Here is a 143,409-nt window from a genome sequence, read left to right as displayed (position 1 = left end):
ATTTTTGGTTAACCTGTCTCGAGCTAACACAAATAGATTTGATGGTTTTCCCACACGTGAGCATGCAACATATAATTGCCCATGGGAAAAACATGGATTATCCAAATCTAACCCACAAATGGACATTTATTTATAATTTTACTCCATACTTATGTTGTGCTTAAGATAAAACAGGAAAATAGTGTTTTACAGTCCATACTTAGGTTATGCTTAAGCACTGAAAATGGGAGGCTTAAGCAATGCTTAAATAACAGCTGATTTTTGTTTTGAATTTGCTTTGAATTTTCAGCGACATCTTTCGTAGCGTAGGGCAAGTGTCCGTTCGTTTGCACTCAATAACAGCTTATACTTTTCCTTCAGTTTCCATAAGTGCTGCGACTCGCTAGTGTTGAAATTTGGGGTTCTTTTGTTGTTTTCATCAATTTTTGATATAATTTTCCTCGCAAATTTATGTATTGTCTGTTATAATTTAAATATTTCAAACATATTTTTATGAATGACATTTGTAAAACATATGTTGCCCATAACGTTGCCATATATCATAATAAAATTTTATAGAGATTAAGCATTGACTGTGAAACGCAAACGACTACTCAGTTTGCAACAATACTTAGCTAAGATTTTATTTAGGCACAACTTAAGTATGGACTGTGAAACCGGGCATTAGCCATACAAAATTCTATACCTAAATGCAAATAAATGAATTTTTTTTTGCAACTCTGCGATTTCCTAAATTCCTCTGAAATCTCCCAAATTCGAGGAAGATTTACTGGAAAAGAGTGGCAGCATTGCTTATTTGTCTGACCATACATATGTACATAACTTTATTTATTTCACAAATTGTATGTGATTTTTTCTTAAATTTAGAATATTGGAAGTCATAGATTCGTATAATTTTACCACAAATAGTATAAACTTCAAACAACTCATTTTCATTTAATGTTTTTAGCAAGTGGCAGCTTTTGTTATGACAGCCTAAATCCATGAAAGTTTAGAAAGAAGTGTAGCGCCATCTAGTGTAACATAGCGCACTTAGCGCCTCCAACTGGTGGATGGCTCTTTGCTAATAATAAACAAATAATTTGCAATAAATAAATAATGCGACTTTAAAGAGAGTTATAAACTATCCTATCTTTCAAGTTGGACCAAACTGCACACAGTGTTAAAAATTTCATTAAAATCGGTTCAGTAGTTTAGGAGTCCATCGAAAACAAACAACGTGACACGTGATTTTTATATATTAAGATATATATATTTGTTATTCAAATTTATTATTAAAAAATTGTACAGTGTTGATTAGAAGATTAATTTTTTCAACAATATTATTTGGAGAAATTAACCGGGGAAATTTAAAAGGAAAATGATTTTTGATGACATATATTATGAACCCACTAAGCGGGAAAATCAATTGACCGAGTCCAATTATCCGAGAAAATTTACATGGGCTTTCATATGCTATATTTTTTGCCCGATAACACCGTTCTATTAAACGGGGAAACCAATTAACCATAGGGTCAATTAAACGAAAAGTACCCTACAAGACGGAGCTAACTCATACACCACTACACATACAAAGTTTTTCAGCTTTTACCAACACATACGCTATAGTAACTTTTTGTAGTGAAATGGCAATCTCGGTAGTAGAGTGGCATCAACTCACCCTGATAATATCACACCTTATATATGTACATATATACTAAACATGAAATCTTTTGTTGGAATATACTTTTATCTTTTTATTATCCTTTTCAGATATTTGCAAACTTCGGAGAAAGCTTAAGCTGGATACCACCCATATACTCCCATATAGGAAGGTAGCTATACTTGGTATGGGTGCGGGGAAAACTACCAGCAGTTCTTCAAGGCTTACAACGGCAATCGTTCATCAATCGTACATTACAAATTCGACGTATGATGGAAGACGCACTCGTAGTCCTTTGTGTCAGGAAGTAACAAAAATCATGCACCTAGAAATACAACACAAAATATGCTACAACAACAGGTATTATTGAAACGAATTTATTTGCAAAACTAAGACAAAACAATAATGATATTCTTATTATTTAACAGAGTTGGTATTAATGTTTCCCATGTTTATAATATTGGTGGATAATCGCCTAATGGTGTAGCAGCAACAACAATTTATACATATTCAAATTCACAATAAAAGTAGAATCGCACAACGCAACAGGCAAATAACAAGGTTTGTTCTACGAATATAGATATTTTAATTATTTCTAACCAACTTTAAATATTTTTCAGGCATCGGATGATGTACTACAAATTACATCGGACTTTTGGAGAAGCACTTTTAACACTTATTTTCGACGTGCTAAACACAGTGTCTCCTATGATGCCTTTGGATTTACACACGTGTCAACACAAAATTTGACCATAACTTTAAAGCAGTAAATTTCCATTGTTTAGGTCTTAATTAGACGAAAAAAATATATGCCATGAAAAGGTTTGCTTTTTTCTTTAGGACACCGTTTTAACGATATTTTTTAAAGTATGTGGTTTTAATTTTCAATTGAAAATGAAATCACTTAAAAAAACATTTTAATTAAGTTCTACTATCAAAATAACTTACAAAAAAAGCAAAAAGTGACTTAAAAGTGAACACTTTTATTTTTTTTTTATGTTCATAGGTAATCTATCTTAATAAACCCCAAATATAGTATCCCATCATGTTTTCATTGTATTGGCCTTGATAACGTTGATCGAAGCTCATAATTTTCTTTTAGATATACTGAGTGAGCGATTGGAAGAGATGGAAATTTATTTCCATTATGTAAATAAACAGTAGAACTATCGATGAATAAACGCCATTCGCTAGAAACACAAAGTATGCCAATTTCTTTGAACAAACCTTTTATGTCGTTGCTAAAACAAAGTCCATCTTCTTTTGTGAAAAATGTTGAGAATGTTTCATGCCTAGTCCTCTGATCCGTAATATTAACATCATCAAGCAAATTCCACTGTTTTAAGCGAGAGTCTAAAAGCTCTGCTTTACTTTTTGGCAAATTAAAATCTCTAATCAAATCATTAAAATCTTCTGTGGTGACGAAATGAGGTTTCGGTTGTTCTGCTGTCGGTAAAAACTCCTTATCGGAATTACTTTTATGAGAACTAAGAGATAAGCTACTATTTTGCGATAATTTTATCGATGGCTCAGGTATATGTCGTGTCAAATCGTGTGAAACTGGAGTAGAAGAAGATTCAAGGTCAGGATTTCTTGTCTATTGTTAGTTTAGGATCACTTGCGATCTCAAGGGCAAACAAAATTGCTTTTAGCTATGATTCGTTTAGGATCATTTGCGGTCTCAGGGCAAACAATCCTTTACATTGCATGCATTAAATACTAAGGTCCATAACAATATATCGTTAAAACACCGTTTTAATAATATTTAAAAAAAAAATGTGGTTTTAATTTTTAATTGAAAATGAAATCACTTAAAGAAACATTTTAATTAAGTTTTACTATCAAAATAACTTACAAAAAAGTAAAAAATAATTTAAAAGTGCACACTTTTACTTTTTCTTTTATGTTCATAGGTACTATCTCTTATTTAACTCCAAATATAGTATTATTACTATAATTTTTACAAAAGCAAACTTTATACGAAAAGATGGCACTTTCTTGTCGTTTTTGTTCAGAATTAATCAGAAAATCATAAAATAAACTTTAGGACTAAGAAATTTTTTTTTTGTAGAGTCGTGTAATTAACAGATCTCTAAAAACAACATTCAGGCGCCGAAGTTGTTCATCTTGCTCCTGATTTTATTATGGAGGCATTATTAGGCTGAACTTGCAATTTATCATTTTCAATATTGTGATTTATAATTTATAAATTTTGAACGCAAGCAATAGCACTCAATTTATTAATATAAATGTAAAATATTATTAAATTAGTATCTATATACAAATGAATGTACGAATATATGCAACAATCGTAATAGTAGTGAAATTTAATTTGTATTGTATAATACAAAAAAAAACAATACTTAAAACTTTTGTGAAATTGTAAATTATAAAAATTTAATAAATAATACTAACTTTATATGTAAAATATGTAAATTTTGTCAATGTATAAATGATAGCCGTAAAACGTTTGTAAAAATGAAAGTTTACTTTCTACTGAAATGCTAATTTAAAAATTAATGTATTATAATTATTACAAATGTAAAATACCATACTAATTTATAAATGTAAATACCTCATACAATTAAATAAATAAAAATAAAACAATTTCAATTTTTCATTTTTAAACGGAAAAGTAGGTGACCTATAGAATGAAGACCAATGGATACCAATGAACCAAATTTAAGTAACGAAATGGTGACCCAACAAATGACCAATACCTGTGATTAAAGGGTTACCCTGAAAATTATAAATCAAACCACTGTCACCAATCGTCTGCACTGATAGATGGCTGATTAAAAAAAATCCTACAGGGGGCTCTGCTAAACACATAGTGACATATGCCTTTCCAAAACAAAGAAAAATTAGAACAGAAAGACATATGCAGCATTGGCACCAAAATCAATGAGAGAGAGCGAGCAAGATAATCACACCGACAAGCCGTAAAAGAGAGAAGTGGTAACTTTTTACCTGCTGCGAGACCAAAAAATAATACAATCTTTCTTCTATACTCGTCTTGCAGGGTACTGTACAATGAAATATTATGAGTGGCAAACTATTGACTGAAATTCATATGGCAACGCCAAATCAGAAATGTACTGAATCGTAAATTGGAACGAGAGCGTACATAGGACAGATTAACTTTGGAACAGCAAGTACAAAGAAATGTTCCATTATTGAATGAGCAACTAAAGAGTGCCTATTAATATGTTCGGACCAACGTTGAAAACATTTTGAAAACACAATTTGTGGATTGTGGAACCAAAGTCGTTCTGACCGACATCATGTGTTTTCGATGCGTTGCCATTGACAGTACACAAATTTATTTGTTTCTGTTTTATTTTGTTTTTGTTTTAGGTTTTCTGCAATTCGTGCGATTTCATTTGATTTCGAATTTCAATTCGAAACAGCTGATTTCTTTGTGACAGTTTGACAAAACAAATAAAAAAGAATTTTGTTGGTACACAATTTTTAATAATTTGAAATCTAACAGTTTTTATTAAAGAAAAAATGTTTTTTATGGCCATTTATTTGTTGTGAGCAATTATTAATGTAAAATCGAAGGACGGCCCTGCAAGACAGGTACCGGCGAATTCTTCGGTGAAAAGCCAGGGAGCGGTACTCGCAGTTTCAATGAAAGATTTTATGCGATTCTTAAGGTCGAATGGACAAAAGTACAAGAAACTCTTGTGTACGTGTGAACGTTCATCCCTTTCTTGCACATTACATTCATAATTTAGCAATGTATATATACCTCTTGCACAATTTCGGGAATGTTATTGGTACAATCACGGATGAAAGACCCAATATTGCGAACCATATCTCCACGTGCACTTTCAGTACTGCGACCCACAAAAGCCCAGAAACTATACCAGCTATTTTCCGTTAGTTCTACCAAAATCCCAAATGAGAATTAATAACAAAATCATTAATTATCTATACTAATATTATAAAGCTGAAGAGTTTGTTTATTTGTTTGTTTGAACGCGCTAATCTCCGAAACTACTGGTTCGAATTGAATAATTATTTTTGTGTTGGATAGTCCATTGATCGAGGAAGGCTATAGGCTATATAGCATCACGCTGCATCCGCGACCAATAGGAGCGAGGAAACAGTGGTAAATGTATAAAAAACGGGAGAAATTATTTATCTTTGAAGGCTTCCGTTCCTTGCGCTGCGAAAGCGATTCAAGATACAAAAAAGTTATGTATGAAAGAATTATTTGTCTTTTAATGATCTTAAAAAAGTCCGTGAGTACCGTTTATGTGATAACTATTATACTATATATGATGATTTTCGTTATTCTATTGGACTTTATGCCGAATATATGGATAAAATTGTGTGTTATCTTAATAAAACTATAGCAATAAATTGCAAGAGCATAAAATGTTCTGTTGCACCCAAACTTAGGCGTTCCTTATATGTTTTAGTATTGAAATATCCGTGGAAGTACAGGGAAAAAGTAAACAAATATTGAAAATTTGCTAGAAAGATAATAATAAAAGAATTATACTTATGTTGACAATAACGGCGGAACAGATAATATTGATTTTGGCAACAATACAATTTAAAAAAGGCATTGCGTTGGCTCTCGCATCTACTTGAATTTCTGCAACGTTACTAGAAGTTGGAAGAACGGCACATTCGGCACTGAAGCTTCCGTTAAACATGCAAATCAATGAAACACCTGTTTGCAAGGCAATCAGCTGTGGCAAAAGTGATGAACTGTAAACTGATAGTATGAGATAAGTGCAATTCTCTAGACAGAACAATGAAAGATCTGTGGATCAATAATCGTCGCTTTGGTTGCGCAATGATACCGTTAGCTGGCGATTTTCGACAAATACTTCCTGTTATTCCAAAATCAACACCGGCGGCTGAATTGAATGTCTCAAGTCGTAGTATTTGTGGCGGTACGTGAAAACCATATGATTGACCATGAATATGCGAGTGTTCCTGCAACAGGATAAAACCACAGAAGAACTGTTAAAAATTGTAAATGGACAAATTCCGGTTGATTTTTTCAATGGTTTGATATCAATTCCACCTGCCATTTGTCAATTCACTTCAACGAAAGACGATCTGAATACCTTGGCCAAAATTATAAGTACCTACGATTGGTTGAGTGCACGCGCAATTTTAGCTGTCAAAAATACCGATGTTGATGATTTAATCTATACGATTCAAGTCAAATTCAGGGAGATTTATTATTAACCCAAACGATTACCCTCCTCCCGCCCAACCGACGCGTGGGGCGCAGTCCGCATGCGAGCGGAATTTGCCGAGTCTAGAAAGGCAAGAGATTTTTAAGCGTCCGGTTCTCAAACTGCTCAGCTACAGAAACAAACATTTCAACAGCTGAGAATTAAAAATTTATAAAAACAAAAAGTTAAAAATTTCTGAATATTACTTATTAAGAGAAGACAAAATAGTTTTTTTGATGCTAAATATTGAGTCAGATGGATCAAATGTGCTGGAATGCGAATTAAAATCATGACATATTCGGCAGAATGGTTCATTTAACTCAAAATTTGTTCTAGAAGATTTTAGAAATAATGGCCTAAACTGCCTGGATGAACGCAATGGGACATTAAACTTAATATCAGACAAAAGGAATGAACTACAAACTAAACCATTCAAAAGTTTTACAAGGAAAATTATACCTAGCATTTCTCTGCGACTAGTGAGTGTGGGAAGATTTATAAGTTTTAAACGACTAGTATACGGGGGAAGATTCAATCTTGAATCCCAATGTAAGTGGCCTAAAGCAAAAAGTAAAAATTGTTTTTGAACGGACTCAAGCTTATCAGAATGGGATTGATAGCTAGGATTCCATACCACAGAACCATACTCCAATATAGGCCTTACCAATGTTGTAAAAAGAATTTTAGTAATATACGGATCACTAAATTCTTTAGACCAACGTTTAACAAAGCTAAGAGCACCTTTAGCTTTTAAGACAATTGAATTTACATGAGAATTAAAATTTAGTTTAGGGTCCATATTAACTCCTAAATCAACAAAGCTAAAAACTTGCTCTAAACTGAAGTTATTTATTACATAGGGGGAAAGATCAACAGTTCTACGGGAAAAGCACATCGTTTTACATTTTTTAAGATTCAGTGGCATATCATTTTTGTGACACCAAGTAACTAAACTATTTAAATCCGATTGCAACTCAGTCCTTTCGTTATGAGAAGTATATGATTTAAAAAGTTTTACATCATCCGCATATAATAAAATTTCTGAAAACTTAATTACTGAAGGTATATCATTGATGAACAACAAGAACAGAATCGGGCCGAGATGACTACCCTGTGGAACCCCTGAAGTGACACTAATTGAATCGGATAATGTATTATTAAATAAAACTTGTTGTTTTCTGTTAGTAAGATATGAGGATACCCATTCAAGAAGTCTTGGTTGAAAACCAAGAAGATTCAGTTTTTGCAAAAGAATTGAGTGGTTTACTCTATCGAATGCTTTACTAAAGTCTGTATATATAACATCAGTATTCTTGTTATCCCTAAAACCCATTGACACATGGTTTACAAATTCAAGCAAGTTTGTTACTGTAGATTTCCCTTTACAAAATCCATGCTGAGAGAATGAAATTAAAGGAGAGATTAAGAAAGTTATTTGGTCAGTGACAATAGCTTCAAAAAGTTTGGGTATAGCTAACATTTTAGCTATCCCCCTATAGTTCTCAACAGATGACCTAACTCCACTTTTATGCAAAGGTAATATAAAAGAGTTTTTCCACATTGACGGAAAAATACCTTGTTTAAGAGATAGGTTAAAAAGCTTAGTTAAGGGCAGATAGATATGTTTTGCGCAATTTTTAAGAAAGCTTGAGGGAATCATATCAGGGCCATATTTAAACGAATTTTTTAACGTAACTAAATAATTTAAGACATCTGTTTCAGAAATAATTGGTGTATTAATTACAGTACTCGGACATAACACTTGATGATATGGCACATTCATAGGGTAGTTTGAACAATAATTGGATTTGAAGAATTCTGCAAACATATTAGAAATAATATAATTGTCACATGACATTGTTGATTTATATTTCATCGCGGACGGAAAATTTGAAATCCTGCGTTTGGAGTTAACGAAACCATAAAACAATTTCGGATTACGAATAATATTATTTTTTACTTTGATTATGTAGTTTTTATAACATTTTTTGTTAAGTTCCTCAAACTGACGACGCAATTTAGAATATTTTAAATAGTCAACAAGAGCTCCAGTTCTTTTATAAAGTTTAAAAGCACGAGCTTTTTTATTTTTTAATTTACATAGCTCATTCGAATACCACAAATTTGAACTTTTTCTTTTGATAATAAAACATTTCGGAACAAATCTTTCAAAAATATTAAAAATTGTTTCATTAAAATGTGATACATTTAATTCAATATTACCACTATAATCAGGCCAAGTCAATTTAGAAAGTTCACAATTAATCTTTTTGAAGTTAGCTTTCGCAAAGTTGAACCGAGAACAAAGGTCCTGTTTGTTGCATACAAGTAATTCGTCTATGATTTCGATATTAATTTCCAAGGCAGGGTGATAAGAGTCCTCTGGCAAAACTAAAGGATCAGATCGGACCACAGAAACTGTTGAAGTATTATCAACATAGACTAAATCTAAGAATTTACCAAACTTGTTCGGAATTAAGTTAATTTGGTTAAGACCCATCCCAGACATTTCTTCCAAAAACTCATTAAAGCTTAAACGAGTGCAAAAAGGAGTAATGCAATCGTCAACAGATTTCCAAGATACACACGGTAAATTGAAATCGCCTAGAACAATTATGTAATCAGTATTCTTAGCAATTGAAAAAACATTATTTATTAAAGAAGCATGCTGCGTATATACAGATAAGTCCGATTGAGGCGGAATATAAGAAAAAGTTAGATAAATAGAACATTTATTAATACAAATTCGTATGCACTTAAATTCAATAAAGTCCGCATGAGGAACTTCTACTTCTTCAGATGGAATTGAAGAATGCACAGCAAATAGTACACCCCCCCCCCGACTCTGTTCAGGCGATCGCATCTAAAGATTTGAAATTCACTACTTAATATTTCGTTATCAAAGATATGAGGTTTAAGCCAAGTTTCAGTAAAAGCGATGACTTTAAAATTACAATTAGTGCTGTTCAAATACAATTCTTTTAATTTTGTATTTAAACCCCTTACATTTTGATAGTGAATTTGTAATGAATTTTTTATAATTATTTTTTTGAATCCGCGGCATTTTTTGGAATATGAGCAATTACAGTTTGTTTTTGTTGCTTTTGCTCGAATTCGCGCACGAAAGCACCAGGTGGCCAAAATGATTCATCAAGTAGCAATTGAAAATTAACAGCTGAAACGCCAATCTTGAAAGAAGATATGTTTCTTTCGTATTTAAAGTTAAATTTTCTGACATCAATATCAATATCGTTAATTTTTAATTTCGACGAGATGTAAAACTTTATATCTTCGATTGTGGTATCCGAAGCGAATCTCGAAACGAAAATTGATTTTCGTTGAGGTATTACTACCAAATTTTTTGCCACAAACTCAGAGTTAATAGGAGGCGGATCCTGAATAGTTTTCCGCTTAAGGTTATCGTTAATTGTTTTCGGAGGATTAAGCACTTCTGAAGAGGAAGGCTTCTCTCCTTGAGGGCAAGGAGATGAGAGATTAATAAGGTCTAATTTCACCGGTGATATACTTCTTACGGACAAAGTGGCAGGTTCTTCATTAGACGGACGTTTACGTTTTGATGCAGGCTTAGCATTATCATCTTGATCATTTAGGCATTTAAATGATTGAAACAACACTTCATAATGCTTAAATTTTTCTGTAAGGTTTTGAAGTTCTCGACCGATTTCTTTAAAATTATTGCGCGCCTGTTTAAAAACTTTAAATAATTCAATATCTGTCGGTCTACACTTTAAGCACGACCAGCGCAGACCCTTTCCATCGAGAATAGAATCTAAGATTCTACCTGTCAATCCAGCACATTTAAGATGGGCAAGCCCGTCACAAAGCCAACAAGAAACAAAACGATCAGAATCGCCTTTAATAATACAATTCGGAAAATTGCAAGTCATTATGAAAAAAAAAAAAAAAATTTAAATTGAAGGAAAAAACAGAATAGTAAATAATAATAAAAATTAAAATATGATATAATAGTAAATAGAAAAACAATAATAGTTATACTGAATTAGCCGAGATCACAACCAATATAATAGAGAGCAGTTTGAGAAGCACTGAGCCACTTAAAAATAACACGCAAACAGCTGTGAGCAAAAATGAAAGAAAAAAAAGACGAATCAAAAGAAAAAGAGCAAATTAAAACAAAAACAATATGCAATCGCACAAACAATTGCAAAGTAGGAAATAAAATTGATAATTGATAACAACAACAAATGATTTAAAAGACTCGGCACCAGAATTTAAGAAAATAGTTAAAATACAATTAAAATTTAAATATAACACAAAAGCAAATTAGCACAAACACTTAGCTTTAGATTACACTTATTAAAAGTAAACTTTCTTTAATTATATTAATAAATTTAAGCACAAATTCAAGAACCGAAAAAAAATTAAACTTCACAGTTTGACGTGTTGCCAGATCATTTTGTGTGTTGAATTTCTAAATTTTGGATTTGTTTGATATGCCGCCGCATCATTTAAAGTTGGATCTGTCATTATTATGTAATTATGTCGAAACTGTGTAATTGAACCCTGATTGTGACGCAGCTATCGAATAATGTGATAGTTGCAAGAGTTTTGAAAGGGACTTACAAGGGGCAGAATGCTTGATTCCACCAATTCCTCTGAGTTCCAACGATTTGCCATTTCAGTTCAAACGTATTAGTTTCCAGTGAAACTTGCATTTGCGATGTCAATCAAGAGGTCACAATGACAGTCGCTGGAAATGTGTGGTAAATCTGGAAATGCCATGTTTTTCATACGGTCAGCTACATGTGGAGTGTTCACGAGTTGAAAAACCATCATTTCTGTAGATTTACGCTCCGGAACAGAAAACAAAAAATGTTGTTTATCAAGCTGCGTTACATTGAAAAAAAAATGTAGAAAAATCGAAAATAAATGCTTTTCAATACAATCTAAATTCAACTTCCTTTTCAAAACAAATAATTTCACGCAGGGCAGTTGATAACATGTAACATTTTATTTTATAATCTTAGGATATATAATTCTTAATTTTTAATAGTAGTATTTATTTTTATGAATTATAAACATTTTAATTTAACTTAGCACTAATTGGTGCACAATATTTTTGGTTAACCTGTCTCGAGCTAACACAAATAGATTTGATGGTTTTCCCACACGTGAGCATGCAACATATAATTGCCCATGGGAAAAACATGGATTATCCAAATCTAACCCACAAATGGACATTTATTTATAATTTTACTCCATACTTATGTTGTGCTTAAGATAAAACAGGAAAATAGTGTTTTACAGTCCATACTTAGGTTATGCTTAAGCACTGAAAATGGGAGGCTTAAGCAATGCTTAAATAACAGCTGATTTTTGTTTTGAATTTGCTTTGAATTTTCAGCGACATCTTTCGTAGCGTAGGGCAAGTGTCCGTTCGTTCAATAACAGCTTATACTTTTCCTTCAGTTTCCATAGGTGCTGCGACTCGCTGGTGTTGAAATTTGGGGTTCTTTTGTTGTTTTCATCAATTTTTGATATAATTTTCCTCGCAAATTTATGTATTGTCTGTTATAATTTAAATATTTCAAACATATTTTTATGAATGACATTTGTAAAACATATGTTGCCCATAACGTTGCCATATATCATAATAAAATTTTATAGAGATTAAGCATTGACTGTGAAACGCAAACGACTACTCAGTTTGCAACAATACTTAGCTAAGATTTTATTTAGGCACAACTTAAGTATGGACTGTGAAACCGGGCATTAGCCATACAAAATTCTATACCTAAATGCAAATAAATGAATTTTTTTTTGCAACTCTGCGATTTCCTAAATTCCTCTGAAATCTCCCAAATTCGAGGAAGATTTACTGGAAAAGAGTGGCAGCATTGCTTATTTGTCTGACCATACATATGTACATAACTTTATTTATTTCACAAATTGTATGTGATTTTTTCTTAAATTTAGAATATTGGAAGTCATAGATTCGTATAATTTTACCACAAATAGTATAAACTTCAAACAACTCATTTTCATTTAATGTTTTTAGCAAGTGGCAGCTTTTGTTATGACAGCCTAAATCCATGAAAATTTAGAAAGAAGTGTAGCGCCATCTAGTGTAACATAGCGCACTTAGCGCCTCCAACTGGTGGATGGCTCTTTGCTAATAATAAACAAATAATTTGCAATAAATAAATAATGCGACTTTAAAGAGAGTTATAAACTATCCTATCTTTCAAGTTGGACCAAACTGCACACAGTGTTAAAAATTTCATTAAAATCGGTTCAGTAGTTTAGGAGTCCATCGAAAACAAACAACGTGACACGTGATTTTTATATATTAAGATATATATATTTGTTATTCAAATTTATTATTAAAAAATTGTACAGTGTTGATTAGAAGATTAATTTTTTCAACAATATTATTTGGAGAAATTAACCGGGGAAATTTAAAAGGAAAATGATTTTTGATGACATATATTATGAACCCACTAAGCGGGAAAATCAATTGACCGAGTCCAATTATCCGAGAAAATTTACATGGGCTTTCATATGCTATATTTTTCTATTAAACGGGGAAACCAATTAACCATAGGGTCAATTAAACGAAAAGTACCCTACAAGACGGAGCTAACTCATACACCACTACACATACAAAGTTTTTCAGCTTTTACCAACACATACGCTATAGTAACTTTTTGTAGTGAAATGGCAATCTCGGTAGTAGAGTGGCATCAACTCACCCTGATAATATCACACCTTATATATGTACATATATACTAAACATGAAATCTTTTGTTGGAATATACTTTTATCTTTTTATTATCCTTTTCAGATATTTGCAAACTTCGGAGAAAGCTTAAGCTGGATACCACCCATATACTCCCATATAGGAAGGTAGCTATACTTGGTATGGGTGCAGGGAAAACTACCAGCAGTTCTTCAAGGCTTACAACGGCAATCGTTCATCAATCGTACATTACAAATTCGACGTATGATGGAAGACGCACTCGTAGTCCTTTGTGTCAGGAAGTAACAAAAATCATGCACCTAGAAATACAACACAAAATATGCTACAACAACAGGTATTATTGAAACGAATTTATTTGCAAAACTAAGACAAAACAATAATGATATTCTTATTATTTAACAGAGTTGGTATTAATGTTTCCCATGTTTATAATATTGGTGGATAATCGCCTAATGGTGTAGCAGCAACAACAATTTATACATATTCAAATTCACAATAAAAGTAGAATCGCACAACGCAACAGGCAAATAACAAGGTTTGTTCTACGAATATAGATATTTTAATTATTTCTAACCAACTTTAAATATTTTTCAGGCATCGGATGATGTACTACAAATTACATCGGACTTTTGGAGAAGCACTTTTAACACTTATTTTCGACGTGCTAAACACAGTGTCTCCTATGATGCCTTTGGATTTACACACGTGTCAACACAAAATTTGACCATAACTTTAAAGCAGTAAATTTCCATTGTTTAGGTCTTAATTAGACGAAAAAAATATATGCCATGAAAAGGTTTGCTTTTTTCTTTAGGACACCGTTTTAACGATATTTTTTAAAGTATGTGGTTTTAATTTTCAATTGAAAATGAAATCACTTAAAAAAACATTTTAATTAAGTTTTACTATCAAAATAACTTACAAAAAAAGCAAAAAGTGACTTAAAAGTGAACACTTTTATTTTTTTTTATGTTCATAGGTAATCTATCTTAATAAACCCCAAATATAGTATCCCATCATGTTTTCATTGTATTGGCCTTGATAACGTTGATCGAAGCTCATAATTTTCTTTTAGATATACTGAGTGAGCGATTGGAAGAGATGGAAATTTATTTCCATTATGTAAATAAACAGTAGAACTATCGATGAATAAACGCCATTCGCTAGAAACACAAAGTATGCCAATTTCTTTGAACAAACCTTTTATGTCGTTGCTAAAACAAAGTCCATCTTCTTTTGTGAAAAATGTTGAGAATGTTTCATGCCTAGTCCTCTGATCCGTAATATTAACATCATCAAGCAAATTCCACTGTTTTAAGCGAGAGTCTAAAAGCTCTGCTTTACTTTTTGGCAAATTAAAATCTCTAATCAAATCATTAAAATCTTCTGTGGTGACGAAATGAGGTTTTGGTTGTTCTGCTGTCGGTAAAAACTCCTTATCGGAATTACTTTTATGAGAACTAAGAGATAAGCTACTATTTTGCGATAATTTTATCGATGGCTCAGGTATATGTCGTGTCAAATCGTGTGAAACTGGAGTAGAAGAAGATTCAAGGTCAGGATTTCTTGTCTATTGTTAGTTTAGGATCACTTGCGATCTCAAGGGCAAACAAAATTGCTTTTAGCTATGATTCGTTTAGGATCATTTGCGGTCTCAGGGCAAACAATCCTTTACATTGCATGCATTAAATACTAAGGTCCATAACAATATATCGTTAAAACACCGTTTTAATAATATTTAAAAAAAAAATGTGGTTTTAATTTTTAATTGAAAATGAAATCACTTAAAGAAACATTTTAATTAAGTTTTACTATCAAAATAACTTACAAAAAAGTAAAAAATAATTTAAAAGTGCACACTTTTACTTTTTCTTTTATGTTCATAGGTACTATCTCTTATTTAACTCCAAATATAGTATTATTACTATAATTTTTACAAAAGCAAACTTTATACGAAAAGATGGCACTTTCTTGTCGTTTTTGTTCAGAATTAATCAGAAAATCATAAAATAAACTTTAGGACTAAGAATTTTTTTTTTGTAGAGTCGTGTAATTAACAGATCTCTAAAAACAACATTCAGGCGCCGAAGTTGTTCATCTTGCTCCTGATTTTATTATGGAGGCATTATTAGGCTGAACTTGCAATTTATCATTTTCAATATTGTGATTTATAATTTATAAATTTTGAACGCAAGCAATAGCACTCAATTTATTAATATAAATGTAAAATATTATTAAATTAGTATCTATATACAAATGAATGTACGAATATATGCAACAATCGTAATAGTAGTGAAATTTAATTTGTATTGTATAATACAAAAAAAAACAATACTTAAAACTTTTGTGAAATTGTAAATTATAAAAATTTAATAAATAATACTAACTTTATATGTAAAATATGTAAATTTTGTCAATGTATAAATGATAGCCGTAAAACGTTTGTAAAAATGAAAGTTTACTTTCTACTGAAATGCTAATTTAAAAATTAATGTATTATAATTATTACAAATGTAAAATACCATACTAATTTATAAATGTAAATACCTCATACAATTAAATAAATAAAAATAAAACAATTTCAATTTTTCATTTTTAAACGGAAAAGTAGGTGACCTATAGAATGAAGACCAATGGATACCAATGAACCAAATTTAAGTAACGAAATGGTGACCCAACAAATGACCAATACCTGTGATTAAAGGGTTACCCTGAAAATTATAAATCAAACCACTGTCACCAATCGTCTGCACTGATAGATGGCTGATTAAAAAAAATCCTACAGGGGGCTCTGCTAAACACATAGTGACATATGCCTTTCCAAAACAAAGAAAAATTAGAACAGAAAGACATATGCAGCATTGGCACCAAAATCAATGAGAGAGAGCGAGCAAGATAATCACACCGACAAGCCGTAAAAGAGAGAAGTGGTAACTTTTTACCTGCTGCGAGACCAAAAAATAATACAATCTTTCTTCTATACTCGTCTTGCAGGGTACTGTACAATGAAGTATTATGAGTGGCAAACTATTGACTGAAATTCATATGGCAACGCCAAATCAGAAATGTACTGAATCGTAAATTGGAACGAGAGCGTACATAGGACAGATTAACTTTGGAACAGCAAGTACAAAGAAATGTTCCATTATTGAATGAGCAACTAAAGAGTGCCTATTAATATGTTCGGACCAACGTTGAAAACATTTTGAAAACACAATTTGTGGATTGTGGAACCAAAGTCGTTCTGACCGACATCATGTGTTTTCGATGCGTTGCCATTGACAGTACACAAATTTATTTGTTTCTGTTTTATTTTGTTTTTGTTTTAGGTTTTCTGCAATTCGTGCGATTTCATTTGATTTCGAATTTCAATTCGAAACAGCTGATTTCTTTGTGACAGTTTGACAAAACAAATAAAAAAGAATTTTGTTGGTACACAATTTTTAATAATTTGAAATCTAACAGTTTTTATTAAAGAAAAAATGTTTTTTAATGCCATTTATTTGTTGTGAGCAATTATTAATGTAAAATCGAAGGACGGCCCTGCAAGACAGGTACCGGCGAATTCTTCGGTGAAAAGCCAGGGAGCGGTACTCGCAGTTTCAATGAAAGATTTTATGCGATTCTTAAGGTCGAATGGACAAAAGTACAAGAAACTCTTGTGTACGTGTGAACGTTCATCCCTTTCTTGCACATTACATTCATAATTTAGCAATGTATATATACCTCTTGCACAATTTCGGGAATGTTATTGGTACAATCACGGATGAAAGACCCAATATTGCGAACCATATCTCCACGTGCACTTTCAGTACTGCGACCCACAAAAGCCCAGAAACTATACCAGCTATTTTCCGTTAGTTCTACCAAAATCCCAAATGAGAATTAATAACAAAATCATTAATTATCTATACTAATATTATAAAGCTGAAGAGTTTGTTTATTTGTTTGTTTGAACGCGCTAATCTCCGAAACTTCTGGTTCGAATTGAATAATTATTTTTGTGTTGGATAGTCCATTGATCGAGGAAGGCTATAGGCTATATAGCATCACGCTGCATCCGCGACCAATAGGAACGAGGAAACAGTGGTAAATGTATAAAAAACGGGAGAAATTATTTATCTTTGAAGGCTTCCGTTCCTTGCGCTGCGAAAGCGATTCAAGATACAAAAAAGTTATGTATGAAAGAATTATTTTTCTTTTAATGATCTTAAAAAAGTCCGTGAGTACCGTTTATGTGATAACTATTATACTATATATGATGATTTTCGTTATTCTATTGGACTTTATGCCGAATATATGGATAAAATTGTGTGTTATCTTAATAAAACTATAGCAATAAATTGCAAGAGCATAAAATGTTCTGTTGCACCCAAACTTAGGCGTTCCTTATATGTTTTAGTATTGAAATATCCGTGGAAGTACAGGGAAAAAGTAAACAAATATTGAAAATTTGCTAGAAAGATAATAATAAAAGAATTATACTTATGTTGACAATAACGGCGGAACAGATAATATTGATTTTGGCAACAATACAATTTCAAAAAGGCATTGCGTTGGCTCTCGCATCTACTTGAATTTCTGCAACGTTACTAGAAGTTGGAAGAACGGCACATTCGGCACTGAAGCTTCCGTTAAACATGCAAATCAATGAAACACCTGTTTGCAAGGCAATCAGCTGTGGCAAAAGTGATGAACTGTAAACTGATAGTATGAGATAAGTGCAATTCTCTAGACAGAACAATGAAAGATCTGTGGATCAATAATCGTCGCTTTGGTTGCGCAATGATACCGTTAGCTGGCGATTTTCGACAAATACTTCCTGTTATTCCAAAATCAACACCGGCGGCTGAATTGAATGTCTCAAGTCGTAGTATTTGTGGCGGTACGTGAAAACCATATGATTGACCATGAATATGCGAGTGTTCCTGCAACAGGATAAAACCACAGAAGAACTGTTAAAAATTGTAAATGGACAAATTCCGGTTGATTTTTTCAATGGTTTGATATCAATTCCACCTGCCATTTGTCAATTCACTTCAACGAAAGACGATCTGAATACATTGGCCAAAATTATAAGTACCTACGATTGGTTGAGTGCACGCGCAATTTTAGCTGTCAAAAATACCGATGTTGATGATTTAATCTATACGATTCAAGTCAAATTCAGGGAGATTTGTGTGTTGAATTTCTAAATTTTGGATTTGCTTGATATGTCGCCGCATCATTTAAAGTTGGATCTGTCATTATTATGTAATTATGTCGAAACTGTATAATTGAACCCTGATTGTGACGCAGCTATCGAATAATGTGATAGTTGCAAGAGTTTTGAAAGGGACTTACAAGGGGCAGAATGCTTGATTCCACCAATTCCTCTGAGTTCCAACGATTTGCCATTTCAGTTCAAACGTATTAGTTTCCAGTGAAACTTGCATTTGCGATGTCAATCAAGAGGTCACAATGACAGTCGCTGGAAATGTGTGGTAAATCTGGAAATGCCATGTTTTTCATACGGTCAGCTACATGTGGAGTGTTCACGAGTTGAAAAACCATAATTTCTGTAGATTTACGCTCCGGAACAGAAAACAAAAAATGTTGTTTATCAAGCTGCGTTACATTGAAAAAAAAATGTAGAAAAATCGAAAATAAATGCTTTTCAATACAATCTAAATTCAACTTCCTTTTCAAAACAAATAATTTCACGCAGGGCAACGCCTGTGTGGGTCAGCTAGTGTATTATATTTATTGAAAATATTGTAACGGATTTCCAAAATCTGTCGTTTACTCTGAAACTCTACCGTGAGTTCGATCACTGGATTATAAATAAAAGTCACACTTTAATGGCTATACACTAATCTTTATTTCTAATTCCTTATAACTTAACACTTTAGTACTCAATACTCTACTTTACAACTCTAACTTATAACTTGTTTACACTTTGCTCGACAACTCTCTCCTTAGAATTGTCCTCACTCGATAACTCTCTTATCAGAACTGTGTCAACCCGGCAGCCCTTATATAGTCGATTGTTAGCGATACATCGCCACTCGAACATTCTGGCAACTACGAGTATCGATGTCTAGATACATCTGGCAAGTTATCGATTTCGATAGTCAGTTCTAGTTTGTTCTGGTACCATTTTCGTTACAATATCATGACACATAGCCTATGTGACATAGGTGTTTACTTGTTACTTGTATTATCGTACTACATTATATATGTATGTATATACAATTGAATAGTTGAAAATTTTTTGCTATCTGACGATTGCTACCCCATGTGGCCAGGAAGTGTAAGCTGCGCACATTATGTGAGGCCTTTTCTTGGTTTCTTTAGGAGTTTTTGTAGGATCTGTTTTTTCATTTACACTAGTTCCGATTCAACCACATATGACTGAACCAGGACGAATTTCAAGTTGAAAGACTATCATACTAATATCGGGTGCGTAAATGATTTGCCTTCGATGTAGCAACGTTTGCGTCCATAGTTCTGGATTTGCTTGCAACACATATTTCTATCCCTCCGAGAGTTCTTCGCTGCTACCCATAAGTGACACCAATTAGGTTTCGTACCTTTAACGCGCCGTATGAGATTTGAAATATCTGTATTGAAAATTAATTAGAATTTAAGGCAATACAATGTTATTATGTTCATCAATTATTTACGTATTCCATTGTTTCGCACTTGATGTTGACTATTGTTGGCGAAGCATCTATTGCGTGCTTGGAATTGACAGTGAGGTGAAGTATTGCTGTATCACCCTCTTCAATTCCATGTTTTGGTTTTAGAAAACTTATATTTTACGTTTTACTTATTTAAAATGCGTGGTTCAATAATTTAAACTTTAATTAGTCTGCAGATCACTGATTTAAATAAAACACGGAAAATAATAATTCACAAGCAGCCATGATATACATAGCTCAAAACAAAACTGTTTCAAACACACGAGAACTTTGGTTGTTTCTTTCTCTCATTCAGGGTGCTGTACGACAGAACAGAAGAAGTTCAGGTAAATTCATGCACACTTTACCCTTTGTTGCACATGTGTTATTAAAAGTGTGTTGGAGTTTCAGTACCGATGACTTGCTGGGGGCATTTGAGAGACCGTTCTAATCCTCTGTCTGCACCGGATTCCCCTTAAGTTTTGCTAAAACGTTTCTACTGTCGACTTGAGATGATTTCTTTTTGTTTCAGGTTTGTTTCCAGATGTCGGTGAAGTAAGTATACATTTTCAGAAATACTTACCATTAGGAAGAGAAACGTCCACACCTAATTTAATAAAATTGGTGGCAAGTCTTAGATTTTTCGCTGAAGGTTCATATCAACGTTCTGTTGGAAAGTATACCGATATTGCTATGGGTAGAAGCAAAATATCCTAAATTTGATCCGAAGTGAACTACAAAACGATTTGGTGATATTCGAAAAAAACAAAAACGGAACGATTTACAGAACATGTCAAACGATTTGAAACGGAAAATGCGAAAATATTGTCCAAAATCGATTTGCAGAACATGCCTGTATAATTATTATTAATGATCGGGTTTTATAGAATCACGACAAGACAATTTTAATAATGAAGGTATTGGCTTTGAAAAGCTTGATAAATATCGTGCGCAACGATGATTCTTTAAGAGAATTGATCGAAACTCTTACTGCCCAGCACCTTAGCCTTGCAAAAAAGATTACTGTTTATTGACACACCTTGCTGCAACTCCACTGCCATTTCCCCTAAAATGTGGCTATTTTTTCTGGGCCTGCGTAGAGCACACACACGTTATTTTGTCACAATTTAACTAGGAGCGCTTCCTCCCTCTCACCACACGAATTTCTTCTTTTTTTACATTCGTTTTTTCTCCATTCTTTTGAAAATGTAAACAAATATTAACCGACAATTTATATATATATATATTTGGCGTAGGAACCGCTTTAAGCGATTATAGCCGAATCCACCAGAGCGCGCCACTCATTCCTCCTTTTTGCTTTTTGGCGCCAACTGGAAACACCAAGTGAAGCCAGGTCACTTTGCACTTGGTCTTTCCACCGGAGTGGAGGTCGTCCTCTTCCGCGGCTTCCTCCAGCGGGTACTGCATCGAATAATTTCAGAGCTGGAGTGTTTTCTTCCATCCGTACAACATGACCTAGACAGCGTAGCCGCTGTCTTTTTATTCGCTGAAATATGTCAATGTCGTCGTATAAATCGTACAGCTCATCGTTCCATCGTCTGCGGTATTCGCCGTTGCCAATGTTTAGAGGACCATAAATCTTGCCCAATACCTTTCTCTCGAAAACCCCCAAGAGTCGTCTCATCGGATGTTGTCATCGTCCACGCTTCAGCGCCATACATCAGGACGGGAATAATGAGCGACTTATAGAGTTTGATTTTGGTTCGTCGAGAGAGGACTTTACTTTTCAATTGCCTACTCAGTCCAAAGTAGCACCTGTTGGCAAGAGTTATTCTGCGCTGGATTTCGAGGCTGACATTGTTCGTGCTGTTGATGCTGGTTCCCAGGTATACGAAATTATCTACGACCTCGAAGTTATGACTGTCAACAGTGACGTGGGAGCCAAGACGCGAGTGCGCTGACTGTTTGTTTGATGACAGGAGATATTTCGTCTTGTCCTCATTCACCACCAGACCCATACGCTTCGCTTCTTTATCTAGTCTGGAAAACGCAGAACAAACGGCGCGGTTGTTGCTTCCGATGATATCAATATCATCGGCATAAGCCAGGAGCTGTACACCTTGTAGAAGATTGTACCCTCTCTATTTAGTTCTGCAGCTCGTATTATTTTTTCCAGCAATAGATTGAAGAAGTCGCACGATAGTGAGTCACCCTGTCTGAAGCCTCGTTTGGTATCGAACGGCTCGGAGAGGTCCTTCCCGATCCTGACGGAGCTTTTGGTGTTGCTCAACGTCAGCTTACATAGCCGTATTAGTTTTACAGGGATACCAAATTCAGACATCGCGGCATAAAGGCAGCTCCTTTTCGTGCTATCGAAGGCAGCTTTCAAATCGATAAAAAGATGGTGAGTATCGATTCTTCTCTCTCGGGTCTTTTCCAAGATTTGGCGCATTGTGAATATCTGGTCCATTGTAGATTTTCCAGGTCTAAAGCCACACTGATAAGGCCCAATCAGTTCGTTGACGGTGGGCTTTAGTCTTTCACACAATACGCTCGACAAAACCTTATATGCGATATTGAGGAGACTTATACCACGGTAGTTGGCGCAGATTGTGGGGTCTCCCTTCTTATGGATTGGGCAGAGTACACTAAGATTCCAATCGTCAGGCATGCTTTCTTCCGACCATATTCTACAAAGAAGCTGATGCATGAACCTTATCAGTTCTTCGCCGCCGTATTTGAACCCACCCCGAAAGTGTTGTGGTCGATCGCAACGTTGCGAGGTAGGCAGTCTGTTTTCTCTCCACTGCGGAACGACAATTCTCATCGTACCAAATGGTTTTTTGGCGTTGCCGGAGACCAATTGTTTCGGCTGCAGCGGTATGCAATGAGTTTGAGATGCCGTTCCACAGCTCCCTTATATCGAGATGCTGATGAGTGCTCTCAGAGAGCAGGAGTGCAAGTCGAGTAGAAAATCGTTCGGCTGTTGGTTGTGATTGCAGCTTTTCGACGTCGAACCTTCCTTGTGTTTGTTGACGGGCGTTCTTTGCTGCACAGAGGCAAGTGCGTATCTTTGCTGCTACTAGATAATGGTCCGAGTCAATGTTTGGTCCTCGGAGCGTACGCAGTTTAAAACACTGGAGACATGTCTTCCGTCTATCACAACGTGATCGATTTTATTGCGCGTGTTTCGATCAGGGGACAGCCACGTTGCTTGATGATTTTTTTCATGCTGGAATCTGGTACTACAGACAACCATATTTCGGGCTCCAGCGAAGTCGATCAGCCTCAAGCCGTTTGGCGATGTTTCGTCATGGAGGCTGAATTTTCCGACTGTTGTGCCAAAGACACCTTCTTTACCCACTCTGGCGTTAAAATCGCCAAGCACGATTTTGACATCGTGGCGGGGGCAGCGCTCATAGAAAGCATCTTTGGTCACATCGTCCTTCTCTTCCGTTGGGGCGTGGGCGCAAATCAGCGATATGTTGAAGAACCTCGCTTTGATGCGGATGGTGGCAAGGCGTTCATCCACCGGGGTGAATGCCAGGACTCGGCGACGTAGTCTCTCTCCTACCACAAATCCAACACCGAATTTGCGCTCCTTTATATGGCCGCTGTAATAGATGTCACAAGGACCCACCTTCTTCCGTCCTTGTCCCGACCATCGCACTTCTTGGACGGCGGTGATGCCAGCCAGCCAACCGACAATTTGGGGATGGCGAAATATGTCTTCCAATTATATCGACTGAACTAAAGCGGAAAATACACTTGCAGACTTGTCTGTACTACATGTCATGTATGACATACCATCGCATCGTGTACAGCCTGGTACACCAAATTTTAGGTCTGCATGCAAGAATGCACAAAATTGAAATGTTTCAATTTTTCTGTTCGTCGTTGCGACGGATAGCAAAGTGTATTGTGTGATACGCAGACCGATCTCATTCTTGCTTCATTTTTGCAGTGGAAGGTTGTGTACGCATCATGGCGCGACACGATATTTCGAAATTTTACGAAGCGATTTTGTTCAAATTTTGCACATTTCTTTGCAATAACATTATGTAGTTAATGAACTAAGGATTATATATTTTTGAGCCAAAATAAGCCGAAAATTTTATTTTTTTTTTAAATCTCTAAAAAATTTAAATTTTAATATAATTTTTTCCTTCTATCATTAACTAGATTTATCCATTTACTGTCGAAACATTTTTGGTTTTTTGATTTTAATATTGAGTTATAATGTCCACGGCAAGAGACTTTTTTGGACACATGATCGGAGATGAAGTACCAACGGCTGAGTTTTCGAAATTTTTCAATAAAAATTTAAATAAAACAACCCTTAAAAGCTTATGAAACTCCTACAGGAGAGAATTCAGTAAAATCTGTACAAATATCTTCGCACCAAAAGCATTGCTTTCGGTTTTTTGCTTTTCATTTTCAGCGCATCCCGAAATTACAAGCAGCGCCACAATTGCATCATCCGATGCCATAACGTCCGAAGATTGCAACGAAATGATGTATTAACAACTTGTCGCATAATTGTACAGTGAACTGACTTGCGAATACAAGTTTTCAAGTAGTTTTCAATGAAAACTGTGATTTCGGTTGGCAGATTTTGCATGGACGAAAACACAAGTTTTAGAACGAAAACCCAGTTTTTCAATGAAAACATGTTTTCAATGTCCGTCCGAACGAAGTATAACTCGAATTCGAATTCCATGCCAATCGAAGTCAAATTTCATACAAATTACCAGCCAAACTCGAAGTTTGTTTGAGGTTAAGTGGTGATTCGAGTTAGGGAAACTCCACCGTATATATGTATTCCAAAGTTAAACAAAGAGTTATGGTTTCAAAAATACACTTGCACTTAATTGAAATCTATTTCACAATTTCCTTTATTTTTATAAAACTATATGGTTTCGCTTGATTGAACATAAAATATTGATGCGTTTCGACTCATTATAATATCCGATACTTGATTTCTTTACTAATTTAAGAAATTATATTTTTAAATGATTAACAAACGAATGGAGTACGTTCGTTTTTAATGAAATGTTTACGGTTTTTTTGTTTCTTTTTAAAGGAAAGAATATTTATTTAACAAAATATATATAACGCATAATTCAATTCAAGTTTAAAAAATATGTATGTAAAGATTGTAAATGGAAACAAAATAAATGTGTTATTCGTTTCATCTCATAGCTATTATTACGTGAAGATATTATATGCCCTTGTTTCTCAGCTGGGGTTAAAGTTCGGTGTGAAATTTCCAAGATTTACATAGTTTGCGCGAGAGTGATTATAAAATGTTTTTTACAGCTCTGTATTTATGGCGCATCCACGTAAACTCGATCTCCAACATTGGTACGACCTTCAGCAGCAGTAACGGAGAAGCCCAAAATGCGTGCGTCCAGTTTAGTCATTTTATTCTTCTTGACTTTCTTTTGTTTACCCTGTAAACACACAGACAACAATACAGATAGGTACAGCCGATTCTAATTTTTCATATAAACTGTTGCAATGCTTGTCTACGATAAACTGGTCACAACAGATTGTATTGATTACATGTACAACACTCGGCTGGGTATTAAACCAAACTCATTTTTTTCCGGGAGATTGAATCTTAAGTATAAAAGGAGTATTCCGATTTTCAAAGTTAGCCTCCAAAATGGAAATATTTGCATTCTACGTTCGAAAAATGGACTTTAAAAAAATATTTTAATATCAGGATATACATAGTTTCTAAAAAATCTGAAATATAGATAACACCTAAATTTTCTTCTTAATTCATTGTGATTCTTGGCATTATAAAAACAGGACCTATATTTTTCGATATATTATTTTTTTATTTTTACGAAGATCAAACTTTGACTCTTCTATCACCTGCCATATAAGCTTGACGAAAAAAAATAGTTTGGTCCAATACCCAGAAAAAAACCTTCGATTTAGCCGTATATATATTCTGATCCAATTAAAAAGAAGTAATAGGTATTTTACCTTATTGTCGGAGTTATCATTGCCAGATGGTGTTATGGCTGGTGCCGGTTTACACATGTCATCATTATGCGCATTTTGTGCACGTTGTAAGTTTTTATATTTGCTGCGGCGTTCAAGAAACTGCTTCCCAAAGTCTGTAGACTCTTTATTTTCACCTATATTCCATAAGAGGATGGATGGAAAGTATTTTTTCAGTTTTAGTAAAATTGGGATAGTTTATACTTTTATTTAGAAATAAGTAATTGTTGTGCAGAACTACTGCTGAACATAAGAGATGACATTATCAAGTACTTACCTAAATACATTCGTATGTAGTCTCTAACCTCATATGGTGAGTCCAAGTCTCGTAAAAATGTTACAAATGTAGGCACTGAAACAAGATAATTAAAAAGAACGAAAGCAAAGTATAAATTATGATAATATAGAATTTAGATTAGTGCCAATTTATTTTCGGTTCAGATACGATTAGTTTAGAATTAGTTTGAATTAAGTTAGATAAAAATGAAATAAATATGAACTGATATTGATGTCAGAGTAGAAGCGAGAGGCGATACGAAGCTTAAAGAGATAAACTTTGCTATAGGAATGCAGAGCTACAACGAAGCACGTAACACTCGCTTTAATCCCTAAGCGGCTGAGTATTGTTGGCAAAGAGTTGTCTGTCCATATAGCTAAGAAAACTACAGTAGCGGCTAACACCAATATAAGAAGAGCTCTCTCTGCGAAGAGGTTAGGTGTGTTTCAAAATTTTAAGAGATACCCTTGGAAGTTCCGCCTATCAGGCCACGTCAGTACGAATATAAAACTTTAAACGCATTTATCTTTTGTTCGAATTTTGCACACATCTTTGGAATAGCATAAATCTAGTTTAATGATTTTTTATATTGTTATTATAACTATTTTTTTCGAGCCAATATATGCCGAACATTTGCCCAAAAAAAGTGAATTTTTTGGTTCAAATTCTGTCAAAAATTCAAATTTCAATATTTTCTCTTTCCCTTTGTTCATTAACTAGAATTATCCATATACTATCGAAATATTGTTTTGTTTAGATGAACCAATCATGAGTTTTGATGTCCACCGCAAGACCTTTTTTTGGACACGTTATGGGAGATGAGATGCCAACGGCTGAGTTTTCGGAATTTGTAAATCAAAATTTCACAAAATACTGTCTAAACATGTATCTTTGATACCCTAAATTGTAAATACACCATTGTTTTTAGCCTCTGAAACCGACCTAATCCCTTATAATCGACACGTAATTTTCAAATTATAAACTAGTAATTATATAATGCGAGTTATACTAATTGCACTTTATAATAGTTTCAACAACACGGGAAGTACTTCGTGAACTGCTACATTCATCTTATTATATATTATAGAGGGACATTTACCATCCAGTTTTGTATTCATGTTGTTTAGACTCTTCGTACACCAGGTAATGAACTCGTTCTCATAGTCATCTCGCTTATTGTTAGTGTCGCTGGCACGGCTAGACGCATTATTCGATTGAGTTTTTGTCGAGACTCTTTTATCAGGACCAGCACCACCTTCAGCAGTATTTCCAGTAGACTTTTGGGGTTGAGTTTTATTAGTTAGACCTGGTTTTCCTGCATTGTTGCTTGGCTGTTGGTTGTTCTTTGAACTTTTACCATTTTGAGTTCCAGCACTCTGCATAATGGACACAGTTTGACTTTTGCGTAAGTTACGTACTGCCGCATTTTGCTGCTGGTTTGCAACTGGTCCACTAGTAGTTATGCCTGTGTTACCGGCAGAAACGGATGATGCTAGTTTCTGTTGTCCAGGTGAAGATGTTTTGCTAACAATATTGCTTGCAGAACTGGATCCTACAGCATTGCCACCGCCAGCATTATTATTTGCAGCAACCGCAGCACTGAATTTGATTGGTTCTTCCCAGAAACCAGTTGTGCTTGTTGAACCCCAAACTTTTGTTCCTGACCATATAGCAGAAATATTATTGGGCCCACCACCTGCATTGCTGTTTGTACCCATGACAGCTGTAACTTGTTGCTGTTCCTGTTCCTTGCGGCGTTGCAGCTCAATCTGCTCATTAGCTAAGCGCTTAGCTTCTTCAGCTTGTATTTCAGCAAAACTTTTAACTGGAACATCTTTTACGGGAGCGTTCCATTTCAACATGGAATCGAATGCTTCAACTGCAGCGGCAGCGCTAGCACGGACACGTTTGACAAACATTTCCATTTGACGTTGCTCCATTTGGCGTTCTCGCCTTTCAGCTTTTTGTATTTCTGCTAGGCACGGACCACCCTTTGAAGAAGCTGCATTGCTTTGAGCAGACCATGGTGCAACCGAGGATTGAATGCGCGGATTTTCCTTAGTAAGTTTAGCACCTACATTCACCGATTCGACTAAACCAATAGAATTATTTATATTGGCGTTATTGCCTAGCATTGCCTTGCGCCGCTGCACTTGAATCTGCTGTTGCCGTTCTTTTTCCTCAAGCATTTGTCGACGCCTTTCATCGTCGATTTGTTGTTGGCGACGCTTTTCTTCATCCGCTTGCTGCCGCTTCTTTTCCTCCTTCTGTCGACGCTTATCCTCAGCTTGATCTCGACGCCGTTCCTCTTCAGTTTTCTTGCCGCTAGAACTATCCTCAGTTGCCTTTGCATTCTTATTGGTTATGATCTGTTGCTTAACTGCGCGTTTTGTACTAATATTTTGATTTTTACCACCAGCATCATCTTTGAGCTGTTTTGTTATGGGTGATGTTGGAAGTGCAACTGCTGGCGAACTCTGCTGTTGAGTTTCTTTTGGTGCATCAGCCTGTTTTTCAGGAGTCGTAGCGGACCCCTTGGGCTGTCCGTCATTTACATATGTATGCTCTTGCTTAGAACACGTAGCTAGCTCATGCGACGATTTATGATTTTCATAGTTTGTGGCTTCGCATTCCACTGGCTGCTGCGACTTTATTTGCTCACTTGGAGTGGACTCCAATATGGGTAGATCCCACATAGATACTGGAATAATTTTTTGTGGATGTTGTTCCGGCTGTAGCTGAATTTCTTGTGTCAGATTATTTCCATTGACGGCGGTATTGTTACAACCCGCTGCGACTGTCATTGGGATGCCTACTAATAAATTATTTGGCCACTCATTCGGAACTTGATGGGGACCGATAGGAGCGCGATTAGCTAACGGTGGTAACCATGAGTGTGCTAGAGGGTTGGTTTGAGCTAACGAATTCCGCGCAGCTAACAATTGTGCTTCATTCAGAAAATCAGCATTAGGTGATCCAATAAACTCCTGAGGCTTAGGATTGGGTAGTAAAGGTTGTTCACCATTATTTGAAGGTAAAAACATTCTCATGTTAAAACTATTAAGCAACTCATTGCCTGCTTGTTCCTCCACGATTCCACGATTTAGTTTGCCAGAATTACTAGTTTCTACGCCAGATGGTATTACATTTCCAAACGTAGTGTTATTGAATACAGTCTGCATATGTTGTTGGTGTTGTTGGGTATTAATAAGAAAATCATCATGTTCCATAAACGAATTTGGTGGCGGCTGTTGTGGTACATTTGGATATCCAGTTGCAGTGCCACTAAACATATGGTCCTTTTTAGCGCCATCCATTATGTCATACAACTGATTTGTGGTTCCCGAGTGATTCATCGCAGCTACTGAATTACTCAAACCTGGTCTATTGGGCAAATATTCCACACACATTTGCAACTTTTGTCGTACCACCGTCTCCTTTTCTGCTTGTGTTAATTGCTGGAAACATTCATTTTCCGATAACTCGTTATATATCAACATCTCTTGATGACGTATCATCTGAAAGTACATATTGGATACACCTACAGGTATAAGATTCTTTACATTGCCGCTAAGAAATTCAACTCCCGGGCTCAAGTTGCTTTTAAGTTGATCACGTTGTTGCTGCTGCTGCTGTTGCTGTTGTAGTTCAGCTTGCTGATGAGTCTGTTGCTTTAGACTATAATCTCTACTTACGTGGGGCTTTTGCGTTTGCCCCACTGTCGGCGAAGTAGCTAAATGTATATTGTCTAAATTTGGTATAAGATGGCTGTGTGTAAAAGGCATATTGTCATTACAAATCTTTATCAATTCCCCCAGAGAACGGAAGTGTGTATCACAAATACGGCGTACAAACAAATTCTCATTAAAGTAGCCCGCGCGATACCACTCGGTCATTTCGATCGCTGTGAATGGGCCCTGAACTTTTGATTGAGGATCTCTATAATACCAAAGGTCGGTTGGCCCTGCTGGCAATGTTGTAGCATTTATATTTTGAGAAGGACGACCAACTGTTGCAATATTTGCTACAGCAGCAGCGGCAAGTTGATGTTGCTGCATGTGGTGATGCTGCATCGTAGCGTGATCCACGACTACACCGCCACCATAAAGCTGTATGCCCTTGTGCAGACCTTCCGTGAGGGCTGGTGTTAACGTAGGAGAAACCGATACGGGGCCTTCGTTCGACTGCTGCGTAGGTTGTTTAAGCATGGCTGCAACACTTGTAAAAACATTAGGAGCACATAGGTTATTAGCTGCAGCATTAGGTGGTGCCACAGTGACTTGCACTGGTAAGGGAGAAGCGTCCTGTTTTACTTCATTTCGAACATTATTATCAATGGTATCATCCTCCATAATCAATTTTTCAATCATATTATCAGTGACCTCCCGCATACGATCCGACAAATCACGATGAACATTGCCGTTACCATCAATATTAGTATTGATTTTATTCGTCGCGTTGTCAGCGTTGTAAAAAGCGGAATTTGAAGATGCAACTGTTGTAGGCGTTACATCTCTACTACACAAGTCCGAGGTTTGTTCTTGTTGTATTTGAGGTGATACATGTTTTGACGTGTCTGGTTTTTGTGCAATATCCTCTGTTTTTGTTTCTAAAGATTTTTCTTTATGCAGATCTAATAGACCCTCTATAGGTGTACATGGAGACGAATGTTCAGAAGAGTCAGACACATTACTCTTGTTGTGTTCATTTTCAAGAGATGCTGTTGTCCTCCCAGTGGAAGTCTCTGAGGATTTGCTGTCTTTGACGCTACTCCCATTATTGCGTGCAGAACTTTCACTGCTGCAATCGCTCTTTTTTCGGGTTTGTTTGTCAATATTTTCATTTTCGTCGTCCACAGAACCGTGAAATGCACCGCTTGCATCGAAGGTTCCCCCACCTTCCAATGGGTTTTCCATAGCCCATTCGGGCAAATTGTCTTCTACATCTCCGCCTGAAGAGTTACCTATACCACCACTTTGACTATTCCATTGCCCAGATCGCGCTAAAGGTGTGTTTATTCCAGATAAGAAGTTGAAAGTTCGACTAGAAGCTTGGTTGCCGTTTAACGAATTCGGTGGTGCTTTTGAGGAACTGCTAATATAGCCACCACGTTCGTTCACAGTAGTTATGGTAGAATAAGAACGTTGCATTGTCAAATTATGCCCGCTACCACCGCTATACCCCACATCAGTTATATTAGCCGCCGCCACATCTTCGTCACGCCAACTTGTCGAACGCCCTATTAATTGATTAGAAATGTATTTGGTTCATTCCAAAAGACGTTTATTAGTATATACCCCAACGATGTGTTGCTGTGAAATTACCGCCTGTTCCACTATTACCACGCCAACCTTCAGTACCGCCCAAACCACCACTAGGAGCATCACCCGAACCATCTTCATTGCGATTACGACGCCAATTTTCCATGTTTCGAGGGTGGCTAGAAAATTCTTTTCGTGGACTTGAAGTTGGGGTGCCATTCCAGTCTGAACTAATGCCGCCGATGCCACACATATTGCCGCCTCCTGTATTCAATGAATCGCCACCGCCATTGCGTTCCGGCCATCCGCGATCAGCCTATTCGTATATAAAAACAATAACTTTAAATATGTAAAATTTCTCTATGAAAAAGTACTGTGTGTTTGCTTTAATTGGTAAGTAGTTACCTTGACAGGTATTGACCGTGGATCATCGTCGCCGAACATGGCAGTTGGTCGTTGGTAGATTTGATGATAATTAGGCTTACCACGCATCCGACCTCGGTCTACCGAACACCCTCTTCCCACACCTCTTGTGGAAGTATTGAAGCCAACTGGTGAGCGTTGCATCCATGAAGGTCTTTGCTAATATTACAACAAAAAAAAAATTATTACTGATACATGACTACAACACAACTTTTATTGCTTCAACATGCAAACTGCAAATCGAGCTTAGACAATATTTTAATAAGTCACATTCTATTATATTTTATCGAAATAAATCAAACACTAAATGGTATAGTTCTAGTCGCCACTACTATCATATATGTAGAAAATTTTAACTGACTAAATATATTTAATTTAAATTGCCAGACATTTTTATCATATCGAACTTTATTTTAGACTAATCAGACCCCTATTGACATGTATAATGAGCTGACCGACTATCTCGCTAAAGCAATTGTGGTAACCATGACGCCAGGACCGGACGACGAGCACCGTAAAAATGAAAAGTAAAAAAAAAAAAATTTATACATCGTGAAAAGGTCAAAACGATCTTCACTCTCCCCAGAGACAAAATTATGAGCTTGTAGCAATCGCAAGGATCGTTTGTCCTTGAGGCAAGATTTCATTATCCACTACATTATTAATGACGAAGAACACATTAAACATAACGTTCACGTTCGAAAGCACTTGTCGAGCCTTTTTCGGTCTTGGCGAGCCAGGATGTTTGACTTGGATGTTTAGGCGTTTGATCCTTAATTTCAACGTCATATCCGTTAACCTATGTTTCGTCACCTGATATACGTTTCTGTATTGCTGCATCAACGTCGACTCCTTTCTGCTCAAATCTCGTCAATTTTGGAACAGATTTTTCTGCGACGCATTTAATATCCAAAAAATTATAAAAAAGCACACGATTTACACATTATTTAATTCTTTACGCAAAATTTTATACACATTATTTGATTCACTTCTTTTAACAAACGAAAATCGCCAAGCTCATAAAAACACGTGTAACCTCAACGGCTGCCACCGACAAAGTGATCAATGAATACAGCTGAATATTTGGTCATACCACATAACGACAACACAACAAAAAAAAAATTTACTCTCACAACGCACGAAATATTTTCTCAAATGTTTTATATGAAAATCCAGCACGTATAGAAGCGCATTTATATACAAATACTTACGGTTGTAACCGGTGGCACTTGTGGCAAGAGCTCTTCATCTGTGCTTGGTGTAAGAGCTAGTGGCAATTGCACCTTCTCAACAAATATCTTCTTAAACGTTGGTAGTATTTCAGGCATGTTATAGTTTTTATCGAATAATGACAGCATTTCTTCCCGGCCATAACGAAATTCTGGAAATGTATTTCTAGGAGCTAAAGCATAGGAAAATGGAGTAATTGCTGGTGATGACACACTTGAAGTTATTCCAAATGATTGATGACCACCTCCGTTACCACCGTTATTTGAATTGGATGAAGTGGTCATTACGTTACCTCCGCCAGTAACGCCTCCACTAGACAACAGACTAGAGTTTGTGTTATCCGCAGACATGTTACGAAGCCATTCTGGACCAAATTTCATTGAGTCTGTCATTTTTGCAGAAGTGGAAATAAATATTCGTAAATATTATTTGTGTAAAACAGCAGGTATATGGTTAAAGCTTCTGGTCAATTACGGCACTCTGTTTTGCTGCAAAGTAATAAACATAAGCCAATGAGTAACACGTAAGTATGACGTATTCGAACAAAAATAAAAACAGAACAATATTATCAAAATTGCAGCGATTAAAACAGAGTTTTATTTAAATTGTAGTAGTAGGCATATAACTTTTTAAAATTTTTGCAAATACGAAAAACGGCGAAATTGCAAAAAAAAAAATTAAAAATTACTTTTTTATCAGAACTGCTGAAAAAAACAAAAAAAGTTTTGTACACTGTACACGTTATTCTTCATAATAATAGATTTTTATTTAACTAATAATCTTCCTATTATTCCAAACGCCTTTTAATAGACCTAAGGGAAGTGCCCCACCCACCCCAAACTAATTTTTCTTCAGAAAATTCTTATTCAGCTGTGCGCGCGACAATGTCTTTACATCTGACGAGACGAGAGCGGAGTTAGAAATCCATTTTTGTGCGGAACGTTGTTGAACCGAAATCACCTAAAAAAGTGATATTCATTACTTGTACAATATTTGCCACCACGTGGTGGTATGCCAAATTTTTCGTCAAAATTTGTTATATGCCTACTGTAGTAGTGAACTCTTGTAATGCAAAATATATATAGTTTAGCTATAGGTTATTGGTAACAATAAAACTAATTTCACGTTGTTTGTATGGGATTCACGCCTAAACTACAGAACCGATTTTAATAATTTTGCACACGTGATCAGTTTATCTTACTTGATAGGATGAGATTTTTAGTAGAGTCCAATAAAACTGACGATACCAATTAAGGTTGCATCCATTCAATTCTCCCGGAATAATGAGTATTGAATTCATTCGCAATGTTTTTTAAAGATTAAAAAGTATAAAATTTTCGAAATTTTTTAAATTTATAGCAACATTAAATTATTCCAGATTCGGCGAAATAAAAAGCCATCGGTCTAAATAGCTACTTCTTATTTTATATTATGTATATGTATTTAGCAAACATTATAAAGTTGAAAACTTAGCCTAATTTCCTTATAGTTATCGAATATCTAAGCTCCTTCGATTGGAATAATAAAAATGCAAACAAATTTTAAAGATAAATGTAGTTTGAGAAAGTGTAAAATTAAAATATATAATTTAAAAGCAATTTCAGTTATAAGTGTAAATATTCTCTTATATATCTCACTTTTATTTGCTAAAACGTTAAAAAATTCTACTTCAGCTTCTTCTGGTAAACAATAAATTAGAAATACAGTAATCCCCGCTTAAGTGGCCCTTCTTAACATGCAAGACTTTTGAGACACTTAAGCGGGAAAGGCACTTAAATGAGTCCCGCTTAAGTGCCTCGGATACTTACCAAGCTTTTTCTTAAATATTTCGATCTAATATTTTTTTTTAGAATGAAAGTCACATTAATTTCTTATTGATAACAAAAATATTTACTAATAACAATAAATATGGAATAAAAAACATAACAAAACTATGTATATGTTTTCCTTTGATGATGAAAATTGCAAACAATTTTGTATTTGTGGCTTAAATATTACAGGCATTTAAGCGGAGGCTCTTAACCCGGGAATTTTTTATGTAGATTTAGAGAAAAAACAACGATGCAGCAAAATGTAAGCGGGAAAGTTACTTAAACGGAGGGCACTTAAGCGGGGATCACTGAATATCTAAAAACAGCACAATACATCTTATAAAGCACTATAAAATATACATTTTTAATATATATCTCATATTATAAAGACCAGATTGAAAACAGAAATAAATAATTTCTGCACTAATACCTTGAACCAAATAACAAGAATTTGTGATATTTGAAGAATTTTAATAACATATTAGGAAATATAAACAAACCAAATGCAGAAATTTCATTTCAACACAAAGTGTTTCAATTAAGTAAAGGAAAAACACTTACAGGTGTTTTGATGCCACCTAGGGGGGTGGCAGTACACATTATTTAACTATCCGCAAATGCATTTGTGCAATTGGGTATACACTTTATAATATTTATATTTCAAAATTTCAATATCTTTTTTTAAATATTATTTTGAAAAAGCGAACCTTATATTAATTATGGCACTTTATCTCGTCCAACAATTTTGTCATGAAACTGCTGGGAAAGCATCACTAGAACATCTAGCGAGTAGAGATTATAACTCGTTATAATATGCTTCCTAAACTCGTTTGTTGTTACAAAAAAAAGTTATTTCGTTCACAATTTTAAAGTCATCCATTATCAATATTATATTAGTTGCCTTCTTTATATATTTTCATCTCTAAGTTAATTGGAAAATCTTAAGCTTCATATACATATTTCACCAACACAAAGAATTTGGTTGCATACGCAAACATTTGTCACTTCACTTATTCAACTAGTTCTTAAACTATTATCGCCCTCCCATGAGAATGTCCTACCATCGAATTATAGTGATGTTAAATAAATGTCCTCACATTCGCATATTTATGTTAAATATCTTTCAAATCCTTATTGGCAAAATATAGTCTTACAAACAATGTAAAATGTATATTTCCTTTGGAGTTTAAATTAGAATAACTTTTCTATAATGTAAATTTACCACATTTATATCATTCATATGAACAAATATAATGAACAATGAACTCACACGCGATATATAGAATAGTTCCTAACACACCTAACTTGTCACAATATCTTAAAATCTTTGTTTAATATAAAATAATATTTGCATACTTTTGTAAATCCAAGGGAATTTTCACGTTTTCACTTTTTTAATGCAATGAATCGCACAACGACGTGTACTCTCTGTAGGTTAGACGAACGAACAAATTTTACGGACGAAACGGCCGAAGCAAGTATTCAGCAAGCAGGGTTGCATTTTTGTTTCGATACCATTGGTAGGCTGACATTAATATATGTACACACTGTAGCTACGTTATTAAGTAGCTGAATCCATGTTTAAATTAGTTGCAATCGATTGGTCGCTTCTCTCCTCGCTAGCCTTGGGCGCTGCTCGCTTGTCAGAAATTTTACAACAAAGTTATCTAGTTGAATATGTGCAGGAAAGTATACGAATACCTCATTCAAAATGTTATCGCCGTTTGCTGACGTGCAAGACGCTTTTCAGTTTCAGATTAAGATTCTCCATCATGTCGTCTTTTTGATACCCTTACCTGAGAACTATTTCCAGAAAGTTGAGATTCTAGCAATAAATATAGCCTATGTTACTAGCGGTGAATGGTGAAAGAATTTTTGAAACATACATACAAACATACATCAAAATCTTTCATCTTTATAATATTAGTATAGATAATTAACAAATATTATATTTAACAGAATACTTATATTGTAGCGAAAAAACGACCATAAATAATTAAAACACACAAGATAGTAAGTAACATATTGTCATAAGTTAGCGAATGGCAGTTTAAAATTTTCAACTTCTGTGCGTCTTCGAATCCGAGGTCGGATTTCGGAGCGAAAGCTATGTAGCTCATCTCATAAGAACATGTGTATTGAACTCAACTGTCAAACGTCCGCATTCGTATTCGCAAGCTATGTAGTTTAATCATGCGCAATAGCGTTGCTCCATTTTTTTATGAAAAAAACTTAAACTGCTTAAAAAAAAAACAAAAACACAAAAATGGTGCGTGGGGTCCGTCCCTACGCGCGGAAGAAGTTATACTTCTTAGTGATATTCCAAGAAATGCATATCATTTTGTATGAAAGAAAACTAGCGAGATAGGATAAATATATGGTGAAGTGACCAACACTTTCTTAAATTTACATTTTATAAATTTCTTATGCACATTTCATAAAGCAAAGTCTAAATCAATTATCATTTCTGGGTTCTGACGGATTGATATCTATAATATTTACAATTGGATTATGATAACTAAAATACGATATGAAATGCCTTACATATATTTTATCTATATTTCTCGCGAATACCGCATCAATAGTCGTACTTCCTTTTGTCGTAGGGTCATTTCTTTCATTGATTATTTCTAATGAAAATTTCTCTCTCAGCTTCTGGCAATGAGAAATTTACATTGAAATCTCCCGCAAGGAGTACCGGTTGTTCGCTATACTCTACTGGTTCTCCGATAATATCTGCAAAAGCATGCGAACCTGCACTTGACAACGGTAATAAAGCTTTACCGGTGAACAATTTTATATCTCTCATCGATGAATTTGGTGATATATAAATGACAATTGAATTTAATTATTTACTATTATGATTATCGCAAGGTTTAATTTTGCATTCTTGCATATTTGCAATTGCAAATGAGCGAGGCATATTTTTCTTGTACACTAACAAAATGTACAACGAATTTGCAATTGTATATATGCAACACCATTTGCACCAGATTGTGAATTGACTGCATTATTATATATAATTATTTGTATAAAACCTTGAAATTTATTCATTAAAATCACCATTCAGAAGTCGTATTATCCGTTGTATCCGAGCGATCATCGAAGAAACATCATTTCTAATATGCCACAAGACATAATTAGAAATGAAGTTCATAAACCTCACGCTGTCAGATAAAACGATATACCTCCTCATCGCGGGTGCTAATACTTTCGATTTGCAAAGAAAGTAAATGAAGACTGACTATAGAAATGATCCTGTGAAGTATAGTCTTAACTTTTCAACGGCCAACGCAGAGTATTTCAACCAAACAAAATGAAACAAAAACGAAAGAACAGAAACGAAAGAAAAATAATGCGCAAGCATACAATCATACATGTGCGTACACATATGAATATGTCACTAACCAAAAATTTAAACATTGTTCTACAAAAACAAGAATTGCTCAAATAGCATAAGCATGGCAAGTGCTTTAAGTTGTCTGCTTTACTCTCATTCACTCTCTCTCTCTCGCGTTAATTGTTTAACGCTATAGCTTGCGCAACCAACAATTATCGCAATCTTTCCGAACTCGTATAAGAAGTATAACTTCAAAAATGTTTTTACCACTTCATTTCCATGCCTTACGTTTTATTTAATCACTTATAATATATATCATGTAAAAATATTAATCAAATATATTTGTGTTGTCCTCTTTGCCAATAATTTATCCTTTGAGCCATTTTTACCATTGTGAATGGGCTACGTAAGTAAAACACAAGTTTGTAGCACTCGATAAATTTTTTAATGAGGTATTTGCATGCTCTCTTGTACGAATTCAACGGGATAACTTTGTTGTTGCTTTCACATGTAAAATTTTTGACAAGCGAACACAGAAGTGACCAATCGATTACTAATAGCTGTAAAGAATATAATATATTAAAGAACAAAACGAATTTCAAATATAATTTTGCTGCAGCTAACGCTTTGAGAGGGAAATTTGACATTTTTTTCCTGGTTAGAATGCAATATATGAGAAAGGAACAAACGAAGTTAAAAATGTTGAGAAAAGAAAAGCTAAAAGGAAGAAACGATTAATTGATTGAAAATATAAATTTTTATTCGTCTAACTTTGAAAATTTTTCTTTTAATCGTATGCACATTCATTGTTTAATAATAATCATGCTTTTGGTTTTTGTTATAGATTACAGACCAGGATTTATTGCTAGTAGAGGTGCCTATTATTTATAGAATTTCCTATAATTGAAGCTCTAGACAACATTTATCAAGAGATGTTGAAGTCAGTTGCAAATTTGTGAGGTTGAATGTTTGGCGCTGTTAGATTTTAGTTGATTAGTTATAATTTAAAAAAAAAAAAATTAGGATAATAATATAATTTATTATTAAACGTGTGGTAATTGTTTTTTAACTTAAAATATGTCGGGCATGGCTAACTTATCGAACGCAGAAAAGGAGGAACTTATAGGACAGGTGAAACAGCAAATTGCAGTGGCTAATGCCCAGGAACTGTTGACGGTAAGAGCACATGAATTTTGTTTGAAAATTACACAATCAATATTCTTCGTTTTTCAGAAAATGACAGAAAAATGCTTCAAAAAATGTATTGCCAAACCAGGTGTACAATTGGATTCTACTGAACAGGTGAACTAAATAGTAACCTGCTAGTCAACTAATTTATTTCATATATTAACACTTCTATTAAACATCGAATTTCGCATTTTTTCTTATCACTTATCTATGCTTTTGCGTTAAGTGTTTTCATACATTTAATTTGAACACAAAATATATTATTTTCAGAAATGCATTTCAATGTGCATGGACAGATATATGGATTCCTGGAATTTGGTATCACGCACGTATAGCAATCGCTTGCAACGTGAACAGAACAAGATGTAAATAATAGTGTGTTGTGTCCCGACCTGCAAATTTTCTGTACGTCATCAATAACAGTTTTGTTTTATAAACAATGTTCTATAAAAAGGCTATTTAAAATTCAATTATGATAAAAAAATAAAATTTTTGTTATAAAAATAAATTGTACAAATATAAAATAAAAATTAGTATGTTTATTAAAATATTTTGCATTGCAATGGCGAGAACATTATTAATCAGTTGGATAGAAATAAATATATTAACGATTTTTTCATATATTCGGGTTATAGTGGAATCCACGAAAGATTTGCTTAATTACCAGAAAGGCAAATGGTGTCACAGAACAGAATCTTGACCTTTTCGAGCATAAGCAAAATTAGCTGTGCCAATATTTATCATGATACGAAACTGTTTAGCTAAAATGTTTTTAATTTTTGTTTAATGTCATCAGTATAGGACGTGTAGTTCGCTATAAACCTGTGGGAGAGGTTCGGCTCAAAGTGTGGTAATTATTTACATGCATTTGTATATACATATGTATATGTACAAAATGTGTCTAAATTTTTAAACAGCAAGCATTAAAATCCCTCTATCTTCGACAACACGTTTAATATGTAAGAATGTTTTTAAGATATTTACATATTTAATCACAAATGTATTTGTATTTCGGCATTAATGGAATTTTTGAAACGTCGCAATACCGTTATTGTTGCGCACTTTTGTATGTACCAAATTTCATGGATTAGCTATGACACAATTACACGTATTTTATTTGTGTTAATTTTTATGTTTTTTTTACATTTATTGAATTCTATATACGTTTTTTACACAATTGTTAAAATAACGTCAATAAAATGAGAAATGATGAAAGAAATAATTTCTTTATAACATGGACACTCGCTTAAGGGGGGAGCCTGCTTTAGAGGATTCAAAAAATCTATATTTTCAAGGATTTTTTTGGAAAGGAAAGAAATGTCTGAATGAAATGAAACTTTTAGGATTTATTCTTATATATTTGAAGAGTCTTCTCAAATTTTTTATTATTATACATTAGATATTCTTCATGTTTGAAGAAATTTACGGAGGCGCCTCGAGTGTGCAATTTCTGTGTGGCGGGCAAGATGCAGGTCGCAATTTTCATCTGAAACAAAAAAAAAACAAAAGAAATTTTTAATTTTCAATAGTGTAATTCCTAGGTGAACCGAGAAAATTCAACAAAAAGTGAAAAATTCAAAAATGTTTCGCAGATTAAAAAAAAATACATTAAAAAAATTTTACTTTAAATCATTTAAAAACCTGATTAATGAGAATTTAATTCCAAATACAACGAATTTTGATTCGTTTCGATAGGACGTTTACTTTTTTTCTTAACTTGCTCGCCAATTTGAAAAAATCATAAAAATGGAAATCCGATAAATCGCGTGTCAAAAAATCGTAAATTTCTTGAAAATTCACCAACACACTGACACTAATAGTTTTACCCCCACAGACCTTCTATAGACAGTTAAGCTGTCTCGAAGGACCGTTAGTCCCTTTTCATTATAATATACATAATAGATCAAGGGGTGGAGCAAACGGGCTCCAGGCGATCCGGTTAGTATACCTGCTCGACGCTTGCTCACTATTTCGTCTGTATCTCCGGAAATAATCCGTATTTTGTTCTGAAATTTTGGAGGCATATTCTTGGATAGTTTAGCAAGTGATTTATGTAGTAAAAAACGATTTTTTTTGAAGCCTCTAAAACAGGCTCGACTATTAACTTGGTCAAAAATTGCTGAACCACAGGTGTCCAGCTTAGACAGGTTTTACTGTATACACTTACATACCGTATACTTATGGTCAACTGCTCAGGTTACATAAACCGATTCAAGATACTTTTTTATTTCAGTTTTGCTATTTACAATACTAATGTAATTTTTTATTGTTTCCAAGAAAAAAGAATGGATAAAAATATAATCAGCCTTATTGTAAACTTCATGTGAAACGATATTCCGAATGAAAAAACTCACACATTTCTGTTTTTTGTATGATGATTTTTTATTTCCACACGAAAGAAAATTTCGTATCATGAATTTCGTGTGAATGAAAACTTATATTCGAATTTCGGCGTTGTGTCACAAATATTTTTGTTTTGATTTTTTTATTATTATAAATGAAGACTCCGTTTATAAAGCCAATTACGCGACTATTTTAGCATAAAAGCATATGCTCCATATAGATTTTTATTTATAAAAATGTTCAGTGCTGGCCCGACTTGCATTCTCCACCAGGGGAAAGAATGTAATAGTCTATTTGTAGGGATAATTTAATAAAATAACTTGAGCGGGCGCACATTGGATAACAGCTTAACAATCTCGTTTCTTCACTTTCTCTTTATTTTCTATGTAAAAGCTGTTTACTATATTTTCCACCAAAAATTTTAACTGTGTTTTGTTAATATACCTTAGGCTAGGTTTAATGGCTGTTCCCCACAAGAGGAGGAATAGACTTAGACTAGGATAGTCCTTTGGGAAGTCAGAAAAAAAGCATATGGTTTTTACTTCTAAATTCGCTAATACGAAAGATGTTTAAAAAAGTGAGATCACAGAAATTTTAGTCTCTATCTCGTATAGGCGGGGCATTTCATAAGGAAGGGTTGAGATAATTCCACCTCGTTTTCTACTAGGAAACATCAGCAGCAATGGGTCAATGACCCCTACAACTAAGGAAGTATTACTGAGGGCGATGAGCGCCCTAGACTGACCAGCGTTTTCCCAGCTCAGCTGAAGCCCAACTGTCCAGTCGATCACAAGTCGTAGGTGGTGCTCCTACTTATACGCATTCTACTGTACTTAAGACTGACGTGCCTAGCTTTGAAAGCTCATTAGCCTTACGTTATTACCTAGGATTCATCCGTGACCAGGGTCCCAAACTAGTCTAATCGTAAAGATATATCTAGTATCGACTGAAAGTGAGGGTAGACATATTTTACCAGCCGCGAGCGTGAATCTTTATTTCACCGAAAGAATATATCCACTACTACTTGTGCTTTAAAACACTAATATAGTTGTGAAGCGTTTTGAAGCCTCCACCAAAAAAGCATCCCGCCGAAAATTAATTTAACTTTGGGTTCATATAGCCAAAGAACTTCTTAATATACGTAGACCTTAATTCATATTAAAAAAGTTTTTAAATTTATTAAATTGTTAATATTAATACTTGTTCCCAACAATTTATTTAGTGAACAAATTTTGCTGTTTCACATGAACAAAATTACATTTACAATAAGGGAAAATTTTCGAAAATGTGAGATTTTCCTAATGTGAAATAGATGACACGAAAAACAAAAATGTTTATATGAAGTTTACCATAAGACTGAATATTAATTATGGTATGCTAGTATTTGGCTATATTAAATTAATATTCGGTATGATCCTTGTGTGCTGGAGGGCGCTTGGGAAGTCTTCAAGACTATTCGTTTTTAAAGTTTAAAGTGCAATTGGCTGCTAAAAAATAGTAGTGGATCTACTGCTTCGAAGCGGAGCGTCCTTCAGACTAATCACAATTCAAGAAATTGTACAGGAGAATGTAAACAAGTTGGAGCACTACCTATCCTATTGTGGTTTTCTATTGGACAGTCGGGCTTTAGCTGAGCTCTACAAGCGCTGGTCAGGAAGCTAGCTAGAAGGAAAATCTCGACATCTTACGACATCGTCATCTTGGGAGCTCTTTGCCCTCAGTAATATAATTTTTTCTTAGTTGAAAGAAGTTCGACAGAATGTCGAAATTCGAATGTAAGTTTTCATTCACACGAAACTCATGATACGAAATTTTCTTTCGTGTGGAAATAAAAATTCATGGGAATGCTTTATTCATATGAAGTTTACAATAAGGCTGAATATTATTCGATGGTGAAAATATTAATGGAATTTGAAAGCATGCATTCAGGATGTCTTATTAATTGAAGAAGGCTAACCTGTACTAACCGTCGAGCTTTATATTTAATTTTTGAACACAATTGTTCCCAGGATATCCTTTATCTTCACCTCGAAATATTCCTATTCTCTTGATTTTTGTGCCATTGCTGCTAATATAGTTGAAACACAAACTGTCTATTTTTTAACAGATACATTCTTCAATTTACAAAAACTTTATTGTTGTTGTTGTAGTAACTATTATCTATCCCTGCCGGAAAGGAAAGCATAAATCTAGTTGTTGTCGAGGTCATCTAATGGGAGGCCCAGGAAACGTGCTGTTTCGACAGGGTTGGACCAAAGGGAAAGGGGTTTTAGATGAGTAGGGTTCGTTGGGCATGCAAAAAGGTGGTTAGTGTCATGCGGGGACTCATTGCATGCAGGACATGTATTTTGAATGTCGAGGTTCAGTCTGGATAAGTAGGAGTTTAACCTGCTACAATATCCAAATCGAAGTTGCGCAAAGGGTCACTCTGGTTTCAAACGGCAACTCGAGCTCTTCGTCTGCTAAATGTTGTGGTTTGGTTCCAAGGACGCCATTCACTGGAAGGCGTTAATAGCTTTTCTGTGAATGGCGTTTTGAGCGTGTCTAAAACTGTCTGCGTCCGCAGTCTGGTCGGTGTATTGTTCTAGTTCGCGACGTGTTGTAGGAGTGATCTCTTGATGCACCTGGGGACGATTCTGCTTCCAGCAAGTGTTACAGACTGTCAAATGTGACACCCAAAATTTTGGGATTGTTCACAGTCGGTATTGGTGTGCCATCGACGTGAATATTAAGAATTAGTCTGTACTCCTTCGTCTAGTTGTTAAAGAATGTCGCCGTGGAGCGAGAAAGTTCGAGAAGGTAGCTGTTCATTTTCGAACACATGCCATCGATGCCAGTGCCCGACGTCATTATCGTACAATCATCTGCGTAGGAGGTAACTGAAATTCCCTCTGGTGGTTGAGGCAGTTTAGAGATATAGAAAATAAACAGTAACGGGGAGAGGACAGCACCTGTTTAATTTTCCTGAGTTTAGATGTTTTACCTCGAAATAAAACGCATGATTGCCGACCGCTCAGGTAGTTCATAATCCATCTCTTCAGTCCCGCAGAAAGTGTTGTTTGTTCGATGACTTCTAGTAGCGTTGTTAAGTTGACCGTGTCAAAAGATTTTGACAGGTCCAACGTCACTAGGACGGTTCTCTTACAGGGTGGTTTTTGATTAAGACCATGAACTATCTGGGCGTTTATGACGCTAAGTGCTGTGGTGGTACTGTGCACTTTACGGAAACCATGTTGATGTTTCGCTAGGTTCAGGTGGTACGTGAGTGTCGGAAGCAGCAAGGCCTCAAGTGTCTTCACTACTGGGGAAAGGAGAGTTATCGGGCGATAAAACTCCCCTTGGTTGTCGGGTTTCCCAGGTTTTAGTAGTGGAACCACTCTTCCGATTTTCCACATCTCGGGTATTTTAAGAGTGGTTAGCGACAAATTGAGTACATTGGTGAGATATTCTACACTCGTTGAACCTAGATGTTTTAAAATCAAAGAATTGATTCCTTCTGGGTCGATGGCTTTGGAGGACTTAGCCCTCCTAATGACATCCTGAACCTCCCCACTGGTGAAAACAAGTGGCAGTTGTTTTGCATTTTGCCCAGCCGTCTGGTGACACGCCTTTTAGCCCTGTCAACCGAGGGGTGCAGTATAAATTGTAGGCTAAAATAGCTCGCGCACTTCTCGGGGTCCGAGGAGGCACCTACCGAATTGAATTTCAACCCGGTCGTCATGTCTCCTCGGGTTTGACAGGGGTTTGACGGTTGGCCAGAGCTTGCTCACACCAATGGAAAGATTACAGGACTTCAAGTGCTCTACCCATTTCGTCCGCTTATAGTTGTTTACCAGTTGTTGAATCTCCAAATTGAGATCCCTTATGCGGGGATCATAGGGATCGACATGGCGTAAGGAGTCATGCTCAATTATTTCGGCTGGTATGAAGCGAGCAGTAGCAGCTGTGATCACCTTGCGGAATTGACGTTGGCCTACGATTACGACCGTAGGAATGCGTAGGGCCGCGAAGGCATTCTCGGTGAATTCTGTGAAGCCGTCCCTGTTAGTTTTATTAAAGTTAACATAGTCGGGAGGTTTTTCAATCGAGATAATTATGGGCAGATGATCTGATGCAAGAGTTAGCATAGGTCGCCAGGTTATGCAGTTTACCAGACCACCGCTAGCAATGGTGAAGTCTGGCGAGCTGCTGCAAGTGCTCATAATTCTGGTAGGGGCTTCGTCATTCATTGTGCAGAATGTCGAATCGTCTATCTGTTCTGCCAGCTCCATCCCTCTCCTATCATTTGACAGGCAAGAATGCCAAAGATCGTGGTGAGCGTTAATGTCGCCAAACACCAATCGGTTTCACCACGAAGTAGCGCACTAATATTCGGGTGATATCCTGTTGGGCAACTTGTAACTGGGGGCATGTATATATTAAATATTTCGAGCTCGACATCGCCTGACTGGACAGCTATACCTTGACATTCTAGGATAGTGTCCCTGCGGTCGATGTCACCTTCGATAAAACGATATTGGACGGTGTTGTGTAGTATGAATGCTAAGCCTCCACCACTATCTCGCTCGCGATCTTTACGTAAAACGTTGAAACCTGCACTACTCAGAAGATCTGAGTGGCTGTTTAACTTGGTTTCTTGGGCCGCAGCTATTGATACTCCTTCTCGACTCATAAAACTATCTCCTCGTCTTGCTTTGGAGTCCGTTGCAGTTAAATTGTAAGAGTCGGGTGTGTCGTGGTGTTGATGTCGTGACCATGGGAGTGAGGGAGTGACGTACAGGTGGAGGTTGTTGCAGCTGTGTTACCCGCAATGGAAAATGTCGCACTTCGATGTTGTTTGCCGACTTCGATGCTGTCTAGTTGAGCTCCTGGGGGCCGTTGGGCTAAGTTGGCCACTCCCTGGGGGTGGCGGCGCGTTGCGCAAACTAGGTGCAAGTTGCACTGCCGTAGAGGCAACAGTCGCAGTATTGCGTGGACAACATGGGGCCACATAACGTGTGGGCCACTCCCTATGAGTCTTAAGGCCTGAACAGGTCTTAAGATGGCTCCATCCATTGCATGAGTTACACCTAACCGAGGTGGAATTTGGATGGAGCCTTTTAGCGCATACGCAGCAGAAAAATACCTCAGGCCCGGGGTTGGACCTCGAAAGGGCAGCCCTTGACCGGATAGAATCCGGGTCAACTCCGGTAACGTAGAACCGGCTGCCGCGGGAATTGCGTCGACGAAATCGACGTTTACCGGAATTGACCCGGATTTTTTTCGGCCATGCGCTGTTATTTCGACAATTTAGCCATTTTTCGGTCGGTAAGTTTTAAGTTTGCTTGTGACTGGAGCAACTCTTTGCAGCGAGGTTTTTCCTTGAGCCGAAGCTATATTTCTGCTGCTTAATCCAAATATCAATTCGGTTAGGTGTAATTTGTGCAGTGGATGGAGCCATCTTATGACCTGTTCTTGCCTTAAGAAGCAGGAAGTGGATCACACGTTATGTGGTTCCATGCTATCAACGAACAACTGCCACTACTGGTAACCGGAACGGACAAGGACTGTCAAATCGGCTTCATTCCTCACAATTATTTGGGAACAACAACAACAACCATATGCGGACGAAATGGGTAGAACACCTGAAGTATTGTAATCTCCACCTACTAAAAATACAACAACAACAACCAAATGCGGACGAAAAGGAAAGAAAAGAACACCTGAAGTATAGTCTCTCTGTCCTAGCGTTAGAGTCTAAATTCACTTTCCGTAGTTTACGAGGTGGTATATAGCCGCTAGATTTAAGTCATAAACCGGATTTTGTTAGGATATTGTTGTAGCTTGTAACTGGACTGTAGCATGATATTCTAAAGCATAGTTTAACGGAATTCTAATCGTTTCAACATGGGCTTTTCCATCTAGGTGGTTTGTTACAAATAGTCTAAATCCCGGTATAAAGTACTCTTGGAATTGGTACATTGAACCGCACCATTTCTTTTTTATGATTCCCAAACAGTAATTCCGGAATGGAGCAGGTGTTTTAGATTGTAAAGAGGATATGTTTAATTCTTTTAAGATGTAATGAATGAAAATTGTTTTTTTTTTTAGAATTTAGCCAGTTTTAAGTCTATGCGCAAATTGACAGTTGACGCAAAATTATACCACAATTAACCAGGAAAATTGTTTATACAGAATGCTTCCAGTCATTTCACTTTCAACTCATAGAATTATTCAATTCTCCAACAGTGCAATTCAATCTCCAACATTCAATCGTGACTTAAGAAAGACTTGTATGTGTGTAGGTAAAATTTGGATTTTGGTAAACAGGTCTTACAAATGTTAAAAAGCACACAAAACATATTGCCATATACATATGTGTGTATACCCAAAAAACACTAAAACCGAAACGAGTTTCGCTGATGTTTGAGTTGGAATTAGCAACAAATAACTCTCTTCAGGAGTGCGTAGTTCAGTTTAAGAACGTCAACAAGAAAAATGTAAAATTTACCTTTGTATTTAAGACCATCTTTCTAGGCTATAGTATTTATAGTCATATTGAGATCATACAAAAATGTTTATTGGGTGCTTGTATACGTGCATTGAAAGAAAAGAAAGAGAAACGCGGCCTGAATAAGACAGACGCTAAGATGTATCTGAAATACCAAATGCTATACATATGCACATAAGGTAGATGGTAAATGTTGTAACTGGACTGTAGCATGATATTCTAAAGCATAGTTTAACGGAATTCTAATCGTTTCAACATGGGCTTTTCCATCTAGGTGGTTTGTTACAAATAGTCTAAATCCCGGTATAAAGTACTCTTGGAATTGGTACATTGAACCGCACCATTTCTTTTTTATGATTCCCAAACAGTAATTCCGGAATGGAGCAGGTGTTTTAGATTGTAAAGAGGATATGTTTAATTCTTTTAAGATGTAATGAATGAAATTATTGTTTTTTTTTAGAATTTAGCCAGTTTTAAGTCTATGCGCAAATTGACAGTTGACGCAAAGTTATACCACAATTAACCAGGAAAATTGTTTATACAGAATGCTTCCAGTCATTTCACTTTCAACTCATAGAATTATTCAATTCTCCAACAGTGCAATTCAATCTCCAACATTCAATCGTGACTTAAGAAAGACTTGTATGTGTGTAGGTAAAATTTGGATTTTGGTAAAGAGGTCTTACAAATGTTAAAAAGCACACAAAACATATTGCCATATACATATGTGTGTATACCCAAAAAACACTAAAACCGAAACGAGTTTCGCTGTTGTTTGAGTTGGAATTAGCAACAAACAACTCTCTTCAGGAGTGCGTAGTTCAGTTTAAGAACGTCAACAAGAAAAATGTAAAATTTACCTTTGTATTTAAGACCATCTTTCTAGGCTATAGTATTTATAGTCATATTGAGATCATACAAAAATGTTTATTGGGTGCTTGTATACGTGCATTGAAAGAAAAGAAAGAGAAACGCGGCCTGAATAAGACAGACGCTAAGATGTATCTGAAATACCAAATGCTATACATATGCACATAAGGTAGATGGTAAATGTTGTAGCCACAAAGTGTCAGAAATAGTAAGTAACCACAGAGTTCAAGTAGTACAAGCTGGTGTCAGTAACTTTGCGATAGTTTTTAGTTCGTACAATTGTGCACCAGTATGGTGCGCAGGCGTGTGTTTTAAACTCTGTTTACGCTACAAAATTACAGGTGGGTCAAAAAGAATTTGAATAGTGCCATTGAAAAATTAATTAAAGGATCGTTAATGAAGCAAAAGGTTAATGCGATTAATAACGGCTGTAATATTGTACATGGTTGTTATAATACAAAGTAAATTTAATAAAGTTAAAATAGTTTAACATAATTGGAAATCGGTAAATGCAAGCCGTGCTGGAACAACACAATAACAATAAATATGTATAAATAACTATAGCTAATAATAAATAATTAAATGGATATAATAAGCATATATACCGATTTAAATATAATAAATAGTAAAAGCAATATTTGAATTGATTTAATATATGTATTTCTCATGCACACTTTCACGATCTGTATATACATACATATGTATGTAAGTATTAGTGTGTACAACTACAACTAAAATTAAAGGAGAAAGTTAATGTCGCGGCATAGCTAGAATGGCAACAATAACATGTTCTACTGAAAGATCGCGAAATGTGATGATTATTGTTAAATACTAATAAAAGTAACCACTCTAAAAAAAAAACCTTAAAATAACGCACAGTTATTGTATATAATATAATATAAGCTATGAGCATAGCGGATTATTGTTAAATACTAATAAAAGTAACCACTCTAAAAAAAAAACCTTAAAATAACGCACAGTTATTGTATATAATATAATATAAGCTATGAGCATAGGTATGCTATGAAAGTACATTAAAAATTTACCTGTGAGTGCATTAACATGCAACTGTGTGCGAAATAATAGCAGCGGTATAACCAGTAATGAGTTTATTAACAAAGTTAATGTAATTACTATTTTATATAATTTATATAATTTGACCACAATCAAGTTTACAAGCAATATGGTTTCCTTAGAATATAATCTAAATCGTTTCGTTAAATAATAATAACCAATAAAAGTGTGGATATTAAAATTGTCAACTGTGATTAATATTATAATATCAGTATTGGGTAGTTTACTTCAAAAACCAATTTATAATATAACTAGCAGACCCGGCCACACGTTTTTGTGTCTAAGGTATACATTAAATTAAGTTGGTCCAATCTCAGCGACGATATTGATAACAACTCTCACTACTTTTAATGACAAAGTGAGTGGTGATAGTATAGGCAATTTTAAATAGTTTGGGATAATTGACTACGTCATCCTGGTTTGTAGCTGTGTAAACTCTCTTGGACCGAAATTCTAAATTGTCGCATTAAGATTATCGATATCTTTGTTTTTTTACCACCAATATAGGTCATTCAATCAGTAATTTATGGTTATCATATTGAGGTTTCATGCCAGGAAAACTTCTCTTTCGAGTCAATGAAGTGACAGAAATCTGTTGGAAATGCTATTAATCCATCGAGGTGTCAACTGCCAACTGCTTCTACAATCGCAATTTGATATTGTTGCAAAAAGACTCACATGTTAGTTGTTAATTGGCGATTCTTTATGTGTCGCCACAAATTAAATGATTTTAGGCATGCGATTAGCCCGTCAGTAACAGTTGATCCAGGAATAATTGGAAGAGTCTGGCGTAAATCACCTGCTAACAGAATCCTGGCTCCACCAAAAACGTTCATCGACAATCAAGATCTTTTAAAGTCCTGTGCAGTACCTCCAGCGACTTTTTGAATATTTGGAAAATCTTCGTTAAAGCGCTATTTTTGGCGATTTTGCCGACTGGTGTTTCGTTCATTTGCAATTTAGGAGTAATTTCAAGGCCGAATGTGCCGTTTGTTTGCCTACTAGCAGGTGCCAAGTTGCCCCTATTCCCGTTAATCTTGGTGGTGAAAATGAGTGAAATTGGTTCTGGAATTACATCAGCCCTCATATACTATGTATGATGATTTTCTATTGGACTTTATGGCGAATATATATGTCAAATTGTGTGTTATCTTAATAAAATTACATCAATAAATTGCGAGAGTATAAAATGTTCGGTTGGACCCGAATTTAGCCTTTCCTTATTTGTTACAAATTGTTTTGGGCTGTCGACACAACCTTATACAATTGAACAATAACAAAAATATTTTAACAAAGCAACAATGACAACCTTCAAAATATTATTTTTTTGTTTTCTCTTTTTATATTTTTCTTGTCAACTCGAATAAAATTCTCATATTATTATCTTCCTCGTAATTTTTCCATGTTTACTCACTTTCTAATCTTTTTCTGGCTTTCCACGAATATTTCAAGACTAAAATTAGCCAGATCGGTTTGGCCGTTCTCGTTTTTTAGCGACACAAGCGAACAGCAATTCATTTTTATATTATATTATTATCAAGCGACAATTTTTTTTAATTCCGCACACGATCATTCAGTTGGGAGCCGACCGCGGGAGTGATCTTAACCCCCCTCCCGTACCCCCGTGCCCGAGTGACGCCTACAACTCTACATAGTTAGCCGCCGAGCGGCTTTTCAAAATTTTTAACTCGTGATATCTATTGAATGGAATGTCAGAATCTAATAATTCAAAAAGTAATATATAAAGGTTTTGAAGCGATCTTAAATAATAAATCATTTATTTCGATAAGGATTAATACTAAGGTACAAATAAAGAGCCTTTTCAAGTAGTGGTATTTTAATTAATTTTTTTATATAAAATCGCTTATTGTGACAAAACTATAATAGTTAGAGATATGATGTCGGGACGTTTTTTGTAGATTCACAGTTGGTCCATCCGTTGAGTACAATTTTCTATGACTCCTTCGAGCATTTCGACTGGTAATGACACGCGTGATGTTTTCGGTCAATTATTATCCATTATTATGTTGGTGTTGCGAATAGTATGCTCGGTAGGCCAATTATGTTGACCATAAGTTGAGCGAACTTGACTATGCACAAATATCTAAAGACTACTTTTAATTTAAAATGTTCCAGACTCAATTCAGATGTGACGAAATATTCCCTACTTCGCTTGCAACTTGATAAAACCAAAGATATACTTAAAAACTTGCCGAGGAACTTTACGAATCTAACCGTGTTAAAGTAATGGGTAATGTTGGCAGCACACACCATCTTCACTTACAGGATGTTAATAACGAACTACACTCGTATTATAAGCATGCTTCTAAGCGTCAGCAATCTCATATACAGCGATGTGATAATATTAATACTAACAGCAATTCGATGCATTGGACACGTTCACTGCCACATATAATAAATAATGCCAGGGCAGATGCAGGGACACTGGAACGTGATAGTGCGGAGGGAGTACCAACGTCTTTGCATCCAAACTATAAAGTGCTACCACAAGTGAATGAACGTCTCAAACTACGCCCAACATCAAACGGGGTTATACTCTTTTCAGGTGGTACGATCAGTGGGAAACGCGAACAAATTGCTACAAAAACGGAAGCCAAGTCCCGAGCGCCCGTACCACTTGGTTTAAAACAGCGTTCGCGTACATTTATATATGATGACTCAAATCAAGTCAAACAGCCAACGCAACAAAATTCAGCACAAAGTCATGAGTATCAGGACCAAAGCCAATCATTGCCAATTTTCAGACGTTCACAAACGTTACTACACATTAAGCCTGGTGCTGAGAGAGAGCAAGAGCAGGCTAGTAAAAGCCTCGGTAGGAAAATGGTTTATGCTTCAACCAAAGCTAATGGAGCTGCAGAAGAATTGAGAAAAGCAACATTTCAAAGGCAAGAAAACGACAGTGAGCAAGTTAGTAGCAAGCAAAATAAGTATAATAAGAAAAGGAAAGCGCCTCCTGCGCCATATTCAACGGCTATAGCAGGTACAAAGTGCCCAACAACTGCAACAAATTTGCCAATTATCCAGAAAAAAAACTCGGCTGCGACAATGGCGAATAGTTCTAATACAAGAGTAAGTAAAGTAACGGCAAGTGCTGAAAGTCTTTTAGAAAATAAAAACTTATTGGGGGGTCAACAGACAAAGATCAGGCTTTTTCGCTCAAATGTGAAAACATCCCCGCTTAAGAAAGCCGACAAGAAAGTACAAGAGCCACAACAGCAAAGCCAAAATCAATGCATGGATATTGAAAAAGACTTTGTATCGTTAGCAATAGCACACACAGATGTAACGAAAGAAGTTTGCAACCATAATTTGCAACGTAGAGAAAAGAGTTCGGATGCTATTTTAATTAGACAAAAGCACACATTTGATGAGAAAAATAATCAAGCGCTACCAACAGCAAGCATTAAATTAAAATCCACCACGCCAAGCCAACTGAAGACAAGAAGTAGTCAGAAGTTGCCTACCTCCAAGATTCCACAATTGAACCGTACATTTTATTTCGGCATGTCTTCCGTAGCTGCAGCAGTCGAAGCAACTTCGCCTGTAGCCGAAACTACACGCCAAACATCTGAGTTAATACATACACAAATTATACCAAAGCAAACAAAAAACGGCAATGAAGAAGCGTGTACTACAGCTGCGTGCGACTTAGTTAGTGACTATAAGTTACATGAATCAGGTGACGTCAAACCTATTGTAGACAATGGTTTATTGATCCAAGTACGCCCTACACTACCGCGTAGACAACTGAGCACGCCGAGCTTTAGCCCCGTGGCTGCATGGCGTATGTTATTAGATCAACAACAACACCAAAATCTAGAACAAACTTGCTTTGAAGCACTTAGAAAGCAAAAAAACTCTGGCGATAGAAATAACAATAACCAACAGTCTAATTTGCTACCTTATCTTACTGGCAAAGAAGCTGGTATGCAATGTGTATGTGAAGCGCTAGAAACTGCTGCGCTACCGTCAGAAGCGCCAATAAAATTAATTTCCAATCTAGATAAGAGGCCAGCTTCAGCGTATCCAAATACATGGACGCCGCAACAAGATTTAGGCGATGACGAAGATGAGGACTTCGATGACGGCGTAGTTAATGCAACTAAAAAGCAATTCTCAGAAACCATATTTTCTAAACAACAAAACTCCCCCAAATGTGCACAGTTGCATGAAAAAAGTGATGAGCAAGGTAAGCTGAGAGCACCGGAAGTTAGCCGTCATGAAGCAGTTATGGGTTCCACAATGAGTACATCGACTATGCATGTTTTTAGTCTATCGCTGCCACGAGACGTACATACACAGGCACAACGCAAGCTTTTACAGTCGATCAACACATCAGCTACGCTGCCCAAAGAGCCTACACGTAGTGCAGATAGTACAGCATGCTTCCCATCAATGCTCCCCAAGTGTTGCTGCTTACACACTGGCGTGAAAATTCAGCAATGTCTGCCACTAGCTGTTGATGATATGCTACCAAATGAAAACCATTGTCCTTTACATTACGGCCTTGGAATTGTTATTAGTGGTTCCGAGCCTTTGAGTAACCTTAGTGACAACTGGGTGCTGCATAAAGTGAAAAGCAGCGGCAGAGATGCTTTAAATATTTGTCGATTTTCAGCTGGTGAACGGTATAGCAAATTGAATACCAAAGCCTCTGTGGAGCCCATATCCCTATCATATTTAACGACAAGGAAACATGTAATGTACCTACCTAGCAAAGAGCCAAATACAACCAACGCACGTAATGGGGACACATGTAGAACGTCCATGCAGAAATGTGAACCGCAACAGTGCAAACAACGCCAGAAAATAGTGCATCAAAGCTTACAGGATGAGTTAACGGTCAGTGGAATGCTAAGGTTTTTGGCTATACCATTGAAATAATAATAATTTTTATTTGCTGTTATTCTTTTTGTAGCCTCCAAAATCAAATGTACCTGTAAAAGATGCTTCGGGTCTTGAAAAGTTGCAACAATTTACATTCCAAAGTACCATGCGCCGACTTGAGAAAAGACGTTTGGCTGAACGGCTTGCAAAAGATGTTAAACTGAAAGAAGCGCAGCGGAAAACTGAATTGGAAGCCATGAAGCGGTAACTATTTCAAACATACCATGTCTTATTCTTCTTTATTGGCTTAGACACCGCTTATGTGGTTATAGTCCTGTTATCAACAGCGCGCCATTCATGTTTTCTTTTGACTGTTTGACTGGTGCCAATTGGCCAAACCCGGTCTGCCAACATAACTACCAGCGTAGCCACTGTCTTTTCATTCGCTAAAGACGTCGTTCTATGGGCTGCAGTATTCGCCGTTGCCAATGTTCAAAGGACCATACATCTTCCGCAAAACCTTTCCCTCAAAAACTCCTAGTGCCTATAAGCAGAACGGGAATGGACGGTACAACGTCTTGCTAAAATCGTTAAATTTTCAACTCGTCCGACCAAACCACACGCTTCCAAACCTCAATGCTCCAATTATTATTTATTTAAATTTTATTTATTATACAATTACTTACCTAATAAGTAATGTAACCAAATATATTTTTTCACTCACAGTGTCGAAGATGATTTCCAGCGCAAACGCGCAATTGAAAAGGCCAATATTCGCTATCAGTTACAGTTACATTTTAATGCTGAGCATGTTAAGAAGGACGCAACTGTAACTGATAACGTGAATTTATTTCCTGAAGCTCCACATTTTTCACAATACGATCGAAACATCCACATTGGTTGTCGTGCTGATCCGGAGGGTGCTGTGTCCACGCCGTCTTCACGGTGTACTGTTACTCGTACCAGTGAGAGCGCGCAGAACTATTCAGATTGTGGCGATGAAAGCGATACGGATGCAGCTGAATTAGTCAACTTTCAACATACGGAAACCTTGCTGGAACCATATCTCCAATCGATAATCAATTAATTTAAACACTGTATATACATGTTAAGTTTAAAGTAATTCTAATGTGAAAATGAAATGGAAACTGACAATAATGAAAGTTCTTTTTGAACTGGGAGTGCTTTTGAATGTATATATGGTGTTAATGATTATAAAGTTGAACTTTCCTAACTTGAATCACTACACAAAAAAAAACTGCTCGCTAGAGAGCCTTCGAGTTATGGAAGGTAATTTGTATGAAATTTGAATTATATTGACAATTCAAGAGCTCGAGTTATTTAGAACTTCGAGTTATGGAAGTTCAAGTGTATATTAATTTTTATACTCTCGCAACAAAGTTGCTAAGATAGTATTATAGTTTGTTCACATAACGGTTGTTTGTAAGTCATAAAACTAAACGAGGTAGATATAGGGTTATATATATCAAAATGATCAGGGTGACGAGACGAGTCAAAATCCTGTCTGTCTGTCTGTCCGTCCGCCCGTGCAACGATAACTTGAGTAAAAATTGAGATATCTTGATGAAACTTGGAACACATGTTCCTTGGGACCGTCAGAGGGTTGCATAATCGGACCACTGCCACACCCACAAAATGGCGAAAACGGAAAACATATAAAGTGTCATAACTGAGCCATAAATAAAGTTATAAAAGTAAAATTTGGAACAAAGAATCGCACTAGGAAGGGGCATATTTGGATGCAATTTTTTTGTGGAAGTGGGCGTGGCGCCGCCCCCATATCGGTTATTTTTATATATCTCGTAAACCTATAAAGCTATATAAACCAAACTTTCTGCAGTGGTTTCTCTTACGGTGGGGCACACACCATGAAAATAGTTGAAATCGGATAATAACCACGCCCACCTCCCATACAAAAATTAGGTTGAAAATTATTAAATTTTACAGAACTACTCGACCGATTCGAATGAAATTCGGTATATATTATTTTCTTGGCACCCTGATGACACTTGTGGAAAATGGATGAAATCGGCTCACAACCACGACAACTTCCCATGAAACTCAATTTTTAACTCCATCTTATTCCTTCATTTTATAATATATACATAAGGAAAAAATGAAATTGTGAAAAAATTGTCGAAATCGGACTATAACTTTTCAAAGCCCCGAATACCGAATATGAAGAATTCAGTGCCGCATGGTAATTTTTCACCGAAAATTTTGGTAAATCTCTCAGGTATCTTAATATAATTTATAGGAAATATTTTTCTTTTAATAGTGTAACTTCCCCTACCTCTCATATACCTAATTATAGGATTTTCAAATTGGGTCAAATTGTGTGTTATCTTAATAAAAATATATCAATAAATTGCGAGAGTAAAAAATGTTCGGTTGCACCCGAACTTAGCCTTTCCTTAGTTCTTTATAAATCTTTTATTTAAAAACTAGCAGACCGCTCCGACTTCGCATGGGTTTAAACAAAATTTTTTTATACTCTCGCAACAAAGTTGCTAGCAAAAAAGTTCAGTTGCTAGTTTTGTTCACATAACGGTTGTTTGTAACACCCAAAACTAAACGAGTTAGATATGGGGTTATATATACCAAAGTGATCAGGGTGAAGAGTGGAGTTCAAATCCGAATGTCTGTCCGTCCGTCTATGCAAGCTGTAACTTGAGTAAAAATTAAAATATCTTGATGAAACTTGGCACACTTATTTCTTTGCACCATAGGAAGGTTGCTTTCGAAAATGAGCAAAATCGGACCACTGCCACGCCCACAAAATGGCGAAAACCGACAACACATAAAGTGTCATAACTGAGCCATAAATAAAGTTATAAAAGTAGAATTTGGAACAAAGGATCGCACTAGGAAGGGCATATTTGGATGTAATTTTTTTGGGGAAGTGGGCGTGGCCCCGCCCCCAAATAGGTTTTTTGTACATATCTCGGAAACCAATAGAGCTATATAAACCAAACTTTCTGCAGTCGTTTTTATATATATATATATATATTTGGCATAGGAACCGCTTTAAGCGATTATAGCCGAATCCACCAGAGCGCGCCACTCATTCCTCCTTTTTGCTTTTTGGCGCCAACTGGAAACACCAAGTGAAGCCAGGTCACTTCGCACTTGGTCTTTCCACCGGAGTGGAGGTCGTCCTCTTCCGCGGCTTCCCCCAGCGGGTACTGCATCGAATACTTTCAGAGCTGGAGTGTTTTCTTCCACCCGTACAACATGACCTAGCCAGAGTAGCCTAGCCAAAGCCTCTGTGGAGCCCATATCCATATCATATTTAACGACAGGGAAACATGTAATGTACCTACCTAGCAAAGAGCCAAATACAACCAACGCACGTAATGGGGACACATGTAGAACGTCCATGCAGAAATGTGAACCGCAACAGTGCAAACAATGCCAGAAAATAGTACATCAAAGCTTACAGGATGAGTTAACGGTCAGTGGAATGCTAAGGTTTTTGGCTATACCATTGAAATAATAATAATTTTTATTTGCTGTTATTCTTTTTGTAGCCTCCAAAATCAAATGTACCTGTAAAAGATGCTTCGGGTCTTGAAAAGTTGCAACAATTTACATTCCAAAGTACCATGCGCCGACTTAAAAAAAGACGTTTGGCTGAACGGCTTGCAAAAGATGTTAAACTGAAAGAAGCGCAGCGAAAAACTGAATTGGAAGCCATGAAGCGGTAACTATTTCAAACATACCATGTCTTATTCTTCTTTATTGGCTTAGACACCGCTTATGTGGTTATAGTCCTGTCATCAACAGCGCGCCATTCATGTTTTCTTTTGACTGTTTGACTGGCGCCAATTGGCCAAACCCGGTCTGCCAACATAACTACCAGCGTAGCCACTGTCTTTTCATTCGCTAAAGACGTCGTTCTATGGGCTGCAGTATTCGCCGTTGCCAATGTTCAAAGGACCATACATCTTCCGCAAAACCTTTCCCTCAAAAACTCCTAGTGCCTATAAGCAGAACGGGAATGGACGGTACAACGTCTTGCTAAAATCGTTAAATTTTCAACTCGTCCGACCAAACCACACGCTTCCAAACCTCAATGCTCCAATTATTATTTATTTAAATTTTATTTATTATACAATTACTTACCTAATAAGTAATGTAACCAAATATATTTTTTCACTCACAGTGTCGAAGATGATTTCCAGCGCAAACGCGCAATTGAAAAGGCCAATATTCGCTATCAGTTACAGTTACATTTTAATGCTGAGCATGTTAAGAAGGACGCAACTGTAACTGATAACGTGAATTTATTTCCTGAAGCTCCACATTTTTCACAATACGATCGAAACATCCACATTGGTTGTCGTGCTGATCCGGAGGGTGCTGTGTCCACGCCGTCTTCACGGTGTACTGTTACTCGTACCAGTGAGAGCGCGCAGAACTATTCAGATTGTGGCGATGAAAGCGATACGGATGCAGCTGAATTAGTCAACTTTCAACATACGGAAACCTTGCTGGAACCATATCTCCAATCGATAATCAATTAATTTAAACACTGTATATACATGTTAAGTTTAAAGTAATTCTAATGTGAAAATGAAATGGAAACTGACAATAATGAAAGTTCTTTTTGAACTGGGAGTGCTTTTGAATGTATATATGGTGTTAATGATTATAAAGTTGAACTTTCCTAACTTGAATCACTACACAAAAAAAAAACTGCTCGCTAGAGAGCCTTCGAGTTATGGAAGGTAATTTGTATGAAATTTGAATTATATTGACAATTCAAGAGCTCGAGTTATTTAGAACTTCGAGTTATGGAAGTTCAAGTGTAAATTAATTTTTATACTCTCGCAACAAAGTTGCTAAGATAGTATTATAGTTTGTTCACATAACGGTTGTTTGTAAGTCATAAAACTAAACGAGGTAGATATAGGGTTATATATATCAAAATGATCAGGGTGACGAGACGAGTCAAAATCCTGTCTGTCTGTCTGTCCGTCCGTCCGTGCAACGATAACTTGAGTAAAAATTGAGATATCTTGATGAAACTTGGAACACATGTTCCTTGGGACCGTCAGAGGGTTGCATAATCGGACCACTGCCACACCCACAAAATGGCGAAAACGGAAAACATATAAAGTGTCATAACTGAGCCATAAATAAAGTTATAAAAGTAAAATTTGGAACAAAGAATCGCACTAGGAAGGGGCATATTTGGATGCAATTTTTTTGTGGAAGTGGGCGTGGCGCCGCCCCCATATCGGTTATTTTTATATATCTCGTAAACCTATAAAGCTATATAAACCAAACTTTCTGCAGTGGTTTCTCTTACGGTGGGGCACACACCATGAAAATAGTTGAAATCGGATAATAACCACGCCCACCTCCCATACAAAAATTAGGTTGAAAATTACTAAATTTTACAGAACTACTCGACCGATTCGAATGAAATTCGGTATATATTATTTTCTTGGCACCCTGATGACACTTGTGGAAAATGGATGAAATCGGCTCACAACCACGACAACTTCCCATGAAACTCAATTTTTAACTCCATCTTATTCCTTCATTTTATAATATATACATAAGGAAAAAATGAAATTGTGAAAAAATTGTCGAAATCGGACTATAACTTTTCAAAGCCCCGAATACCGAATATGAAGAATTCAGTGCCGCATGGTAATTTTTCACCGAAAATTTTGGTAAATCTCTCAGGTATCTTAATATAATTTATAGGAAATATTTTTCTTTTAATAGTGTAACTTCCCCTACCTCTCATATACCTAATTAGGTATATATAAAATCCTATAATTATAGGATTTTCAAATTGGGTCAAATTGTGTGTTATCTTAATAAAAATATATCAATAAATTGCGAGAGTAAAAAATGTTCGGTTGCACCCGAACTTAGCCTTTCCTTAGTTGTTTATAATTCTTTTATTTAAAAACTAGCAGACCGCTCCGACTTCGCATGGGTTTAAACAAAAATTTTTTATACTCTCGCAACAAAGTTGCTAGCAAAAAAGTTCAGTTGCTAGTTTTGTTCACATAACGGTTGTTTGTAACACCCAAAACTAAACGAGTTAGATATGGGGTTATATATACCAAAGTGATCAGGGTGAAGGGTGGAGTTCAAATCCGAATGTCTGTCCGTCCGTCTGTGCAAGCTGTAACTTGAGTAAAAATTAAAATATCTTGATGAAACTTGGCACACTTATTTCTTTGCACCATAGGAAGGTTGCTTTCGAAAATGAGCAAAATCGGACCACTGCCACGCCCACAAAATGGCGAAAACCGACAACACATAAAGTGTCATAACTGAGCCATAAATAAAGTTATAAAAGTAAAATTTGGAACAAAGGATCGCACTTGGAAGGGCATATTTGGATGTAATTGTTTTGGGGAAGTGGGCGTGGCCCCGCCCCCAAATAGGTTTTTTGTACATATCTCGGAAACCAATAGAGCTATATAAACCAAACTTTCTGCAGTCGTTTTTATATATATATATATATATTTGGCGTAGGAACCGCTTTAAGCGATTATAGCCGAATCCACCAGAGCGCGCCACTCATTCCTCCTTTTTTCTTTTTGGCGCCAACTGCTTCACCAAGTGAAGCCAGGTCACTTTGCACTTGGTCCTTCCACCGGAGTGGAGGTCGTCCTCTTCCGCGGCTTCCCCCAGCGGGTACTGCATCGAATACTTTCAGAGCTGGAGTGTTTTCTTCCACCCGTACAACATGACCTAGCCAGAGTAGCCTAGCCAAAGCCTCTGTGGAGCCCATATCCATATCATATTTAACGACAGGGAAACATGTAATGTACCTACCTAGCAAAGAGCCAAATACAACCAACGCACGTAATGGGGACACATGTAGAACGTCCATGCAGAAATGTGAACCGCAACAGTGCAAACAATGCCAGAAAATAGTACATCAAAGCTTACAGGATGAGTTAACGGTCAGTGGAATGCTAAGGTTTTTGGCTATACCATTGAAATAATAATAATTTTTATTTGCTGTTATTCTTTTTGTAGCCTCCAAAATCAAATGTACCTGTAAAAGATGCTTCGGGTCTTGAAAAGTTGCAACAATTTACATTCCAAAGTACCATGCGCCGACTTAAAAAAAGACGTTTGGCTGAACGGCTTGCAAAAGATGTTAAACTGAAAGAAGCGCAGCGAAAAACTGAATTGGAAGCCATGAAGCGGTAACTATTTCAAACATACCATGTCTTATTCTTCTTTATTGGCTTAGACACCGCTTATGTGGTTATAGTCCTGTCATCAACAGCGCGCCATTCATGTTTTCTTTTGACTGTTTGACTGGCGCCAATTGGCCAAACCCGGTCTGCCAACATAACTACCAGCGTAGCCACTGTCTTTTCATTCGCTAAAGACGTCGTTCTATGGGCTGCAGTATTCGCCGTTGCCAATGTTCAAAGGACCATACATCTTCCGCAAAACCTTTCCCTCAAAAACTCCTAGTGCCTATAAGCAGAACGGGAATGGACGGTACAACGTCTTGCTAAAATCGTTAAATTTTCAACTCGTCCGACCAAACCACACGCTTCCAAACCTCAATGCTCCAATTATTATTTATTTAAATTTTATTTATTATACAATTACTTACCTAATAAGTAATGTAACCAAATATATTTTTTCACTCACAGTGTCGAAGATGATTTCCAGCGCAAACGCGCAATTGAAAAGGCCAATATTCGCTATCAGTTACAGTTACATTTTAATGCTGAGCATGTTAAGAAGGACGCAACTGTAACTGATAACGTGAATTTATTTCCTGAAGCTCCACATTTTTCACAATACGATCGAAACATCCACATTGGTTGTCGTGCTGATCCGGAGGGTGCTGTGTCCACGCCGTCTTCACGGTGTACTGTTACTCGTACCAGTGAGAGCGCGCAGAACTATTCAGATTGTGGCGATGAAAGCGATACGGATGCAGCTGAATTAGTCAACTTTCAACATACGGAAACCTTGCTGGAACCATATCTCCAATCGATAATCAATTAATTTAAACACTGTATATACATGTTAAGTTTAAAGTAATTCTAATGTGAAAATGAAATGGAAACTGACAATAATGAAAGTTCTTTTTGAACTGGGAGTGCTTTTGAATGTATATATGGTGTTAATGATTATAAAGTTGAACTTTCCTAACTTGAATCACTACACAAAAAAAAAAAACTGCTCGCTAGAGAGCCTTCGAGTTATGGAAGGTAATTTGTATGAAATTTGAATTATATTGACAATTCAAGAGCTCGAGTTATTTAGAACTTCGAGTTAAGAAGTTCAAGTGTAAATTAATTTTTATACTCTCGCAACAAAGTTGCTAAGATAGTATTATAGTTTGTTCACATAACGGTTGTTTGTAAGTCATAAAACTAAACGAGGTAGATATAGGGTTATATATATCAAAATGATCAGGGTGACGAGACGAGTCAAAATCCTGTCTGTCTGTCTGTCCGTCCGTCCGTGCAACGATAACTTGAGTAAAAATTGAGATATCTTGATGAAACTTGGAACACATGTTCCTTGGGACCGTCAGAGGGTTGCATAATCGGACCACTGCCACACCCACAAAATGGCGAAAACGGAAAACATATAAAGTGTCATAACTGAGCCATAAATAAAGTTATAAAAGTAAAATTTGGAACAAAGAATCGCACTAGGAAGGGGCATATTTGGATGCAATTTTTTTGTGGAAGTGGGCGTGGCGCCGCCCCCATATCGGTTATTTTTATATATCTCGTAAACCTATAAAGCTATATAAACCAAACTTTCTGCAGTGGTTTCTCTTACGGTGGGGCACACACCATGAAAATAGTTGAAATCGGATAATAACCACGCCCACCTCCCATACAAAAATTAGGTTGAAAATTACTAAATTTTACAGAACTACTCGACCGATTCGAATGAAATTCGGTATATATTATTTTCTTGGCACCCTGATGACACTTGTGGAAAATGGATGAAATCGGCTCACAACCACGACAACTTCCCATGAAACTCAATTTTTAACTCCATCTTATTCCTTCATTTTATAATATATACATAAGGAAAAAATGAAATTGTGAAAAAATTGTCGAAATCGGACTATAACTTTTCAAAGCCCCGAATACCGAATATGAAGAATTCAGTGCCGCATGGTAATTTTTCACCGAAAATTTTGGTAAATCTCTCAGGTATCTTAATATAATTTATAGGAAATATTTTTCTTTTAATAGTGTAACTTCCCCTACCTCTCATATACCTAATTAGGTATATATAAAATCCTATAATTATAGGATTTTCAAATTGGGTCAAATTGTGTGTTATCTTAATAAAAATATATCAATAAATTGCGAGAGTAAAAAATGTTCGGTTGCACCCGAACTTAGCCTTTCCTTAGTTGTTTATAATTCTTTTATTTAAAAACTAGCAGACCGCTCCGACTTCGCATGGGTTTAAACAAAAATTTTTTATACTCTCGCAACAAAGTTGCTAGCAAAAAAGTTCAGTTGCTAGTTTTGTTCACATAACGGTTGTTTGTAACACCCAAAACTAAACGAGTTAGATATGGGGTTATATATACCAAAGTGATCAGGGTGAAGGGTGGAGTTCAAATCCGAATGTCTGTCCGTCCGTCTGTGCAAGCTGTAACTTGAGTAAAAATTAAAATATCTTGATGAAACTTGGCACACTTATTTCTTTGCACCATAGGAAGGTTGCTTTCGAAAATGAGCAAAATCGGACCACTGCCACGCCCACAAAATGGCGAAAACCGACAACACATAAAGTGTCATAACTGAGCCATAAATAAAGTTATAAAAGTAAAATTTGGAACAAAGGATCGCACTTGGAAGGGCATATTTGGATGTAATTGTTTTGGGGAAGTGGGCGTGGCCCCGCCCCCAAATAGGTTTTTTGTACATATCTCGGAAACCAATAGAGCTATATAAACCAAACTTTCTGCAGTCGTTTTTATATATATATATATATATTTGGCATAGGAACCGCTTTAAGCGATTATAGCCGAATCCACCAGAGCGCGCCACTCATTCCTCCTTTTTGCTTTTTGGCGCCAACTGGAAACACCAAGTGAAGCCAGGTCACTTCGCACTTGGTCTTTCCACCGGAGTGGAGGTCGTCCTCTTCCGCGGCTTCCCCCAGCGGGTACTGCATCGAATACTTTCAGAGCTGGAGTGTTTTCTTCCACCCGTACAACATGACCTAGCCAGAGTAGCCTAGCCAAAGCCTCTGTGGAGCCCATATCCATATCATATTTAACGACAGGGAAACATGTAGAACGTCCATGCAGAAATGTGAACCGCAACAGTGCAAACAATGCCAGAAAATAGTGCATCAAAGCTTACAGGATGAGTTAACGGTCAGTGGAATGCTAAGGTTTTTGGCTATACCATTGAAATAATAATAATTTTTATTTGCTGTTATTCTTTTTGTAGCCTCCAAAATCAAATGTACCTGTAAAAGATGCTTCGGGTCTTGAAAAGTTGCAACAATTTACATTCCAAAGTACCATGCGCCGACTTAAAAAAAGACGTTTGGCTGAACGGCTTGCAAAAGATGTTAAACTGAAAGAAGCGCAGCGAAAAACTGAATTGGAAGCCATGAAGCGGTAACTATTTCAAACATACCATGTCTTATTCTTCTTTATTGGCTTAGACACCGCTTATGTGGTTATAGTCCTGTCATCAACAGCGCGCCATTCATGTTTTCTTTTGACTGTTTGACTGGCGCCAATTGGCCAAACCCGGTCTGCCAACATAACTACCAGCGTAGCCACTGTCTTTTCATTCGCTAAAGACGTCGTTCTATGGGCTGCAGTATTCGCCGTTGCCAATGTTCAAAGGACCATACATCTTCCGCAAAACCTTTCCCTCAAAAACTCCTAGTGCCTATAAGCAGAACGGGAATGGACGGTACAACGTCTTGCTAAAATCGTTAAATTTTCAACTCGTCCGACCAAACCACACGCTTCCAAACCTCAATGCTCCAATTATTATTTATTTAAATTTTATTTATTATACAATTACTTACCTAATAAGTAATGTAACCAAATATATTTTTTCACTCACAGTGTCGAAGATGATTTCCAGCGCAAACGCGCACTTGAAAAGGCCAATATTCGCTATCAGTTACAGTTACATTTTAATGCTGAGCATGTTAAGAAGGACGCAACTGTAACTGATAACGTGAATTTATTTCCTGAAGCTCCACATTTTTCACAATACGATCGAAACATCCACATTGCTTGTCGTGCTGATCCGGAGGGTGCTGTGTCCACGCCGTCTTCACGGTGTACTGTTACTCGTACCAGTGAGAGCGCGCAGAACTATTCAGATTGTGGCGATGAAAGCGATACGGATGCAGCTGAATTAGTCAACTTTCAACATACGGAAACCTTGCTGGAACCATATCTCCAATCGATAATCAATTAATTTAAACACTGTATATACATGTTAAGTTTAAAGTAATTCTAATGTGAAAATGAAATGGAAACTGACAATAATGAAAGTTCTTTTTGAACTGGGAGTGCTTTTGAATGTATATATGGTGTTAATGATTATAAAGTTGAACTTTCCTAACTTGAATCACTACACAAAAAAAAAAACTGCTCGCTAGAGAGCCTTCGAGTTATGGAAGGTAATTTGTATGAAATTTGAATTATATTGACAATTCAAGAGCTCGAGTTATTTAGAACTTCGAGTTATGGAAGTTCAAGTGTATATTAATTTTTATACTCTCGCAACAAAGTTGCTAAGATAGTATTATAGTTTGTTCACATAACGGTTGTTTGTAAGTCATAAAACTAAACGAGGTAGATATAGGGTTATATATATCAAAATGATCAGGGTGACGAGACGAGTCAAAATCCTGTCTGTCTGTCTGTCCGTCCGTCCCTCCATCCGTCCGTGCAACGATAACTTGAGTAAAAATTGAGATATCTTGATGAAACTTGGAACACATGTTCCTTGGGACCGTCAGAGGGTTGCATAATCGGACCACTGCCACACCCACAAAATGGCGAAAACGGAAAACATATAAAGTGTCATAACTGAGCCATAAATAAAGTTATAAAAGTAAAATTTGGAACAAAGAATCGCACTAGGAAGGGGCATATTTGGATGCAATTTTTTTGTGGAAGTGGGCGTGGCGCCGCCCCCATATCGGTTATTTTTATATATCTCGTAAACCTATAAAGCTATATAAACCAAACTTTCTGCAGTGGTTTCTCTTACGGTGGGGCACACACCATGAAAATAGTTGAAATCGGATAATAACCACGCCCACCTCCCATACAAAAATTAGGTTGAAAATTACTAAATTTTACAGAACTACTCGACCGATTCGAATGAAATTCGGTATATATTATTTTCTTGGCACCCTGATGACACTTGTGGAAAATGGATGAAATCGGCTCACAACCACGACAACTTCCCATGAAACTCAATTTTTAACTCCATCTTATTCCTTCATTTTATAATATATACATAAGGAAAAAATGAAATTGTGAAAAAATTGTCGAAATCGGACTATAACTTTTCAAAGCCCCGAATACCGAATATGAAGAATTCAGTGCCGCATGGTAATTTTTCACCGAAAATTTTGGTAAATCTCTCAGGTATCTTAATATAATTTATAGGAAATATTTTTCTTTTAATAGTGTAACTTCCCCTACCTCTCATATACCTAATTAGGTATATATAAAATCCTATAATTATAGGATTTTCAAATTGGGTCAAATTGTGTGTTATCTTAATAAAAATATATCAATAAATTGCGAGAGTAAAAAATGTTCGGTTGCACCCGAACTTAGCCTTTCCTTAGTTGTTTATAATTCTTTTATTTAAAAACTAGCAGACCGCTCCGACTTCGCATGGGTTTAAACAAAAATTTTTTATACTCTCGCAACAAAGTTGCTAGCAAAAAAGTTCAGTTGCTAGTTTTGTTCACATAACGGTTGTTTGTAACACCCAAAACTAAACGAGTTAGATATGGGGTTATATATACCAAAGTGATCAGGGTGAAGAGTGGAGTTCAAATCCGAATGTCTGTCCGTCCGTCTGTGCAAGCTGTAACTTGAGTAAAAATTAAAATATCTTGATGAAACTTGGCACACTTATTTCTTTGCACCATAGGAAGGTTGCTTTCGAAAATGAGCAAAATCGGACCACTGCCACGCCCACAAAATGGCGAAAACCGACAACACATAAAGTGTCATAACTGAGCCATAAATAAAGTTATAAAAGTAAAATTTGGAACAAAGGATCGCACTTGGAAGGGCATATTTGGATGTAATTGTTTTGGGGAAGTGGGCGTGGCCCCGCCCCCAAATAGGTTTTTTGTACATATCTCGGAAACCAATAGAGCTATATAAACCAAACTTTCTGTAGTCGTTTTTATATATATATATATATATTTGGCGTAGGAACCGCTTTAAGCGATTATAGCCGAATCCACCAGAGCGCGCCACTCATTCCTCCTTTTTTCTTTTTGGCGCCAACTGCTTCACCAAGTGAAGCCAGGTCACTTTGCACTTGGTCTTTCCACCGGAGTGGAGGTCGTCCTCTTCCGCGGCTTCCCCCAGCGGGTACTGCATCGAATACTTTCAGAGCTGGAGTGTTTTCTTCCATCCGTACAACATGACCTAGCCAGAGTAGCCGCTGTCTTTTTATTCGCTGAAATATGTCAATGTCGTCGTATAAATCGTACAGCTTATCGTTCCATCGTCTGCGGTATTCGCCGTTGCCAATGTTCAGAGGACCATAAATTTTGCGCAAAACCCTTCTCTCGAAAACCCCAAGAGTCGTCTCATCGGATGTTGTCATCGTCCACGCTTCAGCGCCATACATCAGGACGGGAATAATGAGCGACTTATGGAGTTTGATTTTGGTTCGTCGAGAGAGGACTTTACTTTTCAATTGCCTACTCAGTCCAAAGTAGCACCTGTTGGCAAGAGTGATTCTGCGTTGGATTTCAAGGCTGACATTGTTGGTGTTGTTAATGCTGGTTCCCAGATAAACGAAATTATCTACAACTTCAAAGTTATGACTATCAACAGTGACGTGGGAGCCAAGACGCGAGTGCGCTGACTGTTTGTTTGATGACAGGAGATATTTCGTCTTGTCCTCATTCACCACCAGACCCATACGCTTCGCTTCTTTATCTAGTCTGGAAAACGCAGAACAAACGGCGCGGTTGTTGCTTCCGATGATATCAATATCATCGGTATACGCCAGGAGCTGTACACTCTTGTAGAAGATTGTACCTTCTCTATTTAGCTCTGCAGCTCGTATTATTTGCCTCGTTTGGTATCGAACGGCTCGGAGAGGTCCTTCCCGATCCTGACGGAGCTTTTGGTGTTGCTCAACGTCAGCTTACATAGCCGTATTAGTTTTGCAGGGATACCAAATTCAGACATCGCGGCATAAAGGCAGCTCCTTTTCGTGCTATCGAAGGCAGCTTTAAGATTTGGCGCATTGTGAACATCTGGTCCATTGTACATTTTCCAGGTCTAAAGCCACATTGATAAGGTCCAATTAATTTCGTTGACGGTGGGCTTTAGTCTTTCACACAATACGCTCGACAAAACCTTATATGTGATATTGAGGAGACTTATACCACGGTAGTTGGCGCAGATTATGGGGTCTCCCTTCTTATGGATTGGGCAGAGCACACTAAGATTCCAATCGCTAGGCATGCTTTCTTCCGACCATATTCTACAAAGAAGCTGATGCATGCACCTTATCAGTTCTTCGCCGCCGTATTTGAATAGCTCGGCCGGTAATCTATCGGCCCCCGCTGCTTTGCTATTCGAATTTCTTCATGGTCGGGTAATGGAAAATCTATTCCATCGTCATCGATTGGGGAATCGGGTTCGCCATCTCCTGGTGTTGTACTTTCACTGCCATTGAGCAGGTCGGAGAAGTGTTTCCTCCATAATCCAAGTATGCTCTGGACATCCGTTACCAGATTACCTCCTCGGTTCCTACATGATAATGCTCCGGTTTTGAAACCTTCTGTAAATCGCCTTATCTTTTCATAAAATTTTCGAGCATTACCCATGTCGGCCAGCTTTTCAAGCTCTTCATACTCACGCATTTCGGCCTCTTTCTTTTTACGTCTGCAAATGCGTCTCGCTTCCCTCTTCAGTTCTCGATATCTATCCCACCCCGAACGTGTTGTGGTCGATCGCAACGTTGCGAGGTAGGCAGTCTGTTTTCTCTCCACTGCGGAACGACAATTCTCATCGTACCAAATGGTTTTTTGTCGTTGCCGGAGACCAATTGTTTCGGCTGCAGCGGTATGCAATGAGTTTGAGATGCCGTTCCACAGCTCCCTTATATCGAGATGCTGATGAGTGCTCTCAGAGAGCAAGAGTGCAAGTCGAGTAGAAAATCGTTCGGCTGTTGGTTGTGATTGTAGCTTTTCGACGTCGAACCTTCCTTGTGCTTGTTGACGGGCGTTCTTTGCTGCACAGAGGCGAGTGCGTATCTTTGTTGCTACCAGATAATGGTCCGAGTCAATGTTTGGTCCTCGGACCGTACGCACGTCTAAAACACTGGAGACATGTCTTCCGTCTATCACAACGTGATCGATTTGATTGCGCGTGTTTCGATCAGGTTGCTTGATGAATTTTTTTATGCTGGAATCTGGTACTACAGACAGCCATATTTCGGGCCCCAGCGAAGTCGATCAGCCTCAGGCCGTTTGGCGATGTTACGTCATGGAGGCTGAATTTTCCGACTGTTGTGCCAAAGACACCTTCTTTACCCACCCTGGCGTTAAAATCACCAAGCACGATTTTGACATCGTGGCGGGGGCAGCGCTCATAGGTGCATTCTAGGTGCTCATAGAAAGCATCTTTGGTCACATCGTTCTTCTCTTCCGTTGGGGCGTAGGCGCAAATCAGCGATATGTTGAAGAACCTCGCTCCACCGGGGTGGATGCCAGGACTCGGCGACGTAGTTTCTCTCCCACCACAAATTCAACACCAAATTTGCGCTCCTTTATATGGCCGACGACATCACCACATAACGGTTGTTTGTAACACCCAAAACTAAACGAGTTAGATATGGGGTTATATATACCAAAGTGATCAGGGTGAAGGGTGGAGTTCAAATCCGAATGTCTGTCCGTCCGTCTGTGCAAGCTGTAACTTGAGTAAAAATTAAAATATCTTGATGAAACTTGGCACACTTATTTCTTTGCACCATAGGAAGGTTGCTTTCGAAAATGAGCAAAATCGGACCACTGCCACGCCCACAAAATGGCGAAAACCGACAACACATAAAGTGTCATAACTGAGCCATAAATAAAGTTATAAAAGTAAAATTTGGAACAAAGGATCGCACTTGGAAGGGCATATTTGGATGTAATTGTTTTGGGGAAGTGGGCGTGGCCCCGCCCCCAAATAGGTTTTTTGTACATATCTCGGAAACCAATAGAGCTATATAAACCAAACTTTCTGCAGTCGTTTATATATATATATATATATATTTGGCGTAGGAACCGCTTTAAGCGATTATAGCCGAATCCACCAGAGCGCGCCACTCATTCCTCCTTTTTTCTTTTTGGCGCCAACTGCTTCACCAAGTGAAGCCAGGTCACTTCGCACTTGGTCTTTCCACCGGAGTGGAGGTCGTCCTCTTCCGCGGCTTCCCCCAGCGGGTACTGCATCGAATACTTTCAGAGCTGGAGTGTTTTCTTCCACCCGTACAACATGACCTAGCCAGAGTAGCCTAGCCAAAGCCTCTGTGGAGCCCATATCCATATCATATTTAACGACAGGGAAACATGTAGAACGTCCATGCAGAAATGTGAACCGCAACAGTGCAAACAATGCCAGAAAATAGTGCATCAAAGCTTACAGGATGAGTTAACGGTCAGTGGAATGCTAAGGTTTTTGGCTATACCATTGAAATAATAATAATTTTTATTTGCTGTTATTCTTTTTGTAGCCTCCAAAATCAAATGTACCTGTAAAAGATGCTTCGGGTCTTGAAAAGTTGCAACAATTTACATTCCAAAGTACCATGCGCCGACTTAAAAAAATACGTTTGGCTGAACGGCTTGCAAAAGATGTTAAACTGAAAGAAGCGCAGCGAAAAACTGAATTGGAAGCCATGAAGCGGTAAATATTTCAAACATACCATGTCTTATTCTTCTTTATTGGCTTAGACACCGCTTATGTGGTTATAGTCCTGTCATCAACAGCGCGCCATTCATGTTTTCTTTTGACTGTTTGACTGGCGCCAATTGGCCAAACCCGGTCTGCCAACATAACTACCAGCGTAGCCACTGTCTTTTCATTCGCTAAAGACGTCGTTCTATGGGCTGCAGTATTCGCCGTTGCCAATGTTCAAAGGACCATACATCTTCCGCAAAACCTTTCCCTCAAAAACTCCTAGTGCCTATAAGCAGAACGGGAATGGACGGTACAACGTCTTGCTAAAATCGTTAAATTTTCAACTCGTCCGACCAAACCACACGCTTCCAAACCTCAATGCTCCAATTATTATTTATTTAAATTTTATTTATTATACAATTACTTACCTAATAAGTAATGTAACCAAATATATTTTTTCACTCACAGTGTCGAAGATGATTTCCAGCGCAAACGCGCACTTGAAAAGGCCAATATTCGCTATCAGTTACAGTTACATTTTAATGCTGAGCATGTTAAGAAGGACGCAACTGTAACTGATAACGTGAATTTATTTCCTGAAGCTCCACATTTTTCACAATACGATCGAAACATCCACATTGCTTGTCGTGCTGATCCGGAGGGTGCTGTGTCCACGCCGTCTTCACGGTGTACTGTTACTCGTACCAGTGAGAGCGCGCAGAACTATTCAGATTGTGGCGATGAAAGCGATACGGATGCAGCTGAATTAGTCAACTTTCAACATACGGAAACCTTGCTGGAACCATATCTCCAATCGATAATCAATTAATTTAAACACTGTATATACATGTTAAGTTTAAAGTAATTCTAATGTGAAAATGAAATGGAAACTGACAATAATGAAAGTTCTTTTTGAACTGGGAGTGCTTTTGAATGTATATATGGTGTTAATGATTATAAAGTTGAACTTTCCTAACTTGAATCACTACACAAAAAAAAAAACTGCTCGCTAGAGAGCCTTCGAGTTATGGAAGGTAATTTGTATGAAATTTGAATTATATTGACAATTCAAGAGCTCGAGTTATTTAGAACTTCGAGTTATGGAAGTTCAAGTGTATATTAATTTTTATACTCTCGCAACAAAGTTGCTAAGATAGTATTATAGTTTGTTCACATAACGGTTGTTTGTAAGTCATAAAACTAAACGAGGTAGATATAGGGTTATATATATCAAAATGATCAGGGTGACGAGACGAGTCAAAATCCTGTCTGTCTGTCTGTCCGTCCGTCCCTCCGTCCGTCCGTGCAACGATAACTTGAGTAAAAATTGAGATATCTTGATGAAACTTGGAACACATGTTCCTTGGGACCGTCAGAGGGTTGCATAATCGGACCACTGCCACACCCACAAAATGGCGAAAACGGAAAACATATAAAGTGTCATAACTGAGCCATAAATAAAGTTATAAAAGTAAAATTTGGAACAAAGAATCGCACTAGGAAGGGGCATATTTGGATGCAATTTTTTTGTGGAAGTGGGCGTGGCGCCGCCCCCATATCGGTTATTTTTATATATCTCGTAAACCTATAAAGCTATATAAACCAAACTTTCTGCAGTGGTTTCTCTTACGGTGGGGCACACACCATGAAAATAGTTGAAATCGGATAATAACCACGCCCACCTCCCATACAAAAATTAGGTTGAAAATTACTAAATTTTACAGAACTACTCGACCGATTCGAATGAAATTCGGTATATATTATTTTCTTGGCACCCTGATGACACTTGTGGAAAATGGATGAAATCGGCTCACAACCACGACAACTTCCCATGAAACTCAATTTTTAACTCCATCTTATTCCTTCATTTTATAATATATACATAAGGAAAAAATGAAATTGTGAAAAAATTGTCGAAATCGGACTATAACTTTTCAAAGCCCCGAATACCGAATATGAAGAATTCAGTGCCGCATGGTAATTTTTCACCGAAAATTTTGGTAAATCTCTCAGGTATCTTAATATAATTTATAGGAAATATTTTTCTTTTAATAGTGTAACTTCCCCTACCTCTCATATACCTAATTAGGTATATATAAAATCCTATAATTATAGGATTTTCAAATTGGGTCAAATTGTGTGTTATCTTAATAAAAATATATCAATAAATTGCGAGAGTAAAAAATGTTCGGTTGCACCCGAACTTAGCCTTTCCTTAGTTGTTTATAATTCTTTTATTTAAAAACTAGCAGACCGCTCCGACTTCGCATGGGTTTAAACAAAAATTTTTTATACTCTCGCAACAAAGTTGCTAGCAAAAAAGTTCAGTTGCTAGTTTTGTTCACATAACGGTTGTTTGTAACACCCAAAACTAAACGAGTTAGATATGGGGTTATATATACCAAAGTGATCAGGGTGAAGAGTGGAGTTCAAATCCGAATGTCTGTCCGTCCGCCTGTGCAAGCTGTAACTTGAGTAAAAATTAAAATATCTTGATGAAACTTGGCACACTTATTTCTTTGCACCATAGGAAGGTTGCTTTCGAAAATGAGCAAAATCGGACCACTGCCACGCCCACAAAATGGCGAAAACCGACAACACATAAAGTGTCATAACTGAGCCATAAATAAAGTTATAAAAGTAAAATTTGGAACAAAGGATCGCACTTGGAAGGGCATATTTGGATGTAATTGTTTTGGGGAAGTGGGCGTGGCCCCGCCCCCAAATAGGTTTTTTGTACATATCTCGGAAACCAATAGAGCTGTATAAACCAAACTTTCTGCAGTCGTTTTTATATATATATATATATATATTTGGCGTAGGAACCGCTTTAAGCGATTATAGCCGAATCCACCAGAGCGCGCCACTCATTCCTCCTTTTTTCTTTTTGGCGCCAACTGCTTCACCAAGTGAAGCCAGGTCACTTTGCACTTGGTCTTTCCACCGGAGTGGAGGTCGTCCTCTTCCGCGGCTTCCCCCAGCGGGTACTGCATCGAATACTTTCAGAGCTGGAGTGTTTTCTTCCATCCGTACAACATGACCTAGCCAGAGTAGCCGCTGTCTTTTTATTCGCTGAAATATGTCAATGTCGTCGTATAAATCGTACAGCTTATCGTTCCATCGTCTGCGGTATTCGCCGTTGCCAATGTTCAGAGGACCATAAATTTTGCGCAAAACCCTTCTCTCGAAAACCCCAAGAGTCGTCTCATCGGATGTTGTCATCGTCCACGCTTCAGCGCCATACATCAGGACGGGAATAATGAGCGACTTATGGAGTTTGATTTTGGTTCGTCGAGAGAGGACTTTACTTTTCAATTGCCTACTCAGTCCAAAGTAGCACCTGTTGGCAAGAGTGATTCTGCGTTGGATTTCAAGGCTGACATTGTTGGTGTTGTTAATGCTGGTTCCCAGATAAACGAAATTATCTACAACTTCAAAGTTATGACTATCAACAGTGACGTGGGAGCCAAGACGCGAGTGCGCTGACTGTTTGTTTGATGACAGGAGATATTTCGTCTTGTCCTCATTCACCACCAGACCCATACGCTTCGCTTCTTTATCTAGTCTGGAAAACGCAGAACAAACGGCGCGGTTGTTGCTTCCGATGATATCAATATCATCGGTATACGCCAGGAGCTGTACACTCTTGTAGAAGATTGTACCTTCTCTATTTAGCTCTGCAGCTCGTATTATTTGCCTCGTTTGGTATCGAACGGCTCGGAGAGGTCCTTCCCGATCCTGACGGAGCTTTTGGTGTTGCTCAACGTCAGCTTACATAGCCGTATTAGTTTTGCAGGGATACCAAATTCAGACATCGCGGCATAAAGGCAGCTCCTTTTCGTGCTATCGAAGGCAGCTTTAAGATTTGGCGCATTGTGAACATCTGGTCCATTGTACATTTTCCAGGTCTAAAGCCACATTGATAAGGTCCAATTAATTTCGTTGACGGTGGGCTTTAGTCTTTCACACAATACGCTCGACAAAACCTTATATGTGATATTGAGGAGACTTATACCACGGTAGTTGGCGCAGATTATGGGGTCTCCCTTCTTATGGATTGGGCAGAGCACACTAAGATTCCAATCGCTAGGCATGCTTTCTTCCGACCATATTCTACAAAGAAGCTGATGCATGCACCTTATCAGTTCTTCGCCGCCGTATTTGAATAGCTCGGCCGGTAATCTATCGGCCCCCGCTGCTTTGCTATTCGAATTTCTTCATGGTCGGGTAATGGAAAATCTATTCCATCGTCATCGATTGGGGAATCGGGTTCGCCATCTCCTGGTGTTGTACTTTCACTGCCATTGAGCAGGTCGGAGAAGTGTTTCCTCCATAATCCAAGTATGCTCTGGACATCCGTTACCAGATTACCTCCTCGGTTCCTACATGATAATGCTCCGGTTTTGAAACCTTCTGTAAATCGCCTTATCTTTTCATAAAATTTTCGAGCATTACCCATGTCGGCCAGCTTTTCAAGCTCTTCATACTCACGCATTTCGGCCTCTTTCTTTTTACGTCTGCAAATGCGTCTCGCTTCCCTCTTCAGTTCTCGATATCTATCCCACCCCGAACGTGTTGTGGTCGATCGCAACGTTGCGAGGTAGGCAGTCTGTTTTCTCTCCACTGCGGAACGACAATTCTCATCGTACCAAATGGTTTTTTGTCGTTGCCGGAGACCAATTGTTTCGGCTGCAGCGGTATGCAATGAGTTTGAGATGCCGTTCCACAGCTCCCTTATATCGAGATGCTGATGAGTGCTCTCAGAGAGCAAGAGTGCAAGTCGAGTAGAAAATCGTTCGGCTGTTGGTTGTGATTGTAGCTTTTCGACGTCGAACCTTCCTTGTGCTTGTTGACGGGCGTTCTTTGCTGCACAGAGGCGAGTGCGTATCTTTGTTGCTACCAGATAATGGTCCGAGTCAATGTTTGGTCCTCGGACCGTACGCACGTCTAAAACACTGGAGACATGTCTTCCGTCTATCACAACGTGATCGATTTGATTGCGCGTGTTTCGATCAGGTTGCTTGATGAATTTTTTTATGCTGGAATCTGGTACTACAGACAGCCATATTTCGGGCCCCAGCGAAGTCGATCAGCCTCAGGCCGTTTGGCGATGTTACGTCATGGAGGCTGAATTTTCCGACTGTTGTGCCAAAGACACCTTCTTTACCCACCCTGGCGTTAAAATCACCAAGCACGATTTTGACATCGTGGCGGGGGCAGCGCTCATAGGTGCATTCTAGGTGCTCATAGAAAGCATCTTTGGTCACATCGTTCTTCTCTTCCGTTGGGGCGTAGGCGCAAATCAGCGATATGTTGAAGAACCTCGCTCCACCGGGGTGGATGCCAGGACTCGGCGACGTAGTTTCTCTCCCACCACAAATTCAACACCAAATTTGCGCTCCTTTATATGGCCGACGACATCACCACATAACGGTTGTTTGTAACACCCAAAACTAAACGAGTTAGATATGGGGTTATATATACCAAAGTGATCAGGGTGAAGGGTGGAGTTCAAATCCGAATGTCTGTCCGTCCGTCTGTGCAAGCTGTAACTTGAGTAAAAATTAAAATATCTTGATGAAACTTGGCACACTTATTTCTTTGCACCATAGGAAGGTTGCTTTCGAAAATGAGCAAAATCGGACCACTGCCACGCCCACAAAATGGCGAAAACCGACAACACATAAAGTGTCATAACTGAGCCATAAATAAAGTTATAAAAGTAAAATTTGGAACAAAGGATCGCACTTGGAAGGGCATATTTGGATGTAATTGTTTTGGGGAAGTGGGCGTGGCCCCGCCCCCAAATAGGTTTTTTGTACATATCTCGGAAACCAATAGAGCTATATAAACCAAACTTTCTGCAGTCGTTTATATATATATATATATATATTTGGCGTAGGAACCGCTTTAAGCGATTATAGCCGAATCCACCAGAGCGCGCCACTCATTCCTCCTTTTTTCTTTTTGGCGCCAACTGCTTCACCAAGTGAAGCCAGGTCACTTCGCACTTGGTCTTTCCACCGGAGTGGAGGTCGTCCTCTTCCGCGGCTTCCCCCAGCGGGTACTGCATCGAATACTTTCAGAGCTGGAGTGTTTTCTTCCACCCGTACAACATGACCTAGCCAGAGTAGCCTAGCCAAAGCCTCTGTGGAGCCCATATCCATATCATATTTAACGACAGGGAAACATGTAGAACGTCCATGCAGAAATGTGAACCGCAACAGTGCAAACAATGCCAGAAAATAGTGCATCAAAGCTTACAGGATGAGTTAACGGTCAGTGGAATGCTAAGGTTTTTGGCTATACCATTGAAATAATAATAATTTTTATTTGCTGTTATTCTTTTTGTAGCCTCCAAAATCAAATGTACCTGTAAAAGATGCTTCGGGTCTTGAAAAGTTGCAACAATTTACATTCCAAAGTACCATGCGCCGACTTAAAAAAATACGTTTGGCTGAACGGCTTGCAAAAGATGTTAAACTGAAAGAAGCGCAGCGAAAAACTGAATTGGAAGCCATGAAGCGGTAAATATTTCAAACATACCATGTCTTATTCTTCTTTATTGGCTTAGACACCGCTTATGTGGTTATAGTCCTGTCATCAACAGCGCGCCATTCATGTTTTCTTTTGACTGTTTGACTGGCGCCAATTGGCCAAACCCGGTCTGCCAACATAACTACCAGCGTAGCCACTGTCTTTTCATTCGCTAAAGACGTCGTTCTATGGGCTGCAGTATTCGCCGTTGCCAATGTTCAAAGGACCATACATCTTCCGCAAAACCTTTCCCTCAAAAACTCCTAGTGCCTATAAGCAGAACGGGAATGGACGGTACAACGTCTTGCTAAAATCGTTAAATTTTCAACTCGTCCGACCAAACCACACGCTTCCAAACCTCAATGCTCCAATTATTATTTATTTAAATTTTATTTATTATACAATTACTTACCTAATAAGTAATGTAACCAAATATATTTTTTCACTCACAGTGTCGAAGATGATTTCCAGCGCAAACGCGCACTTGAAAAGGCCAATATTCGCTATCAGTTACAGTTACATTTTAATGCTGAGCATGTTAAGAAGGACGCAACTGTAACTGATAACGTGAATTTATTTCCTGAAGCTCCACATTTTTCACAATACGATCGAAACATCCACATTGCTTGTCGTGCTGATCCGGAGGGTGCTGTGTCCACGCCGTCTTCACGGTGTACTGTTACTCGTACCAGTGAGAGCGCGCAGAACTATTCAGATTGTGGCGATGAAAGCGATACGGATGCAGCTGAATTAGTCAACTTTCAACATACGGAAACCTTGCTGGAACCATATCTCCAATCGATAATCAATTAATTTAAACACTGTATATACATGTTAAGTTTAAAGTAATTCTAATGTGAAAATGAAATGGAAACTGACAATAATGAAAGTTCTTTTTGAACTGGGAGTGCTTTTGAATGTATATATGGTGTTAATGATTATAAAGTTGAACTTTCCTAACTTGAATCACTACACAAAAAAAAAAACTGCTCGCTAGAGAGCCTTCGAGTTATGGAAGGTAATTTGTATGAAATTTGAATTATATTGACAATTCAAGAGCTCGAGTTATTTAGAACTTCGAGTTATGGAAGTTCAAGTGTATATTAATTTTTATACTCTCGCAACAAAGTTGCTAAGATAGTATTATAGTTTGTTCACATAACGGTTGTTTGTAAGTCATAAAACTAAACGAGGTAGATATAGGGTTATATATATCAAAATGATCAGGGTGACGAGACGAGTCAAAATCCTGTCTGTCTGTCTGTCCGTCCGTCCCTCCGTCCGTCCGTGCAACGATAACTTGAGTAAAAATTGAGATATCTTGATGAAACTTGGAACACATGTTCCTTGGGACCGTCAGAGGGTTGCATAATCGGACCACTGCCACACCCACAAAATGGCGAAAACGGAAAACATATAAAGTGTCATAACTGAGCCATAAATAAAGTTATAAAAGTAAAATTTGGAACAAAGAATCGCACTAGGAAGGGGCATATTTGGATGCAATTTTTTTGTGGAAGTGGGCGTGGCGCCGCCCCCATATCGGTTATTTTTATATATCTCGTAAACCTATAAAGCTATATAAACCAAACTTTCTGCAGTGGTTTCTCTTACGGTGGGGCACACACCATGAAAATAGTTGAAATCGGATAATAACCACGCCCACCTCCCATACAAAAATTAGGTTGAAAATTACTAAATTTTACAGAACTACTCGACCGATTCGAATGAAATTCGGTATATATTATTTTCTTGGCACCCTGATGACACTTGTGGAAAATGGATGAAATCGGCTCACAACCACGACAACTTCCCATGAAACTCAATTTTTAACTCCATCTTATTCCTTCATTTTATAATATATACATAAGGAAAAAATGAAATTGTGAAAAAATTGTCGAAATCGGACTATAACTTTTCAAAGCCCCGAATACCGAATATGAAGAATTCAGTGCCGCATGGTAATTTTTCACCGAAAATTTTGGTAAATCTCTCAGGTATCTTAATATAATTTATAGGAAATATTTTTCTTTTAATAGTGTAACTTCCCCTACCTCTCATATACCTAATTAGGTATATATAAAATCCTATAATTATAGGATTTTCAAATTGGGTCAAATTGTGTGTTATCTTAATAAAAATATATCAATAAATTGCGAGAGTAAAAAATGTTCGGTTGCACCCGAACTTAGCCTTTCCTTAGTTGTTTATAATTCTTTTATTTAAAAACTAGCAGACCGCTCCGACTTCGCATGGGTTTAAACAAAAATTTTTTATACTCTCGCAACAAAGTTGCTAGCAAAAAAGTTCAGTTGCTAGTTTTGTTCACATAACGGTTGTTTGTAACACCCAAAACTAAACGAGTTAGATATGGGGTTATATATACCAAAGTGATCAGGGTGAAGAGTGGAGTTCAAATCCGAATGTCTGTCCGTCCGCCTGTGCAAGCTGTAACTTGAGTAAAAATTAAAATATCTTGATGAAACTTGGCACACTTATTTCTTTGCACCATAGGAAGGTTGCTTTCGAAAATGAGCAAAATCGGACCACTGCCACGCCCACAAAATGGCGAAAACCGACAACACATAAAGTGTCATAACTGAGCCATAAATAAAGTTATAAAAGTAAAATTTGGAACAAAGGATCGCACTTGGAAGGGCATATTTGGATGTAATTGTTTTGGGGAAGTGGGCGTGGCCCCGCCCCCAAATAGGTTTTTTGTACATATCTCGGAAACCAATAGAGCTGTATAAACCAAACTTTCTGCAGTCGTTTTTATATATATATATATATATATTTGGCGTAGGAACCGCTTTAAGCGATTATAGCCGAATCCACCAGAGCGCGCCACTCATTCCTCCTTTTTTCTTTTTGGCGCCAACTGCTTCACCAAGTGAAGCCAGGTCACTTTGCACTTGGTCTTTCCACCGGAGTGGAGGTCGTCCTCTTCCGCGGCTTCCCCCAGCGGGTACTGCATCGAATACTTTCAGAGCTGGAGTGTTTTCTTCCATCCGTACAACATGACCTAGCCAGAGTAGCCGCTGTCTTTTTATTCGCTGAAATATGTCAATGTCGTCGTATAAATCGTACAGCTTATCGTTCCATCGTCTGCGGTATTCGCCGTTGCCAATGTTCAGAGGACCATAAATTTTGCGCAAAACCCTTCTCTCGAAAACCCCAAGAGTCGTCTCATCGGATGTTGTCATCGTCCACGCTTCAGCGCCATACATCAGGACGGGAATAATGAGCGACTTATGGAGTTTGATTTTGGTTCGTCGAGAGAGGACTTTACTTTTCAATTGCCTACTCAGTCCAAAGTAGCACCTGTTGGCAAGAGTGATTCTGCGTTGGATTTCAAGGCTGACATTGTTGGTGTTGTTAATGCTGGTTCCCAGATAAACGAAATTATCTACAACTTCAAAGTTATGACTATCAACAGTGACGTGGGAGCCAAGACGCGAGTGCGCTGACTGTTTGTTTGATGACAGGAGATATTTCGTCTTGTCCTCATTCACCACCAGACCCATACGCTTCGCTTCTTTATCTAGTCTGGAAAACGCAGAACAAACGGCGCGGTTGTTGCTTCCGATGATATCAATATCATCGGTATACGCCAGGAGCTGTACACTCTTGTAGAAGATTGTACCTTCTCTATTTAGCTCTGCAGCTCGTATTATTTGCCTCGTTTGGTATCGAACGGCTCGGAGAGGTCCTTCCCGATCCTGACGGAGCTTTTGGTGTTGCTCAACGTCAGCTTACATAGCCGTATTAGTTTTGCAGGGATACCAAATTCAGACATCGCGGCATAAAGGCAGCTCCTTTTCGTGCTATCGAAGGCAGCTTTAAGATTTGGCGCATTGTGAACATCTGGTCCATTGTACATTTTCCAGGTCTAAAGCCACACTGATAAGGTCCAATTAATTTCGTTGACGGTGGGCTTTAGTCTTTCACACAATACGCTCGACAAAACCTTATATGTGATATTGAGGAGACTTATACCACGGTAGTTGGCGCAGATTGTGGGGTCTCCCTTCTTATGGATTGGGCAGAGCACACTAAGATTCCAATCGCTAGGCATGCTTTCTTCCGACCATATTCTACAAAGAAGCTGATGCATGCACCTTATCAGTTCTTCGCCGCCGTATTTGAATAGCTCGGCCGGTAATCTATCGGCCCCCGCTGCTTTGCTATTCGAATTTCTTCATGGTCGGGTAATGGAAAATCTATTCCATCGTCATCGATTGGGGAATCGGGTTCGCCATCTCCTGGTGTTGTACTTTCACTGCCATTGAGCAGGTCGGAGAAGTGTTTCCTCCATAATCCAAGTATGCTCTGGACATCCGTTACCAGATTACCTCCTCGGTTCCTACATGATAATGCTCCGGTTTTGAAACCTTCTGTAAATCGCCTTATCTTTTCATAAAATTTTCGAGCATTACCCATGTCGGCCAGCTTTTCAAGCTCTTCATACTCACGCATTTCGGCCTCTTTCTTTTTACGTCTGCAAATGCGTCTCGCTTCCCTCTTCAGTTCTCGATATCTATCCCACCCCGAACGTGTTGTGGTCGATCGCAACGTTGCGAGGTAGGCAGTCTGTTTTCTCTCCACTGCGGAACGACAATTCTCATCGTACCAAATGGTTTTTTGTCGTTGCCGGAGACCAATTGTTTCGGCTGCAGCGGTATGCAATGAGTTTGAGATGCCGTTCCACAGCTCCCTTATATCGAGATGCTGATGAGTGCTCTCAGAGAGCAAGAGTGCAAGTCGAGTAGAAAATCGTTCGGCTGTTGGTTGTGATTGTAGCTTTTCGACGTCGAACCTTCCTTGTGCTTGTTGACGGGCGTTCTTTGCTGCACAGAGGCGAGTGCGTATCTTTGTTGCTACCAGATAATGGTCCGAGTCAATGTTTGGTCCTCGGACCGTACGCACGTCTAAAACACAGGAGACATGTCTTCCGTCTATCACAACGTGATCGATTTGATTGCGCGTGTTTCGATCAGGTTGCTTGATGAATTTTTTTATGCTGGAATCTGGTACTACAGACAGCCATATTTCGGGCCCCAGCGAAGTCGATCAGCCTCAGGCCGTTTGGCGATGTTACGTCATGGAGGCTGAATTTTCCGACTGTTGTGCCAAAGACACCTTCTTTACCCACCCTGGCGTTAAAATCACCAAGCACGATTTTGACATCGTGGCGGGGGCAGCGCTCATAGGTGCATTCTAGGTGCTCATAGAAAGCATCTTTGGTCACATCGTTCTTCTCTTCCGTTGGGGCGTAGGCGCAAATCAGCGATATGTTGAAGAACCTCGCTCCACCGGGGTGGATGCCAGGACTCGGCGACGTAGTTTCTCTCCCACCACAAATTCAACACCAAATTTGCGCTCCTTTATATGGCCGACGTAGTAGATGTCACAAGAACCCACCTTCTTCCGTCCTTGTCCCGTCCATCGCACTTCTTGGACGGTGGTGATGTCAGCCTTTAGTTGTATGAGGACATCAACCAGCTGGGCAGAGGCACCTTCCTAATTAAGGGTCCGGACATTCCAGGTGCATGCCCTTAAATTATTATCCTTAAAACGTTTGCAGGAGTCGTCATCGAAAGGGCTCTGTGTTTCTTTTCATTGGGGAGATTTTTTTATGTGGTGGCCCTACGCACAACCGCATAAGCGGGCTTCGCCTTCTCACTTTAGCTCGCCTCCAAACGGATGTCTGTTAGCTACCCAGGGGATACTTGGTCTAAAACCGGAAGTCGTGAGCTGCTTGAGTCATGTGCAAAAAAATCGTTCCTGGCCACTCCCAAGTGAATGGCAATTAGAAACTTTCCTCACTTGCATGAACTTCTACATATGACCCCATCCCCCAGTCGTTTTTTTAGCCACTTCTTAATACAGTCCAAAAATTAAAGAAATCGGATAATAACCACGCCCACCTCCCATACAAATGTTAGGTTGAAAATAACTAAAAGTGGGTTTACTCACTAACGAAAAGCGTCAGAAACACTAAATTTCACATAAGAAATGGCAGATGGAAGCTGCACTCAGATTTTTTTACAAAATGGAAAATGGGCGTGGCGTCGCCCACTTATGGGTCAAAAACCATATCTCAGGAACTACTCGACCGATTTCAATAAAACTTGGTTTGTAATAGATTCCTTACATCCCAATGATATGTTGTGAAAATACGCCAAATCGCTTCACAACAACGTCTACTTCCTATATACTAGAACTTTGAAGACGATCTGAATCGTTTACTTTACAATATAGAAAGTAAGCACTAGTGAAGATATCGGTGCAGAACTTTGCACAAATACTATGTTTATAGTGTGGCAGCCCCATTCTAAAAATCGCCGAAATCGGAATATAGGTTTTTAAGGCCCCATATATCGAACAAAAGGACCTCGATGCTTCTAACCTAGTATTATGGTTTCCAACTTTCAATGGACTTTATACAATATATATGACGAATATGTGGGTCAAATTGTGTATTATATAATATAAATAAAGTTAAATAAATAAATTGCTAGAGTATAAAATGTTCGATTACACCCGAACTTAGCCCTTCCTTACTTGTTAAGTTATAAGTTTTTACACACTTATACAAACTCGCCCATACATACTTTCCCGTATCTTGCGTGGATTCATTAAAAAAAAAAGTAAAATGAGAAAAAATCGAACATGAAATTATTTATTTATTAGCAACGAGCTAAAACTTTATTACGACCTCTAGTCTTTGGTGTCCGTTGTCTTTCTTTCTTATTATGAAGGTGTTGGGAACGCTCAGAGTTCGACGTAATTAAAATTGCAATGAAATGTGAGACCTCTAAAAATGTTTAAAATTGCAATGTGGTTATCAAATTTTATATAATAAAGTGAACAACAATGCTGGCATCCTTCGAGTTAAGTCGACGATGAGGCCGATTCCGTTTGAAAGAAAAGTTATTGGGATTGAGTTTTCACGTTATAAATTTGGTTTATTGGGAAAAGCTGTGGTTTCTCTTTCTGATGTGATGATGAAAAGCGCGGGTTTTGGGTTCATGTTGTTTTACTTGTTCACTTTCTTCTATTTTTCTCTATGTTATTGTGTAAAGGGTGATCGGTGATAAATGAAGTTGGGATGGTTGTTCTCCTCTGCATTACTTCTATTACTTTTTGGAGGGTGATGCAGAGGAGTATTTGTTTGGACTAAACAGAAAGGTATTTCCGAAATAACTATTGTACATAATACATAATTTATCATTTCTAGCACATAATAAAAGTAATTATAAAATTTATGAGGATGGCATAAACTTTTATGTTATAATGTTTATAATAGTGTTAAGCATAAAAATGTGAAATTTACAACAATTATATAACGATTTTGTTTTTGTATTTAACAGTTGTTTAATTTAAGGCAGTAGTCTGCTTTACAGGCTTCAAAAAATCATTTTTTTTGTTTTGTTTTAAATATCTTCCAAAACTATCCAAGAATATGTCTTTAAAATTCCAGAGGCCAATTCGACATTTTTTCGAAGCTAGAGCAGTTTTAGTGGCCGAGCGTCGAGCAGGTGCGAATGCTCAGGCAGACCATTAAAACGCGTTTTCATTTTCACAAGTGTTAGAAAACGGTGCCGGCGATAGCAAAAATAATACATATATGTCCGATCAAAAAAAAAGTGATCTAGCTTCAGTATTAAATTATCATCTATTTCTTCTTCCTTCCCTTTCAAAAAAAATTGCTAAAAAAACGTTTTTTTCGGCTTCTAAAGCAGACTGCTTTAAGAGGTTAGGTGGGTTTCCAAATTTCAAAATTTGAAAAACATTTCTTTTTTAAATATTAACTAAAAATATCAAATCAATGCGAGTAAAATTATAAGAGATATACACTTTGGAAGTTCCTCCCATCAGGCCACGTCAGTATGAATGTAAAACTTTAAACGCGTTTATCTCAAAAGTAAATTTTTCAAGTAGGTGGACCCAATTTCTCGTTATGATGCGATTTTGTTAAAATTTTGCACACATCTTTGAAATAACATTATCTAGTTAATGAACGAAGGATTTTTTATATTTGTATTATAACTATTTTTTTCGAGCCAATATATGGCGAATATTTGACCAAAATAATTGTGAGTGGTGGGTAAAATTAGGTCAACAAGTAAGGAAAGGCTAAGTTCGGGTGCAACCGAACATTTTATATATACTCTCGCAATTTGTTGCTATATTTTTATTAAGATAACACACAACTTGACCTACATATTCGGTATGAAGTCCAATAGAAAAACGAAAACCATCATATATGGTATATAGGCTGAGGTAATTCCTGAGCCGATTAAACTCATTTTCATAACCAACATTCATTATATCTAAGGTTATATGCTCATTTAATTTTGCTAAGAAATTTCATATATTACCCGATTTATAAGCTATTAAGCCCATCGTATTTTTGAAAATCCTGTAATTAGCTATATGAGAGCTATGGGAAGTTATGACCTGATTTTAACCATTTCTGGTACAGAGACAGACTATTAGAAGAAAAAGATTACCTGTGAATTAAATTCAGATATCTGAGAGATTTACTCATATTTTCTGTTAAAATTTACCCTTAGGCGATGAGTTCAACATGTTCGATGTCTGGGGCCTTGAATAGTTATAGTCCGTTTTCGACAATTTTTTCACAAGTGAAGCCAGAGATGATATGCACTATTTGTGTAAAGTTTTATTCCGCTATCTTCATTGGTTCCATATGTTTACATTATAAAGTGAAGGAATAAGATGGAATTCAAAATTGAGTTATAAGGAAAGTACTCGTGGTTGTGAACCTATTTCGCCCATTTTCCACCCGTGTTGTCAGGGTGTCAAGAAAACATTATATACCGAATTTCATTGAAATCTGTCGAGTAGTTCCTGAGATATGCTTTTTGACCCATAAGTGGGCGATACCACGCCCATTTTCCATTTTGTAAAAAACTTTGAGCGCAGCTTCTTTCTGATATTTATTCTGTAAAATTTTGTTTTTCTGGCGTGTTTCGTTAGTGAGTTAACGCACTTTTAGTAATTTTCAACCTAACCTTTGTATGGGAGATGGGCGTGGTTATTATCCGATTTTTTTAATTTTTGGACTTAAGAAGTTAAGAAGTGGCTAAAAAAAGACTGCAGAAAGTTTGGTTTAAATAGCTTCATTGGGTTGCGAGATGTGTACAAAAAACCTATTTGGGGGCGGGGCCACGCCCTCTTCCACAAAAAACTTACATCCAAATATGCCCCTTCATAGTGTGATCCTTTGTACCAAATTTTATTTCCATAGCTTTATTTATGGCTTAGTTATGGCACTTTATGTGTTTTCGGTAGGGATGCAAACATCGTGAAGTGAAACATCGATGGTTCGTTGTATCGATGTTTCTTCAAAACCCATCGAAATCAAAAACATCGATACATCGAAACATCGATGTATTTTTGAACTTTTTTAACTTATTTTAAATTTAGTGAGAAATTAGCTTTTAGGATACAGAAGAAGAAGCATAAATAAATGAAATGTAGTACGTCTTAAGTTGATACATTTTATTTCACTTAACATTATATCTCTGTTAAAATTTTTTCTCAACAAATAACAGAATTTCAAAACAACGACATGGAAAGTTTTTTCACTGTAATTTCTTTTCGATTTTACTTCTGCGTGATAGTTGCCCAGGGCGTTTAGAAAACGGTCGTTTACTCGGCACTGAAGTGGTCACAATGTGTAAATATTTATAAGCCTATTTATACAACTCCGGAAACACAGTATTCATGTCAACCCAAACTCTATTGGCTTCTGATTGGTAGGTGTAACAGCCGAGATAAATTTTCTCTTCAACCTTCCGTCACTGTAATTGTAGATAAATTTGACAGGTTACATTTCACCTTTTGGTGGACCAAATGGTTCAAATTCTGGTTCCAAATATCAAACGAATATTCTGTGTCACACTCATCCGAAGATTCCGCGCGATTCTTTGAATTTTATATGAACCAAAAAAGGTTTTTTTTAGCCATTGCTTCTTTAAAATGCAGTAATTTGAATCTCTGTCTAACGCAGTAGCCTACGCCAGAATTAAATTGTATAAATAAATCATAAAAGTAACCGCAGTATTGTCCAAGCGCACATTTCCTTAACGAATTCTCCGTATTTTACAAAAATCGAATTCCAATGTAATAAAGCGTATCCAAATAGAGGGTTTCAAGTTATTACCCGAAAAAGTGTGAAGGTGTGAAGTCAAATTTTTATATAAAACATCGACATAAAACATCGTTAAATGTGACATCGATGCATCGATGTTTTTAGACTCGAGTCATCGATGGCTAACATCGATTCTTTTTGACGAAAACATCGATGTTTCAAAAACATCAATACATCGTTTGCATCCCTAGTTTTCGGCCATTTTGTGGGCGTGGCAGTGGTCCGATTTTGCCCATTTTCGAAAGCAACCTTTCTATGGTGCCAAGAAACAAGTGTGCCAAGTTTCATCAAGATATCTCGCCTCGGCGCCCTGATCACTTTGGTATATATAACTCTATATCTAACTCGTTTAGTTTTGGGTGTTGCAAACAACCGTTATGTGAACAAAACTATAATACTCTCTTAGCAACTTTGTTGCGAGAGTATAAAAATTCAGTTGTAAAGTAAAGTTGTTTTCACTACAAGTATGTTGCAAATTTACGAGTACATACGAATGCATACGATATTGTTTTTCTTTGCTGTATACTCTCGTGAAAGTAAACGCTTTATATATAAAATATATTTTTGTTTTTTTTTATTAATTCTTTTACCTACAGTTAGTTAACAATTCACTTTAAAAAGTGTGTGATGTGTTTTCTATACTTAAGGTTAGGTTAGGTTATTCTGGTAGGCTTAAAAGCCACACATACACCATTTTTGGTCCTTTGCGATACCAGATGGAGTGCCGTCACTTAGTTAATGAGAAGTAATCATCCTTTAGGATGCCTGCGCTTGTTGCGAATTTCAAAAGGTTTTGTGGCTTCACCAACGAAATCTCTTCCAGATTAACGTAATGTGTTAATGCTGAAGCCGTTTTCTTGATAATGCAGGACATTCACAGAAGAGGTGCTCCATTGTTCCCTTTGGTGCGTTGCTCTTGACATTTCCTGCAATCCTCGCGATCTATCAGCCCCATCTTGCCGCCACAAGACAGTGACCAGTGAGTATGCCGACCATATTCCTACATTTGCCTCTATCGAGCGCCAATAGAAATTTCGTGTACTTCTTATCTACCGCCTTGCACATAATTTTCGTGGTTTTGCATCCCGGTACATTCTTCCAGCGCGCTTTAAACTTTTTTACCAAGCTTCTGTCTAGATCATCATATAGACAGTGTTTATCTACAGGGGTTTATCTACGTTCATCATGTTTTCGGATGACAGTCTTACGCCTCGTTTGGCAATCTCGATCACTACCGTAGAATTGAAGTCGCCTATTTCTGGCGACATCATCCACCGCTGTCCTACCACTCAAGACACTTTTGGTCGATATGCTGAAGGAGGATATTGCCTTGATTGTCGCTTGACTGTCTACGTATATGTTTACTTTAGAGTATCCTATTTCTATACTTAAAGTTAATACTGAGTTTATTTTTCTGACACAATCCAAAAATACTAGCAGGTAATTATTATAATCAATCAATTTAAAATTAACATAATCAAATTTACTAAATTTTCAAATTTAATGTTATATAACGTTAATTTATTATTTATTATTATTTAAGTGCAACTCTTCATTTAAAAAGCTGCCGTGAACAGAAGCAATAGCTGTATGAGAAAGGCTTGTTACGTATATTGCAACGTGTCAAATAATTCACTTGTATTTCATATTAACGACTTTAAAAGAAGGGTTGCAATTTGTTGGCTCTACGCCACTACAGCATATTTCATATAATATTGCTTTATATATTCCACTCATGCGCATGAAAAGTACTACGACACTGCATATATGGGTGTTATGTGTCTAAAGCGCAAAACTTCTTAAAGAAGCTGCACAGTTAAATTAACCCATTACCGCCTGCTGTACGCGCTTGTGTACAGCTGTTGTTGACACGATTTCGTAAAGTCAAGTAAAATAATTTTTAAATGTATGTTATTTTTTTAAAAGCTTATTAGGCCATGCAATTATAAGTATGTAAAATTTTCCGAATTTTATGGAAATAAATGCTTTTTGTTTTAGTTTGAAATGTTGCTTCTACGTGTCACCTCACCGTTGGGTTACTTTCGCATATTTTTCGTGATAAAAACAATTAAACATTCCCATTTTTAAGATATAATGTATGATTGACCACTTAGCGAGAATTATCGTTAATCTGACAATTTGATGTAACAATCTCGAAATAGGTTTGTTTCTATTGCGCTGTACACAAGCGTGTACTATGGGCGCAACTGAATAAAAAGTAACCATATTTTACTGGTGTTTACAAAACTTTATAATGACAACCAAATGTAAATTTCCGTGCAAACAAAACTGTTTATGACTTGAGGAAGCTGTTGAATTCATAACTGGTGATGAAATTGAAGATGGAGAGTATGATTTAGTAATAGTGTCGCTAGATCTAGGTATTGTAAGTTATGAAGAGGAAGGAAGAGGTAGTAATGAAAATTATTCAGTTTCGTTCATTTTTCCGAAAGATGCGCCTGGTACTCTGGAGGTAATTTCCCGTCACCCAAGTGTATGAGACTGGGATGATAGCGAGAATGAGTCTATTTGCAGTCACGTAATGCACAAGTGAAAAGAGATGCTGAAGAGCCTGTCTGCAGAAAAATTACTATATAGAACCTCTTGGAAAAGTAGAGAGGTGGTGTACCATGAAGAAGCAAAAAATAGATGTTGATACATATACCCAGAATGTTGTTGGATTATAACAAGTCTATGGGCGGCGTCGATCAAATCGACCAGTCAGTTAGCATGTACCGGGTGTCAATAAGAGGAAAAAAGTAGGGGTGGGAAATGTAAAAGTGCGTTAAGGTCATCAGAAATATTAGGATTTAAGCGCAAAAACGACGGTTATAATCCAGAGTGTATTTCAAACCCATTACGGTGCTTTATTTTTCATAACCGACGTTATGCCTTGAACGACGTTGTTTTGCACAATTTCACCACTAATGCGCCCATAGACACAATTGTCTACACCCCTATAACTCAACAAGTAAATACAATTTTTTAAATTTGTTTTTGTAAACTACATATTCTACTTCTTATGACATAATAAATAACAACTAAAATTAATTGACATGCGTGGTTTCGGTTTGCGCGTTAATGGGTTAATAGTAGTTTTTGCCATATAAAAATCTGAATTTATGAATGCAGATTGAATAACACTCGTGAGACGAAAAGACAAAAATGTGTTTTGAACCCAGCCCCTTGTAAGTACTCAAATCTATATCCTGAGTAGGGATGCAAACATCGTTAAATGAAATATCGATGGATCGATGAATCGATGTTTCTTCAAAACCCATCGAAATCAAAAACATCGACCATTAAAAAATCGCTACATCGAAACATCGATGTATTTTTGAACTTTTTAAACTTATTTTGAATTTAGTGTGAAAAGCTAAGGGATACAGAAGCAGAAGCATAAATAAATGAAATGTAGTACGTCTTAAGTTTATACATTTTATTTCACTTAGCATTATATGTCTGTTAAAGTATTTTCTCAATAAATAACAGAATCTCAAAACAACGACATGGAAAGTTTTTTCACTGTCATTTCTTTCGATTTTACTTCTGCGTGATAGTTGCCCTGGGTTTAGAAAACGGTTGTTTACTCGGCACTGAAGTGGCCACAATGTGTAAATATTAATATGCCTATTTATACAACTCCGGAAACACAGTATTCATGTCAACCCAAACTCTAATGGCTTCTGATTGGTAGGAGTAACAGCCACGATACATTTTCTCTTCAACTTTCCGTCCCTATAATTGTAGATAAATTTAACAGCTTACATTTCAGCTTTTGGTGGACCAAATGTTTATTCTAGTTCCAAATATCAAACGAGTATTATGTTTCACACTCATCCGAAGATTCCGTTGCATCAGCGCGATTCTTGTATTTTTTTATAAAACAAAAAAAAGTATTTCTTTTAACCAGCATCTTTAAAATGCATCGATGTTTTTAGATTCGAGACATCGATGGCTAACATCGATGCTTTTTGACGAAAACATTGATGTTTTAAAAACATCGATACATCGTTTGCATCCCTAATCCTGAGTAAACACATGCGTCAGTTAACGACTGGAGAATGATTAGTTAACTAATGGCTTTCTTTTACGCAATTGCTGTAGTCGGCAAACCCACACATTCACACCATTTATTTTGTGAGAGTGTGAGCGAGTTGCGTACTACTCAACTGTCTCAGTGTTACATGCTACATGGATAATATGATACGAAACTCTTCTCTTTTGCTTGTTGAGAGAGCCCATGAACTCATTTTTGATGTTGGCAACAAAGCCAGATCATGGGCTACTGAACAGCTGACAGTCAAAATGACGAGCTACCACTAAGAATCCCGCAGAAATAAATGATTAAATGGTTCGTTTTTGTACGATAAGTTTTTTGTGATTTTTGAATTACTATTAACTTTTATTTAAATGGAATTAATATGTGTATATTATTTAAGAAACGGTGGCTATTTGAACAAAAGTAATATACGTTCTTTGGCAGTGTTAAATGCCATTTACGTAAATACATATCTGATTACAAATTTTCTCTTAAACTTTTAGAGAATATATTAAGGTGTTTATTGGTTTATAAAATATAAATATATATATGTTACTAAATTCAACTAATCTAAATTTTTGTTTATGTTGACTAATAATATGTACGATTTTTAATTATTATAATATTTTATTATTTTTATGTGTAGATGTTTATTGTTTATCTTAAAATATATATTTATAAGTGTTTGTGTTGGTGTAATATTGGTTAAGAAGTCTCTATTAAGCGTAAACTGCAAACCAATAAATACCCAAGAAATCGAATAAAAATCTCCTAACTTATGTTTTCCCGCAGTGGCACCACTGCCTGTTATAAAAAATGCGGACTTTGCCAGCTCTCTCACGAATGAAAGAGTTTCGTATCATGTTATCTTTGACATGCTACTCATTCGAATTTCCTCAGCAGAGAACGGCTTCCGTTGAGCGCAAAAATGTTCATGCACAAAGAATACCCGAACTATCAGCCCATTCGGCTCAAGCGCTCAAAATGGCATTCGTGAATATATTCGCTACTGAGCTAAATTCAGCTCAATTGCGGTAAATTCGTTTGCTTGCTGAGTTTATTCACGCTCGTGTTGAAACAGCTCTACCCAGGCGTTCGCTCATTCGGCTCAACAATGATCGTGTTGAATGAAAACAAGCACACAAAAGAGCAAACTCAACGTCTATGAGCAAACTCAACACATGTGAAAAAACTCACTGTGCTTGAATAAATGCGCAACCAGCAGCGCTACTGTTTCTGTAAAATCCGTTGGCACACACACATGCATATATACATATATATACGTACATATATAATTGTATATGTATACCAAAGAACTGCAAAACTCACTTTTTCCTTGAATCAGCTCATACGCAAAAGTTTCTATTCACTTCCAATCACTGAGCGAAAGTGAGCTAAAAATTTCGTGAAGTGAGCGAACGTGAGCTAAAAATTTCGTGAAGTGAGCAAACGTGAGCAAAGCATTTCGGACCGAAGGCTCACATTGTACGCGAATGAGCGGTGCGGCGACATGAGCTGATTTTTGCTCAACGCTGTGTTTCGCTCAGTGATTGGAATTGAATAGAAACTTTTGCGTATGAGCTGATTCAAGGAAAAAGTGAGTTTTGCAGTTCTCTGTTCCTCAGTTCATGTAAGTTGAAGACCAACACTGTTTCTTAATTAACTTTCGAAAGTTTCTTTTGAAATTAACAATACAATCATGCATTTATTGACAATCAGCAAATTTTATAAATACAATAATTATGACAAAATTGATTCAATTACAAGTCTTTTGCTACAAGTACTTAACCCTTTCATACTCAATGTTGCCTATAGGCAACATTGTACTTACCGGCTTCTAATTCTTGTTATTTACATTTTTTGACCAGCGGTTTTTTCATTTATGTAGCCTTATGTGTTGTGCAAGCTTACATTTACATTTTCTGTTATGAGCTGTGCACGTATTCATTCCGTATGAGTTCTCCGCAGAGTGGAATTGTCAAAATCGGTTTCGCGAAAAAAGTTATACGAAAGTGGTTATACAAAAACATATGAATATATAGATTATTATATATAGTTAGATAGTTATATAGTTATATATATATAGGTTATATATATATAGTTATTTAAAAAAATAGTCATGAGAAAAGATTTGAGATTATTTATACTAATTTAATTGTTGCCTATAGGAAACAGCCTGTAACTAATGAACCAGGATACAAAGGACTTTGAAATTTTAATCACTTCATATTTGAGTTAAGACTAATATGTAATATATCTGTAATATATATTTTAGCTGTTCCCATTTTAACTATGGCATCAGAGGGTTAAAATCTATATGGAAGATCCAAAATGTGAATTCTTTTCAGGCGTCTAGCTTCTATACTGTTCGGATTCGTAATTCGTCACCCAAAAAGCCCCGAGTAAAGAGTTTCAAGCGAACCCGATAAAGTTTTTAAAACACTGGCCGCCATATTGTTTTTTGGGGGTTATGTCAAAGGTGATAGGAATAAATGGATCGGATTCAGCGACCCCAAAGCATAAGGTACAGAATAAGACCTCCAGGTCAGACCCAATTTTTTTGTGTGGCTGTGTTGTTGATATTATGATAATAGGAAGACTTGTCACTCTCAAAGGAAACGGAACGAAAATGTTAATCAGCCATTCTAAAGTAGCACTTTAATGGGATTCTAACTTGAAATTTAGTTAAGTATTACACTAGTTAACTAATCAAACATAATAATAAACTAATTTCATAATAGGAAAGGGCGAAATGCTCTATGCTATTTGACTTTCTACGTAATTACCTTGCAGAGAAAAAAGTTGACTTTGAATTGGTTTATTTGTACACACTCAAGTACATACTGTTCAAAAATTGTGATATCACTTAATTTTACAAGAACATTAGCTATTAACAATTACTTACATACGTATGTATCAGATATTGAGAATGAATTAAAAAGTATATATGTATGTATATACCAGTACTTATAAAAACAATAAAAAAATAAAATTATAAAAATAAATTGCAATTAAAGCTATACTTATGTATGTTTGCATGTACGTCAACTGTAAGCAGACTCTCCTGTCGCGTCATCATTTGTTTTGCGGCAACAATACCTTAAGGGCCTTACAATGTATAGCAGAATGTTGTTTATGTAAAATGTATGCGCATACACCAACTGTTACTTTAGTTATATGTATGTAGATCATATATTAATTTGGGAATTCTACAGTAGCTTTCTCTCTGCGCTCTGTCCTGTGGCATCCCATAGTAGAGCTTGTGTGGTAGCTTAACAGTTTGTCGTTACTATTGTAGCATAATAAGACGTATAATATTGCTTGGGAGCGGGCGTTGTATCGTATATCTTAAGTTTTTGCTGGTGCAAAGCTGTGGGCATGTTACACATGCATACATACATATTCCTATCGTTAACCGCCCTACAGCACAATAAGCGGTTGTATATGTATGTTAAGCTGATAACGGTTGCCGGCACATTCTTTTCGCTATTCCTTTCTTCACATTCGGCTACAAAAGCCACCATACACAAATTTTTGTCACGTAGTTAATATTGTGATGTCGCACATATTAGCAGCTCCTTTGCCTTACACAATTTTGTTGACGGAAAGTTTGAAAATTAAACAAACACTGGTTTAAGAAAAGCGTAATAATTACACTTTCTTTGTTTATATATTTAACAAAAAATTTCATAAAAAAGTTTAACAAAGCTGCAGTTTGATTAAAATATAGAATATATAAATTTAAATAGTGAAGTCAAGTGCGAAAAGGTGTGGCAGTGATGCAATTTTATTTACTCAAATTGCGTTGTTTATGCTTTGCTGCTGTTGTTATATTTATAACGCAGCAGGTGTCAGCCAGCGAAGCTCGTGCAAATAAGCACATTGATCCACGCAATGCACCGCTTGATTACGGTAAGTCGTTGAATCCACCCATGCGAAAGTTTCCAATAAAATCTAACATATGGCAATGTAACTTGCTACATATTATAACGAGTTTCGGATAAAACGTATTGCGATATTAAATTAAACACTTTTCGGAAGTAAAATAATATGGTGAAAAAAGTAACAACAACAGCTTTAGGTTGATTACAATGAAAGCTTCAAGTGAAATGCCACTTGTGGAGACACAAGTACGTATCAGAATGTTTGCTCAGTTGACTATCAAATGCTTTCACCACACACTTTTAATAAGTAAATAAAATAATTCTGACGAGAAAATAAACATAGTTTTATTGCATTCTGTTACGTATACCCCTAAACATATTGGTTATTGAATTATACAAATGAATTTACACCCGTTGAAAAATACGTAAGAATCATGTGTTGATAATCATAAATGTATGTTAACTTTTCCGTGTGGTTCATAAAATTTTACGTTTTTCTAAGAAAAATTGAGTATTATATGCTGAAAACATCTTCAGTTTATGAAATGAAGCTTTTTATCCTAGGCATTTAAACTTTTTTTTATTAAAAATAATCTCTAATGGCAAGAACTCAACAGTTCTTAAGTATTTTTCAACGGATGCATATATCGACCTTTCTGCTGAAGAAAGCGAAAACAATATTCACTTAGATATGTGTCTAATTATCTGTCGCGGATATGGGATATCGGTTCATACATAAGTACATATTATCGGCTCTCATATACCAAATAGCAAAGTAGTGTTCACGTAGTGTTATATTTGGCTGGCAGTTGATAAATATTATAAAATTAAACGCCAAGAAATGTTGTATGAAATGACTAAATAAATTGGTAATGTGAAATCTCTCTTGAACGGACACTCACCGTCGAGCGATTTTTGTTCGCCTAAGAGAGAGTCATTTGTTCTAAAAATGTAACTTGTTGCATGAAATGTGGTGTCCTTTAGGAGATGTTTCTCTGTATATTAGTTGCTGAAATGTTTGGCTGGCCGACAATCAATAAAAATCTATGCGCGAAAACTTAAAATGGACAATCCGTTTCATTAGCAATATATAGCTGCCCGCCATGTGTCAAAGATTGGCGAAAAGTCAAAAGGATAAAATATACAGTTGAACAAACAAATGGTTGCACTTGTTGTGCAACCCTGCGCTAACATGTCCTCGTAAGATGAAGCTACATAACTCGCGTATGCGTAGTCGATTCACGTGGATATCGCGGATATCCATACGGTAGAAGGTGGTGAGTGTTCATTGCGATCTCATAAGATAGGTCGTATCAGCTCTCTCCTTTTACGGTTTGGCGTTATTCACTGATTGGAGCATAAGGGCAACAATATTTAAAATGGACGGCTATGCATAGCTTAGGACCGGGAGCAGGATATATTATACTTTTTATGCCGTTCATTCCCGTCCGTTTTTATTTCCGATCGCATTATAATGATTTCCGACTCCTCGGATGACATCTCCTTCATCTACACAAGATATCGATATTCCCCCATTTTGTTATTTGTATTGCATAAGCATTATGTTTTCCGGTAGTAAGAAATTTTAATATACACTGCGTCATCATTAGAATTGTTCAGGGAAGAACAATTGGTTTATCTGTCCAAACTGTAAAAACAGGGATAAAAAGCCAAAATGAGGACTTTTAGGGATGGCAGTCATAGTCCCCAGACCTAAATATAATAAATAAATAAATAGATAACGTCTGGGAAAGGTTGGTTAGAAAGATGTATGAGAGTGTTAAGGAATATTCAATTAAAATGGAACTAATCGACGGCATTAGACTTTTTTGCAGCCTATTTGAGCCATTGTTTGAGTCCAAACAGTACCATATTGAAAACTATACTTATGACGCTTGAAGTTCATTTGCTTGTGCTTCCAGAACTACTCTACAACAACTTCCTGAACAATTGCAATGAACTTAAATAGCTGGGATGGAAGCACGTTTGTTGCTTTTTTCAAAAGTTCCTAATAGTTCATTAAGCCCTTTCAGCAACTCAAAAGCCACTTCTTTGACTGAAACTACCTATGTATCGACTTTTGTCCACCTAGCGAAAGCACTTTTGGACCATTTATGATTGGAATAACCATTAATACAGGGCAACTATTTATCTATGACGACATGAGCCCTTATACTTGCTGCAACAATTAAATTTAATGTATTTATTGTCATTCGAGAAATTAACCGAGCGAAAGTTCCCAATAAACCCAACATATGGCAATGTATCTTGGTATTATAACGAGTTCCTGATAAAACGTATTGACATATTAATTTAAACAGTTGGCTATCAAATGCTGTCTAACAAATGTTCAGTACACTTTTAGGAAGTAATATAATATGGTGAAAAAAGTAACAACAACAGCTTTAGGTTGATTACAATGAAAACGTCAAGTGAAATGCCACTTGTGGAGACACAAGCTCGTGTTATAATGTTTCCTTACTTAGAGCTATCACATTAAACAGTTGATTATCAAACGATGTGAGTCTTGCATAAGTATAAAATATTCGGTTACACGCACCTTCTTACTTGTTTAATATTTATAAAGTTTGCGTATACTACCGCATACATGTCTACCGTACATGTCTTTTGATTCTTAATCATAAATTTCAGATGTGGCTTATGAACCAGACTACAACGATGTCGAAAACTATTATGATATATTTGAAGATGCTGCAAAATTATCGCCATACAACGAAAAGTAAGTAATATATGTAAATAAAACTCATAAATATATTTTATATAAATTGGCGGTGCCTGCTCATACATACATATCACATTGACTGCCGCATGATTCGACATGACCAACTATTTTTGACTGCAGACAAGTTTTTACGTTTAAAGTAACTCTCTCATTGAACAATATATTCGGCATAAAGTCCATCACTAAATATAACTCACATAATGATCGATATTAACGGTGTATATCTTTATATATACAAATTTCATGTCATGTTGTTTGTCCGAGATTCCCTCCTAAACTACTGAACCGATTGTAATGAAATTTTGCACATGTGTACAGTTTGATCCAACTTGAAAGATATGATAATTTATCTTTACAATATTAGTAGCAACGTCCATCCGTATGTCCGACCGGTCATTTGGTCAAACGATAACTCGATCTTTATATTCTAATATAACTGGGCACACTTAACTCTTGGCACAATGAGTAGGTTGGTATTGTGGATGGTCAAAATTGACTACTAAATAATGCAGTTTAGTAAAAGGGATAAAACAAAGCTATACATTAAGCTGGACATGCAATTTGGAACACAGGATCACGGTACGGGATGACCTATTTGGACCATATTAAGTGCATTATTGTTATCAGAACAAAGCTTGACGAAATAGTTGCTTTTTGCTGGAGGGGTTTTTAACGGTAGACTAGAATTGGAACAAACCAAATACGAACTAAATTGGCAGATAATTTCTGAACTATTTTTCTGGAAAAAATATTAAATTTCTTTAATGTATTTTCTAGAATATACATTATAATTACTTTAATGATAACTTGAAGACACAACAGTTATTGCCAGAAATTTTAGCCGGCTATAACCCTTTTGTCTTTAACTAGAATTTAATTTAACGTACACCTTATCCACAGCAAAGCGTGACCCGGTCACTAGTACTATATAAAACCAGCCGTAAGTTTGAAAATTCTTATGTTAGATATATGAGGGTTTGGAAATGATTTGACCGGATTCTATCAATTATTAGCATTATATGGAATAAGCTCCAACTCAATTTTATTGCTATATCTCAGGGATCGACCCATATTTTTAGTAAAAAGTAGGGAACATGAGGGGGTCCGCATAAATAAAATAGATATGAATAAAGGAAACAAACTAACAAAGTTATTTTATCTTTTCTGTGTCTAGACGTTCATCACGCATACATGTTTTCCGACGTGGCTGCATACCGCGTGGAGGTGCTTGCGATAGCAGGCCTAATGACTGCTGCTACAATAGTTCCTGTCGATGCAATTTCTGGGGAAGCAATTGCCGTTGCCAACGTATGGGACTCTTTCAGAAGTGGGGCTAAACTTCCAAAATATACAATGAAGACTTCAGACTACCCACAAAAAATATGCGGTCAACTGTAATTACAATAAATTTAGTTTATTTATTAATACCAAAGATCTCTTGCAAGTATTTGAAAAGAATTCAGTATAAATTATGTGTTAATACGAAAACGCTGTTGACGTAGGTGAAGAGAGACGAAAAAAAAAACAGAAAAAAACAATTTATGTAAACAGTAGTATAATTAGTTATTAGCTCCAGCCAATATAGCCAATGTGTGTATGTAAACTCAATTAAATATTTGCATGTATTAAATTTTATGGAACACATATCTATTAAACAGTTCAATTAAGCGAATTCAGTTCAAAATGGCTTTCATTAAAAATGTATTATACATACATACATGTATACATCAATACATACATATGTGCAGTTGTGGATGTACTGCAGATATGAGGATTGCTGATGATCATAATTTGTAAATAGCTTTGATTTTGTGTTGCCAATTTAAGAAATCAGCTCGTTATTAAATAACATTTTTTAACTTAGTTTCCCATACAGTTATATGTACATATCCATATATGGTAAGGCATGAAATGAACTATCAAACGATTATAGCAATTATTCTGACAAATAGTCTAGCGTTTATTCATGTAAGTGCAACATACATTGGTCAGTCACTAGCACTTGCTCAGTCGCCAGATACCTCCGGCCTAAGTTGAAACGCAGGAGGTCTACCTCGCACTTCGCCCTCACTAATAAAGTTCACCTCTCCTCAGTGGTAGGGGTGCTAAGTAGTCATTGTCTCATCGGGATCTACGCTGTAAGGTTAAACATCTTACTGGATGCTAGTTGTAGATGCTGCATGGAGGAGGATGAGATGGAATCCATTCATCACTTTCTTCTGTTCCGCCTCACATATTCCGCTTTTGCGAGATCAAGGAAAAAATTTCTTGGATCTTACTTTTTCGAACAACCGCGCGAAATAGCGGTTATAGAATTGGAAAATCTCTGCAGGTTCAGTATGCTTTGTCGAATCCTAATACCTAATCAAGGCGTGGATCCCGGCTTCACAAAGGACTGTCTTTCATAGTCAACGTGTGTGTCCCTTGTGGGAAACAGCCTTACAACCTACCTACCAAATTCTGTTTTAATGTTTTTCGACAAGTTTTACAATTGTATATGACAATATATGTAAAATGACTGTAAAAAACGAAAAGATTTTCTTATCGAGAGTAACATAAGACTTGAAATTAAATACAATTTATTTAGTTTATAGAAAATATAAGGCGTGGCAGCTACTTGAAACCATGAGGCTAATAAAATATTTGTTGTTTATTAAAATACCTGCACCCGCAACTCCTGTCACCATTTTTCATGCCTCTGTAATTTTACCACGAGATTGCCATCACTCTGTTTGAACAACTGATATAATGTTTGATTGATTTCGTTGTGAACCCTCTAATGGCCACACACGCATACATATTCATGGATCATTTCGCAATTGTAAATACAGATTTGATTCGATATGCCCACACACACAAGCGTTTAATTACGAATGAACATTGCTGTAAACAACGTGCCCATAAGACAGTCGCAACCAGTCCACAGACTGCAAGCTATAACCAACAATTCAACAGTGTCTGTTTTTTATTACAATTTTGATTAATTATTGCGAAATTAACTATGAAAAAATTCGGTAGTCAACTGCTGTGCGTATACCGAAAAAACCATTAATTTTCATACGGCTAATTATTACTAAAAGCAACAAATACTTGCTGCATTTTTCAGACATGCATTAGTTGGCTTTAAAAATTAATAACGCGTTAATTTACCTCGCGTGTTAGAATTCATAGCTATAATATCTTTATAACTGACTGTATGCTGTTAATGCGTCCTTAGCTCGCCTGGGGGAATGTAGCGGCAATCATTTTAGACGCCGCTCAAACTCTACCAGTTTTCTTGATATTTATCAGCATCTAGGTTGCTTAAGATTTTCTTTATATGCGCATTATTAAATCATAATCACTGTTGTTCCTGTAGTAGCATAAAACATTGGTTTGAGTAATATCAGACAGTTGACAGCCCAGTTATGTACGTAGTGCCAATTGTCGCCATTTTTCTATATTCTTGGGAATCTGTGTCATTTTTGACTACCTTCCATTCTGTGGGAGAAAAAAATCGCGCTTGGTCCTTGAGCTCAACATCACGAAAAGCATTACACATCCTATACAACGAAATTAAATGAAAAAAATTGCAGTTTTGAGTGCTAATGCAATTTAAATTATGGTGGTTAATTCAAAAATTACGTTTGACATTTCTTTTTGAGGAATTCTTTACTTAGTCGTTCAAGGCCTGCTTTGGACCAACAAAATTTTTAATGTGTAATTTATCTAACTTTTATATTCTTAATAAATATTGACTGTATATCATGTATGTAAATATGTATGGGAAATAATGGTTGAATCGTTAAAGAAGACAAAGTTTTACAATTTGTATAAAAATATTTATATTTAATTTTTATTTATAAAGCAGAACAAGTTGTGTGGACGTTTGTGTCGCTATTGTAAAAAAAAAGTGTTGAAAATAATGAGGACATGTTTGTAACATTTTAAAAATTTAATATTACTACATATCTAGACAAGGAAAATGCATGTATTTACAACAAATAAATGATATTATGTGAAAATTATTAAAATATTTAAGTAAACTAATGAGAAATATATACTTTAGACAAGCAGCAGATAAATTATTATATCGAATAAAATGTGTATATACTCGCATGTACAGTTGCTGGTAAGCTTAGACGAGGGAATCAACAATATGTATATGAATATGCGACATTCCTGAGCCATTGCTTTCAGATGAATTATTAATTCTAAATGTTATGTTGAACAGTTTTAAGTTAATTAACGTCATTGGTATTGCTTCCAATATTTTCCAAAATGTAGTCTTACTGTAAGAATATAATACGTACAGAGAAACCGCTGCTGACGGACATCGTTAGAAAATGGCTTTCAAAAACCAGGGTTTGACAAAATTGGCAATCTTATTACAGAACTCGAGCATCGGATAACTTTATCGCAATAGATGATATGCACCGAAATTGTAGAATTGAGTTAGATGTTGTTATCGAAGAAAATTTAGAAACAATTGATGATAATTGTACAGATTCCGAAGATATACGGAAGAACTTAATGAAATTTCTTCAAACCAAACATACATATATGTATTTAAATGGACATTTGAAGAAATATATAATCAACTTTATATAAGCAAAATAATAACATTTGTGAGTATTAAAATAATTATAATTTTTTAATTCTAAAATAAGAATCTCTCGACTGCTGAGTGTTCGTCCAAGAGAGGTTTCACTGTAATTACAAATATCCAATTAGACTGTTAAAAAAACCGGCAATGTAAAGCAATCAAAAGATCCTGCTGGGCATGCATATTTAAGCAACTCACCAATCAATCGAGCAAAGACGACCATAAATAACCACATATTAGCGGTATAGCATTTTCGCACAGAAGTTAATTGATTAATTAACCGGCCTTTACTTGATTAATGCGCTGATTTAGTTCGATTTACCATACAAAAGAAAAATCTTAGTTTAGAACATCTTATCAATCAACAATCTTATTTTTAAACGCATACAAATCGAGTTGAAATTGTGGTTGCAGTTATTGATAAAATAGCAATCAGCTGATGAAAGTTACCAACTTCTTATGAACAGCAAAAACAAAAAAGTCTAACAGCTGGTCGTCAATCGAATGATAGTGTTAGACTAGATTTTTTGCATCCATGTGTGATAATAGGTAAAACATGCTGCAACTTTTCTCCAGAATTCAAGCGGTAATCAGCCGAACAACCGGATCTAAGGCTTGGTAAGACCAAACAGTCCATTGGCAAATTAAAAGTGTCTATTGTGTCTTTGCAGTGTGAATTTTTATACTCTCGCAACAAAGTTGCTACGAGTGTATTATAGTTTTGTCCACATAACGGTTGGTTGTAAGTCCTAAAACTAAACGAGTTAGATATAGGGTTATATATATTATATCAAAATGATCAGGGTGACGAGAAAAGTTCAAATCCGGATGTCTGTCTGTCAGTGCGTCTGTCCGTCCGTCCGTGCAAGCTGTAACTTGATTAAAAATTTAGATATCTTAATGAAACTTAGAAGACGTATTTCTTGGTACCATAAGAAGGTTAAGTTCGAAAAAGGGCGTAATCGGACCACTACCACGCCGATAAAAGGGTGAAAACCGAAAACACATAAAGTGTCATAACTAAGCCATAAATAAAGCTATGGAAATAAAATTTGGTACAAAGGATCGGGGATGGGATCATGTGTAGAAGTTCACGCAAGTGAGGAAAGTTTTTGATTGTCACTCACTTGGGAGTGGCCAGAAACGATTCTTCTCCACATGGTTCAAGCAGCTCACGACTTCCGGTTTAGACCAAGTATCCTCTGGGTAGCCAACAGACATCCGTTTGAAGGCGAGCTAAAGTGAGAAGGCGAAGCCCGCTTATGCGGTTGTGCGTAGGGTTTGGGACCCACCACATAAAAACACCCCCCAATGAAAAATCTACGAAAGCCTCGGATGAGACACCCCCCTTTTGATGACGACCCCTGCAAACGTTTTAAGGATAATGATATAAGGGCATGCACCTGGAATGTCCGGACCCTTAATTGGGAAGGTGCCTCTGCCCAGCTGGTTGATGTCCTCATACGACTTAAGGCTGACATCACCGCCATCCAAGAAGTGCGATGGACGGGACAAGGACGGAAGAAGGTGGGTCCTTGTGACATCTACTACAGCGGCCATATAAAGGAGCGCAAATTTGGTGTTGGATTTGTGGTGGGAGAGAGACTCCGTCGCAGAGTCCTGGCATTCACCCCGGTGGATGAACGTCTAGCCACAATCCGCATCAAAGCGAGGTTCTTCAACATATCGCTGATTTGCGCCCACGCCCCAACGGAAGAGAAGGACGATGTGACCAAAGATGCTTTCTATGAGCGCCTAGAACGCACCTATGAGCGCTGCCCCCGCCACGATGTAAAAGTCGTGCTTGGTGATTTTAACGCCAGGGTGGGTAAAGAAGGTGTCTTTGGCACAACAGTCGGAAAATTCAGCCTCCATGACGAAACATCGCCAAACGGCCTGAGGCTGATCGACTTCGCTGGGGCCCGAAATATGGTCGTCTGTAGTACCAGATTCCAGCATAAGAAAATACATCAAGCTACTTGGCTGTCTCCTGATCGAAACACGCGGAACCAAATCGATCACGTTGTGATAGACGGAAGACATGTCTCCTGTGTTTTAGACGTGCGTACGCTCCGAGGACCAAATATAGACTCGGACCATTATCTGGTCGCAGCGAAGATACGCACCCGCCTCTGTGCAGCAAAGAATGCCCGTCAACAAACACAAGGAAGGTTCGACGTCGAAAAGCTGCAATCGCAACAGACAGCCACGAAATACTCTACTCGACTTGCACTCCTGCTCTCTGAGAGCACTCATCAGCGTCTCGGTATAAGGGAACTGTGGAACGGCATCTCAAACTCACTGCGTACCGCTGCAGCCGAAACAATTGGCTTTCGGAAAAGCCAAAAAAACAGCTGGTATGATGAGGATTGTCGTCTCGCAGTGGAGAGAAAACAGACTGCCTACCTCGCAATGTTGCGATCGACCACAACACGTTCGGGGTGGGATAGATACCGAGAGCTGAAGAGGGAAGCGAGACGCATTTGCAGACAAAAAAAGAAAGAGGCCGAAATGCGCGAGTACGAAGAGCTTGAGAAGCTGGCAGACAGAGGGAATGCTCGAAAATTTTATGAAAAAATGAAGCGACTTAACGAAGGTTTCAAGACCGGAGCATCCTCATGTAGAGACCAAGGTGGTAATCTGGTAACCGATGTCCAGGGCATACTGGGATTATGGAGGGAACACTTCTCCGACCTGCTGAATGGCAGTGAGAGTACAACACCAGGAGATGGCGAACCCGATCCCCCAATCGATGACGATGGAACAGATGTTCCATTACCCGACCATGAAGAAATTCGAATAGCAATTACCCGCTTGAAGAACAACAAAGCAGCGGGGGCCGATAGATTACCGGCAGAACTATTCAAATACGGCGGCGAAGAACTGATAAGGTGCATGCATCAGCTTCTTTGCAGAATATGGTCGGAAGAAAGCATGCCTGACGATTGGAATCTCAGTGTGCTCTGCCCAATCCATAAAAAGGGAGATCCCACAATCTGCGCCAATTACCGTGGGATCAGCCTCCTAAATATCGCATACAAGGTTCTATCGAGCGTATTGTGTGAAAGACTAAAGCCCACCGTCAACAAACTGATTGGACCTTATCAGTGTGGCTTTAGACCTGGAAAATCGACAACTGACCAGATATTCACCATGCGCCAAATCTTGGAAAAGACCCGAGAAAAGAGGATCGACACACACCACCTTTTTGTCGATTTTAAAGCTGCTTTCGACAGCACGAAAAGGAGTTGCCTTTACGCCGCGATGTCTGAATTTGGTATCCCCGCAAAACTAATACGGCTGTGTAAATTGACGTTGAGCAACACCAAAAGCTCCGTCATGATTGGGAAGGACCTCTCCGAGCCGTTCGATACCAAACGAGGTTTCAGACAAGGTGACTCACTATCGTGCGACTTCTTTAACCTGATGCTGGAAACAATTATAAGAGCTGCAGAGCTAAACCGAGAAGGTACAATCTTCTACAAGAGTGTACAGCTCCTGGCGTACGCCGATGATATTGATATCATCGGAAGCAACAACCGCGCCGTTTGTTCTGCTTTTTCCCGCATGGATAAGGAGGCGAAGCGAATGGGTCTGGAGGTGAATGAGGACAAGACGAAATATCTCCTGTCATCAAACAAACAGTCGGCGCATTCGCGTCTTGGCTCCCACGTCATTGTTGACAGTCATAACTTCGAGGTCGTAGATAATTTCGTATACCTGGGAACCAGCATCAACAACACGAACAATGTCAGCCTCGAAATCCAGCGCAGAATAACTCTTGCCAACAGGTGCTACTTTGGACTGAGTAGGCAATTGAACAGTAAAGTCCTCTCTCGACGAACCAAAATCAAGCTCTACAAGTCACTTATCATTCCCGTCCTGCTTTACGGTGCAGAAGCTTGGACGATGTCAACATCAGATAAGACGACACTAGGAGTTTTCGAGAGGAAAATTTTGCGCAAGATTTATGGTCCTCAGAACATTGGCAACGGCGAATACCGCAGACGATGGAACGATGAGCTGTACGAGTTATACGACGACATTGACATAGTTCAGCGAATAAAAAGACAGCGGCTACGCTGGCTAGGTCATGTTGTCCGAATGGACGAAAACACTCCAGCCCTGAAAGTGTTCGATGCAGTACCCGCCGGAGGAAGCCGAGGAAGGGGAAGGCCTCCACTCCGTTGGAGGGACCAGGTGGAGAGCGACCTGGTTACACTTGGGATCTCCAACTGGCGCCGAACTGCAAAGGAGAGAGACAGGTGGCGCACTATCGTCGATTCGGCTATAACCGGCTAAACGGTTGCAACGCCAATCACATACATACATACAAAGGATCGCACTATGAAGGGGCATATTTGGATGTAATTTTTTTGGGGAAGTGGGCGTGGCCCCGCCCCCAAATCGGTTATTTGTATATATCTCGCAAACCAATTAATCTATATAAACTAAACTCTCTGAAGTCGGTTCTCTTACGTACCCCACCATACACCATGAAAATAGTTGAAATCGGATAATAACCACGCCCACCTCCCATACAAATGATAGGTTAAAAATTACTAAAGGTGGGTTATCTCACTAATGAAAAACGTCAGAAACACTAAATTTCACATAAGAAATGGCAGATGGAAGCTGCACTCAGATTTTTTTACACAATGGAAAATGGACGTCGCCCACTTATGGGTCAAAAACCATATCTCAGGAACTACTCGACCGATTTCAAAGAAACTTGGCTTGTAATAGTTTCCTTACATCCCAATCATATGTTGTGAAAATAGGCCAAATCGGTTCACAACCACGCCTACTTCCTATATACCAGAACTTTGAAGACGATCTGAGTGGTTTACTTTACAATATATAAAGTAAGCACTAGTGAAGATATAGGAACAGAACTTTGCATAAAAACTACGTTTATAGTGTGGCAGCCCCATTCTAAAAATCGCCGAAATCGGACCATAGGTTTTCAAGGCCCAATATATAGAACATGAGGACCTCGGTGCTTCTAACCTAATATTAGGGTTTCCAACTTTCAATGGATTTTATACAATATATATCACGAATATGTGTGTCAAATTGTGTGTTATATAAATAAAGTTAAATAAATAAATTGCGAGAGTATAAAATGTTCGGTTACACCCGAACTTAGCCCTTCCTTACTTGTTTTAAAATAATTTTACCAATAACCTCATATACATATGTATATAAAGCTAGTCAATGCATATTTTTTGCAGACTTTGTTGATATGGATTGGGAGTGGTTTTGTTGCATAAACATTTATGCGTCGAAGTATTGAAAATGAGTGCAACAGATTAACAACAATTATATGTAGTATAAGTGAGCTATAAGCAGCTTGTATAAATTATCTAAAAAATAGTAGATAATGTTTTAAATATAAGTATATAGTACATAATTTTTTAGGCGGATGAACAACAGCTTATTAAGTGGTCAAATGCTATTGGTAGCCGGTTAGTACAAACATGGCTCAAACGGAGTATTTGAATACACATGATTGTATACTTTGCAGACACAGTTATACATACATAAACATGCAAGTAAGTACATGTGCAATATTCATAGTAAATCTTAATTTATTTCTTACAATTTCAAATTGTTTTATCTTTTTACATCTGACTAAAGCGGATGAGTTACAATACTGGACGATTATAGTAACTGACGTGTAGCGGCGCTGCTTTGTTGCAGCTTATAATGCAAAGCATGCCAATAACCATGTTAGTTGAGACAGCTTATGATTGTTGACAAGCCAGCAACTCCAAGCACCGCACTAAACTTTGTAATAGCTGAATGTGGTTATTGCAAGCCCTAAATTTCTATTTTTATTCATGTTTTTATATTTAGCTGTAAGATTGGTTTATTAAGTGTCGACGAAGCATCATTAAAATCAAAACAAATAGTAAATATTTACATGCACATACACATGACGAAGAAACAACAAAAAGCTTTCAACATACAGTAATAATTTAAATTTTGAAAATTTAATATTTTTAATCTAGCACCTTTCTTAGATGGGCCGTTGAAACCCATCTAAAACAAGTAAGGAAGGGCTAAGTTCGGGTGTATCCGAATTTTACACTCTCGCAATTTATTTATTTAACATAATTAATATTATATAATACACAATTTGACCCACATATTCGTCATATATATTGTATAAAGTCCATTGAAAGTTGGAAACCCTAATATTAGGTTAGAAGCACCGAGGTCATCATGTTCGATATATGGAGCCTTGAAAACCTATGGTCCGATTTTGGCGATTTTTAGAATGGGGCTGCCATACTATAAACGTAGTATTTGTGCAAAGTTCCACACCGATATCTTCACTATTGCTTACTTTATATATTGTAAAGTAAACGATTCAGATCGTCTAATAACCTATTTGGGGCCGTGGCCACGCCCACTTCCCCAAAAAAATTACATCCGAATATGCCCCTTCCTAGTACGCTCCTTTACTCCAAATTCTACTGTTATAACTTTATTTATGGCTTAGTTATGACACTTTATGTGTTCTTGGTTTTCGCCATTTTGTGGGCGTGGCAGTGGACCGATTTTGCCGATTTTCGAAAGCAACCCTCTCACGGTCCCAAGGAACATGTATTCCAAGTTTCATTAAGATATCTCACTTTTTACTCAAGTTATCGCTTGCACGGACGGACGAACAGACATCCGGATTTCAACTCCACTCGTCATCCTGATCATTTATATATATATAACCCCATATCTAACTCTTGTCTTGTCATCCGTTATGTGAACAAAACTATAATACTCTGTGCAACATGTTGCGAGAGTATAAAAATTCCCATTTACCATATATTAAGCTGTGTACAACGTCGCCGCTTGCAATAATACAATATTCACCTTTGTATGTGTGTGTACGAGGTTTGTTCAAAATATATGGCCTGGAGATTTAAAGAAGAATTCTTAAAATTTATGTGATTTCAACAAAAGTGTGTGATACAATTTTTTAACAAATCCACATGTAAAGCTGTGCTTCAGCTCTAACATTAAATGTATAGGCTTTAGCTGTATTATATTTACCAATGTATAAGGAATGATATACAAGGGGTTTTTATATATCTGGGATTTTGATATATCTAAGGTCAACCTTACATTTTGAACTTACCTCGTATGTATTTTGTCATCGATAAACTTGTTCCAGCGCAGATTATCAACGTTCGCTGCCAAAGCATAGCCATAGCCGATGTATCTTCGGTTGGGAAGCTGCTTAACTGGCCAGTGGTTGAGTGTCAACGGGGTGGGAACCGGACTAGTTGATGCGATGTGTAGTCAGCGCACGACGTTAGGTGACGCCATATCCGTACATACGTACATATGTACGTTATTTTTAAATACAAATTTAAAGACAGCAACTATTTTGGTAGAATACAGTAATGGCTGTCCTTCCAATAAAATAGCTTGCATCGGACATTCCGACCTTAACAACTATCACTGTACAAGCTTATACTATACCTAATACAGTATTCAAAATCTCCGTTTGAAGCATTTAATTTTGTACACGCAAGATCCGTAAATTTTAAATCAAAGCTGATGCATATCTTCTCAATGTTCATCAGCAATGTTTTTTACGTATTTAGCTATTTCTTGTGTTTCTTATATACTGTACCAGCTAACAAATATATTTTGTGGCGTGTTTTTATTAAATTAAACTCATCTTTTGTTTTTTTTTTTTTGCAATATTGAATATTTTGTATTGTTGCATCCCAAGCGTAGATGCTTTGTTACTGCACGAAGCTCAAAAAACCAGCGGTTAAGTAAACATGGCACAAAAAATGCGAGAAGGTTGAGCATTCAACCGTCGACTGGTTGTCTGCCAGAATTGACAAAATGCTTAAGTGTTTACTATTTAAGCAAAGAGAGTTAGCTATTTTTCACTTAGTGTGACAACGTCCACTAACTTCAACATATCCGAGAAAAAGACGTCCAGGTGGCATTATTTGTGAACCCAATTGTATTATCATAGAGAACTGTAGTTTTTGTTAAACGTAATCGTCCTCAACCTTTAAGTGACGCTAGTGATAAACTGTAAGTGGCTAAAAAAATTTTTACAACAAAAAAAAATACAAAATAATTTAATAAAATAAAAAATACAAATAATAATAATTGAAATACCAATAATAAAATTAATACATAATAACTTTACACACAGTGCCGGTTTCAAATGTACAGTATAAATATTTTTAAATATTTCCAAACATAATAAAGAAATTAAAAATGAATTGCATACAAAATTTTCAAATAAACGGAATGACTTTAAGACTTTGTTTTGGCTCCAACGGTTAAAGGAATTAATATGTGTATATAATACTTATATTGGAGGGCTATGTCGAGTAAAAGAACTGTAAAACTTAAGTGTAACTTATGGGCATAAAATACTCACTTTAAATATGCGTAATTTATCAAAAAATTTTTAAGAAATTCCAATGAAAGTGTTCACACAACAAAGTTGTACAAATATAGAAATATTAATTATTTACATACTTGTGCATTGTTAAACAATTACTGAAATATATACGCCTTTTGGAAAAGTCGTTATTACTGCAGAAATCCTTGAATCGTCAAAGTATGAAAATATCCATTTATTATATAATATCTTTATATATGAAATTCTTCTGTACGTGTGTATGTCACAGAACGCCTCCTAAAGGGCTGGACCGATTTGCATGAAATTTTTGGTGTATCTTCATGTAGATTCGAGGGTTGTAGTCACCATTCGGTCCAATTTAAATAGTGCATTTAACCAATTTTTGATTTATAAATTTTTTTGATATTTTATATTTGCCAAAAAAAGATGGCGCCATTATTACTGTATAGTACCTCCAAATCTTCAGTCCAATTATTTTATTATGTGTGTTTAATTTCATACTTTGTTTACCATCCTAATATATCCTTAAAATATCATTCAGGCCAACGTCTGTCATACACACAGTTTTTTCATTCATCAAAATTCGAATGATATAATTTATGTACATTTTCGAAGACAACGATTAAAGTGCCGGTGTGAGCACTTATGTTAGCAATGTTTGAACTGTTAGTCATCTCTTTTATTGTTTTGTATAAACTATTTTTAGTCTAGTTTTCAACAATAATTTTTGCAGTGATTCTACCTAGCTTGTATTAGCTTTCTGTCTAGATCTGATTCCTGAATTATAATTTTGATTTTGCTTTATAGGAGATTTATATAATTTGTGATTAAATCCATCAGAATTATTGGTCCATTGGAGTTTTGTAATGACCGTACTCTTCAATTGATGACTTCTAACATATTTTTACATATTTGTTTCCCCGTAACATTTGAGCCATATTACAATCTTCAATTCACCGATATTTGCCACCGGTTCTTGCAAAGTATTTTGAATGACTGAAGAAACTTGTGAAATCCCTATGGGAGTTTAATGTTTTATTAATAAATAATGAATAGATTTTACTGTTTTGCAACTCGACAAGCCCATCATTTTATCAATGCAGGAATTAAAAAAAAATGTCATATACTAAACTTGACTTTAGTTTTATCACCGGCTCTTCTTTGTCCTCCCACTAATTCACATCTCGTCACAATTATCATGATTGCTTCCCCTGGCATTTCATTTTAGTTTAGTCTTATTGCTTATGCGTTAAATACATAGTGATAAATAACTTTCTGTTTTAAGGGAGCCATCCCATGTGATGGACTGTTTTTTAGAATTTTTTAAGTTTAATATCATTTATTAACATATATTTCGACAGTATAAATATAAAGGAATTTAACCTAAAAATATTGGTGGAAATCATTTTTTGTTTCAATCCAATCGAAATTTTGAGAGTTTTCATATGTTTGCTGTTTTCATATTTTTGAAATACGATGGAAGAAAGTTTGAAAAACACAGTTTTGAGAAAAATTTTTCTTCAAAATGTGGATGATGATTCAAGGTGATTTTTTTCAATTTGATCATTTGACCTCTTTTTTCAACATTAAGACAACTTTTTCATATTTAATTATCATTCTTCAATCGTCTGCAACTGTCAAAATGTTTCATTTACCTTGAATAAAAGTTTAAAGTATAGGAATATCCTATAAAATAATAAAAAGGTTAAACATTTCAAATTATAACGGTTCTTTAATAAAAGAACCCAATTTTTGATAATTTTTAAACAGTTTTGACTGCAGAAAAAATATATTTATTAACCCAATATCTTTAAGATTTTAGGTACATGCTTTGATAGTACTATAAACGGAAACCTCTGAAAATTTCGTTTTGAGATACTGCACGTTTTTTGACATTTGTATGCAATATTTAGATGGTTGCTTTTAACAGTATATTTTCAAGATATTATACATTCAAATTATGCACAAAAATTATTAATCGTTTGAAAATTATAACCCGTATATTTGGCTTAACCTTAAAGTTGCATTGTGATTTCGTTTTGAACTCAACACTGGCTTAGTCTACTGTGACAATAAATTTCTTTATATTTTCTATAATCTAATTATTCATGTATACAAGAAAAAAAATCCATGTAAAAAAAAAGTTCATTCAATGGTCATTGATCATTGTTGAAGTATTTCCCACGGGAATAACACGTTTTAAATGTTCATTTGCATAACATATATATCATATCTACATATGTAAGTATGTTAGTGGAATGAATTTGATTTAAGCTACCAAATTAAGAAGGCATAAGAAACCAGTAAATCCCATATGCCTTAAGTAAATCTTCATCTTAATACCCACATATTTCTTTTATTATTTAAACAAAAAAAGAAAGCCTGAACATCAAGGTCATGGTATTACCGAACGAAAGCAACATATGTGCGGTCAGTAAATTACTCTCTGCATATTGCATTTCGATACACAGTGATCTGTGTATATACATACATCATACTTGCATACAAATAAATGCCTTAATGTCAAGTTTGTTTGGTTGGTGATTTGACGTTGGCGCTATTAAATATATACTATACAAACATATAAATATTTTGCAACGTCTGGTTTGAAACGGAATATTTAATTTGGATGCTGTAAATGCAAATGTGCCTTTATCCAGCGAAATTTCATTTCTGCATTGATTAAAATTCGCATTTAAAGTCAAGGCCACAAGCGTATTGAATAGCTGTCATTAGGGTTATTATTATTATTATTTTTATTATATACATACATACAGAGATAAGTTGTCAACGCTTTGGGTGAAATACGACATCTTTATGTCTGTCATTGATGTTACGAAATGGGAAATTGCATGGGTAGGTTCACTAGTAACTATTACGACATGCAGTTGTCGTATGCGCATAACATAACTTGTTTGTAATCAAAGAAACTAAACTTGAAACTAGAAAAAGATGGTTAACATTTTGTAAACAGAGTTAGTTAGTTAGTATTATAATAGCAGCTAATAATTGGCAAAAAAAAAGTTAGTTAGGAAAATTAATATGAAACAAGTGAGACTCTTTAAGCTTTAACAGTCAAAATAAACTATAATTAATATAATATTTATAACCAATTATTTTTTTATTCTTCTTTTCGCACATGATTTTGGATAGTAGGCAACGAATTTTACAAATCATTGTTCAGTGTTAAGGAATCAATGTGATTTTTCACTGGCAAAGATGGGTCCGGGGGAAAAATGTCCAACGTTGTTTGCCTTGCTTTATTTTCTATTTTGCTCTTCAGTGATTTATAACGGCAAATAGCTGAGTTAGGGGGTCATCCCTTTTTAAAGGAATTTTTTAGAATTCTGTTTAAGACCAGTAAACAGATATAATTTTAAGTTTATTATATTTATTAACATATATATCGACAGTATAACTATTTTTAGCTAAAAATATTGTGTAGAACATGAGTTACAGCGCACTGAATACCTCCGTTTCGAAAAAATAGACTCGCACTTCCAGCACGATTCCGGCTGATTGGCTTATCGGATACAAAAAAATTAGCGGCGTTTTAATCTGTAAGTTTAAATGGGTGGAATGAAAATTGGAATGGAATATACCAAAATTAGACTTTTGTTAGACATTTAAAAAAAATTGGAGAATTTTGTGTTTTTTTTCGTTTTCTACTAAAAAAAAATAAATAAATATAACATTTTAGGTTTCATTTCTAACAGAGCGGTTACATTTGCTGAGTCTACACTCCAAATTTCAAATTTGCCGTTTAGAGATACGATGGTGCAAAATTTGAAAAACACAGTTTTGTGAAAAACGTCAAAGTTTCCAGCGGCAAACTCAGCTCCTTCTTCTAACTGTTGTATCTTTAAAATGACTTCGAGTTTTCAAAAATGACATTACTACGGTATTCTAGATATGTTAAGAAAGCAATTTATGATAAAAAATCAAATTTTCGAACCCATCACATGGGATGACCTCCTTAATTTCTCGAGAAACTTTAGCGATAGTTATACACAGGGTCATTTCCTAGAATGATGTTTATTACTTGTTCGAAATATAAAAATGCTTTCGACAAATTTAATGATGTTAACAGTTTGGATAAAACAGTATTTGTATTTTCATGAAGTGTAGGTTCTCCCTGCATGACTTCGCCGTATAAATGGTATTCCCTTAATGCTCGTTCAAATCTAGAAAGCCCGTTATGCCTAATTTCAGGAAATAAATTAATTTCTGCATTAAAACTTTTTACACATTTTGCCCACATTTTTTCCAAAAATTTGTTCATTTTGTTAATTTTAATTCCTTTCAAAATTCACCGATGCTGTCAGTAAAATCCTTTTAGTTTTTCCAATTTATTTAAGTTGTTATATTGCATCCCGAAAAAATTACAGTTTGGTGTGATTTATGGGCCGGCGATGTTATTAGGCCGTACTTTTTCCGTGATGATCAAGATCGACACGTTACTGTGAATTGGAATCGCTACCGCTCAATGATAACCGAATATGATAATAATAATATATATATATTGGTTTTTGTTTTATCAACTTTTACTTTTGTATTACTCTTACTGTAAAACCCTTTATAACTGTACTTTCATTTTAGCAACAACTGCGGTGCGACAAAAGCTTTTGCGTGGGAGAGAATTTGGTCTCGCCAAAGAAGTACCAAATTTGTAATTATGTTATATTGGCGCTTATACGTCGGCGTATTGCAGTTTGCAGTTTTTACTGTGAGGAAATAAAAAATATATTCTTTGTAACAAATTTTAACGTTCGTCTCATATTTCTAAATTTTGTTAGGATCTGTTGTCTACTGCAATACATGCGTACAGTGATGAAACCGAAGATAGTGTACTGTTTTCACTTGGCCCACGATCGGTCCGACAGGTTTCACCTGGCTATGGCAATATCAATAAGATCGACGTTAAATGTGACACCTCAGATGGAATGCAGGTGACAATAGATTTTGCCGACAATTTTAATGGAATAATTTATAGTCAAGGCTACTACAACGACCCAAAATGTCGGTGAGTAATTATTGAATTCGGAGTAGGGATACTACACCACATACTTTTTTTTTGATAAATTTCAAAATTAAATTTTATAACCGGTTATCTTGGACTTACATTTACTCAATATTTATCAGGTATGTAACTGCTGGAAGGAATGAACAACATTTCACCTTACACGTTCCTTATGATGGTTGTGGCAGTAAGCCTTCTTGTGCGGCCTGTGCGTCTTATGACAACATTTTGATCATACAAAATGATGAAAGCGTTCAAAGTGCTTGGGATACTGGCAGAAAAATTACTTGTAGTCGAAACAATGAGCAAGAAAAGACCGTATTTTTTCAACCCTTTGTCGTTGATATGCTGGAGGTAATATCCGTGAATACCGCAGAAGGTCCGGTCGAATGTTGGATGGAACTCGGTATAGGTGTGCCACCAAAACTGACCCCAATCAGTGGGGCAATTAAACTTGGCACTGATATTTCATTTACCATTAATATTAAACATATGACGAAAAAGTGGGACATTAATATTCTGCAATGCTACGCCTACGATGATGCAGATTTCAATGCAAGGTCAACAAACAAGCTTCAATTATCTAATGAAAATGGTTGTTCAACGAAGAAAAACATCTTTGGTGAATGGACTAAATTGGAAAAACATACAGAATCCACCACAGTGTATTACAACACATTAAAAGCCTTCAAATTTCCCGATCGCTCGCAAGTATTTTTGAAATGCGACATTGAATTATGCAGTGAATATTGTGAAAAAAATTTAATATGCATAAACGAGATTGAAACTCCAGGAAGAACTACAATCAAATCTGCGTCGATCACTCCACATAAAAATACGAAACCCACTAGACCAACCACCATTGGTAACGAAATAGTGTTTACTCTTCAAACATCGAAAACACAATGCTATCCAGGTTCAGCTGACCCCTTATGCGTACAAGCCGTGGTAACTACTCCATCGAGTCACTGTTATCAAGGTTCCAAAGACCCAGGATGTGCGGAGAACCAAATCTCAACAACGAGAGCTCCACAAGCAACTCCAATTACTCAAAAACCACCAATATCTGAAGCACCCAAATGCTATCCTGGGTCTTCAGATCCGAAATGCATACCAAGTACTTATCTCCCTCCTACAACAACACAAAGTTTTCCAATCACAACATCCGCTACAGATTGCTATGTCGGCTCAAAAGATCCACGATGTAGGCATACAACTAGACCCAATAATAAACCAACCACATTTGGAACTAAAAAACTGATAACTACTGAAACATTCAAACCTAGATGTTACGTAGGTTCAACAGATCCTGCCTGCTCAACTGTTCCAGTTCCTACACCGCCAAACTTTTGCTATCCAGGGTCAAAAGATCCATCGTGTTCACAAGTTAAAACGACAGTTCCAAACACTTCTCCAACGATTCGTACAACGCAAAAACCTAATTGCTATCCCAGATCAAATGATCCAGAATGCCTTAACTGCTTCCCAGGTTCATCTGATCCAAGATGTCCTAAAGTTTCAACAACTTCTAAACCTGGTTGTTATCCAGGTTCAACTGATCCTAAATGTCTACCTGCGACATATCTTCCTCCAACAACATCGCCTAGACTGCCACATATTACAACTAGGCTTGATTGCTTCGAAGGTTCTACAAATCCACGGTGCGCAACTTATACAAAACCAGCAACTCAGGTGATCATTACACCTACAAAGTCACCTTGTTACCCTGGTTCAACTGAACACAATTGCCAACAAGTTTCGCCAACAACAATTAAACCTCTCTGTTACCCAGGATCCACAGATCCTCAATGTTATCAAGGAATTTCAACCACTTTGAAACCAAAATTACCACCAATATCAGCTGCACCAAAATGCTATCCGGGATCTTCAGATCCGAATTGCTTACCAAGTACTTATCTTCCTCCTACAACAACATATAGTTTTCCAATCACAACATCCGTTACAGATTGCTATGTCGGCTCGAAAGATCCACGATGTAGGCAAACTACTAGACCCACTAAACCAACCACATTTGGAACTAAAAAAGTGATAACTACTGAAACATTCAAACCAAAATGTTACGTAGGTTCTGCAGATCCTGCCTGCTCAACAGTTACAGTTCCTACAGCGCCAAACCTTTGCTATCCAGGGTCAAAAGATCCATCGTGTACACAGGTTAAAACGACAACTCCAAGAACCCTTCAAACGATTCGTACAACGCAAAAACCTAGATGTTACCCCGGCACAAATGATCCAGAATGCCTTAACTGTTTCTTAGGTTCACCTGATCCAAGATGTCCTAAAGTTTCAACAACTTCTAAACCTGGTTGTTATCCAGGTTCAACTGATCCAAAGTGTCAACCAGCCACATATCTTCCTCCAACAACATCACCTAGACCGCCACCAATTACAACTCGACTTAATTGTTTCGAAGGTTCTACAAATCCTCGGTGCTCAACTTATAAAAAACCAACAACTCAGCTGATCATTACACCTACAAAGTCACCTTGTTACCCTGGTTCAACTGATCCCAATTGCCAACAAGTTCCGCCAACAACAATTAAAATTCGCTGCTACCCAGGATCCACAGATCTACAATGTACACAAGGAATTACAACCACGTCGAAACCAAAATTACCAAGAATATCAGCTGCACCAAAATGCTATCCGTGGTCTTCAGATCCGAAATGCATACCAAGTACTTATCTTCCTCCTACAACAACATATAGTGTTCCAATCACAACAGCCGCTACATATTGCTATGTCGGCTCGAAAGATCCACGATGTAGGCAAACTACTAAACCCACTAAACCAACCACATTTGGAACTAAAAAAGTGATAACTACTGAAACATTCAAACCAAAATGTTACGTAGGTTCTACAGATCCTACCTGCTCAACAGTTCCAGTTCCTTCAGCGCTAAACCTTTGCTATACAGGGTCAAAAGATCCATCGTGTTCACAAGTTAAAACGACTACTCCAAGAACCCCTCAAACGATTCGTACAACGCAAAAACCTAGATGTTACCCAGGATCAAATGATCCAGAATGTCTTAACTGTTTCCCAGGTTCACCTGATCCAAGATGTCCTAAAGTTTCAACAACTTCTAAACCTGGTTGTTATCCAGGATCAACTGATCCAAAGTGTCAACCTGCGACATATCTTCCTCCAACAACATCACCTAGACCGCCACCAATTACAACTCGACTTAATTGTTTCGAAGGTTCTACAAATCCTCGGTGCTCAACTTATAAAAAACCAACAACTCAGGTGATCATTACACCTACAAAGTCACCTTGTTACTCTGGTTCAACTGATCCCAATTGCCGACAAGTTCTGCCAACAACAATTGAAACTCGCTGCTACCCAGGATCCACAGATCCACAATGTACACATGGAATTACAACCACGTTGAAACCAAAATTACCACCAATATCAGAAACACCAAAATGCTATCCAGAGTCTTCAGATCCGAAATGCATACCAAGCACTTATCTTCCTCCTACAACAACACAAAGTGTTCCAATCACAACATCCGTTACAGATTGCTATGTCGGCTCGAAAGATCCACGATGTAGGCAAACTATTAGACCCCCTAAACCAACCACATTTGGAACTAAAAAAGTGATAACTACTGAAACATTCAAACCAAAATGTCACATAGGTTCTGCAGATCCTACCTGTTCAACAGTTCCAGTTCCTATAGCGCCAAACCTTTGCTATCCTGGGTCAAAAGATCCATCGTGTTCACAGGTTAAAACGACAACTTCAAGAACCCCTCAAACGATTCGTACAACGCAAAAACCTAGATGTTACCCCGGATCGAATGATCCAGAATGTCTTAACTGTTTCCCAGGTTCACCTGATCCAAGATGTCCTAAAGTTTCAACAACTTCTAAACCTGGTTGTTATCCAGGATCAACTGATCCAAAGTGTCAACCTGCGACATATCTTCCTCCAACAACATCACCTAGATCGCCGCCCATTACAACTCGACTTAATTGCTTCGAAGGTTCTACAGATCCACGGTGTTCAACTTACACAAAACCAACAACTCAGGTGATCATTACACCTACAAAGTCACCTTGTTACCCTGGTTCAACTGAACACAATTGCCAACAAGTTTCGCCAACAACAATTAAAACTCTCTGTTACCCAGGATCCACAGATCCTCAATGTTCTCAAGGAATTACAACCACGTTGAAGCCAAAATTACCACCAATATCAGCAGCACCAAAATGCTATCCGGGGTCTTCAGAACCGAAATGCTTACCAAGTACTTATCTTCCTCCTACAACAACATATAGTGTTCCAATCACAACATCCGTTACAGATTGCTATGTCGGCTCGAAAGATCCACGGTGTAGGCAAACTACTAGACCCACTGAACCAATCACATTTGGAACTAAAAAGGTGATAACTACTGAAACATTCAAACCAAAATGTTACGTAGGTTCTTCAGATCCTGCCTGCTCAACAGTTCCAGTTCCTACAGCGCCAAACCTTTGCAATCCAAGGTCAAAAGATCCATCGTGTTCACAGGTTAAAACGACTACTCCAAGAACCCCTCAAACGATTCGAACAACGCAAAAACCAAGATGTTACCCCGGAGCAAATGATCCAGAATGTCTTAACTGTTTTCTAGGTTCACCTGATCCAAGATGTCCTAAAGTTTCAACAACTTCTAAACCTGGTTGTTATCCAGGATCAACTGATCCAAAGTGTCAACCTGCGACATATCTTCCTCCAACAACATCACCTAGATCGCCGCCCATTACAACTCGACTTAATTGCTTCGAAGGTTCTACAGATCCACGGTGTTCAACTTACACAAAACCAACAACTCAGGTGATCATTACACCTACAAAGTCACCTTGTTACCCTGGTTCAACTGATCCCAATTGCCGACAAGTTCTGCCAACAACAATTGAAACTCGCTGCTACCCAGGATCCATAGATCCACAATGTGCACAAGGAATTACAACCCCGTTGAAACCAAAATTACCACAAATATCAGAAACACCGAAATGCTATACAGGGTCTTCAGATCCGAAATGCATACCAAGTACTTATCTTCCTCCTACAACAACACAAAGGGTTCCAATCACAACATTCGCTACAGATTGCTATGTCGGCTCGCAAGATCCACGATGTAGGCAAACTATTAGACCCACTAAACCAACCACATTTGGAACTAAAAAAGTGATAACTACTGAAACATTCAAACCAAAATGTTACGTAGGTTCTACAGATCCTGCCTGCTCAACAGTTCCAGTTCCTACAACGCCAAACCTTTGCTATCCAGGGTCAAAAGATCCATCGTGTTCACAGGTTAAAACGACAACTCCAAGAAGCCCTCAAACGATTCGTACAACGCAAAAACCTAGATGTTACCCCGGATCAAATGATCCAGAATGTCTTAACTGTTTCCTAGGTTCACCTGATCCAAGATGTCCTAAAGTTTCAACAACTTCTAAACCTGGTTGTTATCCAGGTTCAACTGATCCTAAGTGTCAACCCGCAACATACCTTCCTCCCACAACTTCAAGTAGACGGACAACTAAGCCAAACACTTTACTGACTAAAACACCAACAATAACTAGGGAAAGAATAAGTTCTACTACTGCGAGATCTTGCTATCCCGGTTCCATTAATCCACAGTGTCCACGAACAGGTTATGTTGGTACAAGTAGAATTCCAGCTACATACTTACCACCACTTAGTGAACCGGGCTATGATCGTTCTATAAGGACGCCGAAAAAAACACTATTCGATGAAATCAACAGATTGGCTCTATATAGCAATAACGTTTTTGATGTAAATGAAGCGGAAGATAGTGACAGTAAGCGCACTCGTCGAGATCTTACTGAATCACTGGCTGAAGTTAGTGAAGCTGCCGAGTTAGACAACGTGGCGTTAATCAAATGGTGTGGTAACTAAAAAGATTACGAAACGTGAATCTAATTTGCCACAACGAAAACAACTCATTAAGCTTACGGTAGGTGTACGAAAAGGATTCACCGTTGCTTAAGTAGCTACTGCTAGATCAATTTATTAGAAATAGTATGTTATATTTACTTAGAAATAACCGCTCCAGGAAGGCAAATACTCGTACAGGATTACTGCGTATTTGAATATATTTATATTTTGTTGTTATAATGCATCGCTTTAGTTAAGTCTTATAGATAGATTGTACCGCCTATGAGCTATTCAACAACGAATATATACTGTTCAAATCCTACGAATACGATTCTGTTAAATAAATTTATATTATGATTTTTTACTTCAGAGTTAATATATGTATTGCCGCTCATATCTTCAATATTTGTTTAGAAATGTGTGTGTGTAGATACTAATGTAGCTTATAATAAATAATAAAGTAATCGACACTCGCCGAGACAAATATGTAAGTTTTGTATGTTTTATTCATGAACAAATTACCAGATCATTTAGTTTAAAGTAGTTTAGAAGGCAGTGAACTCACCAAAAGATATCTTTAAATTTTGATTGGAATTGTTTAGGACAAGAGAGCGGGGCTCGGCAAGAGTATAGTGTAGCAGTTAAAGTTCTGAAATTCGGTATTATCGATCACAACCGACCGTCAACAAAATTGCTGTTGAAGTTTGAACGAAATTATAAAAGAACAAAGACAATGATGACAGTTATAACATCTTCGATTATTAGACTTCCTCAAATAGTTATATTTATAGGTATATTGGTATTAATTAGTAATATATTAGCAATTATACATATGTATATCTGTATCTATATTATATATCTAAATTAAGTAACTATCATGTAAATTGGTTTATGCATTTTCCGAAAATTTAGTCCCCGACGTATTTTTAGATTGTGCTCTAAAAGTAGCTTATCTTCACACAAAGTTATTTCATCATGGCCATCGTCTGGGTAATTGGTATGTGCGTCCACATCGGTTGCAGTTGGAAACAAGTTCAAGTATGCCGTCAGAATTCCGTTGTTTCTGCTGTTCAAAGTAGACATCTCAGTAGACGACATAATTCAAATTTGTTTATTTGGTTGTAAAGTGCATTACTGCCTTCGGCTGTATGTTTATGAATCCCTTCCAATATATGAGAAACGATCGTATGTGAACGTACGGCTTGCGAGACAATGTGATATCAAAAGACCAAAACTAAATCTGGTTGAAACAGTTTTAAGAAACTAATACAAACTTTAAAAGACATTTCTGTTAAGTCTCTCTCTTAAATAACGTATGACTTAACTGCTTAACTCCTTGGGCTGTGCAATACTACTACTGTTACTAATACAAAAAAGGAATATATCTTCATATTAGTTTGTTACTACAAAAGCCATTACTTCTAGCCAACTTGTTTCCTCTACAAGGACAGTATTTTAAGCGCAAAAATTCGCACAACTTTAGTTTTTACCAATATGAACTAGATTTAGCTATTTAGCATATTTAATCAGTTTTTAGTTTTCAGTTTTCAATTCTATTACATATTCGTGAGCATGGTTTTATACTAGAATTCCAATGTAAGTAGGTGCCCTATACGTCGTCTGAGTGTAGCTAAATCAGTCTTGCTAAGTTCTATAATAAAGTTGTTACTTAAAACTAGTATCATAATTAATATAACTTCATTTGTTATATTATATATTTATCTATTACGTTGTGCAAATAGTCTTAGGATGCAACAAAAATTTGTCACTGTTAGAAACACGTGTAATTTTTATCGAGACGCTGCATTATTTTAAATCTTTGTAAATACATCACATTTTGTATAATACACGAAATCTATCATATACATACACAACTATCAAATATTTAATAGAAATAACATTTTATCGTATATATTGAGTAGTTCGTAAGCCTAACGACTTTGTATATTGGTGTTATGCAAATATTATTCTATTAACTTATTTTCCACTAAAATAAAATTTAGACGTGAGTGTTTATCTAGACAACTGATGTCAAATATATCATTTAATAGTTAATTCCATTATCTTTGTATATTATAAAACATAACAGTTATGGACAAAGATTTAGCCTACAAAATAAGAAATAGGGCTATCATCATATATACGAGAGCGATATTTTAACAATTTGATCAACTTAGAATAGTACTATTATCAATACTACTGCTCACACCACTTTAAATGCAGTACAAAAAACCTGTAGTCAATTTGTAGGTGTTAAATTTCCTAGTACGGAAACATACTTGTTATTACAATTTTTTATGAATGAAAAAAGAAAAATTATTTGTGACGTTTACAAAATATAACATAACGGTTTTAAATTTTTTAATTTAAACGTTAATATGTATTGTATTTCACTATGAGACAATGAGCTAAATCTGTCAATATCTGTATATACGTATTTAGAAAATATTTATATGAATTTTATTTATCTAAAACTATAGTTTGGATTTTTTCTTAAAATTAGTTGCATTGCAACAGTATATAGTTTCGTATTCGTAAACTAAGCTGCAATTGTTATAAAATATCTTGTGTCCGCAAACGCATTAAGTAAAGCAGTCGATTGTAGTGCAAACGTCGCATTACTATCATTGACAATGCCGTTATGATAATTGAATTTTACAAGAGGGCTAAGATTAAGAATATTGACAAACAAAATATTCCTTCGCTGACTATTTCATCACTCCCGATATAAAAATAATTTGCAAAATTAATCTTAAGCTAAAGGTCCATTTGCATCTCATAAATAACTAAATATTGTAAACATTCATAAACGAAACAGTGCTGCTGGACAAATTTCTGCAAATCTTTATGCGTTTAATCATCAATCAATCAACTGTTAGTGATAGTATGTTAGTCGCATCAGTATGTTTAGAGAAGAAACCCTAACAAGTAAATTGGTTTACCAATTATTCAGAAAATCGAATCCTCGACGTAGATTTAGATCGTGCTCTAAAAGTCGTATATCTTCACACAACGTTTTTTCATCATCGTCGTCATCGTATTCGTAATTGTTACGTTCGTCGTCATCGGATGTAGTTGTTGATGAGTTCGAGGATGCCGTCAGTATGCCGCTGTTGCTGCAATTGTGCATAAGTGTTGCTGACTCACCTTGTTCAAAGTAGACATCTGTGTAGACGGCATAATTGAAGTTTGTTTGTTTAGATGTGTTTAAGTCCACTAGTAATCCACCTTCGGTTGTATGCTTTTCACTATTTTCCCTAAAATATTTCTTTGACTTACTTTCACACTTATTCGTAGCACGCGATGTATGAGCTTGTGTTGCTAAAGCAGGTGGAATCTTTGCTACCTCTTGTGTTTTAGGTAATACGCGCTTATTTGCACCGCAATTATTGGTGGGGACTTTGCTACTCATATCATAGCCACTCTTCTGGTTTAAGTCACTTGATTCGTTTTTTCGTATCGTCTCCAAATGATTGTTTAAAGTGCTCTTTAACTCCTTCTGTAGCTGCTCATAGTTTTTAGTGAGAGTAGCATTTTCAGCCAAATTTACATTGCATGGTTCTTTTGAGGTGAGGAGTATAATATCACAGTTAGTGTTCAGGTTTACATCACTCAAATCGGTTTCATAATACTGCTGTTGCAGATCAATCTGAGACTTTGTGCGATAACTGAACGGTTGCGAATGCTCATCGCGGTATGCGCCCAAAACATCATCATAAATCATTTTTAGTGCCACTTTCTGGGCGGCGTATGTATGAAGGTTATTCCCGTCATAAAAATAATACGTTTTCTCGTCGTTATGTAATGCCTTTTGCGATCCCAATTTGGTATGTTTTTCAGCTTTGGTATATGTTTTTGTTGTAATAGGAGGAGGTGGCGGTGGCGACGATGGTGGTTTCAATTTTCCAAGTTGATGTGATTGTATGGTAGTTTTAGAGCGTGAAGCCAATGTATTTGACAATAGGTTTTGCGTCTGTTTAAAAATATTATCTGTCAGTAAATTTGTTGTTATACTATTATTGGCATTGGGAGAATAATTTTGTTCTCTGGATTTCGGTGACCCCTGCAAAATATGCTCGGCACTTGTAGTACTTATATTAGCAGAAGAAGCGCTGGACGAAGATGAATTTGAAGATAATGATGACGACGACGAAGACATGTTTCCAAAATAATTCAAAATTATTTCCGGTTTTATCAGCGTTTCATTGATGATTTCGTTCTGTTGATTTGCTTTTAAAGTATTCCAAAGCTGGCCATAGGTTGATTTGGTTGCGTTTATATCAGCTGAAATGCGTTGGGCTAGTGGATTTAAATGAGCAAAATAATCTTGTGCCACTTGAAGATTAAACGTGCTAAACTGGAAAGCGGCCATTTTTCAACACTATTTTTATGGAGCTTATCCAAACCGCTGTGCTCACACTCTGGTTACACTTCTATTCTAGACAATAGAAACATGTTTTGTACCTTTAGTAAGCGGTTTGATATAATGTTTATTTTAATTTGTATGGAAATTTATATTAACAACTTAATTATAAAGGACTAAGTTTTGTTTTATGTGGTGGCCCTATTCTCTTTGCAGGAGTAACAGGAACTAATAATAAAAATAATAAGCTTGATTTTAACCGAAAATTTTATACTACAGATCGAATACTGTTTGCAGCCGCAAACACCCGCAGACCGCCTTCAGAAAATGCTAGAACTTAATCAGCACATACACTGTTTAGACAGCAACACAGCCACCTAAGTATTAGGTATTGCACGCAATAAACATGGATGAAATATTAATAATACAAAAAATTATATTAAATATTTGTTTATGTGTGATAAAGCTACTAGCGTATACAAATCTAATTAAAATGTGTTCTGGTGGTGATTCGTTCGAATACTTAAGGTCCAGACCCAATGCTGGCTGGCTTTACTTGCTTTCGTTGACTTTGCGTACTTTGAATGCTTGTATGACCAAATGAACGCTTTGAACGTTTTCAAAATAATGTCATAATCACTGTTGCCACACACATAATTATTTGTATATCAAAGAGTGAAACAAAACTTGGTAATAGTTTCATGTTAAATGTTATATTATTATAAACTATTTGTAAATTTCTATGACCAAATGAACGCTTTCAAAATAATGTCATAATTACTGTTGCCACACACTTAATTATTTGTACATCAAAGAGTGAAACAAAACTTGCTAATAGTTTCATGTTAAATGTTATATTATTATAAACTATTTGTAAATTTCTACATACATATATTAAAAATTTAAAATATTCTACATTTTAGCTATTTGTACTGGCAAACGCATATGTGATCATTTTCACGTTTTTTATTACAGTAAAGTGTATCAGAATAAGCGTATGCTCCTTTTTGTTGATATTTTGTATCAAATATGTTATACTTTTAAATTTCTTTATAAAATTAAATTTGTATAAGTGTATAACTATAATAAATTCAGTCCCATTTAATGCAAGATTACCTCACACTGTATATAAATATTTCTTTGTATGTTACGTTTACTGCTTTCAACTTTGTATGCCGGATGAAGCTTCCAATATATTCCTTTATTTATGCAAACAGCTAGAAAACAAAACTTTGCCGGTATTTGGTCATTACCGTTTGCGACTCAGTATATACGGTAGAAAACCTTTGGTTTGTTTACATTATTTTTCATCTTTTAACACACCACCGAGGCGTACTTGGGTTGTGTGCTACGCGTTTTTTGCTACAAGTGTAGTAATTAGGGTGTTGTGCTAGCATTTATTCTTCACAAAAATTTTAGAGTCCCATGAACAGTACAATAAAAGCTCTTTATTCGCGGGGTATATGTTCTATAAATATGCCGCGAATACAGAATCTGTGAATACGGGATGGTAATTTATATGGGATTATAGGGGATAAGTTCTTATGTGACAAAAAAAATTAATAGGTATATAAAAAAATGATTTAATTGAAGTTTTTGAACATTTTAATTAATTATCTTAAGGCTAAGGCAATGGTTTGAAGAATTTTGTAATTTTTTTCTTGCTTAGCAGTTTCTAAAAGCTCCTTCAATTCAGACTGATACACAGCAGTCACATTAGCAATTTGTCTCTTAAAAATTAGACTTCGTTCACTTAGATTTTTCAAATTGAATGTCACGTCCAGTGTTTGTTGAAGCCTCTTCTTCAATAGGTTGTGAATTTAACATGTCCTCCAAGTCGGTTTAAGTCAAAAAAATTAAAAAAATTATTGAAAAAGTGAAGAGTTTATTGGTTCCATTTAATTTAAAGTCTTTTTTGAAAGTTTTCTAAAAAATGTGTAAAAACAAGTTCAGTTCCATGTGAGCCCGTTCTATATGGAAATATTACCAAAAGTTCAAAAATATTGCGAAAATAGTGAAATATTTAACATTTTCTTGTAATAAGATCTTTTTCACTTTTATATTAGTCCATTTGACAAGAATATTGGGTTGGATACCTATTGGAATAATTTTATTATTATGTATGTGCTTACTAGATCCGCGAATAAAAAAATTTTTAGTCGCGAATATAGAAATTGGGTCTCATTTTTTTAATCCGCGAATAGTTAAAACGCGAATAAAGGAAGCGCGAATAAGGAGCTTTTACTGTACTTAAATAATTATTAAATAAAATAAATGTTTTCATTATTATTGGAATTATTTTAAATTATTCCGCATATTTATTAAATTTTATGGTGGTATTAAATGTTATTTATTGATAAGTTAGTTATATTTTATGTACAAGTAAATACCGCGATTCAACTAATTTTTAAATATGGAATTAAAATAAATACATCCCTGGATTGGTGACACTGCATTTGGCGCTTTCAAATTATAAAAGATTTAATATTACTTTGAAACAATTTGAATAATTTTCACTAAATAACCTTGAAAGAGTATGTATGTCTGGTTCAAGAAAGTTCTTGGCAAACTTTTCAATCTTTGGCAATGTCTTCCATAGATAGTCAGCAATCTATTAGACATGGCAATGAAATTGATATAATTAAAAACGATTTCCTTCAGAGAAATTCATTTGCATATTTTAAACGAGTATGTATAATGAATATTTTAAAATGCACAATTGTTTGCTGTCTTTAACACTATTCGAGAATGGCTAAATCTCTGAAGATGCCTCTACTTTTACAAAATAAAAATTGTATTATTCGTCACACTTAGTAAAAGCTGTTGAGCCTTTTATAAATTTCATAAAAAACTTGAATTAGTATTAAATGACTGATTTTGATTCTTGTAACCTGGGACCCGATGGTTTGAAATACCTATTCAATAGGATCATGACATATTGTGTTTTAAAAATGTTTTATAAGGAGGCGACCACATATCGTTTCAAGCTCATAAAACTTTTGTGTACTTCTAAGCTTTGCAATTCAAAGCCTTTTAAATGTGAATATTTGTAAATAATGAAGTAAAAACAAAAAAAAAAACATTTTTTTAATTTTGTGTCAATAAAGCTTAAATAAATGTGGCCAAAAATAACTTACCACAGAGAGGTACTTGTATGACAGCTGTATTTTATTAAATAAATTTTGTGCAATAATATGGCACACATAGATGTGCAAATCTTCTATAAATGAAATATAGCATACATTAATAATTTCGCTTTATATAACACAACTATATATATAATATTTGCTATTTTAAGACTAAAGTTTTACTAAAATTAAGTACTCAATATATACAGCACTGTGTTTTTCCAAGATGGCGGCTATCTTACCACCGAGAAATACCCACGAATAAATGCTTTCTATTAGATGTACTGGTATCGGTAAAATTTAATCGCGCACATCGGCATAATACGGTGTACACACTCAACGATTTTTATGAGGATTAAGGTGGCCATACACGGCACACATAATGGTTGTATATGGCTCGTTAATGTGCTGAACACATGGAAGACGACAAGCGACGAGCGATATCTGTCTAACATTAAAATAAACGCGTTCTTATGGGCACAGATTTTTTGATAACTAATTTTGGCGACGACAATAGGCAGCTGTAGAGTTGCCGCTAATATGCGAAATTTAATACTTCACACAACTTTAATCTCAGCTGTTATTATTATAGTTTCTGGGCAGAGTTGCCAGGTGTGCAGTTTTACCTTTAAAATTAAGTTTTTTAAATTAAAATATCACCAAGATTGAAGATTTTAAAACTAGTATACAAATATTTCACTATCAAGAAATCTGTGAACACGTGAAGATTTTCTGTTTGAAAGAAAACTCTTTAATAAATATATAAATATAGCTTTGAGCAGAATAGCACAAAAGAAACGTGCACGCGTAGTTCAGTTTTTCGAGATTTAGAATTGTTAGACGATGTAATAAATTGGAGCCAGAAGAGCCAAAATTACCCCCACATCGTACCTATTTGATTTGATTTGTTTATTGCACTTAGAGTTAACCAAGTTTTTACGTTATAAATAAAATAAAAGATTTTTTATTAAGCCCTTTAAAAAAATAATTGTTGTAATAAGTATTTTTTTCTGAATTATCTTGACTTTTTTTTATATTTGAATATTTATAAATATTTAATATAAGAATTTTAACATATTGTAACTGATTTCCTAAATCTGTTGTTAACGCTGAAACTCTATCCTGAGTTCGATCACTGGATTGTCAAATAAAAGTCACACTTTAATGGCTACACACTAAACTTTATTTCTAATTTAACACACTTAACACTTTAGTACTCAATACTCTACTTTACAACTCTAACTTATAACTTGTTTACACTATGCTCGACAACTCTCTCCTTAGAATTGTCCTCACTCGACAACTCTCTTATTAGAACTGTGTGTTTGTTAGCGATACATCGCCACTCGAACAGTCTGGAAACTACGAGTATCGATGTCTAGATACATCTGGCAAGTTATCGATTTCGATAGTCAATTCTAGTTTGTTCTGGTGCCATTTTCGTTACAATATGTAATTTTAACCGAAAGAATGTTTTCACTGGAATAGTGTCATAATGAGAATGAAAAGAGAAGCAGTGACAGAGAGAGAGCAGTTCAAATGGCAACGTAACTTAGAGTTCTAAATTCAATAGACTTTCAAGTCAAGTCAAGCATTTGGTAATCAAGGCCAATTAAACGGTCTTTTATGTGACAGTTCTCAAGTCTCTCTAGGTCAAGACAAGCATGGATAACTAAAGCTTAATGCACGATGTTCTCCGTCGTCAATTGTTCCTTTGTCAGCTATTCTATTTCACATCTCTCATTTTCATACTTCGGGCACGAAAAGAAGATGTGCAGTGCGATTTCTCCAACGCTGCCGCAAAAAGAGCAGTTGTTTTGGTCATTGTGGCCATATTTAAATATATATTCTCTATAACAACCATGCCCCGTTAAAAACTGCGTAAGGTAGAAGTCAGTTTCTGCATGTTTTCTATCTACCCACATTTGCACACTTCAAATAAGACTATGAGTTCGTCTCCCCGACGTTGCTCCATCCCAACGTTTCATTTAGACTCCGTTGTCTTTCCTGTTTCTTCTCATCTGTTTTTTGCCGCCTTCCAAAGCTTTTTGTTTTATCATATGATTTCTTGATTTCCATGGATTATGTCTGGGGGCATGCTACCTGCTACGACTCCAACCGCCTCATGTGATACAATCCGAAACAACAGCTAATCCTGATCCCACTTAATCTGACTATTGTCTTTGTTTTTCCTAGGTATGTTTTCTGTTGTAACGCTGTACCCATATAGGTGCATCGTACATAAGAATGGGTCCACCAATGTTGGCCGTTATCCTTGTTAGCGCCGCCGTCACCCTTGACGTTTTTTCGCAGGATTTGTCTAAATGCGTCTTGTAGTTTAATCTTAAATCTATCATCACTCCTAGATATTTTAGTGATTGCTGTGTTGTAATATTGAATACGTCAATGTTGAGCGTGGCAACCTCGAGTTTCTTCCTACTTGTTATAATAACTGCTTCAGTTTTTTGGCCTGCTATCTGCAGTTTTGTCGCCGTAAGCCATTATTTTATTTTTATCGCCGCATGATTGCAGAGTCGCTCTATTTGACTGATCTCTTTTGTTACTATAGTCACTGCGATGTCATCAGCATATCCAATTATTTGAATAGACTTCGGTATGTGAGACGCAATACTCCGTCGTATAGGACGTTCCAAAGAAGCGGGCCCAGGACAGAGCCCTGTGGTATTAACCAGTCACTGAATAACTTTGTGGTCCTTCGTCTGTATCATATAAAAGTATTCTGTCAAGGGCTCTTAGTATATGCGGCCAATAGGCCGAGTTGAAGGCATTCTTGACATCGAATGTGACTACTGCATAGTACTCTTTAGAACCATACATCCACCTGGTTCCTTCTATAGCTTTACTAGCGATATCAGTAAATTTCTTAATTGCGTCAATTGTTGACCTGTGTCTGCGAAATCCATATTGATTATCGGCCAGGCCCGGTAATTCTGTTTCGAGATGTTGTTCCAAGCGTACACATATTATTCTATATATATTTGGTTTTTGAATGACCAATCGTTGTCTCTTCCAGATTTTAGAGAATACTCCCTCTCGTAGGCACTTTGTGAACAGTTTTGTAAACGGCTCAGTGACAAAGTTAATCGCAATCTTTAGGGCCTTGTTAAGAATGCCATCTAGCCCAGATGCCTTGGTGTTGGCGAATCGTTCCGCTGCTTCTACGACCTCTTTGTCGGTAACTGGTGGGCCCGTTGTTCCTAATTCTTCGATGCTGTATTCTTGCGGCGTTTGTGCAGGGAATATAGTCTCTACTACTGACTTTAACAGCGTGGAGCAGATTGGGGCTTGTCCTTTGCGTCCTCGGACTTTTGTCATAACAATCTTGTAAGCGTCACCACGTGGATTTTCTTCATACTTGATGCACAGCTCTTCAAAGCAGTAGCCCTTGCTCTTTTTAATTGTCTTTTTTAGTTCATTCCGCTTCTTCTTAAAACGTTCTTGTAGTACTGTGGATACTGCCGAAAGTCGTCCTCTTTGACACAGACGCCTCGCTTTGTGACATTCTTTTCTTAAGTCTTCAATTTTATCTTCCACCAGCATGCTGGCCTTCTATACGTGGATTACCTTTTCAGACACATAGCAGCTTCACTTGCCTTACTGATGTGTTGTATTAGATACTCAGCCTGTCGTTCCGTTTCTGTGGCATTGTTCGGGTCGTTGTCTAGCATGAGTTTGAATAATTCTTCGTCAAGGGTGTTAGTTTTCTTGAATTGAAATCTCCTGCCACCACATTCACTGTTGTATGTGCAAGCTCTCGGGCCAGGTTATCTAGAATTCTTTCGTATTCAGTCTGTGGGACACTCGACGGTACGTAACCGCTATAAAAGTTTATGCCACAGATTGTTGCACGCGTGTAGTTATATTGTCTGTTAGCGGCTTATTTTGGAATGTTTTTCCCGCCCAAGGGCCCCACGGCAGCTTTATTCGTTTGGTCGGAGATCCAATTTGCGGTACCTATGTTTTTGTATTGCTCTCTGATAATTGCTATGTCCACTTTTTGCTCAAACACCGTTTGCGTAAGTAAATCTTGCGCTGCTTCACAGTGGATGAGGTTGAGTTGCAAGACTCTCATGTTTTGGCCCTTTTGCACGCTGCTTGGTACAGAGGATATTTTTTACTACCTATTTGGTGGAGTGTACTCCTTTTTCCATTTTTTTTTTGCACGCGTGGTTTCTTATTACATGTCTTCGCAAAGTGTCCTTTTTCCCAACATTTAATATAGGACTGGCTTCTGTCATCTGGGTTGCTGCACGTTTTTGCCAAATGCCCGTATTCCAAGCAACTATAGCACTTCTTAAGGTTCTGTCTTTTCCTGACCCGGAATATTACCCAGCCTATTTTAATGTTTCTTGCCTCTAGTAGTGAGCCTGGAGAGCAGAGAAGGATGTGTCTTCTTTCTTTCCAATTATTTTACTCTTCTTCCGCTTTATTATATAACATTCCTATATGGCTAAGGAGATCCCTGAGGTTGTTGTTGATGGTTCTCTGCCGCGGGCGCATCATTTCCGTCAGCTTCTTGATGTCCTCTCCAAATTGTTTCATGCTGCCTACACATGTTTCCACTGAGTTAGCCTGTGGTGTGCTATCCTGCAACGCCGGGGCGACGATTTTGCTCTCATTGATTTATCCACGCTCAGAACTTTTGTGGGCGATCTACCTTGTATTGGGGGTCGTTTAAAAGGATCTATATCCATACTCGGTGTCTTCTGGGAGGAGTATATCTCTGGCTCCTTGTTAGTACAGTCATTTGTGGTTTCAGTTCCACTACACATCTTTCAAATTATTGTACTCTTCTTCCGCTTTATTATATAACATTCCTATATGGCTAAGGAGATCCCTGAGGTTGTTGTTGATGGTTCGCTGCGGCGGGCGCATCATTTCCGTCAACTTCTTGATGTCCTCTCACAATTGTTTCATGCTATCTACACACGTTTCCACTGAGTTGGCCTGTGGTGTGTTATCTTGCAACGACGGGGGCGACGATTTTGCTCTCATTGGTTTATCCACGCTCAGAACTTTTGTGGGCGATCTACCTAGTCTTGGGGCTCGTTAAAAAGGATCTATATCCATACTCGGTGTCTTCTGGGAGGAGCATATCTCTGGCTCCTTGTTAGTACAGTCATTTGTGGTTTCAGTTCCACTACACATTATTGTGTATGGCATGTGTGCACACATTTGATGATTTGGAGAAGAAACATATACAAAAAATTTGTCCAAATTAAATTGTTCTTGTTCATTTACGGCGACACGATATCATATCATACTGTTTGAAAACTCATGTATGACGTCTATGGCTACTTTTAAGTATATATATTTTAAATTAAATAAATGTACTTCTAAGCTTTGCAATTCAAAGCCTTTTAAATGTGAATATTTGTAAATAATGAAGTAAAAACAATAAAAAACATTTTTTTTAATTTTGTGTCAATAAAGCTTAAATAAATGTGGCCAAAAATAACTTACCACAGAGAGGTACTTGTATGACAGCTGTATTTTATTAAATAAATTTTGTGCAATAATATGGCACACATAGATGTGCAAATCTTCTATAAATGAAATATAGCATACATTAATAATTTCGCTTTATATAACACAACTATATATATAATATTTGCTATTTTAAGACTAAAGTTTTACTAAAATTAAGTACTCAATATATACAGCACTGTGTTTTTCCAAGATGGCGGCTATCTTACCACCGAGAAATACCCACGAATAAATGCTTTCTATTAGATGTACTGGTATCGGTAAAATTTAATCGCGCACATCGGCATAATACGGTGTAATCGGCAACGATTTTTATGAGGCTTAAGGTGGCCATACACGGCACACATAATGGTCGTATATGGCTCGTTAATGTGCTGAACTCTGTCTCTGCTGACATCTGTCTAACATTAAAATACACGCGTTCTTATGGGCACAGATTTTTTGATAACAGCACAACTTCACGACAACAGGCTTGTAGTTGTTGTTGTCGCTAAATTAAAAATGTTTCTAATTTTGGCGACGACAATAGGCAGCTGTAGAGTTGCCGCTAATATGCGAAATTTAATACTTCACACAACTTTAATCTCAGCTGTTATTATTATAGTTTCTGGGTAGAGTTGCCAGATGTGCAGCTTTACCTTTAAAATTAAGTTTTTTAAATTAAAATATCACCAAGATTGAAGATTTTAAAACTAGTATACAAATATCTTCACTATCAAGAAATCTGTGAACACGTGAAGACGTGCGCGCGTAGTTCAGTTTTTCGAGATTTAGAATTGTTAGACGATGTAATAAATTGGAGCCAGAAGAGCCAAAATTACCCTCACATCGTACCTATTTGATTTGATTTGTTTATTGCACTTAAAGTTAACCAAGTTTTTACGTTGTAAATAAAATAAAAGATTTTTTATTAAGCCCTTTAAAAAAATAATTGTTGCAATAAGTATTTTTTTCTGAATTATCTTGACTTTTTTCTATATTTGAATATTTATAAATATTTAATATAAGAATTTTAACATATTGTAACTGATTTCCTAAATCTGTTGTTAACGCTGAAACTTTATCCTGAGTTCGATCACTGGATTGTCAAATAAAAGTCACACTTTAATGGCTACACACTAAACTTTATTTCTAATTTAACACACTTAACACTTTAGTACTCAATACTCTACTTTACAACTCTAACTTATAACTTGTTTACACTATGCTCGACAACTCTCTCCTTAGAATTGTCCTCACTCGACAACTCTCTTATTAGAACTGTGTGTTTGTTAGCGATACATCGCCACTCGAACAGTCTGGAAACTACGAGTATCGATGTCTAGATACATCTGGCAAGTTATCGATTTCGATAGTCAATTCTAGTTTGTTCTGGTGCCATTTTCGTTACAATATGTAATTTTAACCGAAAGAATGTTTTCACTGGAATAGTGTCATAATGAGAATGAAAAGAGAAGCAGTGAGAGAGAGAGAGCAGTTCAAATGGCAACGTAACTTAGAGTTCTAAATTCAATAGACTTTCAAGTCAAGTCAAGCATTTGGTAATCAAGGCCAATTAAACGGTCTTTTATGTGACAGTTCTCAAGTCTCTCTAGGTCAAGACAAGCATGGATAACTAAAGCTTAATGCACGATGTTCTCCGTCGTCAATTGTTCCTTTGTCAGCTATTCTATTTCACATCTCTCATTTTCATACTTCGGGCACGAAAAGAAGATGTGCAGTGCGATTTCTTCAACGCTGCCGCAAAAAGAGCAGTTGTTTTGGTCATTGTGGCCATATTTAAATATATATTCTCTATAACAACCATGCCCCGTTAAAAACTGCGTAAGGTAGAAGTCAGTTTCTGCATGTTTTCTATCTACCCACATTTGCACACTTCAAATAAGACTATGAGTTCGTCTCCCCGACGTTGCTCCATCCCAACGTTTCATTTAGACTCCGTTGTCTTTCCTGTTTCTTCTCATCTGTTTTTTGCCGCCTTCCAAAGCTTTTTGTTTTATCATATGATTTCTTGATTTCCATGGATTATGTCTGGGGGCATGCTACCTGCTACGACTCCAACCGCCTCATGTGATACAATCCGAAACAACAGCTAATCCTGATCCCACTTAATCTGACTATTGTCTTTGTTTTTCCTAGGTATGTTTTCTGTTGTAACGCTGTCCCCATATAGGTGCATCGTACATAAGAATGGGTCCACCAATGTTGGCCGTTATCCTTGTTAGCGCCGCCGTCACCCTTGACGTTTTTTCGCAGGATTTGTCTAAATGCGTCTTGTAGTTTAATCTTAAATCTATCATCACTTCTAGATATTTTAGTGATTGCTGTGTTGTAATATTGAATACGTCAATGTTGAGCGTGGCAACCTCGAGTTTCTTCCTACTTGTTATAATAACTGCTTCAGTTTTTTGGCCTGCTATCTGCAGTTTTGTCGCCGTAAGCCATTATTTTATTTTTATCGCCGCATGATTTCAGAGTCGCTCTATTTGACTGATCTCTTTCGTTACTATAGTCACTGCGATGTCATCAGCATATCCAATTATTTGAATAGACTTCGGTATGTGAGACGCAATACTCCGTCGTATAGGACGTTCCAAAGAAGCGGGCCCAGGACAGAGCCCTGTGGTATTAACCAGTCACTGAATAACTTTGTGGTCCTTCGTCTGTATCATATAAAAGTATTCTGTCAAGGGCTCTTAGTATATGCGGCCAATAGGCCGAGTTGAAGGCATTCTTGACATCGAATGTGACTACTGCATAGTACTCTGTAGAACCATACATCCACCTGGTTCCTTCTATAGCTTTACTAGCGATATCAGTAAATTTCTTAATTGCGTCAATTGTTGACCTGTGTCTGCGAAATCCATATTGATTATCGGCCAGGCCCGGTAATTCTGTTTCGAGATGTTGTTCCAAGCGTACACATATTATTCTATATATATTTGGTTTTTGAATGACCAATCGTTGTCTCTTCCAGATTTTAAAGAATACTCCCTCTCGTAGGCACTTTGTGAACAGTTTTGTAAACGGCTCAGTGACAAAGTTAATCGCAATCTTTAGGGCCTTGTTAAGAATGCCATCTAGCCCAGATGCCTTGGTGTTGGCGAATCGTTCCGCTGCTTCTACGACCTCTTTGTCGGTAACTGGTGGGCCCGTTGTTCCTAATTCTTCGATGCTGTATTCTTGCGGCGTTTGTGCAGGGAATATAGTCTCTACTACTGACTTTAACAGCGTGGAGCAGATTGGGGCTTGTCCTTTGCGTCCTCGGACTTTTGTCATAACAATCTTGTAAGCGTCACCACGTGGATTTTCTTCATACTTGATGCACAGCTCTTCAAAGCAGTAGCCCTTGCTCTTTTTAATTGTCTTTTTTAGTTCATTCCGCTTCTTCTTAAAACGTTCTTGTAGTACTGTGGATACTGCCGAAAGTCGTCCTCTTTGACACAGACGCCTCGCTTTGTGACATTCTTTTCTTAAGTCTTCAATTTTATCTTCCACCAGCATGCTGGCCTTCTATACGTGGATTACCTTTTCAGACACATAGCAGCTTCACTTGCCTTACTGATGTGTTGTATTAGATACTCAGCCTGTCGTTCCGTTTCTGTGGCATTGTTCGGGTCGTTGTCTAGCATGAGTTTGAATAATTCTTCGTCAAGGGTGTTAGTTTTCTTGAATTGAAATCTCCTGCCACCACATTCACTGTTGTATGTGCAAGCTCTCGGGCCAGGTTATCTAGAATTCTTTCGTATTCAGTCTGTGGGACACTCGACGGTACGTAACCGCTATAAAAGTTTATGCCACAGATTGTTGCACGCGTGTAGTTATATTGTCTGTTAGCGGCTTATTTTGGAATGTTTTTCCCGCCCAAGGGCCCCACGGCAGCTTTATTCGTTTGGTCGGAGATCCAATTTGCGGTACCTATGTTTTTGTATTGCTCTCTGATAATTGCTATGTCCACTTTTTGCTCAAACACCGTTTGCGTAAGTAAATCTTGCGCTGCTTCACAGTGGATGAGGTTGAGTTGCAAGACTCTCATGTTTTGGCCCTTTTGCACGCTGCTTGGTACAGAGGATATTTTTTACTACCTATTTGGTGGAGTGTACTCCTTTTTCCATTTTTTTTTGCACGCGTGGTTTCTTATTACATGTCTTCGCAAAGTGTCCTTTTTCCCAACATTTAATATAGGACTGGCTTCTGTCATCTGGGTTCCTGCACGTTTTTGCCAAATGCCCGTATTCCAAGCAACTATAGCACTTCTTAAGGTTCTGTCTTTTCCTGACCCGGAATATTACCCAGCCTATTTTAATGTTTCTTGCCTCTAGTAGTGAGCCTGGAGAGCAGAGAAGGATGTGCCTTCTTTCTTTCCAATTATTATACTCTTCTTCCGCTTTATTATATAACATTCCTATATGGCTAAGGAGATCCCTGAGGTTGTTGTTGATGGTTCGCTGCCGCGGGCGCATCATTTCCGTCAGCTTCTTGATGTCCTCTCCAAATTGTTTCATGCTGCTTACACATGTTTCCACTGAGTTAGCCTGTGGTGTGCTATCCTGCAACGCCGGGGCGACGATTTTGCTCTCATTGATTTATCCACGCTCAGAACTTTTGTGGGCGATCTACCTTGTATTGGGGGTCGTTTAAAAGGATCTATATCCATACTCGGTGTCTTCTGGGAGGAGTATATCTCTGGCTCCTTGTTAGTACAGTCATTTGTGGTTTCAGTTCCACTACACATCTTTCAAATTATTGTACTCTTCTTCCGCTTTATTATATAACATTCCTATATGGCTAAGGAGATCCCTGAGGTTGTTGTTGATGGTTCGCTGCCGCGGGCGCATCATTTCCGTCAGCTTCTTGATGTCCTCTCCAAATTGTTTCATGCTGCCTACACATGTTTCCACTGAGTTAGCCTGTGGTGTGCTATCCTGCAACGCCGGGGCGACGATTTTGCTCTCATTGATTTATCCACGCTCAGAACTTTTGTGGGCGATCTACCTTGTATTGGGGGTCGTTTAAAAGGATCTATATCCATACTCGGTGTCTTCTGGGAGGAGTATATCTCTGGCTCCTTGTTAGTACAGTCATTTGTGGTTTCAGTCCCACTACACATCTTTCAAATTATTGTACTCTTCTTCCGCTTTATTATATAACATTCCTATATGGCTAAGGAGATCCCTGAGGTTGTTGTTGATGGTTCGCTGCCGCGGGCGCATCATTTCCGTCAGCTTCTTGATGTCCTCTCCAAATTGTTTCATGCTGCCTACACATGTTTCCACTGAGTTAGCCTGTGGTGTGCTATCCTGCAACGCCGGGGCGACGATTTTGCTCTCATTGATTTATCCACGCTCAGAACTTTTGTGGGCGATCTACCTTGTATTGGGGGTCGTTTAAAAGGATCTATATCCATACTCGGTGTCTTCTGGGAGGGAGTATATCTCTGGCTCCTTGTTAGTACAGTCATTTGTGGTTTCAGTTCCACTACACATCTTTCAAATTATTGTACTCTTCTTCCGCTTTATTATATAACATTCCTATATGGCTAAGGAGATCCCTGAGGTTGTTGTTGATGGTTCGCTGCGGCGGGCGCATCATTTCCGTCAGCTTCTTGATGTCCTCTCCAAATTGTTTCATGCTGCCTACACATGTTTCCACTGAGTTAGCCTGTGGTGTGCTATCCTGCAACGCCGGGGCGACGATTTTGCTCTCATTGGTTTATCCACGCTCAGAACTTTTGTGGGCGATCTACCTAGTCTTGGGTCTCGTTAAAAAGGATCTATATCCATACTCGGTGTCTTCTGGGAGGATCATATCGCTGGCTCCTTGTTAGTACAGTCATTTGTGGTTTCAGTTCCACTACACATTATTGTGTATGGCATGTGTGCACACATTTGATGATTTGGAGAAGAAACATATACAAAAAATTTGTCTAAATTAAATTGTTCTTGTTCATTTACGACGACACGATATCATGTATGACGTCTATGGCTACTTTTAAGTATATATATTTGTATCTAAGCAACCCTGCAAGACGCGTATTTATTATGTCACATATTTTAACTTTTACTGTTCACTCAACACTCCTATTCCTTCAATGGTCTTCGTATTTTGACCAACATGTATGTCCAACCAGAATGGGCTATCGAATTCGATACCTAGGCAGATTTATCTATCCTGCAAGACGGAGGTGAAAATTGCACATACACTCTAGAGAAAGATGCAGCAGAGCAGCAACACTATCATTGAAATCAATGACAGTGCGCACCAGGCTACTTAAGGTGTATTTAACTTCGTTATCAACAACCATATTTCGGGCCCCGAAGTCGATCAGCCGCAACCCATTTTCGATATTTCGCAATGGAGGCTGAATTGGTAAATTGTTGTGCCGAAGATACCTTTTTTGCCCATATACCCATCGTGGCGGGGGCAGCTCTAGGCGCTCATTGTCGCTGTGTAGTCAAAATTAAATTAGCAATAAGTTGAAGAACTTCGCTTTAATGCGGATTGTGGGTAAACGCTCATCTTCGAAATGGCAGGAATCGACGACTGAGTCTCCCTCACCA

At 36.9% G+C, this 143,409-nt stretch overlaps 11 protein-coding genes, 3 long non-coding RNA genes and 1 other non-coding gene across 25 annotated transcripts; 11 read left to right on the top strand and 4 right to left on the bottom strand.

Moving 5' to 3' along the window:
• The first annotated feature begins 1,093 nt into the window (after positions 1 to 1,093).
• LOC128923157 (uncharacterized) lies at positions 1,094 to 2,481 on the top strand. Of its 2 annotated transcripts, none has more exons than XR_008472197.1 (4): positions 1,094 to 1,226; positions 1,753 to 2,002; positions 2,071 to 2,203; positions 2,263 to 2,481. It is a non-coding gene; the product is annotated as an uncharacterized LOC128923157 (long non-coding RNA). The 2 variants fall into 2 exon arrangements; XR_008472196.1 differs by lacking the exon at positions 1,094 to 1,226 and adding an exon at positions 1,546 to 1,685.
• A 10,560-nt stretch (positions 2,482 to 13,041) lies between these two features.
• Positions 13,042 to 14,401, top strand: LOC128923156 (uncharacterized). Of its 2 annotated transcripts, none has more exons than XR_008472195.1 (4): positions 13,042 to 13,163; positions 13,673 to 13,922; positions 13,991 to 14,123; positions 14,183 to 14,401. It is a non-coding gene; the product is annotated as an uncharacterized LOC128923156 (long non-coding RNA). The 2 variants fall into 2 exon arrangements; XR_008472194.1 differs by lacking the exon at positions 13,042 to 13,163 and adding an exon at positions 13,470 to 13,605.
• A 5,023-nt stretch (positions 14,402 to 19,424) lies between these two features.
• LOC128923158 (uncharacterized) lies at positions 19,425 to 22,034 on the bottom strand. Its single transcript, XR_008472198.1, has 2 exons — positions 20,254 to 22,034; positions 19,425 to 20,190 (listed from the first exon to the last, which is right to left on the bottom strand). It is a non-coding gene; the product is annotated as an uncharacterized LOC128923158 (long non-coding RNA).
• Positions 22,035 to 25,273: 3,239 nt separating this feature from the next.
• On the bottom strand, positions 25,274 to 36,741 carry LOC105220315 (GIGYF family protein Gyf). 2 transcript variants are annotated; one of them, XM_011196758.3, is made up of 8 exons: positions 36,585 to 36,741; positions 33,399 to 33,905; positions 32,170 to 32,346; positions 31,801 to 32,080; positions 27,603 to 31,742; positions 26,504 to 26,578; positions 26,209 to 26,363; positions 25,274 to 25,664 (listed from the first exon to the last, which is right to left on the bottom strand). In XM_011196758.3, the coding sequence occupies exons 2-8, from the start codon at positions 33,807 to 33,809 to the stop codon at positions 25,539 to 25,541; spliced, it is 5,364 nt and encodes a 1,787-aa protein (XP_011195060.2). In that variant the 5' UTR covers positions 33,810 to 33,905; positions 36,585 to 36,741; the 3' UTR covers positions 25,274 to 25,538. The 2 variants fall into 2 exon arrangements, with proteins under 2 accessions (XP_011195060.2, XP_028901574.2); XM_029045741.2 differs by having other exon boundaries at positions 36,499 to 36,617.
• Positions 36,742 to 38,289: 1,548 nt separating this feature from the next.
• On the bottom strand, positions 38,290 to 38,503 carry LOC114805159 (small nucleolar RNA U3). Its single transcript, XR_003753250.1, has one exon. It is a non-coding gene; the product is annotated as a small nucleolar RNA U3 (small nucleolar RNA).
• A 987-nt stretch (positions 38,504 to 39,490) lies between these two features.
• Positions 39,491 to 40,306, top strand: LOC105220316 (mitochondrial import inner membrane translocase subunit Tim13). The gene is made up of 3 exons (XM_011196760.3): positions 39,491 to 39,744; positions 39,802 to 39,870; positions 40,027 to 40,306. Exons 1-3 carry the CDS (start codon positions 39,646 to 39,648, stop codon positions 40,123 to 40,125), a joined length of 267 nt encoding a protein of 88 aa, XP_011195062.1. The 5' UTR covers positions 39,491 to 39,645; the 3' UTR covers positions 40,126 to 40,306.
• Positions 40,307 to 49,324: 9,018 nt separating this feature from the next.
• On the top strand, positions 49,325 to 56,580 carry LOC105220318 (uncharacterized). 6 transcript variants are annotated; one of them, XM_054235363.1, is made up of 4 exons: positions 49,325 to 49,438; positions 52,670 to 55,399; positions 55,476 to 55,648; positions 56,111 to 56,580. In XM_054235363.1, exons 2-4 carry the CDS (start codon positions 52,781 to 52,783, stop codon positions 56,469 to 56,471), a joined length of 3,153 nt encoding a protein of 1,050 aa, XP_054091338.1. In that variant the 5' UTR covers positions 49,325 to 49,438; positions 52,670 to 52,780; the 3' UTR covers positions 56,472 to 56,580. The 6 variants fall into 6 exon arrangements, with proteins under 6 accessions (XP_054091338.1, XP_054091340.1, XP_054091341.1 ...); XM_054235365.1 differs by lacking the exon at positions 49,325 to 49,438 and adding an exon at positions 49,475 to 49,628; XM_054235366.1 differs by lacking the exons at positions 49,325 to 49,438; positions 56,111 to 56,580 and adding exons at positions 49,476 to 49,667; positions 55,717 to 56,104.
• A 1,975-nt stretch (positions 56,581 to 58,555) lies between these two features.
• Positions 58,556 to 60,007, top strand: LOC128922938 (uncharacterized). Its single transcript, XM_054235367.1, has 3 exons — positions 58,556 to 58,859; positions 58,936 to 59,108; positions 59,571 to 60,007. Exons 1-3 carry the CDS (start codon positions 58,719 to 58,721, stop codon positions 59,929 to 59,931), a joined length of 675 nt encoding a protein of 224 aa, XP_054091342.1. The 5' UTR covers positions 58,556 to 58,718; the 3' UTR covers positions 59,932 to 60,007.
• A 2,195-nt stretch (positions 60,008 to 62,202) lies between these two features.
• LOC128922939 (uncharacterized) lies at positions 62,203 to 63,491 on the top strand. Its single transcript, XM_054235368.1, has 3 exons — positions 62,203 to 62,343; positions 62,420 to 62,592; positions 63,055 to 63,491. The coding sequence occupies exons 1-3, from the start codon at positions 62,203 to 62,205 to the stop codon at positions 63,413 to 63,415; spliced, it is 675 nt and encodes a 224-aa protein (XP_054091343.1). The 3' UTR covers positions 63,416 to 63,491.
• Positions 63,492 to 65,635: 2,144 nt separating this feature from the next.
• On the top strand, positions 65,636 to 66,952 carry LOC128922940 (uncharacterized). The gene is made up of 3 exons (XM_054235369.1): positions 65,636 to 65,771; positions 65,848 to 66,020; positions 66,483 to 66,952. The coding sequence occupies exons 1-3, from the start codon at positions 65,697 to 65,699 to the stop codon at positions 66,841 to 66,843; spliced, it is 609 nt and encodes a 202-aa protein (XP_054091344.1). The 5' UTR covers positions 65,636 to 65,696; the 3' UTR covers positions 66,844 to 66,952.
• Positions 66,953 to 72,166: 5,214 nt separating this feature from the next.
• On the top strand, positions 72,167 to 73,471 carry LOC128922942 (uncharacterized). The gene is made up of 3 exons (XM_054235372.1): positions 72,167 to 72,290; positions 72,367 to 72,539; positions 73,002 to 73,471. Exons 1-3 carry the CDS (start codon positions 72,216 to 72,218, stop codon positions 73,360 to 73,362), a joined length of 609 nt encoding a protein of 202 aa, XP_054091347.1. The 5' UTR covers positions 72,167 to 72,215; the 3' UTR covers positions 73,363 to 73,471.
• Positions 73,472 to 78,687: 5,216 nt separating this feature from the next.
• On the top strand, positions 78,688 to 79,992 carry LOC128922941 (uncharacterized). The gene is made up of 3 exons (XM_054235371.1): positions 78,688 to 78,811; positions 78,888 to 79,060; positions 79,523 to 79,992. The coding sequence occupies exons 1-3, from the start codon at positions 78,737 to 78,739 to the stop codon at positions 79,881 to 79,883; spliced, it is 609 nt and encodes a 202-aa protein (XP_054091346.1). The 5' UTR covers positions 78,688 to 78,736; the 3' UTR covers positions 79,884 to 79,992.
• A 16,525-nt stretch (positions 79,993 to 96,517) lies between these two features.
• Positions 96,518 to 101,601, top strand: LOC105220305 (uncharacterized). The gene is made up of 3 exons (XM_011196746.3): positions 96,518 to 97,210; positions 99,835 to 99,922; positions 101,100 to 101,601. Exons 1-3 carry the CDS (start codon positions 97,078 to 97,080, stop codon positions 101,260 to 101,262), a joined length of 384 nt encoding a protein of 127 aa, XP_011195048.1. The 5' UTR covers positions 96,518 to 97,077; the 3' UTR covers positions 101,263 to 101,601.
• Positions 101,602 to 112,421: 10,820 nt separating this feature from the next.
• LOC105220306 (mucin-2) lies at positions 112,422 to 125,199 on the top strand. Of its 2 annotated transcripts, none has more exons than XM_054235673.1 (4): positions 112,422 to 112,571; positions 117,511 to 117,637; positions 117,708 to 117,934; positions 118,054 to 125,199. In XM_054235673.1, exons 2-4 carry the CDS (start codon positions 117,587 to 117,589, stop codon positions 123,869 to 123,871), a joined length of 6,096 nt encoding a protein of 2,031 aa, XP_054091648.1. In that variant the 5' UTR covers positions 112,422 to 112,571; positions 117,511 to 117,586; the 3' UTR covers positions 123,872 to 125,199. The 2 variants fall into 2 exon arrangements, with proteins under 2 accessions (XP_054091648.1, XP_054091649.1); XM_054235674.1 differs by lacking the exon at positions 112,422 to 112,571 and adding an exon at positions 116,325 to 116,471.
• On the bottom strand, positions 120,598 to 129,506 carry LOC105220307 (uncharacterized). 2 transcript variants are annotated; one of them, XM_011196748.3, is made up of 2 exons: positions 129,330 to 129,506; positions 120,598 to 128,288 (listed from the first exon to the last, which is right to left on the bottom strand). In XM_011196748.3, exon 2 carries the CDS (start codon positions 128,220 to 128,222, stop codon positions 126,789 to 126,791), a length of 1,434 nt encoding a protein of 477 aa, XP_011195050.1. In that variant the 5' UTR covers positions 128,223 to 128,288; positions 129,330 to 129,506; the 3' UTR covers positions 120,598 to 126,788. The 2 variants fall into 2 exon arrangements, with proteins under 2 accessions (XP_011195050.1, XP_011195051.1); XM_011196749.3 differs by having other exon boundaries at positions 120,598 to 128,283.
• Between the last annotated feature and the right edge of the window lie 13,903 nt (positions 129,507 to 143,409).

The sequence above is a fragment of the Zeugodacus cucurbitae genome, chromosome X, assembly GCF_028554725.1.
Source record: "Zeugodacus cucurbitae isolate PBARC_wt_2022May chromosome X, idZeuCucr1.2, whole genome shotgun sequence".
Lineage (NCBI taxonomy): Eukaryota > Metazoa > Arthropoda > Insecta > Diptera > Tephritidae > Zeugodacus > Zeugodacus cucurbitae.
Note: the sequence above shows the minus strand (reverse complement) of the source record. Positions and strands in the feature narration are given on the sequence as shown.

What these genes read in the sequence shown, in the direction of transcription:
- LOC105220315 (XM_011196758.3), bottom strand. Translation starts at nt 33,809, where the DNA reads ATGACAGACTCAATGAAATTTGGTCCAGAATGGCTTCGTAACATGTCT. An exon ending in AAGTGCCACCGGTTACAACC is followed by an intron (nt 32,347 to 33,398) that starts GTAAGTATTTGT and finishes TTGTAATATTAG; the next exon opens with CAAAGACCTTCATGGATGCA. An exon ending in ATGATAACTCCGACAATAAG is followed by an intron (nt 25,665 to 26,208) that starts GTAAAATACCTA and finishes GTGTGTTTACAG; the next exon opens with GGTAAACAAAAGAAAGTCAA.
- LOC105220316 (XM_011196760.3), top strand. Translation starts at nt 39,646, where the DNA reads ATGTCGGGCATGGCTAACTTATCGAACGCAGAAAAGGAGGAACTTATA. An exon ending in ATGCCCAGGAACTGTTGACG is followed by an intron (nt 39,745 to 39,801) that starts GTAAGAGCACAT and finishes TTCGTTTTTCAG; the next exon opens with AAAATGACAGAAAAATGCTT. An exon ending in AATTGGATTCTACTGAACAG is followed by an intron (nt 39,871 to 40,026) that starts GTGAACTAAATA and finishes TATTATTTTCAG; the next exon opens with AAATGCATTTCAATGTGCAT.
- LOC105220318 (XM_054235363.1), top strand. Translation starts at nt 52,781, where the DNA reads ATGGGTAATGTTGGCAGCACACACCATCTTCACTTACAGGATGTTAAT. An exon ending in GCTTACAGGATGAGTTAACG is followed by an intron (nt 55,400 to 55,475) that starts GTCAGTGGAATG and finishes TTCTTTTTGTAG; the next exon opens with CCTCCAAAATCAAATGTACC. An exon ending in GAATTGGAAGCCATGAAGCG is followed by an intron (nt 55,649 to 56,110) that starts GTAACTATTTCA and finishes TTTCACTCACAG; the next exon opens with TGTCGAAGATGATTTCCAGC.
- LOC128922938 (XM_054235367.1), top strand. Translation starts at nt 58,719, where the DNA reads ATGTACCTACCTAGCAAAGAGCCAAATACAACCAACGCACGTAATGGG. An exon ending in GCTTACAGGATGAGTTAACG is followed by an intron (nt 58,860 to 58,935) that starts GTCAGTGGAATG and finishes TTCTTTTTGTAG; the next exon opens with CCTCCAAAATCAAATGTACC. An exon ending in GAATTGGAAGCCATGAAGCG is followed by an intron (nt 59,109 to 59,570) that starts GTAACTATTTCA and finishes TTTCACTCACAG; the next exon opens with TGTCGAAGATGATTTCCAGC.
- LOC128922939 (XM_054235368.1), top strand. Translation starts at nt 62,203, where the DNA reads ATGTACCTACCTAGCAAAGAGCCAAATACAACCAACGCACGTAATGGG. An exon ending in GCTTACAGGATGAGTTAACG is followed by an intron (nt 62,344 to 62,419) that starts GTCAGTGGAATG and finishes TTCTTTTTGTAG; the next exon opens with CCTCCAAAATCAAATGTACC. An exon ending in GAATTGGAAGCCATGAAGCG is followed by an intron (nt 62,593 to 63,054) that starts GTAACTATTTCA and finishes TTTCACTCACAG; the next exon opens with TGTCGAAGATGATTTCCAGC.
- LOC128922940 (XM_054235369.1), top strand. Translation starts at nt 65,697, where the DNA reads ATGCAGAAATGTGAACCGCAACAGTGCAAACAATGCCAGAAAATAGTG. An exon ending in GCTTACAGGATGAGTTAACG is followed by an intron (nt 65,772 to 65,847) that starts GTCAGTGGAATG and finishes TTCTTTTTGTAG; the next exon opens with CCTCCAAAATCAAATGTACC. An exon ending in GAATTGGAAGCCATGAAGCG is followed by an intron (nt 66,021 to 66,482) that starts GTAACTATTTCA and finishes TTTCACTCACAG; the next exon opens with TGTCGAAGATGATTTCCAGC.
- LOC128922942 (XM_054235372.1), top strand. Translation starts at nt 72,216, where the DNA reads ATGCAGAAATGTGAACCGCAACAGTGCAAACAATGCCAGAAAATAGTG. An exon ending in GCTTACAGGATGAGTTAACG is followed by an intron (nt 72,291 to 72,366) that starts GTCAGTGGAATG and finishes TTCTTTTTGTAG; the next exon opens with CCTCCAAAATCAAATGTACC. An exon ending in GAATTGGAAGCCATGAAGCG is followed by an intron (nt 72,540 to 73,001) that starts GTAAATATTTCA and finishes TTTCACTCACAG; the next exon opens with TGTCGAAGATGATTTCCAGC.
- LOC128922941 (XM_054235371.1), top strand. Translation starts at nt 78,737, where the DNA reads ATGCAGAAATGTGAACCGCAACAGTGCAAACAATGCCAGAAAATAGTG. An exon ending in GCTTACAGGATGAGTTAACG is followed by an intron (nt 78,812 to 78,887) that starts GTCAGTGGAATG and finishes TTCTTTTTGTAG; the next exon opens with CCTCCAAAATCAAATGTACC. An exon ending in GAATTGGAAGCCATGAAGCG is followed by an intron (nt 79,061 to 79,522) that starts GTAAATATTTCA and finishes TTTCACTCACAG; the next exon opens with TGTCGAAGATGATTTCCAGC.
- LOC105220305 (XM_011196746.3), top strand. Translation starts at nt 97,078, where the DNA reads ATGCAATTTTATTTACTCAAATTGCGTTGTTTATGCTTTGCTGCTGTT. An exon ending in CAATGCACCGCTTGATTACG is followed by an intron (nt 97,211 to 99,834) that starts GTAAGTCGTTGA and finishes CATAAATTTCAG; the next exon opens with ATGTGGCTTATGAACCAGAC. An exon ending in TTATCGCCATACAACGAAAA is followed by an intron (nt 99,923 to 101,099) that starts GTAAGTAATATA and finishes TTCTGTGTCTAG; the next exon opens with ACGTTCATCACGCATACATG.
- LOC105220306 (XM_054235673.1), top strand. Translation starts at nt 117,587, where the DNA reads ATGTTATATTGGCGCTTATACGTCGGCGTATTGCAGTTTGCAGTTTTT. An exon ending in TGCAGTTTGCAGTTTTTACT is followed by an intron (nt 117,638 to 117,707) that starts GTGAGGAAATAA and finishes AAATTTTGTTAG; the next exon opens with GATCTGTTGTCTACTGCAAT. An exon ending in TACAACGACCCAAAATGTCG is followed by an intron (nt 117,935 to 118,053) that starts GTGAGTAATTAT and finishes AATATTTATCAG; the next exon opens with GTATGTAACTGCTGGAAGGA.
- LOC105220307 (XM_011196748.3), bottom strand. Translation starts at nt 128,222, where the DNA reads ATGGCCGCTTTCCAGTTTAGCACGTTTAATCTTCAAGTGGCACAAGAT.